Consider the following 138,818-nt stretch of genomic DNA (forward strand, 5'->3'; position numbering starts at 1 on the left):
TTCTTTGGCATTCTGCCTCTTCGATCATCTCACCAGAGACTCACAGGTGCATCTCATGCCTCCAGTGTGAAATGTGTAGGTACCTCACTCTACAAGAATACAAACAACCCTCTTTTTCTCTTTAGCGACCAGCATGGCAGGAAGTGGCAATGAGATTGCCTTGACAATGAACCTCTTGCACATAACTACTGCCCCTTCAAAGAAAATCCAGTGGGGTGGGGGAACAGTTGCTGCATGGAATGAGAATCCTGCAAGGCAGCATTTTCAGAGAAACAGAACTACTCATAAGCAATTGCCCTTTCTCTAAAGGCACCTCCTGACCCTGACTGTGATTTGTGGCTCATTTGTACAGCAGCCAACTGACCCAAAGGGACAGGCCAAAGAAATCCCTAGGGGCTGAAAGAGTTTGGTGAACTCTGTGGGGTGAAGGATCACCATGAGGTGCTCCCTAGAGACTGGGGCCATGCAGAATTGCTTAGTGTGTGGACGAAGTGTGACTCAGGGTGTCCCAGGAACTGTATCTGCCATTGAGCCCATATCAGCTACTTACCCCAGACCAAGAGCCCTGATATTATCAGGCCAGCCACATGAGTGCCATGAAACAGGAAAGGACATGTGGAGTGCTGCTGCCTTATGTGCTCCTTTGTACCATGCTGGCAACAGCCATGGCAGCCCAATGACACACTGGGCCTCAGTGCAAAGGGGAGTCATTAAGTCCCCCACATGACGAGGCAGCAGTAGGTCAGAGAGGCTCCTTGCCCTCCAAATGCCCACAATGATGGAGCTATGTTGTGGAGAGAGGGAGCAGTGATGGGCAAACCCCCTGCCCCCACAAAACTGTAATAACAAGGGATAGTTCCCTTGGGACTTTCCCCTTGGCCTTTGTCCACAACAATGGGGAAGAGGGTTTTTTCTCCACATTTCAGGGCACCAGTGCACCAGTTTCATGATTTTTTTGGAACTCAGAGTCGTGAGTTCCAACTGCTCAGAGAGAGCAGCAGTAGGAGGCTAAGGGTGAAATCTGGAAATGCGACACACTTGTCTTAGCACCTATGTTCCTTCTGGGGGGGGCCACAGGGTGACCATAGGTGGAATTTAAAACAGCCACCATGGTAACCCCACACATTTAATTCTAGTATGTTTGGGGGCAGCCACAATGCTCCATAATCTACATTCCCTCTAATATTTTCCATCCATGTGCAGAATAAATTTTGTTCTGTGCACTGAGGCATGTGCATATGTGTGCCAGCAATAGAAATGCAGGCTGCGGCTGGGAGTGCTCCACTAATCAGCTGGATGGCACCTGAATCCCTTTCTTGTGCAGATACCAGAGAGGTAGCCCTGTTAGTCTATACCTTCAAAACCAAAAAGAAGTCCTAAGGTGCCGCAGGACACCCTCTTGTGCAGCTGTCCAGCGCTCAGCTTACAGCGAACACTGCCCACGTCTGCCCCAGAAAATTCCTGCTGTTTGGGGCTGGCAGACAGGAGCACAGCTGGGAGTTGGGGTTTGCTGCAGCGTGGGGAAATCATGTGCTATGCAGCCACACAGCTGGGAGATGGGTGCTCCCCCGTCCCACATGGGAGCTGCCCAGGGAATGGGCAGGAAGGCCGGGCAGGAGAGGATGCGGAACCTCTGTGGCCTCGTGTGGTTTCCGAGGGGGTCGCTTAGAGCATCGTACCGCCGAGCCGGAAGTTGCCCTTTGGTGGGTGTTCCGGTCCGGGTTCGGCTTCCCTTCAGCCGCCGCGATGGAGGAAACCGAAATGCAGCTCAAGGTGAAGAAAGGTAAATGGCGGCGCGGCGGCTTCCGCCCTGGCGTGGGGGCGGGGCCATGGTTGGGCCCTGTGGCAGCACGCGGGGTGGGGAGTGGTTATAAGGCCCCGGTGTCGCCCCCCTGGGTAGGGGTCTGGGGTTAGATTGTCCTGTGGGGGCGGTCATAGGCCCCTCTGCTTTGGGGCAGAGCATTTATGCAGCCCCAGGTTAAACTCCCCGGGTAGGGCCATTGTCGGGGTTGTGTGCAGCCTGGGTGGGTGGGGAAGGCAGCTGTAGCCTAAGGAGATCCTGGACCACCCCTAGGCTCATAGTGTCGTAGGACTCCAGGCATCAGAGGAGTAGCCGTGTTAGTCTGTATTTGCAAGGACAACAAGAAGTCACGTAGCACCTTATAGGCTAACAGATGCATCTGACAAAGCGGATCTTTGCCCACAAAAGCTTATGCTCCAAAATACCTGTTACTCTAAAATATTTGACTTTTTTTACATGGGACTGCCCGGTCTTCTTGCAATGTATTAAATCCATCTCTGGATGACTTGTTGCAGTCTGTGGTTAGCAGGCAGGGTGTTCATCTGTCAGTTAAGCAAGGTGAAACATTTGGTTGAAAAAAAAATCCCACAGGAGTCTTTGCAGATATGATGTATGTTCTTGCAGCATAATTTGAGGCAGGCATTTTGAAATTGGGATAAAATGCTCCAGTGCAAGTTTTGTTGCACTTATGTAAATCATGTCTATGCCAGGTTTTTGTACTGGTGACTAAAACCCCAGTGTTGATAAGGCCTAAAACAGTGACACGTCTGGGCTTAGGTGTGGCATTTTGTGGGCATTTGGAAATTAACAAAGGCAGCTGATAAAAAACCACAGAATTTGAAACAAAAGTTCTAGGCCAAAGGCTGAAAGCACCTATAAAAGCATGTTGTCTCAACGATCCTGGTAGATGTCCCTTACATCTCATCTTGATCTCTAATAATAAGAATAGTCAAACAAAGTCAAACCAAAGGTCCATCTAGCCCAGTATCCTGTCTGCTGACAGTGGCCAATGTCAGAAGCCCCCGTGGGAGTGAACAGAATAGGCAATCATTGAGTGATCTCTCTCCTGTCATCCATTTCCAGCCTCTGACAAACAGAGGCTAGGGACACCATTCCTGCCTATCCTGGCCAATAGCCATTGATGGACCTGACTTCCATGAATTTGTCTAGTTCTTTTTTGAACCCTGTTAAAGTCCTGGTCTTCCCAACATCCTCTGGCAAAAAATTCTACAGTCCTATCATGAACTATATGAAGATGCATTTCCTTTTGTTAGTTTTAAACCTGCTACCCATTAATTTCATTTGATGGAACCCTCCCCAATCCCCGTTCTTGTGTTACGGGAACAGGTAAATAACTTTTCCTTATCCACTTTTTCCACACCAGTCATGATTTTTCAGACTTCTACCATACCCCCCCTTAGTCTTCTTGTTTCTAAGCTGAAAAGTTCCAGTCTTTTTCATCTTTCTTCAGATGGCATCAATCATCAGAGATTGGTTTAAGTCCACAGCATGATGTTTAATATTTCTTCCAAAATTTATTAGCATTAACTATTACAAACCTTAGATATTCTGTCCAGTGCCCTTTTGAACCACGCATTCTGGTGCCCTATCATTCGGGGTCTGTTCTTCTCTGCTTAATAACAATCACATAACTGCTATTTTTTCCTTCTCTCACCTCTATGCCACAGCACGTTGTGCGGATCCCAGCACAAACGTGGCCTCACATCTGAAAGTCAGATGACTGGGGTGTTAGAGTCCTTTTTGGAACATTTACTTGACATGTGGCGACAACTTGTTTTTGCAAAGCTCAGCATTTATCTACATCTGTAGTCAAGCAGTTTGGAAAGTTGGGTAACAGCAAAAACTGCAACAAGTGAACACTTGCAAATGAAATAGCAAATAGATAAGGAAGCAAAACTATTTTCCTTTAAAGGAACTTGAAAAAATCCTACCTTGTGTTCAGTTCTGACAAATCAGCCGGGTTATACTATCATGCTTGGGATTCTTCCAGCCCAAGTGCAGGACTCTGCACTTGCCCTTATCGAACCTCATCAGATTTCTTGCAGCCCAGTCTTCCAATTTGTCTAAGTCAATCTGGACCCTGTCCTCACCCTCCAGCGTATCTACCTCTCCCCCTAGCTTAGTGTCATCCGCAAACTTGCTGAGGGTGCAATCCAACCCCTCATCCAGGTCATTGATAAATACGTTGGACAGAACAGGACCCAGAACCGAACCTTGGGGCACTCCACTAGAAACTGACCGCCATCCCAACATCGAGCCGTTGATCACTACCCTCTGGGCCTGGCCTTCTAGCCAGCTTTCTATCCATCTTACCGTCCATTTATCCAATCCACGTTCCTTTAACTTGCCGACAAGAATATTGTGGGAGACTGTATCAAAAGCTTTGCTAAAGTCAAGATAAATCACATCCATTGATTTTCCCCTGTCCGCAGAGCCAGTTACCTCATCGTAGAAACTAATCAGATTGGTCAGGCATGACTTGCCCTTCATGAATCCATGCTGACTATTCCTGATCACTCTCCCCTCCTCCAAGTGCCTCAAAATGACTTCCTTGAGGAGCCCCTCCATGATTTTTCCAGAGACTGATGTGAGACTGACTGGCCTATAGACCCCTGGATCCTCCTTCTTCCTTTTTTGAAAGATGGGCACTACATTTGCTTTTTTCCAATCATCCGGGATCTCTCCTGATCTCCACGACTTTTCAAAGATAACGGCCAAGGGCTCGTCAACAACATATGCCAACTCCCTCAGAACCCTCGGGTGAATTAGGTCCGGGCCCATCGATTTATATATATTTAGCCTTTTTAGACAGCACCTAACCTGTTCTTTCCCCACCAAAGGCTGACCACCTTCATCCCACAATGCATCTTATGCATAGGCCCAGGGCTAGCTGAGACATATATGGCAAAAACATCCACTGCTTACTTTCGCTGTGATTAAAAAATGATCTCCACTCATTATCGAATGGTTACTCCTGAAAACCACCTCTCGTCTTTGTGTTTCAGATCACTATGGTTTATTAGGGGCTGCAGGTGTACATGGGGCATTGCAGACTCACAAAGAGGAGGCACGCTCTCACTGTCCCTGCGAAAACCCTCAAACACTTTGCAATCTAGTCGACAGCATATAAAGCTTATGAGCTGGAAGGCAGGGCTAACATCTCCTCTTTGTGTATGGAGACAGGTATTTTTCGGTGCTCAATAAATGAAATGTTCAACATCACAAGAAGGAGGCTCTCAAGTATCTGTTTTGCAGTGATGTTTAATGCCAAGACCCTGACCCCATTGTGCCAGGCACTGTACAAACACACAACAAGAGAGTACCCCAGAGACAGATTTAGAGTCAGAAGAGAAAGTGTGCTGCATAGGGTGCAAATGACTTGCCCAGGGTCCCATAATAGCAGAGTTAGGAATAGATCTCAGGTCTCCTGAGCCCTAGTCCAGTGCCATACTTATTACTAGATCGCCCTGCCTCTTTACAGAAAACTGTGGGGATATCAGTGAGGCAAGGATTGCTAAAGGAGTCGTGCTATTAGGAGGAAGAGGGAGAAGTCAGTTTGCCCCAAGCAGAGGAGTGCTGAAAGAGCTGGTGCAATGCTAGGAATGGAAGGAGAGGAAGATTGAGAGAAGAAGTGGGAGGTCGCAGAGGTGGAGCGACAGAAGTAATGCACAGCTGTCATGCCTGAGAGCTTGAACGTGTTACTGCTCTTTCAAAAACAGCCTTTAGGGGTGTTAAAAGCTGGTCATGGAGACATCAGTAGGGTTGGAAGGGAATTTGTTCACCTCCTGCCTCAAAGCAGTTTCCTGGGTTTTCAAGCCACTGTGCTGTAGCCATCTTGGGTTTTTATCTGGCACTCTATGGCTCAGAGCCATGTCCCTATGGTGGGTTTGTCACATTGACTGTAGAGTGCTGTGTGTTCATGGTGCACTGTTAGGAGTCCCGTAGGGGCAGATGAGGTATGAGGAGCGTGATGTATGGCTCTGGGTGAGCAGCTGGAAAGGGAACCTCAGACCCTTTCTGTGTGGTCAGTACTGGTCTGCTCCCCTCAGCAGTTAGTTGCCAGGCTTAGGCAACCCGCACAGGACAGAGAGCTAACTTTCCCCTTCAAGATTATTTTTCAGCCCTGCTGGTCTGCTGGCTTGGCTTAGGTGCCCCAGAACCTGTTCAATGATGTCACTGATCCCAGAAAAGCTGATGCTCTTACAGAACTGCTGGTGACCTCTCTGAATGATCTGTGGCTAGCCAACATGCAAGAGCAAGCACATTGCAGCGCTCCAGGGAGTATGGTAAACCTGCTGCTGTGCTGTGAGCCAGGGAGGGAAGATTCTGAACAGAAGTCTGTGCTTAGCCTGATTTTGCTTTACTGTACCTGCTGGTAGGCTAGAAGCCTCAATGGGGTTTGGAGCTTTGCCTTCTCCCCGATTTTAAATAGTGCAGCTCTTTTGCTTGTTTCAGTTACAGACAAATTCACGGAGAGCATGTACATCCTGGCCAACGAGCCTTCTGTGGCACTGTATCGACTGCAGGAGCATGTCAGGCGCTCCCTTCCAGAGCTGGCACAGCACAAGGTGAGCAGGAGTCCAGAGCTGGCAGGAGGCGGGTACAGGCTGCTTTGCTCCTCATGGCACTAGCACCTGATGCTGTGAGACAGGAGGGCGCAGAGTAATCAAGTGGTGGGGGGGTGTGGTTTAGTGGCTGGAGGAAAGGGGCTGGGAGACAGAGGTCCTGGGTTCTGCTGTTGGAGCTGTAACTTGGGAGAGTTGCTTTGCTGCACTGTGCCTCGGTTTCCCTCTCTGTAAAATCGAGACAGTAAGAGTGGCCTCCAGGGCTGCTGTGAGACTTTCTAATCCACGTTTGTAAAGCACCTTGAAGAGCTTCACCTGAAAGGATCCTCAGAAGTGCAAAGTTAATGTGACACAGAAAGCTGCTTCAGATAGCTGCTGGTAGTAATAGACCCCAAGTGGCCAGAAATCCTTGGAAATTTGCAGTTTGGTTGATCTGAAAGCTCCCAGTTGCTGCTGAGTTTGCTTTGGGTTAAAATAGAATGAATAGCACTTGGCAGCTGGCCAAGGGCCCTCCAGAAGCTGAATTTTCACTGCCAGATAGGAGCCTAGAGCAGTGATTCTCACTGGTGTGCCATGAGAACGCCAAGTGTGCCTTGAAGTTTCATCAATTTCCCCTGGCAAGGCTGCCTGAGCCACGCCTGGGGTGGGCTTTGTCAGTTTCCCCCTCATCCCACAGCGGCTCTTTGCAGAATCAATGTGAGGGGACATGCTGACCCCGCAGGACCCCGTTTATGCCAGGAGGCAGCTGAAGTGCTGCATCCTGGCCTGAATGATCTGGTTGGGAGCCCGCCCCCACTCCCTGCTGTGGCAAGGGGAGAGGAGAGCAGGAGGGAGACTGTTGGAGCTGGGACACAATTTAAATGCCATGTCCTGGCTCTAACATGCTGCAGGGAGGGGAGCTGCTTTCAGTGGTTACTCACTGGGTTGAGCAGATTTTGAAAGTGTATCTGTGCTCCCTGTCTAAGAAGTTGTATTCTGTGGTGGATTTGAAACATTAATGCATTTGATGCTTGTTTAATCTGTAGTGTGGCAAACCTCTCTAGTAAGAATGTAGCCATAGTATATGTAAGTAAATGAGATGTTTGTGAGCAGTCAGTTCAGCTGAAAAAAGTGGGTGTTCCATGGAATTGTTTCTCTCCTTGACGTGTGCTGCATTGCTGACAAGGTTGGGAACCACTGGCCTGGAGTGCTGCGTTGGGTTGTGATTCCTTGCTCCATGAAAGATTGGGAATGGTCCGGGAGCACCATGTTTTTCTCCACATCATCTTGAATCAAGGAGAGGTGAAATAACTTCCTCATGCACCAAGGCCGTAGCAGAGCCAAGAACAGAACCCAGGAATCTGACTGCCCTAATTTGCCTCTAACCACTAGGTGACAGCACCTCTATTTCATACACATAGACAAAGGAAAATGAGCTACCTGCCTTGCTTGGGGAGAGGAGAGATGGTAAATCTCATTTCCTCGGGCTGCACTGCAAGGTGTTTTTATTTTCTACATAAAATATGGGGAGAGAAACAAGTAAAAAGAGCTCACCAGAGGCAAAGGACACTAATGAATTGCTGCCCGCAGCTGTGCTTCCACTTGCCTCTGCAGCACGGAGTGCTGACACTTTTATACTAGCCCTGGTGTCCTTCTCCCTTTCCTGCCAGTCATGATTCATTAGGAGTGATGGCTCATGAATAGATTACTGGCTCATGTCTATGCTAATGCACTGTCAGGCCTCATTTTTCACCTTTGCTTTATAGCCAGAGTTTCCAAATTAGCCTGGATTGTGGCACTTTATTATTCACTTATTTATTAACTATTGATATATGTGTCCATGTGGAAGCGTAGGCCTGTAGAGACGTGTAGGTATGTGTAGTGCAACAGTGATCTGGCCACCTCATCGAGACCTGGGGGACTGGTTTGTAATACAATTCCTGAGCTGTCACTTGCCTTGATGTAATCGGAATAGGCCCAGTTTCAGAGAGTGTCCTGAGCAGAAGAAAATTAAACAGATGGTATGAGAAGTCATGCAGAGGGGCTCAGGCACCAGCATTGAACAGTTTGTGCCAAGTGAGGGAGAGGGTATTGAAACCTTTGTGGGGGAGGCAGCAGGGTGAAGCTATGAGACATGCTGCATGCTGTTAGGCAGTGTGAGTGGGGTTGGGGAGTGGGGACCTCTAAATCTTTTGTTTACTGATTTTTCTCAGCAAGCAGAATCACCTTCACAATAATCCTCAAAGCCGCATGACCTCTCCGGAGGCTGCCTGAGTTCACAATCATGGCTACCTGCTGTCCCTACTATTTTCTGCCTGCTTGGCCAGCTTTCAGTGACCCAGCGAGCCGTGTCCCTATGTCTTCCCATGCTAGTGTCAGCTACAAGCATTCACATGCAGGGATCAAGGAGCTGATGCGCCGCTTGATCCCTCTCCTGACTTGGCAACCAGGCCTGACTCAGAAATGACTTTTGCCTGAAAAGGGAGGAAAATAATTTCCCTCGTACCTCTTTGCCCTCTGCTGACCAGTATCGAATCAGCATGATCACTGCCCCAAAGGGAGCTTCCCGGGCTTGATGGGGAGAGTGCTGTTGATGATGAGCTATGGAACACCTTCCGCATGAGAAGAGTTTAAAAGTGTCAGGCCTGTTTTGCTTAGAAAAGAAATGGCTGAGCAGGGATAGGATCGAGGTCTATGAAATCATGAGTGGTAAAAAGAAAGCAACTAGGGAAGCGTTATTTACCCCTTTACATAACATAAGAACTGGTGCTCACAAGCCGTTAAATCACACTTATATTAAGAGGCAGAGAGAGAGAGAGAGTTTTGAAGATATTGCAAAATGAATTATTTAAGTTACTAACCAGTTCATCCACTCAGCCAGATCCACCTCTTTATCCCCATCATCTTCTTCCAATAAGCATTTTTCCTTATGATGTTTCATCCTTGCAGTTGGGCCCTGCAGCATCTTCTTGCACTGCTTACACCTGTCACATTTTCCTTTTTCGCCCAGGATTCGAATTTCTTTAAATATTCCCCGTTAGGGTTTCTCTTATGCCCAGAAGCCCTGGCAGATTTCCTGTGGCAAAAGTGTGGGGAAATATTGGAATCTGTGTGCGCTGACTAATGTTTTCCCTTTGTTTTTCTCATTCACTCCACTGTTCCTTTCTGTGCTGCCACCATCCTTTCCTATGTGTTGTGTCTCTGTCTTAAGACAGTGTTTTAACTGGCTCCTCTGCCATGCTTAGCCAAGGTCCACCAACGTATAAGCACCGAACAAAAACAGTCCAACCGAGCCTGTGTCTGTCTTTGCACATGTTACTTTTTAGTCTGCCAAGCAACAGAAACTGAAAGCCCAGGATTTTCAAGAAGCAAGAGCTGGTTGTTAAGCTGGACAGACTAGAGTCATTAATTCTTTTTTATGAGACTAAGTGTATGTGTAGCATGTTTGTGATGATATTTAATTCTGTTATTTTTAAATGAAAAATTTAGTATTGATATTAAGAAAATCAAAAATCTGATTTAAATAAATCAGATTCTTTCATTTTTATTTTTACCCATTCTGGTTTCTGTCCCACCCTCTCTCCCAAGCCTTCTAAGTCTTCTCCAGTATTCATTCAGTATTGAGAGTCAGTGTTAATAGCTCCAAAATCCCAAAGCATGGGTCTCTAGTGAGTGTGTTGTGTCTCCGTGCTTTGGTTACTCTCACTTCTCTGCATTGTTTGCTACTTGATCTCACTTGGTTAACAGTTTCCCACTACCCACATCTGATTCTGATCATGCTTGCATGAGGATACTACCACTGACTTCAGCGTGGTAGAGTGGGGCCTGTTGTCTTGGTTTCATGTTTCTTCCGGTATTTGAAATAGTTCCTGAGGTTCTGTCTGTTCACAAACGGTGGAGTGAGGGTGAGAAAGATGGAGAGAGAACTATTCATTCCAGCTGAGCCTGTGTTGGCTGCAGAATTACTGACCATGAGCATTCTCTGCCTGCATCTGCAGCAGTGCTTGTCCTCTCTCTCTGAGAGCTAAGACGGGACAGTTTATGATAAACACATCATTATGTTCACCAACACACAGTCTTCGCTGGGATTCCGTCCCTTGCAGTTCTGTGCAAATCCCGCTCTTACTGAGCTCACTAAAGGATGCTGTGTCCTGAGCATTCTCTTGTATTACTCAGAACTATATATCTTGAGCTTGTTCTTGTTTTATTATTCAGTTTTGTGTGGTGCTGTTTCAAATAGGAAAGGGCTTGGCCAGCTTTAAATTCGGTCAGCGTGGATTCTTTCTGAGGCTCTGCTAGGGCCTGTTGATTTTGTGACCGGATGGAAGAATTTGCACTTGCTGAGTGTGACAGGCAGGCTGTGCGCCATGGGAGAGCTGTCAGGTTTTGCTAACTGCAGATCACTGTGGCTTATTGACTTGGTTTTAAGTCTTCCAATTTGTTTTTTCAAATCCTTTGTTGAGAGGGTCCCTTTGAAGTAAATTTAGGGCCAAAATTTAGCATATATGGAAAGAAAAAGGGTGTGGGGAGAGTGTGTATGAATATTACTGTTTGTACAGTAGCACCTGGAGTTCCTGACTGAGGTTGGGGCAATCAGCTTCCTTCACAATTCGGGAATCTGGGAGATACTGCTCCAAGGAATATTTTTACAGCCTGCTTGCAAATACACTCTTCAACCCTCCAGTCTGCTTAGAAATCTCAGTGCACTGGGAGCCAGAACATGAGCAATAACTAATAGTAATAATGCACGTTCCTGTCATGTCTTTCATCTCAGTAAACGCTGCACAAACTATGCATAGGATCTCTTCATGCAAATCTGATCTGTGGCAACTCTGGGGTGGGACATGACGGCACACGGCAATGCTGTGGAACGGCTGAGAACAGGAAGTGAAAAAAACTGAAGCCCAATGAAAAGGCAAATGAATTTAGGGAGAGGGGGAAAATGGAAACTGCCCAGGCTTAAATTCAGCCAGGCCTTGTAGGCTTAACAGGTAACATTTACAGAAATGCCTAAGCCATTTAGACACCTCTGAAAATGTTCGCCAAAAACCGCAAGCCTTTGCAAAAAGTGCCACAAGATCAGTAATGATCATTGGTGGTCACTGTGGTTCTCACCCCAAACTGGCAGCACTGCATTGCCTAGCATCACTCTGGTACGCTGGCTCACTCCTGACTTGAAAACAACAGTACCCAGATATAAATCTCCAACACTGCTTCTACAGCACAGAAGTGCTCCGTGGCGTTTTTCTGTTCAGTACTGACTGGCTCCACACTCCATTGCTTTGCTCTGCTCTAGCGATTGCCCAGAACCAACAGAGTAAACCATCACAGAGCTCAACAGCTGGGCTGAAATAGTGGCTGAGACAGAAGGAAGGGGGTTGAATGAAGGAGATTACAAAGTTGCATTACTCCGGAGAGTGGCTTTGCTTTGGCCCTAACATTCCCTAGCACTAATAGATTTCCAGCATCTCTGTATCTGATGCCAGGCCACAATGTCTGTTCCCAGCATTTTCGCTGCTTTGTGGAGCTTTCATGTTCTTAATGCAGAAAAAGTGCCTTTCTGCTGTGTGCCTGCAGTTTTAATCTTTTCACTGGGTCCTCTCGCAGAATTCCCAGGCTATCTCCTTGCCTGCTGTTTAATAGCTAAAGCCAGCTAATGGTACACAACACCACTAATGATGAATTGCAGTTGTTCCACTGTATATTGATGAGTAGTTCTACATCCCTGAAAGATCAGGGGAAATCCAAAAAGGCAGCTTTGAGCAGCGCAGGAGCAGAGCTTAGCAATATAGCTCAGACACAGGGGTGCAGCCTCGGTCCTGCATCTCGCTGTACCTTATCAGTGAGGCATTAAGTCTGCCTGGAGAGCTCGAGATGGATGAAGGTATTAAGATTATTTTTAATCAAATCAGTGGAAGTCACAGAGGTGACCTTCTCCCTGCGCCAACGTTTCCTCCCCAACCTCTTCCCAACAGTAAACCTTCGGGGAATCTCAAGGGCTGTATCTCCAGAGCACCATGTGATCTGCACTAGATGAGGCCTAATAAGTCCCATTTAACCAACCTCAGAACCTGTGGGGCGTTTTCTCTGACAGATGATTTTCTAGCATTTTGTCCAGTTGGATTCTAAAGGATTCGCCTTCCACTACTTTATATGGGAGCAAATTCCTCAGTCTACTCTGTGGGAGACCCACAGACAGCCAAGGGAGAGCTGGGGGCTGCAGCTGTAGCAGAAGGGTAAAAGTAAGGGTTTGGCCTAGAGACAATGTCACTAATGCCACTCAAAGACTGTGTTCTGTAACACACTACGTGGTGTTCAGTTGAAAAGGAAGCAGGACTTTTTCAGTCTGCAGCTCAGTCAGTTCTTTGTACAGGAGATGGTTATTCACAACCACAGGCCACTGCCGCAGCAAAATCTTATGAGTCACCTCCAGAGGTATGGTCAACATACAAATCACATTTTACCACGTGTCTATGAGCTTGTCGCTGAAAATAATGGTCTGCTAAATAAGGTCTGATTTCCTTTCTATCGTTGAAGTTGCATTTATTTTCTTTATGTTGGTTTGGAAAGTTAAATCAGTCTAATCAGTTTCACTTTTGTCTCTAGTGTATTTCACCAACTGGTTCTTGTGTGTAGCTTTTTACCACTACAGAGGAATGCTGAAATTACTGCCAGCCTGCTGCTCTAACCATTGAACTGACATGTCTCCCTGCTAAACCCCCGGTGTTCTTTAATCAAGTGTTACATGTGCTTTGGTGGGAGGAATGGGCCTCATTTGTTACTAGTGTATGTGTGACGGGGATGGTATGTCGGTCTAGTATGTAGGGACGCGTTTGCTTTTCCTGACAAGAAGTTTCATTCTGCCTTCTCTGTGCTCTGCCTTTTAGGCTGACATGCAGAGCTGGGAGGAGCAAAGTCAAGGAGCCATCTATACTGTGGAGTACGCCTGCAGGTACAGGAGGGTGCTGTGAGAGCTTTGATGTTTGCACCTGTCTGAGATGGCATCCCTCCCTTTTTCAAACACTATGGTAAATCAAAGCGGCTGGTTAGGAGGCTCAGTTCATTCTCCCACTGATGTTCCCGCCTCCTCTCTCCCCGCATGCAGGTGATTTCATGGTGCACATTCGCTCACGTTGAAAGCACGATACAGCTCGCTGTGTTGTGCCCAAGGTTTGCCCTGCTCCTGACTGCTAGTGATGAGAAGCCAAGAACATTACTTTCAGGATCATTTGGTCAGATGGCTGATTAAGCCCCTGGGTGGGGAGGGAGAGTATTGTAAGAAACTACATGCAGTTCATATTTTCAAATGTGAGATTAAAGCCAGGCACCTGCACAGGTGGTTCCTTCCCTGAAGGGGCCCTGCCTTCTGGAAGTGCTGAGCACCCGCAACTCTTACTGGTGCTAATGGGAGCTGTGGGTGTTCCGCACCTTTCCCAATCCAGACACTTGCAGTTAGGAGCCTAATTATGGATTCAGGAGCCCACTCTAGGCACCTGGGCTTGGACATTTAGGCCTTTGATTTAAAATCCAGGCAACCACCACCCCCTCCCATTTCTGGGTGTTCCTTGGCTGGTCTCATGCACAAGATTTTGTAAGAGCTTTCTGCCCCTGACTCCATTAGCATGAGGTCTGGTTCATTCTGCCCATGTGCCCTAGGGACAGTCACACTAGTGCAAAGTCAGTGTCAGGCAGCAGAAATCTGAATGGAGCCATCTTGCACTTGTGTCAGTGCAGGGCTGTGATGAACTGAGCCCACAACTGGCATGAAGTGGACCCATCTCAGCAGAGAGCCCAAAGTCTGAATGGGCAGTGGAGTGTGAGGGCACAGTCAGGACTGAGGCATGTTGAGAGCAGGCACAGCTGTGTGATGCTCCCTTTCTTCCCTTGCTGTTCAGGCCAATACAGACCTGCCAGTCTCTCCCAAGAAATCCACCCCTTAGCTAGTTTCTGAAGGTGCAAAAGGTCGTATGTAGCTGTAGCTTCTTCTTAGCTATCCCCCGGCTGGGGATGCATGTGTATTCTCAACTAGAGTATTGTATCCAGTTCTGGGTGCCACGTTTCAGGAAAGATGTGGACAAATTGGAGAAGATCGAGAGAGCAGCAATGCAAATGATTAAAGGTCTAGAAAACATAACCTGCAAGGGAAGCTTGAAAGAACTGGGTTTATTTAATCTAGAATAGAGAAGACTCAGAGGGGATATAACAGCTATAACCCTAAAAGGTTTTTACAAAGGACGAGGTGGGAAAAATTGTTCTCCTTAACCTCTGGTGACAGGACAAGAAGCAATGGGCTTAAACCGCAGCCAGAGAGGTTTAGGTTGGACATTAGGAAAAACTTCCTAACTATCTGGGTGGTTAAGCACTGGAATAAATTGCCTGGGGGAGGTTGTGGAATCTTCATCATTGGGTGATATTTAAGAGCAGGTAGGACAAACCCCTGTCAGCGATGGTCTAGATGGTGCTTGGTCCTGCATGAGTTCAGGGGACTGGACTCTCAAGGTTCCTTCCAGTTCCAGTATTCTATGCTTCTAAACCAGCGATTGAAGGTATTAACTGCCTCCCCTGCTCCACCTTCTCTGTTTCAGTGCCATAAAGAACATGATGGACAGCAGCGTGTATTTTGAGAGCATCGACCGGCTCCTCAAGCATACCATCGCCGTGAAGGATCAAATGAATTCCACTCAGGGCCGCAGGTAGCTTGGGAGTCTGACACCCTGAATTCTGATAACTGCCCTACCTAGTTATAGGAATGACTCGTCTGACTGCTGGAGGCTTCACTGCATGTCAGACTGCAAACAACAGATGAGCCAAGCAGTTACACCTGTAACCTGACTCTGTGCTGTTATTTAACAGAATAAGCTCTGTGCTTTGCAGTGAAACTGGTTCATTTTACTTTGGGAAGAAAACCCTCTTGTTTACAACATGTTTCCTGCAAAATAACTTATTTGTTTGTTTTAAAAAAGGGGGAGATAATTTGCCTAATATGTAGCATTTGTGCAGAGTTTAAATACCTTTGTTGCCTGGCTAGGGCCATAGTAATAAATGAGTATTGTCATGATGAGGAAACAAGCATACGAGAAAGCAGGGACCCTGCCTGGATTGAATAGCGTGCACTAGGTTGTTCGCAGGGCGCTGTCTGTGGATGGGATTTTTACTGGCCCTGGGATACTGGTCAGTGCAGCTGGAGGATGCATTTTGCTCTCTTTGCAGCGTAAAGAAAGCTACTACAGATTCTGCCGATGGTCTGAGTCTAGGATATTCAGTCCATTGCCCCAAGAGCCTCAATGGCACAAATGTCTGGGACTTTACTGGAATGAAACAACACCAGTGCTGTTCCTTATTTCTAACAGCGTTGAATTGCTTGTGGCTGGCACATGGCTAAAGCAGGCAGAATGCCTGGTTCTGTGCCATGTGACTTTCTCTACTGGACATTTGTTGCTACGGGTGCTTTAATTTTGCCATGTTGCCAACTTCCCCGGAGCCAAGCTGGATTTACGCATAGTGGAACAAATTCCAACAGCTCTTGGAAGTGAGGGCACAGACGCTGTGGGCCTCGACATGCCAGGAGGGGTGGTGTGGGAGCCATGTAGCCTTCATTGCCCTCCCCACTGACTATATTACGGGCATGTCCAAGGGCCACACTTGCCCCTACACTGCTCCAGGCTTTGAGGCTACAGGTGGGGAAACCCTTGTGCTTCACTCGCCCATGGATACCGCTGTCCTTATCTGCTGGTGGATGTGACTGTTTTCTTACAGCGCTGCTGCTCTGCAAACCACAAATCCACCAGCCAGTGCCTGATTTCAGACCAGACTGGCCTTCCTCTGCCTTTTTCATCCTGTCCAGGTCAGTGATCTCTTTGGCCAGATGGTAGGGCAAGAAATCTTCTACCCTTAAACTTTCTGGCCAGTCTGTGTGAGAGTGCTTGGAAAACCATACCCCTTCAACCTGAAAGATGCTGCAGCCAAGGACAATGATATTAACTAGATAGAGCCCTTCCTGTGTCCGGGGAAGTGGGAGTTACTTTTGGAATGCACATGCTCCTTTTAGCACCAGAGGGAAGCATCGTTATTTTGCTTCTGCCCTTATATGATTCAAGACTGCTCCAAAGTGTTTTTTCTAACTTGCTCTTTATTTTAGCAATGCTAGCGTTTTGGTGTCTTGTCTTCTGTGCTTTTGCTGGAGGGCCATCCGGAGACCTGAAATGGGCACTTTTCAGCCGTTGATCGAAGGAAGGAAAGACATCTGATCTTTTCACAAGGAGAGCTTTTTGTGGGTCTGTTTGGAGTCTGCTATTATAGATTGGAGAGTATAACCCCTAAACAAATGAAGAAAATCCTAAGCAACCAAGAAGCACTACATCATTCCACCAGCTCTCTAGTCTTCCATATGGTCTTCCAGGAAAATGAGGACATCAAGAACTGGGTCTTTTAATCTGAAAAAGCCAATCACTCCCCCAATGCACACACCCCTGCCTCCTCAAAGAACTTCTTCACATACCATAAAGAAGTGGTATGGAGAAAAGGCCTGCACATAGCAATTGGAAAAAAATTAAGTTTTGTTTTTAAATTGGAGACAACTCCTCCATTTTTCTTGTCACTGGAAATGTATTTACCAAGCCAGTGGTTTTCCCAGGGCTCGGAAGGAAGGTGCTTTAGAGAATTTGAAACCCAAGAGAGGTTCTGAGCATTTCCCATGTGTGGTAAATAACTCAAAACAATCACACCCCCACTTTAAAAAGATAAACTCTGTATTTTCGTCATTGGCTTGTGTTCAGGAATACAGATATATGTTAATAATGTGAAGCACAAGGGTTGGTAATCCAGAACTGTGGTCTCTCTCTCTCCACTTGCTTTTTGCAGTGCCATACCCATTGCTGAATGGTCAGCTCTGTCCTAAAGCTAGCACACGCATAACATGGCCACGAGTCAAATTAAGTCAACTGCACTGCTGTTTTGTGCAGCCTGGAACGAAGCTTGCAGATGGCAGGAAACATGGTTTTAGAAAAACCCATTATTTTACTTATTGCCTGTTAATTGTGCTCAGACTCCTGGTATCCTGGAAAGAGATAGATAGACTAGTGAAAGCAACACAGTGGTGAATGAGATTCCGTTTAAAGGATGGGGTGTGTCTCGCGGTAACCAGCACCATCAGTTGTTTGTTTCCTATTGTACATTTCACGCTCTCTTTTGTACTAACAGTGCAATTGCACCAAACAGGGCTTGTGTTTCACCTGCTTCTGCCGTGTGTGTGCAACCGCCACTGCTCTGGCATCCCACCCTGCATTGTCACTGGGACTATCCTTTTCAGGGGGGAAACAAGCAGCAGGGTCAGGTGAGCAGGATCCTGTTTCCTTGCAAATATCCATCACAGGAGATAAAAGAGCCAGGAAAGGGGACTACAAAGGCTAGTGGCTTGAGCAGGCAGCAGTTGCTTTCATTTAAGCACAGCTGTTGATGTTGGAGCACAGGATTTCCTCTAATTTTTTCCAGCCATGTGCAGAATAAATTTTGTTGTATGCACTGAGGCATGTGTGGATGTGGACAGCCAATAGAAGAAACACACACTGCTGCCTATGGGCGCTCTGCTAATCAGCTGGGTGGCATTTAAATCTCTCCAGGCCAGCTACTCAACTGCACAGCTTGCAGGGAGCAAAGGCTTTGCTGCAGGAGGTGACCTTGTTGATTGAATTGTGGCTGGCCTCAAAGTTGGGAGCCAAAAAGGAACATTGGGCAATGCTAGATCAGTGAGCAGCAGGCCTCTCTCAGCCCCACCTTTCAGCCTCGTCTTCCTCGGGGTACCCCTCCAGCTGTGACCCCTCCCAGTGGTGGCCGGTTGCCCCTCACCGAGTGGGATAGCAATCTCTGCTCCACCAGCATGTAGGGCAGCTGTGCTTTGTAGTGTGTCTTCAATGTGAACTGTCTGAAGTCCTGTATTATTAGCTAAGGAACAACAAGAGCAGGCCCCTGGGCACAGAGGGGAGCTGGGCTTGGGGAGAAGGCAGCACACAGGATGGGCCACTTTCCTGCGACTGGTACTGGCTGTTAGTGTTTTACCCTCTCTTCCCCACACTGTGAGCAACTAATGCCAGTCTGTCCCCCTCAGCTCAGCCCAGCAGGAAACGGGTGATGAGACTCTGAAATGCGGCTATAATCAGACAAATGCCAACCCCGTTCCCTTTCCTGTGCTTTGGTGCCTCTTCGTCCCTCCCAGCTGTCCTGGGCCCTGTCCTGTCTCCTGCATCACTAGAGTTGCCTGCTGCATTGCCATGGCAGGGTCTTTTCTTACAGGAGGGGGAGGCGAGAAGCAGAATGGAGCAGGCTGGAGTTTGTTCAGAGCCACCTTTCCAGTTCCAAGTGCCCGATCATTAGGCTTCTGAAGGGCAGCCCTGGCGCAGCTCAGAAAGGACTCCAACATAAGCCACCAGGCTTTAGGAGTATGATATAATTTTAGAACCCTGCACCCTCTTCTAACCTCTCCACCTCAGCACAGGCCAGACAGGAGGGTACACCCTGGCTCTTTTATTTGGGTGAGACAGCTTTCCCCTTGCCCAGTGTCTGAGTGAGTACCTGGACAGGTGTCTCAGCTGTACAGGGGGAGTGGGGCGGGAGATGCAGATCTTAACTGGGTGCTGGCAGCGTTGCTGTGTGCTGGGATGAACCATCGCCCTCTCCAGCCTTCACACCAAAGTTGAATCCTTCCCTGAGGCTCCTGGCTTCCGCGACAAAATATTCCTCATCTCCTGGGTGACGCTGTTCCAGGGCTTGCCCTGCACCTGCAGCAGGCCTGGCTCTGCTGACAGTGTCCTGTGTGTCCGGGGCAGGCTGTAGCAATCCGTCTCGGCCAGGGGCCTATGGCTTCCTGGCAGGGTGAAGCTGCCACTGGCCGGCGAGGTAAGGTGGGACTTCTGCTCTACGTACGGTGGGTAGGAGAACTCTCGGTGGATCTCTGGCCGTGGACGGGCTGTAGCCACATTCTTGCTGTTGTTGAGGTCGCTGGCAGGGGTGTTGCTGTGCCGGGCGGAGTCGTTCTCATAGAGGGTGCGGCAGAGCTCAGACTGGCTGCGTCGTGAGGCTTTCGAGGCTCGGATGAGGGCATGCGTCACGGTGATCAGCAGGACGATGATCCCCGAGGACAGGATACAGGCACTGGTTATGCCTGTCTCAATCTCAAACAGCAGCAGCATGTAGATGGAGAGAGCTGGAATGGAGAGGAGCGCAAGGCTCAGATAAGACCAGAAGGGACTGTGACAGGCCAGGGAAATGAACCTAGTGAGCCCTGCTGGGCTAAGCCCATCACGTGTGGCTGAGCTGGGGCCTAGCTTTAGGGAGAGATGTCTGGTTTGGATTACACGTCTGGTCTCGGTTTGAGGGAAAGCTGTTTCCTTAGCTGCACGAGCCAGATTCTGGCCTCAGTCACCGTTGTGTGAATCTGGCCTGCACTGGAATCGATGGCAGCCCCTGGCCACCTCCCCACAGGGCCCGTTTCCAGGTGGTGGGGAGGGCAAGGGGTTTCCAAGCCCTCAAAGGTATTTAGGCTCCTCACTCCCTGGTGGATCTGGAACTCAGTGAGTTAGGAGCACAAGTCCCATTCATTGAGTCAGGCTCAGTGCCAAGCATGTTACTGAGGCTTCTACTGTAACTAACCCCCATGTGCATTCCCGCCTAGTCTGTGTCTGCTTTTCCTCTCTGCTGCTCTTCTGCTCGCAAGTGTCTGACTGTCCCACTCCTGAACAGCTCCATTGACAGACTTGTGGCCTAAAACCCAGCAGAGATCATGACTGGGGCAGGAGGGGACTTACGCCTCACCCAAGCACTCTTACACCTTCTCTTGAAGCAGCTGGTACTGGCTGCAGTTGGAGGTGGGAACCGAGGTTAGACAGCCTTGGGTCTGATCCAGCCTGGCTGTTCCTCTGAGGCAGCAGGAGGGTTATCAGCAGTACTGGCACATGGGAAAGGTAGTCCTGGCTATGCTGCACTGAGCCTCCCAGAGGCCTGTCAGTAATAACACCGGCTAGTGAGCTCTCTGCCATTTTCTTGCAGCACTGCATGGCACAGATCCCGAGAGAGGACACTGCCCACCTGCCTTGCCTCTGAGGAGCCCCTGACTCCTTTTAAATCTTCTGAAGCCAAAGCCACGAGTTATTGCCCCCCGTGGAATGGAAAGGCCCAGTGAAGAACAGTGATCTCCTTGTGCAGGAGTTGTAGCCCCACCTCATTGCCTAGTCACCCCCTGTGTAAAGCCAGGCGCTGGAGTTTGGGGCTTGCCTGTGACAATCGGTTTTCCCTGCCATGCCTGCTGGGGGCTCCAAGGAAAGTGAAGGTGGCTTCTCAGCAGCAGTCTGCAGGAGAAAGCCAGCCCGGGCAGAGGCATCACAGCATTGTGGGCAAGGGGCAGCAGGGTTGTTCCTTGTGCCTTTGAATCCCTCTGTCCCAGGGTTTGGTGCAGCAGCCTTCCCCCATAAAACAAATGGCAGAAGCCTCAAAAACCAAATCACAGTAAAGTCTTTTAAAACTACTTGCTATTGTCCCCTTTCTCTGCCCAAATCCCTAAGCACCACTGCTGCCTTCTCAGTGGTGTTATCTTTTCACAGAGGGAGAAACTGAGGCAGAGCAGCAGAGTGGCTTGGCCAAGTCTGCACAGCAGGTCTGGCTGTAGCCTGTTAATGTAGAATCTGATCCTCTTAGAACCCACCAAGAGCCAGGACAGGCCTCTTATCCCTGGTCTACAGCTGGGAACTGAGGCCCAGAGAGATGAAAACCCATGTCCTCAAAGGTAGTTAGGTGCCCAATCCCCTTTGAATTCATTGATCTGGCCTAAGTGAGTAGCCCAAGGTCACACAGGGAGCCTGTGGCAGGGAATGGAAGCCAGCTGTTCTAATCCCAACACAGCATCCTTCCTCAGATGCAGCCCCGGATGGTGTTCTACTTCTGGCTGGCTCTCCAGAAGCTGTGCTGCAGCCGGGCTGCAAACAGGAATCGGGACCCATCACTGCAGGAATAACCCTGGACTCAGGAGCCTGGTGACGCTGGCTTAGAAACAAGCGATCATTGCAGCCTGACCTATTAGTAGCTCAGCAACCAGCCAAGCACTGGGGGAGGCAGGTGCGCGAGCGTCCAATAAGCAGCGTGAATGCTGTGCAGGGGCTGAGCCCTTCCTCCCCGGGAATGGGATCCCAGCACTCGCGGAGAAACGAAAGGGCTTGCCTGCCAAATAAACAGAAATGCCACAGCAGAACAAGCCAATGGCCATGTGCCGAATCATCCGGCTGTCCAACAGGAACCAGTCAGCTCTGCAAAACAGACGAGAGAAACATCTCAGAGATAAAACAGAGCAATCGACAGCAGTGCCCACTGCTTGGATCCCAGCGCGCTATAATCTAGTTGGAGACATGGCCTGGCCACGGCCTTTCCTGCACCCAGCGGGAGATTGATGTCATCACCTTGTGATCTGAAGGCCTTGTTGTGTTCTGTGTCTGTATTAAGCAGTGCAGGCCTGATCTGCCAAGGCACCAGCATTCAACTAGAGCTAAGAGACTGAGCCTTTGGATCGAGTTTGCTGGCCCAAGCTCAGGGTTTCTTCATGCTGTAAAGCTCCTCCTGTCCAAAATCTGGACTCAGTGAAAAGTGAATTTCCTGTGAGTCCTGGAGCCTATCAGTGATGCCGTGATGTGATGCAAGCCCTTAACTTGCCCTGCTGTGGAACCGAATTCACCCCTCAGCACAGGGCATAGAGCTGGCTACTTCACTGGCTGCAAGCAGAATGCCGATATCAGTGTTAGTGTCGAGCCCTGCATATCTGCGGAGAGTGGAGTGATACCTGCGCAGGCCTCTCCCCACGTGCCCCAGCCAGACTGAGGAGCAGGGCAGGTTGCAAGGGCAGGGCCCTGCACTGCCAGCAGAGGATGCAAGAAGCTGCAGCCCTTCTCCCCCCACACCTCCAAAGCACTGATCTACAGAGCCCCAGCCCCAGGTCCCTCTTCTCCTACTGCCTCTTCCCTGGTCTGTGCTCCCTCCTGCCTCCAGATTTGTTGTGTGGACAGATGTATAATCCAGAGAGTGGACTGGATGAGGAGTTGAGCCTGCTGGGTGCAGATCCACATTTTTGTATCCTCACAGGGCTCTGCACACCCAGAGCGGGAGCAGGGTGACTGAGCCCTGCTCTGCCCTGCAGCTCTGAGAGGAGTGGGTAGCCTGGGCTGCTGTTCTACTAGAGTGGGGCAAAGTTGCCTTAATTTCAGAATCTTTCCTTCCTGTTCCCCCAACCTTCTTGTTGGCTGAGACATGAAAAGCAAATCCAGACAACCTGCTGGCAGGGAATGAGCTTGCATGCCATTAGCACTGCTTTCGGTTCAGCCAGCCACCAGAGGGGGCCCAAATGCACTGTCATTGACACTGGGAGCATGGACAGAGCCATCTGTAGACAGCCCCTTTCCAAACCCTGAGGCTGCAGCCACATTAAGGAAGCAAACAAAGCCAGAGCCAGTGTTGCTCACACTACTTCTGCAAGGAGGGAGATAAACCTGAAGAGGCTGTGAGCGGAAAAGGGGCAAAAGCAGGCAGGAGAGAGAAATATTTCAACGGTTCTCAAAGAGCACAGCCAGAAACGAAGAGCAAAGAAAAATGGTGCGTTAGTTCCTAAGTCTGTGGGTCTCAAAAGGGCTTGACAGGTGAAGTGCTGAGCAGAGAACTCAGCAAAGCCAGGTTGTATTTGCATATTCTCGGTGCTGAATTGCTTTGCTTAATGTAGCCTCTAGTCATGTTAATGTAGACGCACATTTTGGAAGGGTCTGACCTTTTTGAACTGAGCATACAATGTCAACAGGCCAGCAGCTCTTATCTAGGCATGTGTTCCATGCTCCTCTTCACACAATGCACTGTCAACCTGCAGAGCTCCTCGCCCAGAGGACATTGTGAAGTCCAAGATAATAACGGGGCTCAAAAAAGAGCTAAATAAACTTGTGGAGGACAGGTCCATCAATGGCTGATAGACAGGGTGGACAGGGAGGGTGTTCCTAGGAATGTTTCCTCTCATCTTTTCCATCTACATGCAGATTCTTTCCATCCATGTGTGGAATAAATTGTTATGTGCACTGAGATGTGCAAATGTGCACCACCAATAGACACAAAACACTTAGCTGGGGGATCTCTGCTAACCAGTTGGGAAGCATCTGAATTTCTCCTGAGCAGCCACACAAGCACTCAGCTTTCAGGGAACACTGATACCTAGCCTCTGTCAGTAGCTGAGACTGGGTGGTAGGGAATGGGTCTAGGGTTCCCTGTAAGCTGAGCACTTGGGCTGCCAACCAGGAGAGAGTCAGGTGCTGCCCAGCTGGTCAGCAGAGCTCCCACAGACCACAGCCTGTGGTCCTGTCAGTGGTGCACATCTGCACATGCCTTGGTGCACATAAAATTTATTCCACCTATGGATGGAAAATATTAGAGGGAAAACTTAGGGGGATCTTCTGGAATCCCCCCAGTCTGAGAAGGCAGAGCTGTAACCGCCCTGCTTGCGTCTGGAGTAATTGCATAAGGAGCAAGGGAGAGGGAAGGGTCTTTATTTTGGGGCTCTCTAGCCACCAGCTGATGCAAACACTGATAAGCCCACCTGACAGGCAGCAGGAACTCTGGCCAGCATGACCTAAATTGCAGTAGGGGCTTTTCTGCTGAATCTGGCTACCTGGGGTTTGAAACAGGCAATGGGGAAAGCCTCTGAACACTGTCCCTAGAACAGCCCCTGTAGGGAATGGCCCCTTCCCTGGCTGGGAGGTCCCTTGGTGGAAGAGATGGAGCCCTCTGCGGGGTCTCTCCGATGCCGAGCTCCTGGAATGTCGGAGTCTGCCTTGGGCTGGGAGTTTGCAGTCAGGAGCTGTTAATAGAACTTGGCTGGGCTCCTGCTCCTCATTCATTGTCCGGGAAGAGAAGCCACTTTGTTTTATTAATTACGTGATTTGGGGGAGGAGCAGGGGGAGGAGCAGCCTTTGTTTTGAGCAGGCCAGGGCTACCGAGTGCAGTGCTGAAAACTGGAGCAGTAATTCAGCATGACAAGCCCAATGTGGGAAAGCCTTGTGCTACGTGAGCAGATCCCCTAATGAAACCAGAGCCTGTCTGCTCTCTGGGGATAGGGCTGTCCCCTGGAGATGGGCAAGATGGAAACACAAACTCCAAGGTGGGGAAACAATAGCGAATCCCATGTCCTGGGGAATCTCTGGGGGAAGAAGGGCTGTCAGCATTAACCCTTCAGGCGCTGGCATTTTTAGTCCATAACAGCATTTTCCATTCTAGGATCTTGAAGCAATTTCATCCCACCTCCCTGAGTGGTCCTATAACCCCCACATTACAGATGGGGAGACTGAGGCACAGAGAAGCGACATGACTTGCTCAGGATCACCCAGTGAGAGGGACAGAGAGACCAGGACCCAGGGGGTCATGATTCCAAGTCCCCTGCTCTAACCACACTGCATCCAATCAGCTGTCCAGTCCACTCCAGGAACATGCATGTCCTCAGCAGTGGAAGGGGAAAACAATAACGGCTTCTCAGTTTTGCTTAACAAGTGTGGGGAAGTGATAGAGGAGCACAAATCTGGGACAAACTCTTAAGTCAAATTGGTAGGGGTGCTTTCTGGGACCCTGGCCAGGATCAGCAAGTTGCATGGCCCAAGCAGTGGGATTGGATTGGAACATGGACCTAAATCCCACACCACGGGGCTGACATCACCACTTCTGGTTTATTGGCTCCAGCTGTCCCACAGGTGGGAGGCCTTTGCTGAATGACAGAATCATAGCCTCCCCTCTCTGTCCCCCTCCCCCAAACTCACCTCCAGCTATTTGTTTGATCTTCTGGGCTCAGAATAAATTACTGACAATTAAAAGAACCAGAGACATTCTCAGCTTTTATACGGCGTAATCCAGCGCGTCTCTTCTGGTGTCAGAAACAGGTTGAGTCCAGCTAGTCTGGTCACAGAAGCATCCTCTGAATTTTCTTAGTCTTTTTCGTGTCAGAGCTCTTTAGATCACATCAGTTAATTAAGCCTCTTACCCCCTTTTGAGTAGTTACAATCCCTGTGCTATAAACAGGGAAACTGAGGCACAAAGCAGCAAAACAGCTTTCTGCAGGGTCACAGAGCGATTCAGTGGCAGGGTGGAAAATAGGAGTCGGGATTCCCAGCTGGCTGAGCTGGGAAGGGTCTCTGCAACTTGGGTCTGTTTCATTGCCTCTCAAAGTGAGACCGCTGGCTGCAGCCGAGTAGAATTATTCTGACATTTGGGAATACGGGATCAAGTGAATGCCCAGCATCATTGTCTTTAAACAATGGAGGCCTTGACTTTAAATGCATAACCCTGTGCAAGAAGCAGCTGCAGTTAGCTAGGGCTCCCCTTCCTCCCAGCCCTTCTCCAGCAATTGCACTCAGTCTGGAATCTGCAGGGACCTGAGGCAGACCGCTTTGGCTGGCAAGAAGGGTTTAGCAAGGAACACAAACAGGCTACCTCTCCCACAAGCACGGTTCAACAGCACAGTGGCCAACAGGCAGCATGGTTCTGTGTCACCAGCCAAATGGTGGTCAAAACAAGAACATAAGAACGGCCATACTGGGTCAGACCAGAGGTCCATCTAGCCCAGTATCCTGTCCGCTGACAGTAGCCAATGCCAGGTGCCCCAAAGGAGGTGAACTGAAGACAATGATCAAGGGATTTGTGTCCTGCCATCCATCTCCCGCCTTCGACAAAAGGCTAGGCACCATACCTTACCCCTTGCTAATAGCCATCTATGGACCTAACCTCCAAATATTTATCGAGCTCTTTTTTAAACTCTGTTAGAGTCCTGGCCTTCACAGAGTCCTCTGGTAAGGAGTTCCACAGGTTGAGTGTGCACTGTGTGAAGAAAAGCTTTCTTTTATTAGTTTTGAACCTGTTACCCATTAATTTCATTTGGTGTCCTCTAGTTCTTATATTATGGGAACAAGCAAATAACTTTTCTGTATTCACTTTCTCCACACCATTCATGATTTTATATACCTCTATCATATCGCCCCTCAGTCTCCTCTTTTCTAGACTGAATAGTCCCAGTCCCTCTAGCCTCTCCTCATATGGGACCCGTTCCAAACCCTTAATCATTTTAGTTGCCCTTTTCTGAACCTTTTCTAAGGCCAATATATCTTTTCTGAGGTGAGGAGACCACATCTGCATGCAGTACTCAAGATGTGGGCATACCATAGTTTTATATAGGGAAAGTAAGATATTCTTTGTCTTATTTCCTATCCCTTTTTTAATTATTCCAAACATCCTATTTGCTTTACTGACTGCTGCTGCACACTGCGTGGATGTTTTCAGAGAACTATCCACTACAATTCCAAGATCCCTTTCCTGATCTGTTGTAGCTAAATTTGCCCCCATCATATCATATTATATGTATAATTGGGCTTATTTTTCCCAATGTGCATTACCTTACACTTACCCACATTAAATTTCATTTGCCATTTTGCTGCCCAATCACTCAGTTTGCTGAGATCTTTTTGCAGTTCTTCACAGTCTGCTTTGGTTTTGACTATCTTGAACAGTTTGGTGTCATCTGCAAACTTTGCCACCTGACTGCTTACCCCTTTCTCTAGATCTTTGATGAATAAGTTGAACAAGATTGGTCCCAGGACTGACCCTTGGGGAATGCCACTAGTTACCCCCTTCCATTACGAAAATTCACCATTTATTCCTACCCTTTGTTTCCTGTTCTGTGTCACCAGCCAAATGGTGGTGAGTACCAGCTCTGCTCACACCCAAAGGAGCTTGCACATCTCTGCTCAGGAACAGCCATGTTACTTCCTGTCTCCTTCCTCCACCACTTAGATACAGACTCATCCTGTCAGCAGGCCCTGGCTTCCAGTTACCCAGCCCGTGCCTCTTCTGCAGCTATCTGTTTCTCACTTTGGTTTTAAAGGGAGCTGCTCAGGCTAGCCTGTCCGATAAAGACGTGCTCCTTTGGAGCATCTGGGGGCCTTCAAACCTGGATTAACCGGTCCTCAGCACATGCACCAGAGGAAGGTCATAGTATGCTTTAGCTCTCTGAGATGGCGCTCAGAAAGGGGATGTGAGTTGCCCAGCATCAGTCAGTCAGTGGCAGAGCTGGGAGTCCCAATCTCCTCTACCTGCTGCTGAAATTCAATCCCTATAAGCAAGGATCAAATTACTTCAGGACCATTTCTGAGTAATTAATAGATTTTAAAGCCCAAAGGGGCTGCTAGAATCATCCAGCCTGGCCTTCTGACAGCACAGGCCAGAGAAGCTCACTCTTCATACTCGCTTTTTGCATCAGGCCCATAACTTCTGGTTGAGTTAGAACATCTCTTTTAGAAAGCCAGCCAGGCTTGAGTTACAGAGCCTACATGCTGTAGACTCCACCCCATCGGAGGGGAAGGTGACCTGTTTCAATGGTTTGGTAAAGATAGAACAAGTAGTAAAAAGGGCTTATTCTTCAGCAAGGGAGACTTGGGTTAGATATTAGGACAAACTTTCTAATTGGGAGGGTAGTTAAGTTCTGCAGTAGGCTTCTAAGGGAAGCAGTGGAATCCCTGTCATTGGAGAAGTTTTAGAACAAGGTTGGACAAACACCTATCAGGAATAGTCTAAGGTTACGGGGCTGGACATGATGATCTCTCAAGGCTCTTTCCAGTCTAACATTTGTGTATTTCTACGATTACCCTTCCTGTACAAATTGGACACTTTCATTATCTAGCTTCAACTTCAAGCAGTCATTGGCTCTTGTTTTGCCTTTGCTAGAGTCAAGACCCTCCTGCTATCAGAGCTCTCCCCATTATAGATTCTGATCAAGTCACCTCAACCTCTTCTTTGTTAAACTAAGTAAACTGGACTTCTTTTGTCTGACTCTGAGGCACAATTTCCAGACCTCGTACTGTTCTTGTAGTTCTTTTCTGAATCCTTTCCAGCTTTCTCCCTACGGAGCGGAAACCGGAGCTGGTTTTGTCAATGCCATACCTGGGGTAATAACATCTAACTACATCCACTCCGCTTTCCCATGCTTATTGTACGTTCTAGGAGTGCACTTGCATTCCTAGCCACCACGTTGCTGTGTGAGCTCATGCTCAGTTGGTTATTCGTCACAACCCCTAAATCCATTAATGAATCACTGTTTTTCAAAGTACAGCCCCCAGTCCTGTGTGACCTTGCATTTAGCTATCTCATTAGCGGCTTGACCTCTTCCAGTTTTAATGGGGGATTTCAAAGGTGAATGTCAGAGCTTGAAAATACATACAGCTTTTAAGATCTGAACTCAGTACAAGGTGCTGGGCAGTGTTCCCTGTAAGCTGAGCACTTGGGCAACCAATCCGGAGAGATTCAGGTGCCACCCAGGTGACTAGCAGAGCGCCCACAGCCGGCAGTGTGTGTTTCTACTGGTGGGGTACATAATAAAATGAGAGGGGACATTTGTGCTGGGTCAGTTTACAGTTGGTCAGGAATTTTGTCATCAATAATTTTTCCAATTTAAAAATGTGGTTTCTGCAAAATCAAAGTATTCAGTAGTAAAACGGTGACTTTGCAGCAGTGGTTCCATGTTCTGTTGGGGAAAAAAATAAATTAAATATTCTTGGATTATTGAACTGACCCAAAGCCTTTAGTTTTTAAATCGGTTTGCCATTAAACTATTCCCTGATTGTGCCAATTGCCTTAGGGGAGTTGTAATTTGGGCCCCACTGTTTGCTACCAGCTGGACTCCTTGCTTGGACTATGTATTTCACAATGCAGTGAAGTTTTCCCTCCAACTCAGCAGTTGGAGTGATGGGGCTGCAGGTGTGTAATGGAAGATGTAATTGAACAAGAAAACCTGGTAGAATGGAGGTATCTGGCTCCTGAATGACAATACCCATGAGGCAGTGCTCTACCAGAAGGAGCTGAAGTCTTACATTGCACAGACTGGAGAGAAGCATTTCAGATTGGTGCAGCAATTCCCTAACAACATTCTGAGCCAAGGAATTGCCTTTTGATCGGCAATACCAAAACAAGCCATTTTGTCCTTTCCCAACTGACCTGTCTGAAATTCTCCCTTCCCTGAAATATGTGGTGATTTAACATTTTGTCCTCATTTAAGATAAAAACAAAATGTTGAACTATTAGAATTTCCCACAGGCTGGAAATTCTGACCGTCACTCAGTTCTAGTCCAGGTGATCCCTTGTGAGAGTCTCTGAAAGTCCATGCAGGGAGTCCTGCCGAGGGGCCTACATGTGCAGACATTCATCGACATTGATACATTTTCAAACCATGTTTTGCAAATTGCTTTCTCCTTTCACTTCCTAGTCAGGGTGAGGAGCATACGTAGGGGCAAACAAGCCCTGCATCAACTATGTAGGGGACTCACTGACCACAGGTCCTGGCAGGTGAAGGAAAGAGGCAGTGTGTTCAGAAATGTTTTGCAGATGTAAAGGTGCTGCCAATCACAAAGGTTAATGATTGGGATCTTGCACCAGAAAATGTCGCAGGTCACCTTTTAAAACACCCAGATGCTAATTAAGAGTTTCCAGCAAGCCAGTTCCTAAAACCAGGTGTGGCGGGGGCAGATAGGTTTGTAAGCACTGCAAAATAGGACAGAGTTTTGGGCCAGATCTCCGGCTGGCGTAAACAAATACAGTATCTGGCCAGATGGCCGCCATTTCTGAGTTTTCACTTCTTACTATAGAACCTGCTAAGCAAGTATGTGGGATGGTAATGAATTGCAGCGTTAGCTGGAGGTGTGAGAGACAGGGAGGGAGAAGGGGGATATCAACCCTAAGATATCGTCTGAGTCAGTGTGTTTATGGTGCGGTGCCTGGAGGCTCTTCACTGCAAACGAGCCTGCAACAGCAGCTAGAAAGGGAGCCAAAGTGAGTCACTTGAACAGGAGCCATGATGCCAGGGCCTGGGACTATCAGCTGCCCCTGGGAATTAGGGCTCCTGAGTTCTTTGCCACTGAATCACTTTGTGACCTTAGGGCATGCCATTGAGGCTCTGCGCCTCAGTTTCTCCTGCAGATGCCTCAGTGTCCTGATGTGCTAAAAGTGCTTTGAGATCCTCAGGTGGAAAGGTTAAAATAGCCAGTGCTCAACTAATGGCTTGCCCCCTCCCCAGCTACTGCCTAAAGGCTGGATTACCTACTTGGAGCTAGACGCTCAGCTTGGCAGCCCTCCACCAAAGTCAATGAGGTGGCACTGATTTGCACACCTGAGAACACAGCCCCAGGTATTTATGCGCCGAGCACTGGGGGAGTTAAGTAGGGGGTTCAGGTAACCAGATGTTAAGGCAGCTGTAGTCAAGTCACTGAGCTCAAACGTGCAGGGTATTAAATGGCACAATTGTCAATGCACAGCCAGACGCTCAGATTAATTTTGGCATAGCCAGGCCCTAATTATGATGCTCATCGCAGACCTAATCTGTCCCCCATCTCTGTGCCCTCCTGTAGGGCTGGGCTGTTATCCCCAGTACCAAATGGGGGAACTGAGGCAAAGACTCAATAATTTGCTAAGGGTGTCCGTGGCTGAGCAGGGAGCTGAACCCAGATTCAGGGCCACTGTTAAAGAGCCAGGGAATGGGAACCACCCTGGTGAGTGCTGGCAAGTCGGGGACAGAAGAGCGCCAGGCCGGGTGTGTCAGTGACGGGTCTGGATGTGGGCTCAGCTGAAAGGGCTGATGATGGGATTTGTGCTGTGTAGGGGCTGGGAGGAGTTTGCAGAGGACCCTGGTGCAAGGGGGAAAGCTCTCGTGTACCCCTTGCCAAAGGCGTCCTTTAACATCTCTCAGAGTTCCCCTCCGCCTCCTCATCAGGTGCGTACCCCAACAGGCGAGCTCCGCCGAGTCTCCACCCGCCAAATGCCCCGTGGGCAGGGTGCCAGCACGGCGAGAGCGAGGGGCAGACCCCTGACCCCCAAGCCTCAGGCGTTCAGCTCCTCCAGGGGGCTCTATGCACAGCGTGCCCCATGGCAGGGCCCAGAGCCCTGGTCCTCTACCCCGATGCTCCCACCCCAGCCCCTTTCCCTTCCAGCGCCAGGGAGACACTAACCAGCCCAAGACAAGAGCATCCCGCCCCCAGCCCAGCCCAGCCCAGCCCCCTTACCTGTCCGGCTCCGGGTCTCCCCGGCACACCTCGGTGCTGAAGTAGCTGTGCAGGAGGCAGAGCAGGAGGCAGCTGAGGTTGAGCACCAGGCACAGGGCGGCCAGGACGGCCGAGACGGGCTGCAGCACCCCGGCCACCCCCTCCGAGAAGGCGCCGGCCCGGCCCCGGCCCCGGCCCGCCTGCAGCTGGAAGATGAGGATGGAGGCGAGCAGGGCCATCACGGCCGCCAGGGTGCCGAAGAGCAGCAGCACGGCCAGGGAGCGCTGGGTGTAGGCGGAGGGCATCGCGGGGCCGGGCCGGGGGCTGCGGCGCAGGGGGCGGGAGGGAAGAGAGGCCCCCAGAAGTTGCGCTCAACTTTCCCTCCCGCGCGCCCTGCCCGAGCCGAGCCGAGCCGGTCCCTGGCGGAGCCGAACCCCGGCCGCGGCTCTCGCCCCCTCCCGCGGCTCGTCTGTGGCGCGCACACCTCGGCCCACGTGACGCGTCTCCTAATCGCTGCAGCCAAAGTTTGCGGGCGCCGAAGCCGAGCTCCCCGCGCCAGGGGGCGCTTTCCCGGCCGGGCCGGGCCGGGGCGGGGCCGCTGCTCCCGTCGGGGGAGCCCCGGGACTCGTGGGGAGTCTGCATCGGCTCAGTTGTCTGCAACCCCCCCGCGCAGGGAGCGGGCTGGCGCGGCTGCCCCGCTGGAAGGAGACGCTGGCGTTTCATTCGAGACAGGCCGTTTGTCGAAAGATCCCCCAGCCCTGCGCTTGCCCTCTCTGGCCTTTAGCCCGGGGTGAGCAAACTTTAAATGGGGCCCCACTTTCCAGCCCTGCAATTAGCAGCCCGTCCACCCCCCCCCCCCCCCCGTCTAATGCAATGGAATCAGAGAACACTAGGACTGGAAGGGACCTGGAGGGGCTATGGAGTCCAGCCCCCTGCCCACCCGGCAGGGCCAAGCACTGTCCAGACCCTCCCTGATCGGTGTCTGTCTGACCTGCTCTTAGAAATCTCCAGCGATGGAGATTCCACAACCTCCCCAGGCAGTTTATTCCAGTGTTTAACCACCCCGACAGTTAGGAAGTTTTTCCTAATGTCCAACCTAAACCTCCCTTGCTGCAGGGTAAGCCCCTTGCTCCTTGTCCTATCCTCGGAGGCCAAGGAAAACAATTTTTTTCCCTCCTTCTTGTAACGCTCTTTGAGGTACTTGTAAACTGCTATCATGTCCCCTCTACGTCTTCCCTTTTCTAAACTGAAAAAGCCGGGGTCTTTCTGTCATCCCTCACAGCTCATGTTCTCTAGACCTGTCATTTAATCAGTAATCCAAAGTGATGGAAATTTCCCTTATGTTTATATGAAAAAAACCCACGTTCAGTGTGTGTACAAAACCAAGTGTGTAGAGCATAAAATCTTTATGAATCGGCGTAGGACTGTGAATATACATTACATAAACACAGTACCAGATTGTAACGTTTGTAATGAGGTGGAGGAGCCTGAGACCCAGCCGCCAATCAGGCTGCAATCCCCTTATGAAATTTCACCCCGTGCCAAAGGCAGCAGAAGAGAGCCCTTCATGTTTAAAAATCCAGGGCCAGATTCGGGGCTGAGGTAAATCACCATAACTCCAGAGAAAGGTACCTTGGTTTACACCAATTCTGCAGCTTACTCCAACCTCCTATGGTCCTGATCCAAAACTCATGAAAGTCAAGGGAAAGATTCCCATTGCCTTGGATCAGGATTTTAAACAGTTTAAGCATCAATTTAGCCAATGCATTAGACTTCTCAAGTCTGGCTCTTGGTGGCTCTGTGGGAGCTTCTGGGACATGAGTTCTTGGAAACCTGGTGTGGTAGGAGCAGCATCTTCAACAGAGCCCTCCAGTGTGTCCCTGGCTAGTGAAGGAGAATTTGGACCTGGTTTGCCAGGAGTAACTCCGCTGAAGTCAGTGGAGTTCCATTGCTGTAAGATCAGAAGCAAGCCCAATAAGGTGTTCAGCATAATTTATCCAGAAAGCAGCATCCAGAGCCTGTGGCTTGAAGGAAGTGGGGGTCAGCATTACCTGTACAGAACAGCCTTTGTTTGATATATAATGTAAAGGGTCAGAGCCTCAGAAGGGATAGATCAGGGAAGGTCTGTTGTCTTCACTAGAGCAATGCGGATTTGTATCAGCTGAGGGCCTGACCCACATGCCTTGCTGCATTGAGGGGGGAGGAGAGATGACATTTGGAGGTCCAAGTTGCCACCTGGACCACCTGTGCAGCACAAAGTGGAGTTTCCAGTCTTCTGTGTGGATCTGTCTTTGTGTAGCCTTTTAGCTCCTCTCCAAAGTTTCATCTCGTCCACATTTTCCCCTGCTGTTCCCATGGTGACTCGCCTAACCCCGACTTCCAGCGTGGTAAGAAAATGCACTCAGTTATGCAGTCAATCAAGGGTTGGATCAATCCTGTTAACATAACTCACAGGCTAGGGCTCAGCATTTCTACATAGATAAAAGCCTAGGAGTAAATAGCCCCCAGCCACACACCTCAGCAAGGCCCTGGGGTGATATTTAGTTCTGGAGAGAAGGATGGGGAAGGAAGAATGGGAATCTGTCCCGATTCCTTGAAGAGAATAGCACAATAGCATAACCACCTTGCTTTGGTAGAGATGCAGTCTGACACCTGGGCTTCAGAATGTTTCGGGACACATTCTGCAGTCCACATAATCAGGCCAAGTTCCAAAGCTCCTGAACACGGTTCCTGTGGTTAAGAACTAGAATGCAGCCAGCTCTGGGGAGGAGCCTGGTAGCTGCCTAACAACTCTCAGTGGCGCATCAGTGTCATTTAGAACAGGAACGCACTAATTCAACATCTACATCAAACTCCAGAGGGAATTTACAGCAACAGAACAGGCTATCCAAATGGGAACTGGGTTTAGAATGTCTTATGTTTGGGTGAGTGTTTCTGTGTGTGGTACTTGTGGCAAAGGATGCCCTCAGTTCCTGCAAATAATAGCAGTTGTTTCTGGAAGCACTGAGCATTCAGCCACTATTTCCAAGTCTGCGTCCCTGCAGGATGTCTGTGTTGTCTATTGCAGCATTAAAAAGTTACTGTTCATCATGTACAGCAGGGAGCAGCTGGAAGGGACTGAGCTATCACGGTAGCAGGGACTTAACTTTGCCAGAATCAGTGGCTCTATAAATGCCCCTTTCCATTTCTCACTGTATTTTTATCTGGGCCTTTCCTCTGTTTGCATATGTTTCTGCCTCGCCCTCCTGCCCCCATAGCAGCAGCATCAAGCATGGGGGAGGGTGGAGGAGAGAGTCAGTAAAGGCTGGGGTCATTGGGTATTTGGACCTAGGAGTTCCACTGCTCTGCTGACCCTTTCAGCCCACTGGCACTGCAAAAAAACAGCCTAGAAATGTGACAAGGAGAGGCTGTGGGGAGAGTCCCCAGGCTTTTGGCCTGGCCAGCCTCATGGGCCTGCTCAGAGCCTGGAAACACAGAGCCAGGAGCAGCAGCAGCAATCGCAAGTCTCTGAACTGCCCACATGCTACCTTTCAGTTTCAAGGGCAGCTTCAGGGCACTGGGTATTTGATCTGAACAGATTTGCCTACCCTGTTCCTCCTGCCCTCTGTCTCTGCTGCACATGAGACTTTCACTTCAAGGGGGGGCATTTTCAGCAGGGCCCCACAGCAAGTGGGTAAATATGCTTGTCAGTTCCCCTCTGCCTTCCTGCTCCGTGCAGATGAGGTTGGCTGTGGATTGATCTCTGCCCTATCACAAGGGAGGAACTTACAGACTGCTCTGTGTTGTGTCTGTTTTTCTCATGCTTTTCTTCCCTTCCCACCTCATACAAGGTGTTAATTGCAAACGAACATCAAAAACACAAGGTGAACTGTGCTCCGGTACCTCGTGCCTGTTACAAATTAACTGGAAGCTGTTGGTGCAGCTGTAGAAACAGTGGTGGGTTCAGCCATTAGCTGCCCGAGAAGGAGTGCACCCATAAAGAGCAGGGTCACCTCTCTGGCACCCTGTGGACTGCAGCCCCTCAGGGGGTCTCACGCTCCCAGCAAGGCAGGTGACGTGTGTGATGGGGTTCAGGGGTCCCCCTGCACTGCACCCCGCCCGCTGGCAGGAGAGACTCTCACTCAGCAGGTACAACAGCAGGTTTATTAGGCAACAGATGTCCAGTTTCTCACAGAAGCAACAGCATAGCAGCCAGAGACAGTCCTTCCAACCTGTCCTGGGGGGAAGACCCCGAGGGGTGTCCCTCTGGGGTGTAGCTTCCCCCTCCTCAGGCTGGCTGCCTTCCAGCTCTTCCTTTTCCTCGCCTCTAACTGCCACCCCCCGATTCAAAAACCCAGCTCAGCTCCTCCCTGCTCTTTGTTCAGGCAGAGGTGTTATCTGCCAGTTGTAGCCCCAGGGTCATCCTTAGCCACTGGGAGCTGCTGCTTGCCTCGGACATCCAGCCTGACTCACACATGCACCCCCCCCACTCCATCACAACGTGGCTGAAAGTTGTGCCTCACCACCTCGAGGCTGATAGGCACACAAGTCTTTGGGAGGACATAAAAACCATGGGTGTGGACTGTCTGCGTCCCCCCTTTAATAGAAATGCCAGTAACCAGTGTTCCCTTTAATTTTTTCCATGCATGGGCAGAATAATGTGCACCAAGGCATGTGCGGCTGTGCACCGGCAGTAAAACACGTGCTGCTGGCTGCGGGTGCTCTGCTCATCAGCTGGGCAGCACCTAGTGCTCAGCTTCCAGGGAACACAACCAGTAGCCCTTTGGATGCTGCAGCAATGGACACACAGGCATTCTGGTAAGTGTGCGCTGCCTTAGACATGTATATAGCCCAGATCACCGTGGCATCCCAGCTCTGTCGTTTAGCTGCTGGTCTGGAACTTTTTGCCCCTGGGAAATCACTGAGGTGCTGATTGTGATTCCTTTCCCATGAGATGTGCCTGTGACCAGTTGTTGTGACACAGCATGTGACGGAGCCAGGCTGCTGCTGTGTGGGGCCTGTTGTATTGGATGTATATAATGAAGACTGGCTCCTGGTACATTTGTGACTTCTAAATTTCTCCATGGTCTCCTCCTAGAAGACTTTTTATGCTGTGCCCACAGCAGTTCACACCTAGTTAAGCACTGGAATAAATTGCCTCGGGAGGCTGTGGAATCTCCATCATTGGAGGTTTTTAAGAACAGGTCAGACAAACAGCTGTCCAGGATGGTCCAGCTCATACTTAATCCTGCCATGTCTGCAGGGGACTGGCCTAGATTACCTCTCGATGTCCCTTCCAGTTCTACAGTTCTATGATTCTCCTGGAGTCTAGGGCATTTAATGTGGACTGCCCTGCAGTACTACACACACTGCTTTACTGTTAACATCACACCTGTTTGTGGCTACTTTACACTCTGAGGGTGGCATGAGAGAGATTTTCCAATGCACCCAGGAGATTTAGGAGCATATTGGCTCTACGTGAAATGGGTGAGTAGGTTCTCTTGAAATCAGACGTTTGCCAGGCGTCTTGCTGAGCTGCTGCACTAGTCTATTAAAAATGTCAGGAGCGAGCAAGGGAAGAGAGCCCTCCAGATACATCACTGAGCAGTGAAACTAAAAACCGACAGGTCGGAACATTGACATTCACCAAGCGAGAGGCCCACTAGAGCCTGCAGGGGTTTGCCATCTCTTGTAAATATCTCTGAGAAGCAGCAATGCCTTTCTCCTTGGGATAGACTTTCTGCCTGATGCTTCCAGGAAATTAGGTTCTTCAGTGTGAAAGCATCTCTCCTCTGAGCATGGCTGGCCCTTCGCAGGAAGTGGGGTGTTGTTATCGCCCTTAATTCCCCAGGAGCTTTGACTGGTCCCAGAAACAAATCAGTGGCCCTGGTTCTGTGGGACTGTGTCTCTGGGGTGCAGTGTTCCATCTTCCTGTTGTGTGTTCCTTAGACCTTCCAATGACTCAGACTGAGCAGATCACACATGCTCTGGGATATGAGCTATCAAGATGTCCAATAAGCAGGAGGGATGGGGTAATGTGTAGGATGCTCGGCTGCACCTTTGGAGTCTTGTCCTCACACCCTGCTCTGCCACAGACTTCTTGCATGATCTTGGGCAAGTCTCGTTATGTCCCACGTCCTGTCTGCACACGAGGGATATCATGGAGCCATTGGGAGGATCAATACTATAAAGATTGCAAGGTGCTCAGATACCCCAGTGATGGGGCGCCAGAGAGGTACCAAGCTGTAGAAAGGGAATGCCCAGAGTGCTGGTTACATGGAGACCTCTGCCCTGACCAAAGATGCCCTGTGACCCAATGTTCTTTCATTCAAAAAGGATCCTCTGTAAATCCTCAATGAGATAATAATGAGCACAGATACTCCCCTCTCAACTTCTTCAGCACAAACCACTTATACCAGCTTTGCTGGGGGATGGGCCGTGTTGTAAAACAGGAAAACTGCAGATGTTCAGGTGAGAGGGTCACACTGTTCGTTTCTGGCAAGAGAGCTGTTAATGGTCTCCCCCTGCCCCTGCCAGCCCTGCACTTCTGTGACCGAACAAAGCCTTGCTTTGCACTGTACCAGCAGCACGTGGGTCTGAGCCTCAGGCCACATGGGAGATTTGGACCCATGTCCTCCTAGTTGAGAGGTAACAATACTACTAATGTATCATGGTGGAACTGGTCTCACCTGGGTGGGTCGTGTGGTACCAGCCTGTGTCTTTCCACCTCTACCCAGTGAAAATGAAGAAGGTGGACGATTTTGGAAGCCAGTCTGCTGGCTTTGACAGGGAGTCTGTTTCAGTTCCTGTTAACTTCCAGACCACCCAACGTTTCTGCCACAGGGGATTTCAGCTCCCCATCCTGTGGTACTGTAATGTGCCCCAGTGTCGTGGACCAATGAGCCTGTGCCATTTACTTCCCATCTCCTTCACTGCCATGTGCTTCCTGCACCCGAGAGCTGTCTGGGCCATTCAGGGGCAAGATGGGAGGAGAAGAGAACTGGAAGATTTGGGGATTTTTATTTGGAACACAGAGATTCTGGTTGACCTGAGCCGTGCTGAGATTTTCTCCATCACTGTCTGTTCCAGCGAAGAGCCCATTGTCCAGCAGCCTATGGTGGGTTTAGCAAAGTGCCCAGTGGCGGTCAGTTGGGGTCGCGTCTTTCTGTGCCGCCTCTCTTGCGCAGCTCAGACATGGATCACAGAACCCTCTGCCAAAGAAAGGGGACAACCCAGCTGGGCTCCAGCCCATTTCATGCCCCTGCAAGGGAAAGCCTGTGGGGGAGGGTCATCCAAGTGCTCCTTGGGTTGGCCAAGGCTGAGACCACCACATGGAAGATGGACAGAAGCGAACGCTCTAGGGGGTCGGACTAGCTAGTGCATGGCAGGGCTACTCCATACCCTGTCCTGATGGGTGCCTGGAGTAAACTGGTGGGAATCCAATGGAGTCTGTAGAGCTGCAGGGAAGAGTTCATCTCACTAACTGTAGGCACCACACTCTGCCACTCTCTTTAACCTCTCTGCAGGGTCAGCCCCTTCTCTGCTGCCCTCTACAGTGCCTAAAAAACGTGCTTCCCTGGTCTGAGTCTGGGCATCTCCAGAAGTGGGTTAGTGCCAAGCATTTGCTTAGCTCATGTCTCAGGGGATAATGCCCAGCAATGAGGGGCCCCGACAGGCTTCTTAGCTGCCTTCATCACACTGATTTCTCTTTGTGATCTGCTGGTGCTCACTGAAGAGCAAAGATCTAGAGACAGGAAAGGCCTCAAGAGGGAGCCAAAAGCTTTCCAGTGTGAACCCTGAGCACTGAATGCAAGAGGAGCTGAGACTGGACTTGCAGCCCAAGGAGCAGCCAGAGCTTTCAGAAAAAGCAGCATTCCCCAGGCCAGTAGATGCAGGAGCAGCTCTCCCCATTCCCCATTCGCATCCTCAGGGTCAGGCACAAACGCTAGCTGGGACCCAGCCTTCGTTCTCAGGGACACACCGTGCCCAGTGCCCCGTGGTGGTGGGCTGAGGAGCGATCGGTCTGCCTGTTGTGGGCCATGGGGATTGAACTTCTGAGAGTCTCTGGCCTGCAGGCAGGGCAAGGGGCATCTCCCTCCAGGTCAGAGGTCTATTCTGAGGTCTAAGCAGCTTAGGAGACCCCAGAATAAGAGGCGTTGTTCCACACAGAGACACTGTCACATCCTCTGCCCTCCCTCCCTCCTCCAGATCAATTAAGATTATGAGGGAGGCTAATTAGCACCCGCTAATTGCACACTGCAGCTCTCTATAAATCACTAGGTTTACAAGAAGCCACAAGCCTAGGGAAGATGCTGCTCTTGTATACATGGAGCTGCATGGCAGGTGAGCCTTTCCGTCCTCTTCTCCTCTATGGCCCTGCTGCTCCTGTCGCTCCGTCCTGGGGCAGCTCAGAGATCCTGCTGACTCCTCCCAGCGCCTGTATTCTGGGTACAGCTGTTAGCGGCCAGGACCAAAGCGAAGCAGGAGACCAGACTGTTGCTGATTGTTGTGGACAGACCAGCATGGCAGGAGAGAGGGAGACCTAGTGCCCTCCGCATTGCTGGTGCCGGAGGGCAGCAGGAGAGAAAGCCCCACAACCTGGCAGGGCCCTGTCAGAGCGCTGAGTGGCAGCACGGTGATGCTTGTGCATCGGAGGTCAGCAGTTCGCTTGACTGTTGTGCCAGGCAGCATTGCCCCAGCCGCTGCCTCTGGTCCCCCTTCTGCAGTCACTCCCCAGCTGCCACTTCCGTGCAGCCCTGGGGGCTCATTCAGCCTCTGGTTTCTCTGCCGCGGCTTCCAGGGTAGCAGGTGACTTGTGCCGCGCGGGGAGGGGGTCTGTTCTGTGACCATCTGCACAGCTGGGAACTGGACTGAGCTCTGTCCACTGACATCACACAGGCTACCAAAGGCCTTTCAGCTGATTGGCTTTGGGCCACTGCCAGCACACCAGCTGGATTTGGACTGGTGACTTAGAAGTGTCATGTCCCCCGAAATCCTGGGCCAGCCAATCTCACCAGCACTGGCTTTTGTACAGAAGTGACAGACCCTGTTTTGGCCTTTGGAAAGATGGGTTTGGGCCGTCCCATAAGAATATTGCCCTGTTGTTTAGCCATTCAAGTTTATTCGCAGCCTCTGGCAAATGGATGACACTCAAAGTAATTGTGATAACCTGCCTGTGTCCTTTAGGGTTTTACTTTCAGGACAGAGCCTTGGGTTACTGGGGACGGGGTGTTCATTATGCACAGCCTTTCCCTGGAGGCAGGAGCCTTGTCAGCCCAGCGTGACCCTGCGCTGCCTGCATGGGGCTGGGGAGAGAGCTTATTTCCTGACAAACCTTTTATAATCTAACATCCCACCTGGTACCTAAGCAGCTCCTCTCATGTAACTCGAGCCTAGAAGTTGCATCAGTTCCATTTAGCTGCTGTAAACAGTGGTGTTCTCCAGGGTCCCAGTGCTCCCCCAAGGCTTCTGAATCCAGCTGCCAGGACAGCTCCTTATGGCTGGCTGGAGCAGAGCTGGAGCTCTGCTGAGTGCCCTGTGCAGGGGGATTGGGAAGTACTCTCTGCACAAACCTTTCAGCACACAGTAGCACTCAGTGCAGGCCCATGCTTCCTTCCCAGCAAAGCCAGCGGCTTAGGTTTCTCCCAGGTCAGACAAACCCAATTGTTGCTTCTGCCCCCTGGGATCGCACCGCCCCCAGACTGCAGGTCTGAGAACACCCAAAGACTCAAAGTGAAACCCCGCCAAAAGCCCCGGTTCCTTTCCCCAAGCCAGCTCCTCCCTGCACTGCACCCGCCTCAGCCGAGATTTCAGGGTTGTAACCACGTCTGAACCAAGAGCGATCAAGTCACCTACAGTCACCCATAGAGGCGCAACAGCTGGTAGTGCCACTGGGTAGGTGCTGCACAGACACATCGGGCAACACAGTCCCTGTCCCAAAGAGCTCACAGTCTACATAGACACAGGAGACAAAGAGCAAGAGGGGAAACTGAGGCAGGGAGAAGGGCGGTGATATACCCCAGGTCACCCAGCAGGTCAGTGGCAGAGATGGGAGCAGATTCCAGGTCTCCTGCCTCCCTGTCCAGGAGCAAGGATCTGTTTTGTTTGTTCTCAGCCATCACCTGGGTGTCTCCCCAGCTCTCGTTAAGTCTTGGCTGCAGCCAAACCAAGAGCTGGGCCCAGCTTTGCTTTCATGCAGATGGGGGATTATTCCATTCACCAGCAATATAGTGCCCTGGGAAGTCCATGCTTCCTTTGTCTCTCACATCCACTGGGACGTTCCCCCTCACCCAGCCCCGCTGCCTTTGGGGCCTGTGGGCACCAGGGGTCTTTGCACTGGTCTCACTGCACTGATCTAAGCCCCCACGTTAGATGTGCTTGATTGCTTTCAGACTGAAATAAGCTGCCTGGGTGCAAGTCCGGGATGACCCAGGGGAGGCCCCTCGGATTTGCTTCTTGGTGCAGGTGTTTTGTTCCACGTGTGCTTGTCATTCTTGCACCAGTGGCCATCCAGCTAGTGGCCTTGATGCCAAAGAGATGGAGGCCTCTTGGGCCCCACACCACACCTGGAAGGCTGAAATGAACCAGGGCTCATGGTTATGATTGCACCTGCCAAAGGGGAAACGATCCCAGGGACTGAGCTGGGCTCAGTGGGCGATGGCCAGGATCTGAGCTGTGAAGACATTCACCATGCATCTAATAATGGTGCCTTGGGGGGCTCACACGTGGGCCATCGTCTATTACCAGAGAGCTGGGGGGAGAAGTACCACTGGGGAAGCAGGGCAAAGAAACCAGTCAGCTCTGTGGAGCACAGTAAATGGTTCACACTGTTCTCTCATGCCCAGCATCCCCATGTGTCAGAGACACAGGCAGGGCCAATTTTGCTGCTGGTAAAGGGTCTTGCTGTGACTCTTCTCTGTGGCTGACTCACAGGTCCTGAGTCAAGGCTGAGGACTGGGCGAATTTTGCCATTTCTTTGCATTTGAGGTGGAGGGAGGATTTGCTCCCCAGAACTGACAGCCTTCTGGCTTCACTCCGGCTTCTAAAGGCATCGCCTCAGGCAGAAGGTGGGAGGATGCCACTCGTGGGGGGAGTGATCATGGTGACATTTCCTGCAGAATTTATCTGCTTTTAAGCTGATGAAATGCAACCTCAAAAAGGTGGTGTCTGGGAAAAGCCATCCTGGGTAGTACTAACTATGCCAGGAGGGTCAGGATTCACCTGCCATGCAGCATTCACACTTAAAACCTTGTCCCACGGTGTCCCCACAAATTTACCCCAGGGCAAAATCACCTGTGGGACTCAGAGAGAAGTTCCAGAATCATGGGGATTCACTTTTGTCTGAGGTCCCATCGTAAGAGATGCTCACGGATCGTTCTTGATCAGTTCCAGATAAGGTATTTACGGGATTCCAACTGGACTCTCTGCATTGGCACCCAGCCACTCACCAGACTGACGTTCCTTCGTGAAACTTCGTGGCATCCCATGATGAAAAGCAACCGGGTAAGAGCTAAAAATGATTGGGGTGCACCCTGTACTCAGGTTCTGTTTATAACAGGGTAATCAAGGATTAGCAGCTGTTTCCATAAGTAGTTGATGAATTACAAAAGGTCACCAGGTTTCTTTGAACCAAAGCTTATAACCTTCTACAGCACCTTCTACTGATGTCTGTGTTGCTTCTAGTCTTTAGACGTGTCACCTCTTAGGATTCATTGTCATTAAGAAGGCTCAGCCAGGCTGTTAGTAAAGCTGTGTGAAGTGTGAGTGTCAGGCGTGACCGGTATGGCAGTACAAATAATAATTAATAGTCGTGAAGAGGTTGTGCCAGGAGCTATAAAACTGGCCAGTGCAGGCTCATTGCTTACATGGGGCCTGATAGTCCCATAGCCCTGCACCGTTTGCAGTCATTTACCCCAGTACAATCTGTAAAATGCAGCTACTCTGATTTGACAACACATTGCACTGGTGTCAGTGTCCACACAAGCTGGAGAGCAAAAATAAATCTGGCCCATTTGCTGCAGTGCTTTACCTAAGTGAGTTTTAAATGTCTCTGGCCCCAGAGAGAGAGGCACTGATAAATATCCTGTAATGTTCCAGCCCCAGCAGCCTGGGATGTGTTTAGAGGGAAGGAGATTGCAGGAGTTTCAGCCTCAGCTGTTCCCCTGTGGCTTTGCCCTGGATTATTTAGATCTCACCATTGTGAGGCTTTGATTGCAGTTTAGAACAATAAGCCACTAAAAATGGTTTGTTGCAATAATTAGCTCAGGCTTTGCCTTTGCTCTGGGCATGCCAACTGGATCTGCCCTGGCTGGAGAGCAGCAGCTTTCTGTTCGGTCGCTTGTCTCATTTCTAGCTCCCTTGCAAAACTACTCCTACAAAAGCCTTGCCCATGTTGCATTACTTCCTGGGCCACAGAGGGGAGCAGGGGGCGATGTCAGGCCAGGGCAGGGAGACCAGATGTCCAGATTTTATAGGGTCAGTCCTGATAGTTGTACTTTGTCTATACAGGTGCCTATTAACTCCCCACCCCATCCTGATCTTTACATGTGCTGTCTGTCACCCTAGGCCACAGCGTGTCTGGGACTGGGCCTGAAGCTGAAGCAGAAAACTATGGGTGGGAAATGGCTTTTTGTGAAGGTCATAAGGAAAAGTCAGTGTTTGTGTCTGTGTGTCTTGTGAGTTACATGCATTACGGTGGTGCCTAGGATTCCCAGTTGTGAGCCAGGACTCCAGCGTGCTAGGCCCTGTGCAGACGTAGACTAGAGAGTCTGCGTCCCAAAGAGCATCCAGTTTCGGTAGGCCTGTGTGCTTATGTCTGCCGGGGTTTGGGTTCAAAGAATCATGAAGGCACTTTGCATTCTGACCAGCAGCTCTGTCTGGCACAGCACAGCAATGACACAGCACAGATGGTGTCAGGGCAAACGGCCCTCCTCCTTCACCACCTCCCACCCCCACTTGTGCCTTCACCTGTAGGAAGGAAAGGGGAAGTCAGGCCCTAGGGCAGCTCAGGCCTGCATGTGGGCTCGGTTTGCTGCCCAGGACCCAGTTATACTAGGGTTCCTGTTGTGAGCTTGGTCCCTGTCCTGGGTTGAGACCACACCGGCTCGCTGCAGAGCATCTGTCAGAGCTTGACTGAGTGGCCGAGACGTGAAAGGTTCCACATCCCCTTCCCAAATTGGAGGCTCTGTCATGACACTGACAACAATCACAGTGTTTGGGGGAAGGGGGGGACCTTATCGCCCCTTTGCTGGAGGCTGGTCTGCCGGGAAGTCTGTCTTCTCAGCCATATAACAAAGAGTGCCGGGGCAGAAGGAGGATACCGGCGGCCAGGCCGCTTGGAGCGGGCCCCACTGGGAGGGGGAAGTAAGTCAGCATGGAGCCAGCGGGAGTGGGGCTTGAAGGAGTTGAAATCACAGGTGCTGATAAGATTCTGTGGTTGTTTCCAGCTTTTCCTGGGATTTGGCTCAGTGGGGTGGGGGTGGGGGTGGGGGTAGTGGTAGTTTAAATGGTAACAAAGAACAATAAAGCCTTGGCATTTGTATCCCCCTCCTGGGGATATTTACAAACGTGGGTTACTGTCCAGGGAAGCAGCATGTAGAGCACTGTACAGAGGAGGAAACAAAGGCCTAGATCCTGACGTCTACTTAATTCCAGAGCTGAGATGGAAGTGTCAGGTGTCCTGGGTTCTAACCCCTCTGCTCAACCCAACCAGACCAGCGTCCCCCCAGTGCCGGGAGCTGTCCAGTGAAGCTAATCAAGTGAAGAGCAAAGGCCAGATTCCACACAGATTCCTTGTGAGGACAAAGACATTCACAGGGGTCAGTCAGCCGAGGGTTTCGCCCCCCTGCTTAAAGCGATGGGCTCCAGGAAACTTCAGAGCCCTGTCCAGCCGCCGGACCGCAGCTCCGTGGCATTTAGGGCAGGTATAGAGGGGCTGCCAGGGGCGAAGTTCACGGAGATAATCACAGCACTTGGATTGTCCCTGGAAACTCCAGGCGTGAGAACAGCTCGCCCAGATGTTCAGTGTTCTCTGTTATGGGGCCCGATATGCATAGACTGGTGGCTCATTTTAATAGTCCCTTCCTGGAAACATACACCCTTCAGAAGCCAGGACACTTCGTCGTTAACTAGTTCCACTGATCATCCTTCAAGCTTCCTCTTACCCTCCCTCACATGATGTCACCCTGGTACGTCTGCCCCCGCTCAGGTTTCCTCCTGCCCCCGATCAGTATTGTTATTCATCATGCTCATTACGGTAGTGGCTAAGAATGGAGCCCCATTGCGCCAGGTGGTGAACGAACATGGCAAAGCAGCTGGTCCCTGCCCCACAGAGCTGTAATCTAGAAGGACAGGGCAGGAGGAGAAGCAGAGAGAAAGGGATTCCCCCAAGGTTACACAGCAGGACTGTGGGGGAGATGGGACTAGACCTCCATTCTCCTGGCGCCCAGGCCAGGCTGGGGGAAGGAATATTAGACACAAGCAGAGAGGACAATGAGATGGCAGTAAGTGTCATAGCTCCACAGCGGTGGGGGAGCACTGAGTGGGGGGTGGCCTTATGAGGGGTAAGTGGAAGGGAAGCTGGGGGAGGAGTAAAGCTCCAGTGAGCAGGCTGTGTGGGTGGCGAAGGGTGGCCACAAACAGCCACTGAGTGTCAGGGCAAGTCCAGTCTCAGCTGCAGGAATTCTCTGCATGAGCCCAGCTCCTTGCTTTGGAGGCACCCCAGGTCCAGAATCACTCACATCCCGAAGAGCAACATGGCAGAAGTGTAGCACTTCAGAGACTAGCACAAAGATCTGTTCTGTGACGAGCTGTTGTGGGACAGACCCATTTCATCAGAGGAAGTGGGTCTGTCCCACAAAAGCTCGTCACCGAATAAGTAATTTTGTTCATCTTTAAAGTGCTCCATTTCTGCTGTTGTGTTGTGTTGTGTTGTGTTGTGTTGTGTTGGAGCACAGGCTAACGCGGCTACCTCCCTGGTACTATTCCCTCCCCAGCCCCTGGATCAGGTCCCTTTGTGCAGAACCTCTCCCCCACCCAGCCGCTCTGGCTCCGGCTGCCCTGCCCACGACCAGCCCCCGCCGCTAGGGTCATTCATTCACTGATCGCTGCGGCCTTGTCGCAGCCCCGCCCCGCCCAGCCCCGTCGAGGGGGCGGAGCCATGATACTTTTCCAGCCACCAGCCAATTGAAACTGGGCCCGGCAACTCTATGCAAATAGCCTCCCGGAGCCGCTCCAATCAGCGGGACGCGGGGGCGCGGCTATGCAAAGGACGGGCTGAGCTGTCCGGGAGCCAGCGGCGAGCAGGGCAGCTGGAGCCGCCGTGACTTTTCAGGAGACTTTGCAGTTCGGCCACCCCCAGGCAGTGACAGCGCCAGGCCGGGCCGGGCCGGGCCGAGCCGCGCCCCCTGGGCGCTTCGCCGCCTCGTTACCCAACCGCGGCCGCCGGGTCGTTTCGGGCGCAGCCGCTGGCCAGGTGTGTGGGTGAGTGCAGGCGCGGGGCGGGCACGCAGGGCTCCGAGCAGGGGCGACGTGCCCCGGAGCCGAGCGCTAGGTCGGTGGGGCAGCGGAGCTCCCTGGCCCAGCACGTCCAGTCCCGCGGGTGTCAGGTCTGGAGTACCGGCCGCTGCGGGGTCAGCCGCCCCCGGCGAGCCTTGAGCCGCTGATGACTGCGGCGACGCCCAGCCAGGAGGGTGGCCGGGCCGCGCTTCCCCTGGCCACGCAGATGGGTGTACGCGCGCGTGGTACAGAGCCGCTTCCCGTGCCCAAGGGGCGCGTGAGGGGATTGTTCCCCTTGAGGGTCAGCGTGATGGGGGGGTGCTGAGTTCCCTTGGGGTCAGCTGCAGCCCTGGGCTGGCACGGAAGGCGGGGGAGTGTGGCCGCCAGGGCTGTCCCTGGATCTCTCGGGGGTCAGTGTTGGCACAGGGCAGCCTGTCTGCTCCAGCATCCCCCCTGCCCAGAGCGGTGGGGTGAGCCTGTTAAAGTGCAGCGCCTCCCCCTCCCCCGCCTGCGCCTGGCCTGCGGGAGAAGGTTGGTCCCATTCAGGGCACATCTCCCTGCTGTCCTCACTACAGCTGTCACTGGGCTGTGGCTTCTCCTCTCTTCCCTTCCTGGGGGCAGTCCTAGAATGAGCCACCTTGGCCAAATTTTCCCCAAGCAGGGCCTATGGTCGGCCCCCAGGGCACAGCCAGGCTGTCAGAGTTGCTGAACAGGAGCTGCTGGCACCTCTGGAAATGGGCTGTATAGGAAGGCACCTCTCCTTGATCACAGCTCGAGTTTGGCTGCTCGGCTGTGGAAGTCCAGGACTGAGAGTCTCCAGTCAGGCGCCTGAAGCCAGTGCTGTGAAGCGCTGTGGAGACTGGGCTGAGCTGGAAGTGGCCTGATAGGCCGGGGCTCCTGAGACACTGGTTTGGCTCCTGGTTCTGACACTGACCTGCGTATGACTTTTGTCAAATCACTTGCCCTTTCCAGTATCGGAGGGTTGGCCGTGTTAGTCTGGATCTGTAACAGCAACGAAGGGTCCTGTGGCGCCTTATAGACTAACAGAAAAGTTTTGAGCATGAGCTTTCGTGAGCACAGACTCCATCAGATTTCCCTTTCCATTCTTCTTCCTGCCCTCTGCTCAGGGTGCCTACGTAGCCCGCATGCTCTTGGGACACGGCTGTTTCTTACGCAGGACGAAATCCTAATCATTGGCTGTAATTGACCTGGGATTTCACCCGTGTACACTGTGCCTCATGCAAAGGGGCTCTGGTGTCAATCAGGAGCACTAGGTGCAACCGTTCTAGACAGCTGGAGGGATTTCTGAGGCTATCAGACTTGCTGGGAAGTGCTGGGAGTCAAGGGGACAGACAGAGTCATGCCAAGGCCTTGTTGTAGATGTGTGTTTGGGCACTACTTAAAGTTTTGCTCAAGTGGCCTGTTGTTTTATGGATCATGTTCTAAAAAAAGTCTGTGGTTAGCGTTGTGCTTAACAGTTATTTTTACTTCTGTGTCTGCTCAGAGAGGGATGCCTGAGTTTAACCCAGAAGTGCAGATTATTGTAAAAGCCTCGTGTCCTCCCACCAGTGCCATTTGCCAGGGATCACCAAGCACTTGACACACCGTAACTAACCACACCGCGTCGTGAGCTCTCTCATGCCTGGTGTACAACCTGGTCAATTGAGGCACAAAAGGTGGGCGCTGTTTGCTGTAAATTACATACGGTAAAGGCAGCAGCTGAACTGGCTCCAGAGTCCTGCTCCAACCACTAAACAAAACTGCCTCCTGCTGTACACTCAGCATCACTGCTAGCCTGGAATTCCCAAAAAATAACCTTCATGTCCCATGACTCCATCAGCTGTATCTAAACACACTGCATGTAGCATGGCATAGCGGTAAGGGCTGAGTTTCACCTGCTTCCCCCAGGTGTGTGACTGGCCCCAGATGATTCATAAGAAAACATTGATAACAATGTTTATATTGATTGATCAATTCCTTTTTTTAAATTTAATTTCAAATGTCATCTGCTGCACTGGGCACTTCCAGCAGGAATTAAAACACCCACTAGAAAAGTAAAAGCCGTTGTCCACACCTGACCTCTGTAACAAAGCTGCCTGCCTTCACCAGTCACCCTCCCACGCAGTCCCATCTCGAACTCCAAGGCTTTGCAGGCGGCCTGACCTGGTAGGCATAAGGGAGGGAAGTGTGCTTAAGGCTGGATACCTAAAGCCTTTATCACACAGAGCTATCCTCAGAGCCTGTGCCAAGGCCCATTGACTTCAGGAAGATGCAGGATTGAGGTTTCATTCTGGTTTTGTAATCCATGCTCCTACTGGGTGGTACTTCGTGGTATTCAGACCCCTTACACACAGAAAGAATAAGTCTCCCCTACAGCCTTAGCTGAGAGCCAACCGGCTTTTAGTTCAAACTGTAAAGCTCATGATTTAAGCTCCAGACGGGCCAGGTCTGAATGCGCCAGTGGGTGATTACACTTCAGTTTGTCATTATGGGTGGTGCTGCCTCAAAAATAGTGCACTTCTCCAAGTATCCGCTTGCAGTTGCTGGCAGGACCAGCTTTGTAATCTAGTTTGCCTGAGCAAATATTTACCCAGCATCTGCATTAGGTGGGCCCAGAATCTGGTCCATGTTCTTTTGTTTATCACAAGCACTTGAAATTTCCACCTGAAGCCCCTGCCTGTTCTGGTACAAGTGCATCTGATTGCCTTAAACTTCCTCTCTGGGGACAGGTCCAGGCGAATCTTCTGCCGTATTCTTCTGCCCACCTGTAACTGATTTCCGGCAAGACCCTGTCCCCGAGAACTTTACTCTTATAGTGAAGGAAAGTTTCCTAGGGCTGCTAACTTTAGAGAGGGGTTTTTGTGGGTAATAAATTAATTTTGCAACTTGCTGGTATGATTTATGCAGCATCCAGAAGACAAGAACCTCCTGCTTCCAAGCTTAAACCTATCCCTAGCTATTAGACCCCAGGATGGGACCTTGTAGATCCCATTATCCCTTATCTACTAATGTGGGATCCTTATACCAACCCTTAAAACATCTGATTCTGGCAGAGCTGGCTCAGTGCGGCAATCTCTGTGTTCCTACCACCAAACCAGGCACAAATCACATGCAGTCCAGCTCGATTCCGTGTATTGGAGAGACTTATATTTTCCTCTTGGGTCTACAGGATCAGTGGGGCTGGTTTGGAGCTGGGGAGGGTGGATGGCTCTGGGGCGGCCCTGGGAAATTCTGGCTGCCCCAGAGCAAAGGGAGGCAGTCAAGGCATTCAGGCACCAAATTACACGAAAATAGCGTGTAAGAAAAGAATCTTTCCTCCTGCTCCCTTGAAAACTCCTGTTTCCTTTCCTCCTCTGCCAGGAAGCTGGCCAGCTCAGCGCCTGTGGCAGCTCACCCTGTGACACATCACACCTGGCTATTTCAGTGCTGGGGGCTCACCCTGCATGACACCCTGGAGTTAGCAGGGAGCAGCAACCATTTGGCTGGAACAAGGAGGCGTCTGTACAGTCCCACAGGCCTGTTTCTGGCCACAAGTCCTGCCCCGCAGGGAGCACTCAGCTCCCCTCAGACCTAGGTGCTGTGTCTTGAGTAGGCTGGTGAGGTGAAGGAGAGAAACATGCAGCCTTCAAAAGGGGCCTGCGTGTAAAAGCATAAGGTGAAATCCTGGCCCTGTAAAACTGCCGCTGGTGTCAAAGGGGCTCAGGATTTCCCCCATGGAGCTGAGCAGAGGAGCTTGATTCCAGTTGAGTTTGCATTGATCAGGAAAGCAGAGGTGGGTTCACTCCAGCAACTGCCAAAGGAGGCTGGAAGCCTGATCAGCCATTGCTGGTGGAGAGAGTGGGGTGTGGGGGCAGAAGGAGAGAAAGAGGCTGGACACCGAAGTGATGGGCACATGTGAAACAGGCAGGCAGGGGGTGCTAGGAGCCAGGAGGTTAGCAGAGCTGGCTGGGAGGTGGGCTGCATGGTTGAAGCCACTGCAGAGAGAAGGAAGTGAAGGAGGGATCAGGACTGTATGGGAAGAGGCAGGGGAGCTGGGAAGGGGAAGCAGAAGAGCTCCAAAGTTTGGGGCTGGATAAACTTCATCACCAAACTTCTAAGATTCATCCTACATGCACCTCTCACTTGCACCCTGGCTCTCCTCCCTGCAGCACAGATCCTGGTGCTGGGACAGACAGAGTGATGGGGTGACACGGCCTTGTGCTGTCTCCCAGGGGTGCTGAGGGGTAGGGGATTGTTGCTGGGAAGCTTGATGGGGAAATGTCCTTGGCCCCTGCAGACTGGGGGCAGGAAGGGCAGGGTTTGCACGGGGAAAAGGGCTGGAGAATCATTGGCAGTGGGGGGCTGGACTGGAATTAAATCCAGCTAGAGAAGAAACAGTGCAGAAGGTAAATCAGAGCTTTTCCTTGTGAGCCTTGTCAAGGGGGTGGGAGGGAGCCGGGATTGTCAGCGCTCTTGTGAACAAAGATTGTTAACGACTTCCAAGCAGCTCTATGATACCAAAGCAGCACGCACAGCCCAGCAGTCGTAGCCCTATAATAAATCAGTGTGCAGAGCCCAGCGTCTGGAACCCACCAATAACCAACTGGTGTGCAACAAACCAGTGCTTGGCCCTGCATCTGTGTACGTAGTGTAGGTAGTCCATCATGTCCAACGATGATGGCTTGAGCTTGCACAAGTTCCTCGGCTGTGGACTCGATGTGGCTGAGGAGACCAAGCTTTGAACGGCCTGGGCGTTCGCAGTGGGGGTGAGGGAATTGTCCTGGCTCTGTTGGTGCAGCTGCTGCTGCTGTTGCTTTATTCCTCTCATGAGCGTCAATGAGGTGTACGCGTCGCTGCTCTTCAAAGCTGTCATACGTGTGTCGTACGAGAGCACACCAGCCTGTTCCGTCTTTTGCATGCTGGTCTAGCTGATCTGGTTTTAAACCAGCATGAGCAACCTTAGCCTTCACACAGTCTTGATATCTCTTGCAAAGCCTACCTTGATTCCTTTTGCCCTGGGAGAATTCACCATAGAGGAGATGCTTCAGGATTCTTGAGAATCCCTGCATCTATAACCCTACAATAACAAAGCAGCATGCACCACCCAGCACCTATGTAACCCTGCAATAACAAACAGGCATGTATGGTGCAGTACCTCTAGCCCTACGATAACAAACCACATGTGCAGCCTAGCACTCGTAACCCTACAATAACAAACAGGCACACTCCAGCCAGCACTTGTAACCCTACCATAAGAAACCAGTGTGACGACGCCGGAGCCTATAACAACACATTGATATGCCCAGCCAGGCCAGCCCTCTGCAACAGCCAACCCGTAGAGTTTCCGATTTTACAAACAAAACAAAACTCCCATCCGAAACACAGCAAGTCTCAGGCCAGAAGGCAGCAGATGGTGTCTGTGTTTCTTATTTCAACTGCAGTACAGTCTGGGAGCCCCAGTCACAGCCCAGGACTCTGCTGCGCTAGGTGCGGTACAGATTTAGAACAAAAAGACAGTCCGGGTCCCAAAGCTGTAATACTCTAAGATTACATGTACACTGTGAACTAGGGCTGTGATTCCCCTGCTTACCTATGTATGCTTGTGCTAGAGCTTGTCAAGATATTGTGAATATAGTTAACACTTTATCTGTGCTTGCAAGGCAGCTGTGTGGAGGCCTGTGCTGAGTACTCGCCTGCACGAAACCAGCAGGTCTGTACTTGGCATGGCTCAGCCATGACTCTGCTGCCATGGCTACTCTGCTACTTTTGCTCACGGTAATTCAAGTACGTGTTCACAACGGAGTGAATCGCACGCCAAGCTCATTGTGCAAAGGTAGCAAAAGAGTGCACGTGTGTGTATTTGTGTGTGTGTGTTTCATCCTTCTTTAAAATGACCAGCTATTTCCCGTTGGGTACAGTAGAGCCCTCTCCTTCCAGCTCAGTTATTTTTGTAACAGAAAATACTCCGCCCGCTGCAGAAGTTTCTCTGTAAGTGGATTTGCAACGAGGCAACTGTGATGCATGGGAACAATGTGTGACTTTCATTCTGCATCACTACCAGCCTTGCAGGAGTGCTTTTTTGTGCAGGCACCGCTGTGTGGCCAGCGCAATGCTTGACTGCCCTCCTGCATCCGTCCCGCCAGCGAGCGGCCCGTGCTTAAGAGGAAGTGGCGGTGGGGAGCGATGGGATTCCATTTTGCTGGCCGTTGAGCCATAAGATGGCTCAGGGCTTTCAGAGAGAGGAACTGTGTGTGGGGGGGTGGTTTTTCAGAAGGCTTTTGGGGCCAGATTTTTAAAAGATGCTGCCAAAAAAAAAAAAAAAAGGAATTGTGAATGCAAATTGTGTGTGCCCTGTTAGGCAGCCTGGCTCACAAACTGGGCTGTGTGCAGAAGTAGGTATCTCAGGGGTGCATGCAACACCCTGATCTCCTCTGATATTTTACTCGTTTAGCACTAGGTGTGTCCACTTTGTTTCCTCAGGCTGGGGGATAGCCAGGTGCCAGTAAGCGCAAAGGATGGAGGCCTCGGTTTCATTGAAAAAGGACTGATGTGTATGGGAGGCCTATCCCTCAAAGATCCTACAGACCATAAAGGGCGATCGCATTGCCCACTGCTGAAATGCAGCCACTGCTGGGATGTGATTCAGCTTCTCTGTAACATTCCACAGCAGAGCTCTGACAATCTCAGGGAGGCAGTGAAGAGTGAGCCCTGTACCCAGACTAAACCAGAGTGGGTAGGATTCGTACGGAGACAGGATGTAATGTAACGGGTGGGAATTTGGGCAGGACACTATGATTCGTGCAGTGACTCTTGTGAAGATTTCTGGTGCTGCTTTGAACCCATGTGTGTGAGAGCGAGAAGGAAAGAGTCCTTGCTAGGAACCAGAATATGTGCATTTAACAATGGCCAGACTCCCAGTCTAAGCCCCAGCCTAACAATAAATCTCTCAGATTCAAATATTTTATCCTTTGCAGAAGTCACTTTAATTTTTTCTTGTAATTCGGCTGAAATCTCCAGCACGCTGGTTTCCCTTCCCTCTCCATCAGTGTCCAATTCTGTGCTGCATTTCCGATGCTGGTTGATACTGGTTTCTACTTTAAACAAGCTATAAAAAGCAGGCAGCCCTGTCAGGCTTGAGCAGAAATGCTGGTAAACTTTGACTTTTCCTGAGTTGGACTTGGGATGCTGTTTGCATTGAGAGGCCTCAGAAACAGAGAGCAACAATCCCTTTGGGACTGTTCAGAGAAAGGAGCTTGGCTGGATTGCAGCAGCTCTGGGATGTGAAGGGAGAGTTCAGCGGAGTCATTGTACAGGAGCTAGAGGCAGGGGACCCGTTAAAAGGGGCTGGAAGCAGAATTCGTTGTGAAACTCATATGAGGAGAATGAAGCCCCAGGAGCAAAGTGGAGAAGCAGCTCAAGTGCAGAATGTTCCCAGGGTGTACGGGGGTTCAGAGCTGGTTGTGGGTTTGGCTCTGGCTCAGCTCAACGAGTCAGCCCCCAGATGCAGATCCCTTTGGCGTGCTCACCAGGGATTGACTGGCTTCCCTTGGGAGGTGTTGCCTTGTGCCCCAGCTGGTGAAGGAGACTAGAGCTAGTTGGGAAATCATTTGTCCCCCCCGCAACCCCGGCAAGATATTGGGATGAAAATGCCTTTTTTCACCCTGCATTTTTGTTAACGTTTTTCTTTGCCCTCTCTCACCAGTAAGTTTAAACCAGTTTCAGAGGGGTACCTATGTTAACCTGTAGCATCACCAAAAAACCCCAAGCCCCCAAGCAGTCCTGTATTGCCGTACAGACTAACAATTCTATTGATTAGATCATGAGCTTTCAATGGTCTCACCCACGAAACTCGTGACCTAATAAATAGATTGTTAGTCTGTACGGCACTACAGGGTTGTCTTCGTGTGTAGTTTAAAACCAGAAGGTCTCCAGGTTACAGGGTTGGTGGATTACATTTTTACTGAAAATTTCGATTTTTTCAAAACTGCCATTTTCCAGTGAAACAGTATTTTGATGGACAAACGTCAGCCCTGCCCTGAGAGACTCACTGATCTGACTTGCCAACATGTTGCTCTCGGCTGATGGCATAGAAATGCTCATTCTTGGTACTTCAGCATCAGGCGTGCTAGGGAGGGCCCAGAGTTTGTGTCACTTGTACCTTTCTCCTGCACAGCCCTCAGTGTCAGAGCTGTAATTCTAGGATTATAAAGACAGGGAGAAGCAAAGGGGCAAACATGTTAATCCATAAAAAACAATAAGAAGTCCTGTGGCACAGTGTTCCCTCTAACGTTTATATGTACAGAATAAACTGTGTTCTGTGCACCAAGGTATGTGCAGATGTGCACCACCAGAAGAAAGAGACGCTGCTGGCTGTGGCGCTCTGCTTAGCAGCTGGGCAGCATTTGAGTCTCTCTGGTGCAGCCACTTAGTTTACTGCTGTGGCACCTTAAAGACTGAACAGATTATTTGGGCATAAGCTTTCCTGGGCACTAAGGGAGGAGCATGCAATTTCATCTTCCATCCATAATGGAGAGAAATTAGAGCATAAGAATGGTCATAATGGGTCAGACCAAAGGTCCGTCTGTCCCAGCAGCCTGTCCCCCAACAGTGGCCAATGCCCAGTGTCCCAGAGGGAATGAGCAGAACAGGGAATCCTCGAGCAATCCCTCCCTTGTCAGCCATTCCCAGCTTCTGACAAACAGACGCCAGAGACACCCTCCCTGCCCATCCTGAGCAATAGCCATTGAGGGACTTGTCCTCCATGTATTTATCTAGTTCTTCTTGAACACTGTTCAAGTCCTGGCCTTCAGCACATCCCCTGGCAAGGATTTCCACAGGTTGCCTGTGCATTGTGAGAAGAAATACTTCCTCTGGTTGGTTTTAACCTGCTACTTATTAATTCCATTGGGTGACCCCCTCCCCAGTTCTTGTGTTATGGGAACAAGTAAAGAACTTTTCCTAATTCACTTTCTCCAGACCTGTCACGATTTTATAGACCTCTGACCTGTCCCCCTTAGTCTCCTCTTTTCTGAGCTGAAAAGTCCCAGTCTTTTTAATCTCTCCCTATAAGGCAGCTGGCCCAACCCCTCATCATTTTTGTTGCCCTCTGTTAGTCTTTAAGACTAACACTTCTACAGCCACTGTTCCCTGTAAGCTGAGCGTCACTTGGGTGGCCACACAGGAGAGAGTCGTGGGGAGGAGAGAGAACTCCCCAGTTGAATCCCACTGGGTGTTCTCCCTGGCTTTGCTGGAGAAATGCAGGTGCAGTGGGGTATCTGCTGGGCAAGTGGTTTGCAAGCCAGAACTGCTGATTGTGACAGTTGGTCACCAGGTGACACTTGTGCAAAAAATAAAGCCCCTGTTGGATAAACACTGGAATCATGTCCATCATGACCTGGCCCCTTCCTCAGGTGGGAAGCACGTCGATGGAAAACCAGATAGCTGAGAGTTTGCTGCCGAGCGTGGTGCTGTGTTATTTTCATAGGAGCTGCGGGACTCCACAGACCTTGAATTACCCTCCTGGCTATTTTCACTGCCGTTAGTTGGTTACCGCAGGGGATGGAGAGGGACTTGGTGCCTCACTTCCATTCCTAGAGACGGGCCTCCCTTCCTTTCTATTCTTGTGGTTTGCTCAGTTCTTCTCTGGTGGTTTCCTGCAGAGGAGCAGGCGGCTGGTTTTCTTTGTTGTTTTGTTTGTTTTCATGGCCAAAGTGGCTTTTGTTGCAGTATCCTGCTTTTCCTGGGTGAGTCTGCCAAACTCGGGAAGGTGGACAGCAACCACCCACCCAGGGTTTGGGATTGAAGATGAATAAAACCCTCCTCAGCCAGGGCCCCTAGCTCCTGTGGGGATGTACAGTCCAGTTCCTCATGGCCTTCGTCTTGCACAATCATTCACACCAGTGCCAAGGTGGCAGGAAGGGGGTGCCCAGCTCCCACAAGAGCTGTGCAAAAGCCAGCAAAGAGCTATTTCAAGAGCTGGCAGGACCCCAGATTGCGACAGGACAGGACAGGACAGGACCTCTAAGACATTTAAGTGACTTTCACCCCTGCACCAGTGCAAAGTGCTCCCAGTCTGGTGGTTCAATCAGGGACGAATTGGAAGCCCTCAAACCTAGTCCCCGATTTGCATTTTTAAAGGTGACAGGATTTTAGTTGCCTCTGGTTTTGGACATCCCAGATGGACAATTTAAAGTGACCCAGGTGTTCAGTGCTGAGCAGCTGCCCCTCAATACTCAGGTGGCTTGAGCTCCTAACCACCAGGATGCCCCAAAATTGACATCATTTGTAAATAATCTGGCCACAGTTTTTGTGCCCAAACTCTGTAGCTGCGTGTGGAGGTAGCCCGGCCCTGGTCTCCTTGGTCCACTCTCCCCAGGACCCTTTCTAGGCTGGGGAGGCTGAGATTGGATTAGACCTCTGGATCTGAGTGAAAGCTGTTGAACTTGGCAGCTTGGGTTCGCTCAAGCTCAACACTTGGAGGGTGGCAATGCCTCAGGGACCAGAGCTGGCACTATGGTGCCCACAAAGCCTGTGGGTCAAACCTGCAGAACTTTGCCTGGTCTGGTCCCCAAAACGTGAGCAGGGCTTACACCCACAGAGCCCCCGGCCTTGCTCCTTCCTACTCTGGACTTCACTGCGACACATGGAAAAACATTGCTCTCCTTAGGGGGTCAGGCGCATCTCAGAGCGCTAATTAGGCCTTGGGATAGGAAGTTTACACGCTCTGCTGTGATGCAAATGACCCAGAAATGTGCACTAGGTCTTTAGACTTCATATGAATCCCCATGGCAGCTGCAAGGCCACTGAGTGACAGGCTGTGGGTTTTGGAACTCCTGCGACATGTTTCTCCTGCCCCATAGATCAGGGCTCAGCAACATTTATCACCTCGTGGCGCGCTTCAGCACTCCTAATTTCACAGCACATCCAATCCCCTCCCCCTCCCCCAGAGCCAGGCACCCCGAGCTCTCCACCCTTCCCCAGTCCCCTCCCCCACCCCCAGAACCAGGCACCCCCAGCTCCCCACTCCACCCCTCCCCCTCAGCAAGGCACCCCCAGCTCCCCACTCTAACTTGATGCTGGTGACTGCACCGCTGCTGCCGCCACACGTTTCTCCCCGCAAGCCGTGAGGTACGCGCACAGAGCGGTGGACCGTGCTCCTGGCGCGTGACTCTGAAGCACCCGGACCACTGCTTTGCGGCACACCCCTTGCAGAGCACGGCTGTGGAGCAAAGTGCGGCGCAAACAGCGGAAGGCCTGAGAGCTGCAGCACAGTTGGGGTGTCAAAACAATTCGGTGAGCTCTGGGCTGCGGACCTGCCAGGCTGGGAGGAAGCTCCGGGGGCAGCTAGAGCAGAGTCTGTTCTGCGCTGGGCAGGCGGTTTGAACCGAGGGCTGTCCTCGGGAGGTTAGAGATGGGCTCCAGCGGCACGTGGGGGCAGGTGGGCCGGGGTGACGCTCCGGCCTGGCTCCCTGTGACCCGTGGCTATCGAAACGACACGCAGTCCTGCGGCTCCCGACAGACGGACACGTGCTCCGGAGCACGAGCTTCGTGGGCAAAGACCTGCTTCGCCCGAGGGCTGGAGATGGAGCCGTGGGCCGGGCTGGTCGCACCCCAGGGGTTTGCAGCACGTGCTGTGAGGCAGTGGGGTGGCGCGAATGGGCCCTGGAGCCCTCTCTTTGCAGTTTGGCGAGTCAGCGTTGGGCCGCCGGGTTCCGCTCAGCCAATCAGAGGGGGTTCTCATGATGTAATACTTCTCTCTTCAGTTCCGTTGGCTGTGTGCGGTGTCATTCAGGGAGGGCTGGGCAGGAGGAGGCCCTCTGGAGCCAATCTGGAAAGGGGCTGTAGCTCAGAGCAAGCACCTGCTTATTGCTGTGCTTGAGTGGAGCTGCTGGGACCTGTGTCCCCTCAGCTTCTCATCGCAAGGGGCTCACACTCCCTGCTCCTCCGAACGCAGCGCGCACGAGTCCTCCTGGGGGTAAAGTGACACTGACACCCCAGGGTGGCACAAGAACCCCCTGCCCACTGGGGGGCCCCCACCCACACGCCTGCCTCCCGGCGCTCTGCTGCACCTCGAGCAGAGCCATGCGTCATCCGCCCAGCCCAGCTCGGCCCACTCGGGGTATTTTTACCCCCAGCACCTTCCCAGGTCACTGTCACACCTGGGCCGGGCCTGGCGCAAGGGGCGGGAGGAGGCTGTGGGGAGCGGGCATGTGTGAGGCAGAGCGCTGCTGTTCCCACAGCCTGTTATTCTTGGTTCGGGACCGCAGGCCTGATGGGGGCGGGTCCTGGTGTGTCGGAGCAGCAGTCCTGCAGCCAGCGCCCTGGGGAACTGTGTGCGGCCGTGAAAAGGGGCAGCTGCACAGCCCAGACGCAGCCGTTTGAAATGGGCTTTCGAAGGCCGCTCAGGCCAGAGCCCAGGGGCCGGCTCCGCACAGGGAAGGGGGAAGTGGATAGAGCAGCTAAAAGGAGAAGCTCTGGTGTGTTTCAGAAGCGATTCAGCTCACGTCCGGGCTCCCTTTTGGCCAAAGCTACGAAGGAATCCTCAGCCTCTGAGCTTGACCAGAGCCACAGTTGGGCAAAACCAAGCCAGCAGCAGACCCTGCAGATGTTTGTCTGGGACGTGGAAAGGCTTGTCTCCTCCGGCACAGGGGCTGGAGGTAGCTGCACCTGTGCAATCCCTAGTGTCGACACGATTTTCCCAAGTGCAAGGGGCACTGCTTTGGTGGGACTCGTGTCTGCATTAGGGGTTTGCATTAGAGTTTTGTATCAGCGGCGTAAGACCCGAGAGCTGCTCTTCAGTCAGTGTAAATCAGCGTATGCCACTTGGTGTCTGCTGCCCCTGAGGGCAGGCCAGGCCAGGCCTGCGTCTGCTGCACTGGACTGGGCCTGGAGCTCCGGGGCATGGTGCCTCCTGGCACTGCTCAAGAAAGATTGCCCTGAGCTCTGGTAGCTCTGATGCCAGCTCCAGCACCCACCCCCGGTGCATTCGGGCAAGGCACTTCCCCCTCTGTGAGCCTCAGTGAACCCAAGTGCAGCTGGGGGAGGGAATTTGCCTAGTGCACAGGGGCCCCGGATGGGTTCGGTGACCTTTGCAAAGTGCTGCTAGCAGGAGGGCCAAAGCCAGCCTTGGTGTAACCCCATCAGACTCCAGGGAGTCCCAGACGGGAGAAGCAGGATTAGGCCTCAGGAGTGCTGTTGGCCACAGAACCTGAGTGACAGCACAGAGCAGCCATACAGGCTTTCCCGTCTCCACGCACCTCCAAGCCAGAGCCACCTGCTCCCAGTGCAGCCTGCAAAGCCGCTCCCTGTGCCCAGGCTGTGACCAGCCCTGAGTGCAGCTGCTGTGATGGGGAGGGACTGAGACATCCTAGCTTGTTCCTGGCAGGACCCTCCCAGCCAGCATTCCCTGTCATGTTTCTCCATCCATGTGTAGAATAAATTTTCTTCTGTGCACTGGGGCATATGTGGATGTGCACCACCAGCAGAAACACACACTGTCGGCTGTGGGGGCTCTGCTAATCAGCTGGACAGCACCTGACTCTTTCCAGGGTGGCTGCCCCAGCGCTCAGCTAGCAGAGAACCCTGCTCCCAGCAGCAGGGAACGATGCTGGCTCCGTAAGGCCCAGAGTGCAATGGATGTTAAAAGTGACTTAGGAGCCTAGGCACATGGTTGGAAGTCTGTGCGATTAGGACCTGCCTGCACTGCAGCAGGAGTGGGGATGGCAGCTCAGCTAGGTAAGGCCAGGCCAGCTTTAAGCTAGCGAGCACAGCTATGCACTGGAGGGAGAAGCACAGGGCACGTCCCCAGCCTGCTCACACCTGTGCTCTGGGGGCTTCACAGCTGGCGTTAGCCCTGCTCGCTCAGGTGACTAACGCCACGATCCCGTCAGGCACAGCATGGGGAGACCAACTGGCTTCTGACTGTGGGGGAGTCAGCCGCCTCCTTCACGTAGGCCTGGCAGTGCAGCATCTCCGCCCCTTTAGCCAGCTGGGCCTAACTCTGCAGAGCCAGCTGGATCTGAACCAGTGACCTTTCGTCCCTGCTTCTTATGGTGCATTTTCTTGGGGACTCTACCCCCGCCCTCATTCCAATGCAGCCCATCTCTTGCACGCACTCTCTCTGACTCACCACTGCCCACCCTGGGCCTGTGCCAAAGGCCACAGCTCAGGAGTCGCAGCTCCGCTGCCAGGGTGCACTGGGGCACCCACTTCTATGCCTCAGAGCAGGCAGTTCCCCCTCACATGGGGGCTTCTCAAGCCACTCTTGAACAGGCCACCAGGCAGCCCCCTCCCTCAAAACCCACATCAGGAAGCTGATTGCCCGGCAGCAGGGGAGCAGAGAGCAGATAGGAGCAGCCGCCTTCCCTCTGGGCCTGCCCCCCACCCGTCCCCTCTCGCCATGTTGCTGCCGCGGGGTTTTATGGAGCTGGGGACTTTACTGGCACACCTGCTCTTCCTTCTCCAGCTGCACAGGGAAGTTGCTGCAGCCACCAGGGCCCAGGGCAGAATATTGCTCTCTCCCGATCCCAGCCACCCCATCCCTTCTCTGACCCCGGCTCCCCGGCGGTTCATGCTCCGGGAACTTGACCCCCTGCCATTGGAGCCAGGAGGGCGCCTGATTGCGCTGGTGTGAACGCAGTGCGGAGGTTCTGAGCATTCCCTCGGCGCCCATTCAATCCTTGGCCTCTCTGCTGAGCCCGCCCAGCTCGTGCCAAGGGCAGCCTTGGGGATACAGGTGCTCTGAGGTCACAGGGTGCTCCCGAGCTCACCCCTTGTCGTGTGGGAGCTGGCCAGTGATCCACCCGCCTTCAGAGCAACAGCCAGCCAGTGCCCGTTGGTCCTCAGTAGGAGCTGGGCTGGAGCTGGCATTGGAGGTGGGAACACTGGGCTGAACACACCTGCTGGTGCTCTGAGCCACGGGACGCCCAGAAGGAGCGAGACTGGAGTCCTGGGCATGTCTACAGCTCTGTGTCACATGGTGGATGCGGCAGCCTGACAGCCGCAGGGCTACGAGGGGAGATGGACTGAGCTGGGGCGCAGCTGCTCCCGCTCATCCCCCACGCCCAGCTGCCGGAGCGGGGACCGGCAGCCTGTGCCTCTGCCCCTTGGGGCGCAGGCTGGGATAATTGCCTGCAGCCTTAGTGCTGCTTATCTGCCTATCAGCAGTTAAAATCTGGAGTCAAAACATCTCCCTCCTTAGTACCTGACAGAGAGACAGCGATGGAGGCCCATTGGGAAAGTGACCCAGAAACGTCCCTGCAGTGTCCGAGCCGAGGCCTGTGCGGATGTGCGTCACCAGGAGAAACACAGGCTGCCGGAGTGGGCGCTGTGCTAATCAGCTGGGCAGCCCCTGAATCTGTCCTGGCAGCCGCCCAAGCTTTCAGCCCTGTGGGATGGGGATCAGAGCAGGCCTGGCAGGGGGACTGGGAGGTGCCCTGACTGGCTGATAGATGCGTGAGAGCTCTGAAAATAGCCATGGAGACAGCTCCTGGCTGTTGCATCCAGTGCCAGCCTTTGGTCTGGGAAGCCCAGCCCCTTCCGTGCTCCATCTCCGCTGCTATTTTCAGAGCGCTAGCGTGTGCCCTGCTTGCCCACGTGCCCTGTGGGCAAACCCTGGAGCACAAGTTTGGAGACCAGGGAGCTCAAGGTCACACATCACATTTCTGTGCGAGGCAGGAACTGGAACTCGCTCTCTGGACTCCCATCCAGTGCTCTCCCCGTCAGGTCCCCACTCCCCGGCCTCTGGAGCGACCCCCCCTGCTGCACCCCTCCCCTCTGGGAGTTGGGGTGACTTTGCTTCTGGCGGGAAATGGCGCTTTTCCCAGGCTGCCATGCATTCTGCTGGTTCACCCGCAGGACATGGCTGATCTCACAAACCTCGGCCCCATCTGGCCTCTCGGTGTGGGTCAGAGACGCCCCTCGGCCCCACCCACACTGCCCCTCGCTGCCCTAGCACCAGCCAAGGTGCAGCCGAGCGGTTCCCTCTGCCCTGTAATGAGCTGCTCAGGGAGGCGGCTGATGAAACCAGCCTGCTTGTTGCATGAGCCCTCTACATCTGCGTTATGCAGCCAATACCCAGTAGGTGAGGGGAGCTGGGGAGGGGCGGAGGATGCAGTGGCTAAGGTTGAGTGGCAGGACTGGGATTTGGATCCACCCCTCTGCTCTTCCTCCATGTGGTCCTTTCGCTGCCCTGGCCTGGAGCTCTGCTGCACATTGCCTGTTGCCAATCCCCAGGACCGAACCCAGCACGGCTCAGCAGGGCCTGCTGTGCCCGAGATCCTGGGGTGCTTGGTGTGGCTCCAGGGCTGCACCGCTCCTGCTCTCCCACCACATCCCAGCCCAGTATGGTGGCTGCTGCAACTTCCCCTTCCCTCACTTTAGACTCTGCATCTCCTCCCCCTCCCTTCCATTCTCAGCCTTGAACTAGTGACCACAGCTCTCTGGTGTCGCCAGCCGGCTCTATGGTTGCTTCTGGCGGGGGGGACCTGGGGATGTGACCTGTCACTCGGAGTAGTTTGCCTCCCTCCCTGCATTGGGGTTCTGCTGCTCGGGGGCAGAGTGTTGAGCCCTGAGTGGGCACAGGAAAACCTCTGGGATTTCCCAGCCTTCGTGACCTTGTACCCAGCTCCACTTGCCTTCATGATGGGGGGGGGTTGGGCCTTCCTAAAGCCCTGGTGAGCCAGGCAATATCTGGGTGATTGGAAAGCAATAGGAGACCTCTGTCCAGGCCCTTTATTGCAAAGCTTACAGCCTAGAGGCTTTGCCTCCTCTCGTGTCCTTGTCCTGCAGGATCTTGGGCCCCAGTGCTTTCTCCTGGGGAGTCTATAACTCTGTAGGTGACCCCTGCACTCCCCCAGCATGAGAACAAATATGCACAAACCTGCCGGTTCAGGAAGGACACGAGTCCCTTATCTATTGCAGGATTGATTGCGCTGGTATAGCTGCACCACTGCCGTAATCCTACTGCAAGCGCGCTGCGGTCATTGTGTAAGCGAGGGCTCTGGGAGTCATGCTGGTGCAAGCCCCTCTAAACAAGTATAACACATGTGGGTAATGACCTGAGGTTTGGCCTGTGCCAGGGATTGAACCGGTGACCTCCAAAGCTCGACGGTGGGGTTGGGGAAGCTTAGCCATGGGAGGCTGGGAGAGACTTGCCCCTCAGTGATGTGGCTCGGAAGAGACATGTAGCATTGGCATGAGCCACATCTCCAGTGAGCTTGTGTACAGCAACTGCAAATGTCCCTAGCCCAGCCCAGGCCTGACTCTGCCCTGCCTTGCAGCCTGAGTGTAAAACGTCACCGTTCCTGACCTTCCACCGGTGCTCTGCAGCAGGGCGAGCCACTGCACCCAGGCCGGGTGACTGAGAGTCAGGCCCTTTGGCCCTTGGCAAGCAGGAGGAGGACATTGGGAAAACCTCCTGATGTTTTCCCCAGGGAATATCTGTCTCTTTCCGGTACGTCCCTTCCCACCGGAGCTGGAGGCCCTGGCGCTGGGGGAGTCTCATCACCCTGGGCATACCTTCGTGTCATGCGTGGGCTGCGGACGGAGAGGGGCAGCAGGGTCGTGGGAACTCCGGCATCATTTCCTTCCATAAATTAAAATTAGGTTTGATCAGCTAAATATAGCAGCCAAGCAAGCTGGTGAATGGCCGGGGCTCATGAGAAGGAAGCAGGCTGAGAAATGGCATTTGAATGCAGGCAGGGCTGAGCCAGCCCCAGTGTCTGAACCCCCTTCAGAGCGCTGGGAAAAGGCATTCAGGGAGTGGGGCATGGCTGGAGTTTTGGCAGAGTGCTGGGGGGCTGGGAGCAGAGCTGGGGCCTTTCTCCTGGGATTTCTGGCCCAAGAGGAACATGAGAGATTCCCAACCTGCGGAGCTCTCCAGGCTGACAGACGGAATTGGTTCGGCAAGTTTCTGTGCACGGCCCTCAAGCCCAGATGGACCAAGTCAGAATCCAAAATAGGAAGGAAGGTTTGGAGATACCTGGAAAACTGGAGACAAGAATCACTGCCTCCAGGTACCTTCCCGCCAGCTGTGCCTTTGCCCTTTCCCTTTCCTCGCATCCCCCCGCTCCACCCCACCAGCTTAGCAGCAGGTCCACACACACAGCTCCTCCTCCATCCCCAGCAGAGCCTGCCTGCTCCTGGTTGGCTTCCCCTTGGTGCCATAGCAGGTCCCAGCTCTGGGGGAGTGGCTGGGTTTGTTCCCTGGACCATTGTATAATATCCCGCGACTCCTGCAACTTCTCTCCCCTCGTGCCCGGGGCTCGGGGTCATGGCCTGATGGGAGGTCCGATACTGAGTGAAGGAAGCAAAGGCTGACCTGGGGCAGCAGAAAAGCTTGTGACTCCGTGGCCGTGCTGAACCCCCCCACCCACATTGGCACTAATTCAACTGCACTGGGATTCAGAGAAACATCAGGCTGGAGGGACCCTTGGAAGTCAACTGCGACAGGGCCAGGAGCCCCAGGGCATCCCTGACAGCCGCTGTTCTGCCTGTTCCGAAAACCCTCCAGTGACAGGGATTCCACCACCCCCATCCCCCGGCCCTAGGACAGTCATGGTGGCCTCTGAAGGGCCCCAGAAGTGCAGGGTGGGGTGTGCCCATCCCCCCTCATCCTGCACATGGGATGGCTTTGCTTGGGAGCCTCAGAACGTGTCCCTAGGTCTCCCCTGCTGCAGATTAGCCCATTGGATGTGGAGAAGAGCTGATCCCTCTCCTCTCTATTTCAGCCCTTGACAGATATGACGACTGGTCCCCTTTTCTTGAGACTAAAATCCCTGGGAATATTTGCTCTCCTAGCAGGCAGGTTTCTAACCCAGTTGTAAGGCTTGTCCCTCCCCTCTCGTCTCCCTCCACTTGGCCTCCATCTTTCCCACAGCGCAGTGCCCAGAACTGGATGCAGGACTCCAGCAGTGCTGAGCTGAGCCGAGCTGAGCGGGAAAGTGACCACCCGCGGGATACGTCCTCACGCCTGTTGCTACCCCTCCCCCACATATCAGCCACTCTCATAGCTGCATTGCATTATTGACTCCTGTTCAGTCTGTGTTTTGCTGTAACCCCCAGCTCCCTTCTACCACTATGACAACCAATGTTCCCACTCAGCTTTCCAACCCACGTGCAGGCTTTTCCCACCTATGTGTGGAATAAATGTTCATGTGCACTGCGACCTGTAAAAATGTGCACTGCAATTGAAACAAAACCCAGCTGTGGGCACTCTGCTGATCAGCTGGGCAGCATTGGGCTCTCTCCTGGGCAGGCGCCCAAGTGCTCAGCTTCTAGGGAACACGGACGACAGCCCAGCCATTCTGTCGCTGTGCGTTTGGGTTTTTCCCTTCCTAAGCAAAGTGACTTGCGTCTGGCTGGTTTCAGCCATCTCACTCATTTGTTAAGATCAGTGTGAATCCTGGTCTTCCAGACACTTGCACACCTCTGTGTGGTGCCAGCTGCAGATTTTGTAAGCATAATCCCACTTCGTTATGCAAGTCATTAATGCAATTCCAGGTTGAACCTCTCTAGTCTGGCACTCTCTGGTCCAGCAACATCTGTGGTCCAGCATGATTTTAGTTTGCTGGGTGTCCACTTACCATGGGTGGGGCGAAGTTTCCTGAAGTTCCATAATGTTTGTTTCCAGCCACCAGGCCTGGCGCTCGGTGTTCTGCGCTGTTATTTAGCTCAAATTCACCCCAATTGCTTTCTAAGAGGCCAGCGAGCAGTGGAGTGTTGGTAATGCTGCAAAACAATCTGGACCTCCTTTGATTCAGCTAATTCTCTGGTTCAGCACCGGTAAGGTCGTGAGGCTGCTAGACTAGAGAGCTTCAACCTGTATTGAACAGAACCAGAGCCTGGTCTGACCCCTGAGCATCCCAACACCCTCCCTATTAGACAGTGAACGGTGGATAACTAGCCTGGGAATACGTCCTTCATCCGCTTCTGCTCGTACCTTCAGTGATCTCCTCTAAACCGGTGGCTTCAGCCAGGGGCACACGTACCCTGGGGGGCACAGAGGCCTTCCAGTGGGGGCAACGGCTCTCCTAGACATGTGCCTGGCCTCACAACTGCGTAACAAGTGCTAGAGAGGGCAGCATGCACTCAAATCTCAGACCCTGGCTCGGTTATGTGGCTCATGTGCCACACCCCGAAATGGACCTCCCAGATTTAGTCTCTCGGGTTTATTTTCTCATTACGTGTCAGCCGTGTCGCAGCAGGCCCCCGAGCGGTGGAGCCCTGGGGGAACTCCCCCTCCGTACTCCTAGCCTGGGGCCTGAGGCAGCCCCACTCATGCTGCAGGCACCTCCCCTCTCCCAGCAGGGCCCAGGATTACTCAGGGCCAAGGGCCGGGCCTGGTGGAGGCAGCTAGGCTCACCTCCCCTCCCCGCCACACACACATGTGCTGCGCTGCTGCCCCACGCTGTCCTCCCAGCCCGCTGCGCCTCGCTGCCCATGGCACAGCAGGGCAGGGCAGTGGTGTATGCAGGGAGGGGACGTGACCCCAGCTGCCTCCACCACACCTGGCCCTCAGCCTCAGGTAACTCCCCCTGTTCCTCCCATCCGCAGGACAGTTAGGTTGGCTGCCGTGGGGCCCCCAAAAGCGCAGGGCCTGGGGATCCTGCCCCAGTTCTTCCTGTGGCCGGGACAGCTGTTTGTCCCCAAGCGCACAGCAACACTTCTCTGTTTGGAACGAGCCGATTTATGCCGGGTACCTTGGGGGGCATGAGAGAAAGGGGGAGTCTGGGGAGGTTGGGGACCGTGGGTCTGGGCCTCCTTTCCTGGGAGTGTCGTGGCCTGCACTATTACCCTTCCCTCCGGGTCATGACCAGCTGCTACCACCAACGCTCCAGCCAGTTGCTGCATGCGGTTGCCGGGGGGTGTTTGCAACACCTCTTCCAGCTCAGCACAAGCCGTCTGCCATGTGGCCTGTGGAGCCAGAGCTGAGACCAGTGTGGTCCTGTGTGCAGTGGCACTTCGGCTCCTTTTGGCACAGCCTCCTGGGGTTCCTCACTGCAACAGTTTGATTTCTTAGCGTGGGCCCAGAGTGTCGCTGCAACTGGCTCACGCCAGAGTCCTGAGCAGGGACCTACTTCATGGAATTGACAAGAGTTCAGGGCCTGGGAGCCCTGCAGGAGTTAGTCATATCCTGGGCCGGGGATGGGAATCTCTGAAAGGAGGAAAGGAGATTTGGGGTCTTTCTCTCTTTTGCCCCTCCTGCTCCCACCCATCTCTCAGAAACACACGCTGAAAGAAGTGGGTGGTTTTCATTTTACAACTTCTCAGGCAGCCACTTCCTGACCCAGACATATCTGAGGTCAAATTTAGTCTGAATGTGAAAAAGTTGCTTAAAACAGTGTAAAGCCCCCCCGCCTAAAAACATCCCCTTCATCCTCTGGAGAACCCCCTGCCCTGCCCAAGTCTGGTCTGGGCTCCTGGATAACCAAGATCTGGGAATTGGTACTAAACATCTGCCGCTCTTGAGAAACACACTGCTTTTCTGGAGTTGTGAAGTGTGCAGATTCCCTCTTCTGTCTTTCTGGGGGACTCTGGGTTATTAGTCAGGCATTTTCAGCCTCATAGGAGATTTAGGTGCCCAGGCCCCTCTGAAGATTATCAACAGGCATTACATGGAACTCAGTGGACCCCCTTAGAGACACTCCCCCGTGGAGCAGAAGGATTGACGCGGCAAGTTGAACATTGCCAGTGTGTGGCAATGTCCCACTTGATGCCTGCAAGGTGCTACAGGACTCCTCGCTGGTTTTGCAGACAAACACAACTACCCTCTGATACTTATCATCTCAGCCTGGAACCTGGCTCCCTGGGAGAGCCACATTAGCCCCAAATCACTCTCCCACCCAGGCCAGGTTTGGAGTCAGACCCAAGGCCCACCTCCCAGCCCAGTGACGGTTGGCTCAGAACCTGGGACCCTCCGGCCCTCAGCTCTGCTTGCAGAGGCTGTCAAAAGCTCAAGGGGCTGTTAGCAATGCAGATGCTTCACTGGCCATTCTTCTCTATTGCAGCATTCGGTGAAAAATGGGCCGGAAAAAAATACAGATCAGTCGAATTTTGGACCAGCGCAACCGGCAGGTAAGCGCCAGCCCCGGAGCTCCCCGCAAGCTGCTCTGGGCAAACACCAGAGAGCCAGGATCAAGGCCTGGCAAAGTGGATCAGATTCAGCACAAGGAACGGGGAAGAATGGTTGGCCCCAGACATGCAGCATGCATGGAGCGAGCTTGTACTGTCTCTCCCAGTAGCCGCCCACGAAAGGCTCAGTCTGTCACTCTGCAACCTGGCACCCGGAGTGCACTAGCCAGGACTCTGCACTGTCATTTGGCAACGAGACCCAGCAGCACCAGACCGGGCCATGTCCACGCACTGCAGGGAGCAGGGTTGGAGTCCGGAACTGGGAAGGGGGAGATGGTCTACACAGTGTAGGCTGCCAGCGGTGCTCTGAGCCAGCCAGTGCAACTGTGGGCCCGCCATGACCTCGCAGCAGGAATTCCCTCCCAGAGGGCTGCAGCTCCCTCAGCTCTCCTGCCCAGGTGGTGGACAGTTACGGGGGGTTGGCGGAGGATGTGACCCAAATTGTCTTGGCCCTTCCTGCGATGCACAGCCTTGAACACTGGGAGGAGTCACCCTGGCTCACAGGCCCTGTCATCCATCAAAGCAGCAGGTAGCGCAGCAGATGCTTGCTGGGCAGTTCAAGGCAGGGGGCCCTGAGCCACAGGTGCTATTCCAGAGCCGGGTTGGAGCCCGCCTGCTGAGAGCCCAGTCGCGTGCCTAGTGGGAGGTGATAATTATAATGGTGCTGAGGAGCCAGCTCCAGCAGCTGCCTAGCAGGAAGGGCTCTGATTTGGCCCTTTCGTGGGCCAGGGCTGCTCTGGTTTCTGCCCAGCTGTGTTCTCCTGCAGCGGGAGGGCGAATGCAGACAGGAACCCAGAGCTTCAGCTGCGGCTGGGCCTGGCTTGGTGGGCCACTTCTCAGGGTCCTTCAGCCCACGGGCGGGTGCGACAGGCTCCTCACGTTGCTGCTGTGACGGGCTGTGCAAGGCTTCGGGCGGTGGAGCACCACTCACAGGGGACCAGCTGATCAGTGAAACGAGTTTTTGTGGGAAAATGCTGACTCCGCGCGACCGGTTTCCTGCGCCCGGCATCTCCAGCACAGTGACGCCTGCACCGTGCAGACACTGCAGCCCTGCCAGGGGACTGGGGTGCTGGAGAGCCACTCGCAGGAAGGCTGCTGGAGCCGGCTGCCCACACTGCCTTGCCCAAGGCTCAGGGAAGGGGGCGTTAAATAGTGAACAGGAAGGCAGGACGGGGGTCAGGAGGAGGTTACAGGATCCTGGGGGGAGGCTGGGGAGAGCACCAAGCAGTCCAGATCCAGGTGGATGGGGCAGGCTGCCAGGGCTGGGCACCAAACATCCATGCAGCCTGGGACTCTGGTCCACTGGGGCTGCTGCACCGGGCACAGTGAGTGTCACTTCTTTAAAACAGGCTGTGGAGTAGCTGCCCGTTTCGGAGCAGCCATCACAGGGGGCCGCAGGGCAGCCAGGCCTGGGTCACGCAGGGGCCATGCGGCTGTGGCTGCACGAGGAGGAGGGGTGTGTTCTGCCTTCGTGACAGCTGACGCGTGGTCACTAAGCCCCGGGTGACCCCAGTGAGGCCCAGCCTGCAGGTTCCGTGCTGGCTGCACCGTGGGGTAAAGCCATCCTTCCCCCTGGGGCTCCCCTCCGCCTGCTAGCACATGTGACCGGTCTCGGCCACGCGGGGCTCTTACCGCCGGATTGCTGAGAGGTGGTAAAAATACACCCTTCATCTCGCACGAGGGTGCCATATACAGACGCATGTGTGGTCAAGGGGTGGTGCAAGTCACGGAGAGGCACAGGCGACGCACCGAGCGCCCAATTTAGTTCTCAGTGCTCTGAGGTTGGGGCTAATTATACTCCCAGCTGATGGAGAGGCGTGTTCGCAGGCAGGCTCGCACAGGGCCAGCTTCGCACTGCACTCTCCACATTTGTCAACGGTCGGTGGCCGCTGGCAGCCAGACTGCAGGCTGCCTATGTGGCAGCCAAGACCTCTGAAAGGGCTGGCCAGGGCTGCAGGTGCTGACCACCGGAGATCTGGCCCTGAGCGCCCTGTGCTGCTGCTGTGTCCCTGCAGCACGGCGTTGGTCGAGCCCCGCTAGGGTTAGAGGTGGGAGGCTGCTGCAAATCTGGAGGCAAACCCAGCAGGCCTTGTGCTCACTGTGAGCCTGTGTCCCCCGCCTGCAGGTGACCTTCACCAAGCGCAAGTTCGGGCTGATGAAGAAGGCCTACGAGCTGAGTGTGCTGTGCGACTGTGAGATCGCCCTCATCATCTTCAACAGCACCAACCGCCTCTTCCAGTACGCCAGCACCGACATGGACAAGGTGCTGCTCAAGTACACGGAGTACAGCGAGCCGCACGAGAGCCGCACCAACTCCGACATCCTGGAGGTAGCGCGGGCTGGGGCCGCCCAGCAGAGCTGGTGCACGTTTCCCAGTGGGCAGTCACTGAGCCACCTCTGTGGGACATGAGTTTTGTGGGGTCTCAGCCTGGATTCTCAAGTGTGGGTGGCCACGGGCAGTAACTGCCCCACCCCTTGTTGGCAGCTGGGCAGAGAGTGAGAGGGTGTGGGGGAGCCAATTCCTTGGAAGCGGGCGGGGGGGAGCACACAGCACATACCCCTCTGGCTCTGAAGCACAACCTGAGTGTGCAGAGAACAGAGCAGGGGGAGCAGAGGGTGGCCGATTCTCGGCCAGGGTCTGGTGGGCAGGAAGCAGTGAATGGAGTGAGGCAGGAGGGGGAGGGGGAGGGGTGGGGTGGGTGGGGAGATGGTGGGTCCCCCCCACGTCTCTGCCTGCCCTGGGAGTCACACCCGGGATTGCTTCCCTCCAGACGCTGAAGCGGAAGGGGCTGGGGCTGGAGAGCCAGGAGTTGGAGCTGGACGAGGGGCCAGACCACATGGAAAAGATCCGGAAGCTGAACGAGGGGGTGGACCTGACGGTAGCACGGCCCAGGTTCTATGTGAGTAGCTGGAGGCAGGTTCCCCCGCACCCAGCTAGGGGCCCGCCCCACACAGGGGTGAAGCCCACAGTGAGGCCTGGGCATGACTACAATCCCCCACTGCCTTGCCCACAGGGGCCCCCCAACCCCACGGTGACTCCATGTCTCTGCTGTCCTCTGCAGTCCTCAGCCTCTCTGCCCAGCCATGAAACAGCCTACGCAGGCACACCGCCCTCCGGGAGTGACGGCGGGCTCAGCAGCGCCAACGGGTCCCCGCAGCACCCCAGCCGCCCGCCCGCCTTCAAGTCAGCCATCCCCAAGCACAGCCAGCCTTCGGGGCGCTCCCCGGGGCCACTGCCACCAGGTGTGTCCTCCTGGGGGCCAGGCATGGGTAGGGGAGGGGAGGGGGCTCAGCCATGGGACATGGGGGGGCCTCGGCCACAAAGCCCGGGGGCCAGGGGGCTCAGCCACAGACACTGACATGGGGGCTCGGCCATGGAACTCAGGGTATGTGGGGGCTCAGCTGTGGAATGGGGGGACTTGGCGCAGAACCCAGGGTGGGCTCAGCCATGGAACCCAGGGGTTGGGGAGCAGGGGGAGAGTTACCAATGGACCTGGGAGTGGCAGCACTTGTTCAACAGCGCCCCCTTCAGGGTGACGAAGGCACGACGGCCAAGGAGCGTTACCAGTCTGCCCTTTCTGCCATGGCTGCGGGGACCGGCTGAGCACCCAGGGCCTGGATCTCTCCTGCTGAGAGTAGCTAGTCAAACCCTGAGGCATGGTGGGCTAGTGGTTAGAGGAGCCAGGTGCCCTGTCGCCAGGACCCTTGTGTTCTAGTCCCGGTTCTGCTACTGGTGACTGTGGGCAAATCAGGGTTTCCCGGCCCTGGTCTTGGCCGGTTGGGACCCTGCAGAGAGGTGGCTGCGGAAGGTTCCTTGATACTTCGAGAATCTGGTTTCCTTGTTTTGGAGCTAAAGCCAAATATTTTGGAACTCATTGTGAATGGCCGTGGAGCCTTGGCTGGCTGCTCGGGAGTCTCTGACCCTGGGAGGCCAGACGGCTGGGGAGCTGTGGGCATGAGAATCAGGCTTCCAGGCCTGCCAGTGTCGGCTCTCCTGTCTGCCTGCCTGCCGGGATCACTTCCAAGCCCCGGGCCGGTGAGCTGGCAGGAGCCCAGCATGTCTCCACTGGAGCGCAGCTGGCCCTGATCCCGCGCTGTTCAACGTTTTGATTCTGCCCAGCTGGCAGGTACCGAGGGAGAAGTGTTGTGTGGGGACTTTTCCAGCTGGCTCAGTCCTGACCTTTACCAAGTGCTGGGGGGTCCGGTGGTGGGCGGTGCTAGGAAAGTGCCATGGTTTTTGGGTAGCTTTCCCCAGGCCTGGCCTGTGGGGATGAGCTAACACAGTCAGAGTGCAACGTAGCTGTGAAAACTGGCCTGTCTGCTCCACACAGCTGCTTCCTGGGTTTTGCCAAGTCATGAGTGCTGATTTTATGCACAATCATGGTCGTGCACATGCATGCTGTCGGGCATATATACCCATGGCTGCTCACACACGTGCACCTGCACACTCCTGCACGCACAAGCACCCATATGTGCACACTCATGCCAATCACACACCTGCACAGTCTCACTCACAAGCACACAGCTGAGCACTCAGACATGCACACACATCACGCACCTGCACACGCACAGGCATGCACAAGCACCCATCTGCACACCCACATGTGCACACTCATACCGATCACGCACCTGCACACACACACATGCATGCAGAAGCACACAGCTACACAATCACACCCATGCTCCCTCACACACATGCACCTGCACACTCACAGGCATGCACAAGCACACACCCATCCATGCACGCACGTGCATTTCTGCTCCTGATGGGCATAGCCCAGCTGCCCTGCATTGTGGGTGGGGGTTGGACTCTGTCCTGTGATCAGGAACTTCACTTCCCGTGGGCCCCGCTAGGCAGCTGGAAGGGTAAGTGGGGCAGCAGCGGGGGGACGGAATCTCAGCTGCTGTCAGTGCAGCCAGGCTCACCAGCAACTGTCAGCTGGAAAAAGTGACTGAGGCTGACCAGTGGAAACTCCCCAGGCGTGGGGAGGGGGTGACGAAGGCGTTAGTGGGTAACGTGTGGCTTTCTGCCGAGCCCAATTCCGTGGGCGGGTTTTGTGTGATCTGTGCAGGGCCCACACGGGCCCTGCCTCATGGGGGAGGCCGGATGTAATGTGTGCTGGGGAGATTTCCAATTGCCCAGTCGGCAGCAGGGGAGCTGATCGGGCCAGACTGCATTGTGCTTTCCCTGCACTGCCCTGCCAGCCCTCTGCCCTGCCCTGGAGGGGCCCAGCCGCACCTCTGCTGTGCAATGGGGGGAGTGGGGAGGGGTTCTGTTGCTCTCTCTTCCCGGGAGCAGCTCCCTCCATCTGCGTTGGGCCAGCAGGGATTTGGGGTGCTGGCGCCCCACATCCCTCCAGTGCCAGCTGAACCCGGGAAAGAGCAGATACCACCAGCTCCGCACAGCAGCACCCTGAGGCTGGAAGAGGTCAAGGGGCTTGTGGGAGACGCACGGGATTGGCAGCATTCACCACTAGGGGCGCGTCGCTCCCCAGCAGAGGTGGAGGGGGGTCTCAGGCCTGGATGTGGGGATGAGGCAGAAAGGGGACAGCCTGTGTGGAGGGGGAGCTGCCACCCTGGGGAAGCCGAAAACCTGAGAATTCCTGCCATGGGTGGGTGATGGCAGCTCTGTTCGATTGCCACCCTCTGCGCACGGCAGCCAGACCCAGAGCCCAGCCCAGGGCCATGTTAACAAACCGTTTCCGTTCCTTGCTGCCGACGTCACAGCCCCCACACCTGACCCTGGCATCCCGGCCACAGCCCAGGTGCAGCGCTGCTCGGCGCAGCCCTGGCCCAGCTTGGCAGGAAGTGGCTTTGCAGGCGCAGCAGCGGAGGAGGCTTCCGCCCAGCGCTCCCTCCCCCAACATCCCGTCACACACAGGTCTTAGATGAGTGGCCCTGCTTTCGGGTGCTGCTCCGGGAACCTGGGCTTTCCGACCAGGCTCGCTCGCCTGCCAGAGGACCTGGCCACCACTTTTGTCACCTGGACCGGGACTCCCAGAATCCTTTGCTGCCTATGGGTTGTGTTCCCCTTGGTGTAGAGGCCTGGCAAAGGGCCTGGGCACCACTGGAGTCCTCATGCCAGCCCCAGGATCACAGACTCCAAAATGATTAAACACAAGATTGGCTTAAGAATCGTGAGACTTTTCAAACCAGACTCCACAGGGGGAGAGGTGAGTTTGCTCTAAGTCTCTGGTCAGCTGCACTTGGGGCACAATTCCCCCCCCCAGCTTCTCCTCACAGACAGCAGGGCTGAACACTTCAGATTTTGTGAAGGGAAGCTGAAAGCCTCTCATAATCCCCTGACTCCAGGAGCTGGGGCTTTAAGGGAGCTGCCACATCTTGCAAAACTCCCAAGTTGGCAGCTCTGCTGCTTCCCCAGGTCATCCTCCCACCCAAGCAGCCTCTCTTCTCTGATGGAGGTGGGATCTGATGGAGGCTGGTGGGGGCATAGAAAGGTGTCTAAGAATTAAGCACAACCAAGCTGCAAAGGAAATGGCTCTGGCCATGCTCCAGGTGCAAGGTCGTCACCTCCCGTGCGTGGCTGACAGAGGCGAATTTGCCAGAGAGTTTATTGTTTGCATGAAGTGCCCATGGTGCCAGGCGCTGTACACACGCAGAGAGGGAGCTGGCAGCTTTGCTGTGCCTCTGCTGAGACATGTCTGAATCCCCAGATGCGCTCATCTCTGCCTGCTTCTCCCTGCTCAGGTCTGGGCTACCCGCTCTTCTCCCACGTCAGCCTGAACCGAGCCCTGGCTACCAAGACCCCGCCCCCACTCTACCTGGGGGCAGAAGGCCGCAGAGCGGATGGCCATAGCAGCTTGTCCAGCACCAGGAGCAATCTGAGCTCTGTGGTAAGTGCGACAGGTGAGGGCCTTGGGCAGGCCGCTCTGAAATCCAGATGCGTGCGAGAGGCTGCGTTTAATAAAGAAAAGCCCTGGAGAGCTGCCCGCTCTGCTCCGGGCTCCCCAGGGGCCTGGGCTGGCACTGCAGGAGGTGTCTGGGGGCTGGGTTAGGAGGCCCGGCTCTGACCCCGGGCACGGTTCACGGGGAGGTGGTGGAGGGGGAAGGGGTCAGAGGAGGGCCCTGTTCTGAGATCTCAGGAGGTCCCAGCCAGGCTGCGGCTCTGCGAGGAGGGTAAATCAGGACTCGCTCACCAGCGTGGGCAGAGTGCACCAGCCCTAGGCGGGTGAGCAAGGGAGGAACCTGCCCCGTGGGGTGCACAGGAGTCTGAGCTATGGGGCGTGGAGTGGCGGCTGGGTCCTCCCTTTGCAGGGCTGTCAGGTGGTGTAAGGATCCCCAGGTTCTTGGTTTGCGCAGGGGAGTGTGGGAGGGAGAAGTCACAAAGTGCCCGGGGAAAAAGCCAGATCTGTCTGTCAGCCGTTTCTCTGGGGCACCTGGCGCTCTGGGGTGCAGAGGGTCAGCGATGAAACCAAGGCACTGGCAGAGCCCAGAGTCTGGGGGCATAGCACACACTCCCTTGTTTGCACTCCTGTCACACAGACGTGCCACATGCCTGGCCAGTTGCAGGCACACGCATGTCAGTTGCACACTCGCAGTCTCCTGCACACACAGCCAGATACACATGACCAGTCATATTCTTACACTCACAGCTGCAGTTGTGCACGCATTCCCACATCACCACACCAGGCAGGCTCTTGCACACTCACAGCTGCAGTTGTGCATGAATTCCCACACTGTCACACCAGGCAGGCTGTTGCACAGCCTTGCACACCCACAGGGCAGAGATGGGAGGGGGCAGAGAAAACCTCTGGGCTGTTCAGAAGGGGAGGAGGCGGGGAGGGATGCGGGGGACAGACCCGGGTGGGGGCAGCTATCAAAGCCTGAACAGAGGGTGCTCATTTGTTCCTGCAGCGATCGCTGTACCCCGGCATGCAGACGGTGAGCCCGGTGCTGCCCGCCAGCAATGGCAGCATGCCGGCCCCCAGCCTAGGGCCCTTTCCCTTCCTCTCCTCAAGCCAAGCAGGTAAGGCCCGGAGGGTAGCTCCTTGCCCAACACCCCTGCCCAGACGGCCCCCACTCCTGGCCCAAGGCTACAGTTCCAATCTGGGCCCCGTGTGACCCCATGGGGAATCCCAGAGCCAAGAGGGGTTGTGTTCCTGAGTCGCTACCTGGCCCCCGCCTGCAGTAGCTGCTGGACAGCCCAGGGGAGGGGAGCCCTGTGCCCTGGCTCAGCCCTGCTGTAAATGACACAGGTCCCTCTGCAGTGCCCCTTAGCCCTTCACCCGCTTCATGTCCCCTCTGCTGTCTCCTCGGCAGAATATGGGCCTGGAGAGGCCCCCTCGCATCCTGGCTTCCTCCAGCCCAACGCTGTTGCCTCCTGGCAGCACCACCGAGACCTGGCCGCCTCCACGCCTCTGCCACTAGGGTAAGGACCATGCCCAGCTCCCAGCCTCCCCCCGGGCTGAGCAGGCCTCCAGCCTGGGCTCCCTTCCCCAGGCCAGCAGGGCTGGGCCAGGGGTAGAGGCTCATGTCAGGGGGGCTGCAGTCTATCGTCGTTTCCCCATTTCTCTCCCTCCCAGCACCAGGGCCCAGGTCCCCAGCCAGCAAAGCCCTAGCCCCAACCCCAGAAGTGGACTGGGCAGGTGCCTTCTCCTCCTAGGGTCTGGTGCCACCTGGTGGCAGGAGCTTGGCACCAGCTGGCAAAGAGTGACTCCCACCTGCTCCCTACTAGGAGTTTGTTACTCTCCAGCCGAACCAGGGAGCCGGTGGCATGGCAGGGGGCGGGGGGTGACTCAGCAGAGCTCCGCAGCTGGCCACCACTCCCAGCTCCTCCACTGGACAGCCCCAGGGACAAATTGGGCTATGTCTGCCCCGGCGGCTCTGTGGCATGGGCCCAACACATGGCTGCAATTGCAGATGGGCCAGGGTGGCCCTGTGTGGGGACTGCTTTGTTTCTGGCACCCCAGATTCTGGGCAGACCCTGCTCCTGGGAACGCCAGCCCCCACCGCCTGCTGCCTTCTCCCCACTGGTCCAGGAGGTTTGCCAAGCCAATTTCAAACTGGCTGTGCGCAGGGCACAGTGCCCCCTGTCCCTGGAGCCAGGTTCCCATGTCTCCCAGGCATGTGGGTGTGGGGAGCCCATGGGGTTATACTTACAGGTTGCCAGGTCTAATCTAGCTCCAGCCGGGAGCAGGGAAGTCATTGGTGTCCATGGCTGCTGGGAGAGATGTTTGCTGGGGCTCAGCATCTCCCCAGCACCAATGCTGCCCAGAGAACTGGCCCAAACTGGTCACCCCTGTTGCCAAGGGCTGCCAGGGCAGCAACTTCCTGCCAGGGGCCCAGATCTGCTGGTGGAAGACAGTGTGGGAACCTTGGCCCCCAGGGAATAGTGGGCACCACCGGCCAGGGAGGGGCTTTCCCACTACCCTGGCTGGCATATTACCCCTGCTGGGGACTCTGGGAGGGGGCATTGGACCCCGACACAGCCGGTTAGAAGAGGCGCCGACCCCCTCCCCCACCCAGTGCAAAGCCCCAGTGGGAGCATGTCAATCACCTCCATTCCTGAGCTGGGGGAGACTCCCCCTTCCCCTCCCCAGCAAACAGGGTTGGGGCTGGGTAGTTCCACTCTCAGAGGCCCTGCCTGGCATAGGGCTTGGGAAATGCAGCCTGGAATAAGGGACTATTTTTTCAAAGGTTGGCAAACTTTCCCCACAACTCCCCATCTCAGCCAGGCTGTGGGGAGCCAAACCCTGGTCTGTGGAGCAGGGCAGCTCTGGCTGCCAGGGGATGGTGGCAGGAGGCTGAGAGCAGCCTCACCCCAGCTGCTTGGGGCCGAGAGATCCCCTGGCAGCTTCCCCCTTCGGAGTTCCCTGCCTGGCTCACACCACCTCTTTCCTCCCCAGGGCGGCTGGCAGAATGCTCCCCACCCAAGAGACAGCCCCAGTCCCCAGCAGCTCACCCCAGCAGCAGGCCGTCAGCATCAAGTCTGAGAGGGTCTCACCAGGGGTCAGCTGCAGCTCGGCCACATCCCAGCACCCACTGAGCGGCCTGTCCTCCCTCGTCGATGGCCCCGGGGACCCACACCAGCGGGAGGAATATGCCAAGGCCTACCACTACCCGCTGGTCCTGCCCCGGCCGCTGGCAGAGGAGCATCGGGGGAGCATTCCCATGCGGCGCCTGCAAGTGACGGACGTTTGGCAGAGATAGTGGGGCTGGCTGGCGTGGCTAGGGAGTGCCCGCACAGCCGGGTGTACCTATAGGCAGTAGCAGGCCCAGGCTGCCACACGCCTCCTCTTCCACTCCAGAGCACTCAGACCTGTCTCCTGGCATCTCCTGCACAGTCCCCACAACCGCAAGGCAGGAGGGGGCACTGCAGAGGATGGCTGAGTGCTGGGGGCAGGGAGTCCAGAAAGCCCCTAGGCTGCAAGTGTCTGGGGGGAGCCTCCTGAGGTCCCTGGCCCCAGAGCCCCCTGGGCTGTGAATGCCTGAGGGGGACCTAACATGGTCCCCAGAACCCATGGGCTGTGAGTGCCTGGGGGGACCTAACATGGTCCCTGGAACCCATGGGCTGTGAGTGCCTGGGGGGGACCTAACATGGTCCCTGGAACCCATGGGCTATGAGTGCCTGGGGGGAGCTCCCCTCAGTCTGTGGCCCCAGCACCCCCTGGGTTGCAAATGTCTGGGGAGAGCTGCCCTTGCTGCCCAACCCCAAGTGCTGCGAGAGCCTCGGGGAATTACCCCTTGGTGCCCAGCCCCAGAACCCCCAGGGCTTGGAGTGCCCATGGGAAGGCCCCGTCCTCGGTGTCAAATACACCCCCATCCTCTTCCCCCAAGTCTCTGATGTCCTATTAGTGTGTGTTTGGATGAGAGATCTGTTCCCCTGGGCTGACAGGCCCCCTGTGAGCAGGGGTCCCCTCCTGCCCCCATCACCCCAGGCCAGAGACAGGTCGTCAGGAGCTCCATGTTCAGGCTGAGCCCCAGGTCTGCTCCTGCCTTGTTACCCACACCCACGGCAGTGCCTCCCAGCCCGGGCTGCTGCACTAGGGGACAGCTATGCGGAGGCGAGCGTGGCCAGGGCCTGGGCCTGTGAACCTGCGCAGAGCAGCCAGGTGATGGTTACTCTGCATTAGCACTGCTGCTGCCGGAGGTCCCCCAGGGGGAGGTGGTGGCAGATTCAGCCCAGAGCCAGGCCCAGGAGTGGGATTCACAGTGTTCAGGTGCTGCTTGGGATTATTTGCTATTTATTACGGTCTATCCAGCCGCGGGTACAGCCAATAAAGGTCTGGGTGTGTCCGCCCACCCCTGGGTGCTTTCCCTGCCCTGCCGTCAGTGCCCCTGAGGGGCTGGGGTAATGCTGGCAGGTCAGAGCATGGGGGGAGGGGCGGGCTTCCTGTCTGCTCCCTCCCACCTCCCCAAAGTTGGGCTAGCAGCCCCTGAATGGGGGAGACCAGCAGAGTGCCGACAGCTCTGGCAGGTGTTTCTGCCCATCCAACACAACCCCAGATGTGTAACCTGGTGGCTGTGCCTCTCCCGAGCCCCACGGCTCACAACTGCTTCCTGCCATGACACAGCGGGGAATGACCACCTCCCGCTGAGGTCATGGGGTGGGGGCAGGATGGGAACCAGAGCCCCTTGGCCTGGGCTCAGCCTGGTATCCCTGTTGGCTTCTCTTTTAGTGCCCAGTGGCTGGGCTACAAAGGGCTGGGGCATGCTCTGGGTCACAGCGTGCAGGGGGCAGGGGCCTGCCCACAGGAGCAGCAGTTCTGTCCTGCCCAGGAGCCATGCGAGCCCAGTGCAAGCCAAGGGGTGGGCGTTCATGGCCCTGGGGCACTGAAACCTGCACCAGGCCGTACCCCAGGCACACGGACCCCAGAGGCTGCCCCAGGGGCTCCCCAGCACAGGAGCCGCCGTCTCGGTGTGCCGGGGCACTTGTCTAGTCCCTGTCACCCCCCGTGGCTATGACAGAGCATGCGAGCGCCAGGCCCCGGGCCCGGTGCTTTTTGCACTAACGCTACTGGTGGCATCAGGCTGTGGGGGTTCAAATGGGCCCTCGCAGCAGAGACCCTCGTGGCAGCATCTCACTCGCGCCCGGCCCAGACCCAGGCAGAGGCCAAGGCCGTTTTCCAGCCAGGCCCCGGAGCTGAAGGGGCGCTGCAGTGGACGGGACCTCGACAGCTCACTGGGGTGCTCTGGGCTGGCTGCAGTTCTTCGCTTTGCTCGCTAGGTGACGCTGTGTGCCGAGCGGCGCTGCCCCGACACCCTTGTTCCTCAGCGGTCCCCCGGGCCGCCGCTCAGGGCCCAGAGCAGGTCTAAGCGGCGTGGAGGCCGCGGGCGCTGGAGCGCCTCGCGTGGGGTCTCTGCAGGCTGCTGCAAGCAAAGGCTGGAGCAGAGCGCCCGGGCCGGGCTCTCCAGGGGCACCGAGCGCTGAAACCTCCGCAGCCGGGGGCGGATTAAGGCGGTGGGAGCGGGGAGCCTGGTGCAGACGCTTCTTGCGCTCCAGCTGTCGGGGCACTTCAGACCTGACCATCGGTGCCCCCCCGGCCCGTTATCTGACCCGAACTCCAGCCCCTCACCACGCAGCCCAGGAGCCTTCGGGAAACAGGCCGGTGAGCTTCTGCCGCCCACACGCGGCAAGTTCTCGGTGCAAACGGGGCGCTTCTCCCTCGGCCGAACGCGGTCCGGCCTGTCCCTGGGCGCTGCAGGCGGCGTTTGGGTGCTACGTCGCCCGCTGCTGGTCCAAGAGCTGGGAGCGGAACGGACGTCTCCTGGCTCCCAGCCCAGGGCCTGCGCGACTGCCCGAGCTGGGACCCGCTCGTTGGCCGCCGCTAAGCGTCCCGCCCTGCCAGCGGGGACACGTGTCTCCGTCCAGGCGCTGGGCCGCCTCCTCCACTCGTGCCAGCTCAGTGACAACCCGCCCAGCTCCCGCCAGGCCGTCGGGCCAGTTCCTCCGGAACGTGGATTCAGCCCGGGCCCCTCCTTCTTGCCGTCTGCCGGGGGCTCGCGAACAGCTGGTTGGGGCGGGTGCCCTGCGACTGAAACACGCGAGAGGGTCAGTCGTGGGAAGAACGGGTGGGGTCGGGTCCAGGCCCGCAGGTTGGCATAGGCCTTAGACTGGGTGTAGTACAGGCTGGGAGCTCGGCTGACATCCGGGCTGGGTAAAACTTCCGGGCAATCCAAAGGCAGCAAGCCAGGGTCAGACCCTCGGCTGGCGTCACTCAGCATTCGCCCCGGCCCGGCCCTCGCAAACCCAACACGTGGTTTCCATCTACAGCCGGTCGGCTCCTTAGACCAGGCAGCCTGAGCCGCGGGCCGGAGACCACAAGCCAGCGACTCCTGCGCCCAGTAACAGCTCTGTGGCAGCACCTGGCAGGGCCGCCCTTAAGGCAGTCTGGCCAGAGCCTGTCGGCCTAGACCTGGGCCTGGCCAGTGCCGGATAAATGGCTCCACCACCATGCGAGTGGCTCCGTCTCGTGTTTGCGGTTCCGCTGGGCGCTCCGGCTGGCGTCGTGGCTTTGAGCGGAACTAGATACCAGCTTGCGGGGGGGCGGGAAATCTCCTTTTGTCCCGGACTTCTCAGCTTACGCCAGCAAAGGCGCCCGGGACACGTTCTGCCGGGTTCCCGCCGGCGCCTCTGGAAAGGGAGCGGCTGCAACCCCCGCGCACGTCTCTGCGCTGCACGGACTGTCCCCTCCCCCACGTAGGTTGTTGCGGGGGGTCTTCACTGCGGAGCGGACCTGCCTTCGGGCAGGGGCTCTGCACGCCCGGGGGGGACCCAGCTGCCTGTGAGCAGCCCCATGGCAAGGTGCAGGCAGGTGCCCCCGGCCCTGCAATAGGCCAGACAGAACCACTGGGACCCCCCGACTGTGTGCCAGGAATCCGGGGTGCGTGTCCCGTGGGCCTCCGGGTGATGGCCCGGGCCTGTGAGTCCCCCGGCGGCTGCCACCAACCGGGCAGGATGGGAAGCCCCAGCCAAGGCACCTCCCACAGGAGCTCCGATTGGAGGGCTGACGGCCTTTGCTGATTGGTCCAGCTGTGCTATTTAGGCGAGGAGGCGGCACCGGCCGTTTGATTGAGCAGCACAGTGGCTGTGTGGATGGCTGCGTGCAACCGGCCCCGGCCCACCTCGGTCCTGATCCGCGCTCAATCCCACCGGGCCGCCCGCACCTCACCTTCCACCTGCCGTGATCACCCCTGGCTCTGAGCTCAGCCTCCGGGTCTGGCATTTTGTATGACCTGAGCTCCGAGCCGCCGCTTTCTGTCCTGATCCTGCCTCTGGTAACCGGTGCGTGGCGCTGGTGCCAACCCTTGGCCTTCGCTTCCCAACCTGGACACAAAGCCTGACTCCTGCGCTGCCCGCTAGGCCAGGCCACCTATGTTCCCCACGCCATAGTACCTAGGGTGGCAGGAAGTCTGCAGGGGAAGCCCCTGCCCCAAAGATGTATTGGGGGGGGTAGAATGCAGCTACCCCAGGAACCAGAGCGCCCCAGACTCCAGTACTGTTGGAAGAAAAAGACAAGGGCCTGGAGCACTGGGCAGGGGAGGTGGTGGGAGGCTGTGGAGCTGATGGAGCGCTCAGGCGCCGAGGCGGGAGGGGGAAGCTGGGCAGAATCTCGCACCGGGCACTGAGAGGGAGAGAGTCACATGAGTGGGGCAGGATCATTTCGGAGAGGCTGGGGTGGGCGGGGACACGAGGAAACGGGGCCCCGGAGCAGTAGCCCTGGCAGGCCGCCCTTTGGAGAGAATGCACAGGCCTGAAGTGCAGCTGCTAACCAAGCCATCGTCTCCATGGCAACGCAGAAGGATGCCTGGACACAGGTGGTGCTGAGGGCGCTGGGCCTGGGGAGAGGGACATGGGGCCCTGCATGGAAGTTGGGCTCTTGCGCAGGTTCCCTCTAAGCTGAGCGCTGGGGCCACCCAGCTGCTTAGCAGAGCGCCCCCAGCCCGCATCCTGTGTTCCTGTTGGTGGTGCGCATCCGCACAGGCCGGTGCGGAGAACAGTATTTATTCCGCCCGTGGGTGGAAAAGGTTAGAGGGACCCCTCGTCTGGGTTCATCACAATCCTAACCCCTTCCCCGACTCTGCACCCCCTTGGAGGAGACGCCCCACCTGAGCTGGTGCGAGCAGTGTGGCCCTGCCTGCCAGGGGCTTGCCAGGACAAGATGGGGAGGGACTGAGGGGTGTTGTGGTCCTGGGGGCCAGATAAGGACCTGAGAGTTTGGACGCCAGCGGCTTCCTTGTCACCGTGCATCAGACACGTCCTGGCACCACTGTAATGCACAGAGCACGGGGGTCTCTGAGTGGGGCCACATGGGCCTGCACGGCGGGGGCGGGGGTCACCATGGCTTGAGATGAGACGGATTTGACATTCCTGTACCTCGGGGGAAGGCATCAGTCTGCTGGGAGGAGAGGGGCTGGGGGGCGAGGGGGTGTCAGCCCTTTGCTAATGTAGTTGTAATCAGGGACTTTTGGAGTGGGGAAGCAGGAGCAGGTGCAGCAGGAGCCCCAGAAAAACACGAGGGCTGCACCAGGGAGTGCACCAGGGCTGCAGGGGGGGAGGCGTCCGGCTGCCCAGCCAGCGGTGGAGTTACGAGCGTCACCCCGCAGCTTAGCGACCCTGGAAAGCGGCGGGGGGAGGGGTGAATTGTGGGACGCGGGCTGAATAGCAATGGCGGCTGGTGGATGCTTTGCTTTACTGCACGCTTCGTTTGAATATATGCTAATCAGGCTTTTCTCCTGGTTCTGTCTGTCAGATTTAAATTCCCTATGGCAACCGACGGGCCTGGAACGGCGGCCGGGAGAAGTCGGGAGGAGGTTAAGACGGAGGTGGCGCGCGGAGGGGAGGGGGCGCATCCTTCCAGCCCTTGCGGGGGGCAGGAATGGCGGCGTTCCGCCCCGAACCCCGGCGCACGAGGCCCCGCAGCGCCCATTCGAGCAGCAGGACTCTTCCTGTGCGTGGATTAACCCTCCGTGGGGGCCGCAGGCGCTGGGTCTGCAAGGGGCTGCTCAACACACACCCGCCCCCAGTGCCGGGACCCCCAGACCTGCTCAACACAACCCCCCCCGGCGCCGGGAACCCCAGACCTGCTCAACACAACCCCCCCGTGCCGGGACCCCCAGACCTGCTCAACACAACTCCCCCCCCCCAGGACCCCCAGACCTGCTCAACACAACTCCCCCCCGCCAGGACCCCCAGACCTGCTCAACACGACCCCCCCCGTGCCGGGACCCCCAATCCTGCTGAACACATCCCCCCCGCCAGGACCCCCAGACCTGCTTAACACAACACCCCCCCCGCCAGGACCCCCAGACCTGCTCAACACAACCCCCCCCCTTTGGGACACCCAGACCTGCTCAACACAAACCCCCCCGCGCCGGGACCCCCAGACCTGCTCAACACAATCCCCCTCCGTGCCGGGACCCCCAGACCTGCTCAACACAACTCCCCCCCGCCAGGACCCCCAGACCTGCTCAACACATCCCCCCCGTGCCGGGACCCCCAAACCTGCTGAACACATCCCCCCCGCCTGGACCCCCAGACCTGCTCAACACAACCCCCCCCCGTGCCGGGACCCCCAGACCTGCTCAACACAACCCCCCCCCCCGCTGGGACACCCAGACCTGCTCAACACAAACCCCCCCGCGCCGGGACCCCCAGACCTGCTCAACACAATCCCCCTCCGTGCCGGGACCCCCAGACCTGCTCATCACAACCCCCGCCCGCCGGGACCCCGCAGTGACGGCAGGAGACCGTGGGAGGCCTCTGGCTCCTGCTGGCCCCCGCCACGTTACAGCCCCCCCCACCCCGGCGGGGAAGCCAAAGGCAGTGGCTTTCTCAGGGGCAGGGGCCCGATCCTGCTCCCGCTGGAGGGCTACGCAAAGCTGCCCCTCGAGGGACTGAACACTTTGTACGGGCGGGGGCGGGGGCTGCGAGCCCTTGAGCCAAATTTCAAACCACGTCGAGCCCGGGGACGCAACGTGCCCCCCCCATTGTCTCTGATGGGCTCCGCCTCTGGGCCCCATCCTGCCCCTGTGGGAGTGGCTGGGAAATCCGCAGGCCTGAGCCTCTGGCGGTCCGTGGCTTTACGGGGGCCCGGCCCAGCGGCCGCGTTGCCTGAGGAAGAGGCCCCCAGCCGGCATCGGCCCCCGCCCCCTGGGCCTGGGGGGCGCAGCCCGGGGGGGCACACGGCCTCTCGCTTCCCTCTGCCGGCGGCGCGCAGTGGCGCGTCTGCGGGGTCCGCAGAAATCCTCTCGCCGACGCGTGTCCCAGCACGCGGGGCAGGGCCCGCTCCAGGCAGCGCCGAGGGGCTTTTATCCGAGGAAAGCCCCTGGAAAGGCACGAGCCGCACTTGTCCCGCGCGGGGGGGACGTTTCTTCCACCGCCCCCCAAAAAAACCCCAGGCCTGGCTGCAGGGGTGGGGTGGGAGGTGCAGACAAGCGAGGCGGGTGCTGAGTGATCAGACGCGGGACTTTAAAATGAATTTCCCCCCCCCCCGCAGTAAAAGCCCCAACCCATCGGCTCAGGGCGGAGGAAGCCCCGGCTGTGCCAGGCCGGAGCGGGGCTTTCTGCAGCAGAAGCAAAACACAGATCAACTCCGGAGCAATAGCCTGAATGGAACTTTCCGAAGTTGGAACGGGGCCAACCACGCACACGACCCCCCGCGTGAAAAGTAACCCCACGCAGGTGGACAGTCCCGCCGCCTTCCCCTCTGGGCACGTCTGGGGGCTGCCCGGTAGAGCCGATGGGATAGATGGGGGTGGCCGTGGCGGACACGGTGGGGTTGTGGATTTTCTTGGCTGGATTCAGCAGCGTCTCCTGCCGGGCGCGGGGAGTCAGAGCTGCCTGGCCCCGCGCTTGGGTGTGTCTGTCTGGGGAGCAGCCGGGAGGTGAGTGATTCCTGCAGACCCCCTCAGTCCCTGGCGCGAGGACGGTCCTGCCGGGCGGGGCTGGGCCGGGGCTGCTGGAAGGCGCTGTGGGGATTCAAAGGCGCAATCTGCCGCTCCCTGCCTAGGGCTGACTAATTCGCGCCGCGGGCTGATCAGGTTGCCTGCCCTTGGCGAGCCCGGCCCTGCTCCTTGTGAAAGGCATTTCCCAGGTCGGTGTTTTAAAGGAAGAATTAAGGAGTCCGCCCTCCCCCACCCTCTGCAAAAGGTTCACTCGGAACAGCCCCGAACAGACCCATTTCCCCGAGCTGCAGTCCATAGACTGAAGGACGCAAGTAACGGGTCGCTTCAAGAAACCCCCTCCCGAAAGGATTATTCCGCTTTGGCCATTGACTAGGGACTTTGCCTGGCCTCGGCTCAGATCCCAGAGTCCCCGAGGTGGCGTGTTGGTGAGCACTGGGAGGCAGGCGTTTCATTGCTTGAAAAGGAGTTGGCTCAGGGACCCCAGCGAGAAACCAGGTCAGGTGGGGATTAATGGAGCCTTGCGGGAGCTGAAATTTGCACACGGATCGACGGGGTGGGGTTCCCCTTCCTCCAGTAAACAAATGCGGTGGGGGGAGGGTGTAACTGGTGGGTCAGGCACTGGGCGCTGCAAGCCGCTCGGCGGTGAGCGCCCGGCTGCGACTTTGCGTCCCAGGGCCAGAGATCCGAGCCCTGGGAGGGAAGCGGGGGGCGGCCCAGGGCGCGTCTGCCCTCGGGGGCTCGGCAGAAGTTCGGCGGCCACGTGCTCCGGGACCCGAGCGCTGAAGCGACCCGCGCCGCAGGGCTCTCGGCTGGGAAAGGGGTTATTGGGACTCCGGTGTGGGACGGAGCCACACGCGCAGCTTCGGCAGGAACCGGGCACCGCCCGTCCTAGCGACCTTCCTGGGGAGGGTCCTGCCCGCCCAGCGCTGCGGCGCTTCTGTGATGGAGCAGGGGGTGCGTGTGAGGCTCAGGCCGGTTGTGTGGGACAGGCAGAGCAGCTCCCAGCGCTAAGGGTGACCCCTGGGCTGGCAGGTGACCCCTCTGGCCTGAACGCAGAGCAGCGAGGAGCCCGGCGGGGCTTGACTCGGAGGCGGCGGTTAGAAGGGGGGAGAGAGCTGGAGGGCAGCCAGGCTGGCTAAGGGGAACCTGCACCTTAGCTGGGGCCCCCTCGGGCTCCTCTCCCCAGGCTGGGCTGGAAGGACGGGCCCTGCCGGCTGTACCGACACCTCTGTGCTGAGCTGGGCCTCTGTCGCCTGATAAACTTCCCCTTCTACCTGCTGCGTGAGAGTCGCTCCTGCCTGGGGCGCGGCGGCTGCGGGCGGCTGGCCCCAGGGCTGGGCGGGGGTGTATCACACATTTCCCCCCTGCCTGCCGGGAGGAGGCGCCGGTCTCCCCGCCGGGCACTCCGGGGAGCGCGGTACAGGCCCGTCAATGAGGCAGGCGGGCAGGCGGCGCTGGGGCTGTCGGTCCAGGCCCGGCCAGCTGGGCGTGCTCGGCTCGGCGACGCGGTGAGCGTCAGACTCGGCCACCAAGAAACCAAACCGGTCTGGCCGCCTCGGACATTCTTGATCTCTTCAGAGCTGCCGGCGTCAGGCGCCCGGGTTCCCCCGCAGCAGCCGGGCGCAGGGCTGTCCCGAGCGGCTCACGGGAAAGGTCAGGTCTCTTCGGAGCGCCTTCTCTGACCCCGCGCGGAGCCCCGAGGGATAAATCTACCAAGCGGGAGCCGGGTGTCTGAGCAGGGGGCGGTGGACAGACAATGGCGGGGATAGACAATGGAGGGGATAGACAATGGCGGGGATAGACAATGGACAATGTAATACGATGATCCCAGGTCGCATCCGCCCTCAGGGGCGGTTCGGTGGCTTTTGGCACCTCCTGGATGTAGGGGGTGTCTCCAAAGGCCGCTGGAGCCCCGGTGCGCTTCTGACCAAACACTCCCGGTAGTTTCCTTGCGCTAGTTCGGCCGTGGGAGCCGGGCGGGTGCAGGGTGAAGGTTTCTGGCCCGGCCAAAGGGTGCACGGTCCTACCTCGTGAGACAGGGGGCCCAAGAGCTGGGCTGCCAGGCAGAGGGAGGGGACAGGTTCTCATCCCTTCCCCAGCCGCCGAGTTCCAGGCCCAGCTGCGGAAAGCTGCTCCTTGCAGAAGCTGCGGGACCTGGCTCGCCTCAGCACAGCCCAAGCGGGAGGGGTGTACAGAGAGGTTCCTGAGGGGCTTCCTATGAGGCAGTGGGTTCCCCCAGGGAAAGGGGAGTCGCGGGGTGCGAGAACAGAGGGGTGAGCAGGTGACGGGGACACAGCGCAGAACAGACTTGTCAGCAGGGGAACCAGCGGCTGTCAGCACCATCCATTCTGGGGAGTGGGGTCCCCGAGCCGGGCCCTGGCCCCCTTCCTCCCTCTGCAGCCAGCCCAGACTGCCCCACCCCACAGCCCAGTTCCTATTCCAACCAGCCAGGCCCCTCCTCCCGCCTTTGTCCTGTTTCCCGGGGACGGAAGGGGTCACCTGGTTGCCAGGGTCACACAGAGCAGGGAGGCCCATTGCCTAGGTGTGAGACTCCGTCACTCTGAACAGCTGATGCTGGGCCTAGGTAAACTGAGGCACACACCTCCCACTCCCCACTCCCCACACGCTGAAAAGTGGGGTCCGGGAGGACCGGTTCGCTCCCTCCCGATGCCTGCGCGGTCTGTGTTTCCTGGAGTCAGCACGGCTCCGGGAGGTTTTTCCGGCCTGACTCTCGCTCCCGCCAGGCGAAGACTCGCGCTGTCTTCGTCCGCTGCAGGCAAAGCGCCGCGCCCCTCGCCTCCAGCTCAGCTCCGCACAGCTGGGCGCCCCATCTGCCGGGGCCGCAAGGCGGGATGTCACCCGGGCAGAGGATCCGGCCGGGAAGCGGCAGACGGGCTCGCTCTCTTTTCAGCAGGTGCCTGGCGCTGCGCTCTGCTGCTTCTCCTCGGGTCCCAGCCGCACTTCTCTGGGCCGGGGAGCGGGCGCATTTTGCGCCGGTCGCATCGTTTTTAAAATTGCGACTTTTAAAAATAGCGCTCAGCTTTGGCCCCCGGCTGCAAAGTGGGAAAGTGCAAGCGGGGCGCTGCTCGCAGCAGACGCCCTGAACGCTGCGTCTAAGGCCTGTCCGCGCCAGCAGGAGAGTGAGTCGATCTCAGTCAAGCCGTTCGCTCTGTAAAGCAGCTTCTCCCCCGGCCTGGGCGCGGGCTGATTGCTAAGCGCCTGCGGAGAGAGCTCTCGCCTCCCTCAAAGCCTGGCTCGGTGTCCTGCGGGTGCTGGACCCTCCAGACCAGCCCGGTGGTGAGCGATCCGAAGGCCGCTGCGGCTCTTTCCTTTGCGAACGTTTAACCGCGTCCCCCGGTAAACCCGCCCGTCCCTGAGCCCCTCTCCGGCTCAGCCTCGCACCGCACCGCACCGCGCCGCTGTGAGACTCCTCGGCCCATCCTGCCGCTGGGGTGGATGTTGTGCGCGCTTGGCGGGCCCCTCCCCGCGCGGCTGCGGCTCTCCCCGGCCTGCGGTGCAGAGTGGGTGGCGTTTGAACTGTGCGTTGTAATTAACCCGGACAGCCTCGCCCGGGGCAGCCGTGAGCCACGTCGCTGCTGGGGCTCCGCTGGGGGGGGACCAGCCCCGCCCGCCTTTTCCTGGGCGAAGCAAACAGCGCGGCGGAGCGAGGAACCTCCTCGGGCTTTGCGGGACCCCGCGCCCCCCAGCGCGAAGCCCGCAGGTCTGCGGGGCTGATTGCCGAGGACCAGGAGCCCCGGGTGTGTCAGTCCCTCTGGGCCGCCTGCAGCCAGCGTGGCCTGGGGACACTCCGGCCGGGCGCGTTGGGGCTGCGCGCTCCGCCCGCCGCGGAAAAGTGCAGGGCCAGGCGCCCTGAGAGAAACCGTTTCCTTGCGCCGGGACACGCGCCTGTTCCCTCCCGGCTGCGGGACCCCGGGGGCAGCAGCAAACCCCCTCAGAGGCTGGGCACTCGCGGGCGGCCTCCGCAGCGTCTCTCACGGCGGGACTGGCTTTCCTCCGGAGTCCGGTCCAGCGGCCTTCCCGGGACGGTAAGCGCTGGGCCGGCCAAGAGCAAGTTCTGCGGGAGGCCTCACCCGTGTCACCTGCGCTGCGCTGTCCTAGCTGCGGCGCGGGAGCGGCTCCGCTACAGGCGCCGGCATCCCCAGGCGTGGTGGGCGCGCACAGGGGAGTGTGCCGCATCACGTGTGCGTGAGACAGTTCAGAGTGGTTTGAACAAGCGCGCGGGTGTGTGTGCGCGCGGGTGTGGGTGTGCGTGCGTGCGGGGGGGTGTGTCTGTGTGTGTGTGCGCGCGGGGTGTGTGTGAGTGCGCGCGCGCAGGTGTATGGGTGTGGGTGTGCGGGTGTGTGGATGGGTGCGGGTGTGGGTGTGCGTGCGTGAGGGGGTGTGTGTCTGTGTGTGTGCGGGGGTGTGGGTATGTGGGTGGTTGTAACAAGCGCGTGTGTTGCATCGCTTTAGCCATTTCCTTTCCTTCCACCGCTTCCTTCCCGGCTCCGCTCCGCCCCGTCCCTTCTTCTCCCCTCTAACTGCCCGGGCTAGTGGGGACGTTCCTTTGGCAGCCGCCGGCTCCCAGTTCGCTGGTACCTGAAAGAAAACAGCCCCCGGTGCAGCCCGGCCAGCGCGCCGCGGGGGCCGCTGCTCTCCACAGAGCTGTGGGCTCAGGTGCGCGTCCCAGCTCTGGGCCGCAGCAATGGAGAGGAAGAGACCCTCGTGTGCCGCCCCGGGAGAGGGCTGGGCTAGTTCCGCCCGCCCCGGCCCAGGCGCCCCCCGTGCGCTGGTCGCTCCTGGAGTGACCCGGCGTGGAAGCGGCGTGGTCCCCCTTCCCCACGGACACGCGGGGGCCCGGGATTTTGCAGCCGAGGCAATGCCCGTGCAGCGATGGGGCCCGCCCCGCTGGACACCGTCTGGAGCCTGCCGCGGGCCTCCAGGGAGAAATCAACCCGCGGGGAACCGCCCTGCACTCGCCTCCCGAGTCCCCTGCCCCGCGCCCGGGGGGAGCCGCTCGCCAGGCACCCGCGCAGCCGGCTGTCCCAAAGCCCGGGTGCCCGGGCGGGTGCCTCAACCGAGGCGCGGGCGCGCACAGGCTGCGGGGCTCCGGTCACCGCTTCCAGCCGCCGGCGGCTCCCTGGGGCCTGCAACCTGGCGCGTTCCCGTTAGACCCCAATGGCTTCTCCTTTCCCGGCCCGGGCGGGGCTCCTGTGGCTCCCGATCTTACCGCGGGGGGCGGGGGGAGGCGGAGCGCGGAGCGGTCCCGGCGCTGCCCGGGTGTTACTGCTCCCGCGCCGCTGGGGCCCAGCAGGGTCGGCCCGACTCGGAGGCCGAAGGTTTGCTGAGGTCGGAGCCGTTCACCGCACAGGGGGAGAAGGCTCCCGGGTGGGGGGCGGGTTCCCACGCTGCGGCCCCGGCTCCAGCGGACGTTTGGGGGCGGGAGGCTCGGGAGGCGGCCGGCCAGCTGGGGCTCGTATCCCCCGAACCCAGCTTCTACAGGGCAGCCGGGGAAGCAACCAGCGCCGCTTGTTTCGGTCTGGCGGGGGCTGAGGCATGGGGGGGGGGAGCGCGTTATAACCGGGAGCCCCCCACGGCTCTGCCTTTGCAAGGGCACCACGTGGAGTCAGGCCCTCCAGCCCGCAGGCCGGGCCGGGTGCGGGGAAGCGCTGCCCGATCCTCTTCCGGCTCGGGGAGTTTGGGCGCAGGAAGGAGCCCCGGGAAAAAAACAGACGCTTCATTCCCCGAAGCGCGGGGGGCCCCAGAGCTGCCAGCCAGGGGCTGGGAGGCGAGACCAGGACGCAGCCCGTCAGTCCTGGCCCCTCACCCAGCGCAGCGCCAGATCTCCCGAGACGGGGCCGCCAGGGGCTCTTGTCGGCGGGGTGAGAGGCCTTGGACGCGACCGCGAGGGGGCTCACACCCAGAGGCGGGCGGAAGGGAAGGCTGCGCACCCCGCTCCCCAGGCGGAGGGCTGCCCTGGGCATCTCTCAGCTGCGCGGCCCCGGAGCGGAGACTGGCCCACCCCGCTGGGCTGCGGGACTCGGGTTAGGGCCCTGCTTCGGCCGAGCCACCGATTTATTCTCGGCCGGGTTTTTCCCTCTGCGCGCCGCGACCTGCAGCCTGCTCGCCCCCACCCCCAGAGTCCATTAAAATATGAACGCGGCGGACCTATGAATGCTTCCCGGCGTCGCGACGTCATGCTTTACGTAGTAAAATATGGAGAAATGGGGGGACCGTCTCCCCTCCCCCCGTCTCCCCTCTCCGTCTCCAAAATGGATGTTGGGGTCACGTTCCTCTAAGGGTGCAGCTGAGCGGAGCGGGCACGTCCCCCACGTCCACCTAGGCAGCTGCAAAGGTCCAATGCCAGAGGTATGGGGGGGGGGCAGACGTATCTATTTAACCCCACGCAAAGACAACGTGACCAGCCGGGCTCCGGTGCCTCCCTGCGCCCCGGCCGGCGGAGACGGCTGAGGCTGCACCGCTTTCGCCCCGGGTGGATTGTTTTTTGGTGTCCTCGCTTCCTCGGCAGCCAGGGCTCTGCTGTTCCTCTTTCCCGCCGGGTCCCCCAGGAATGGTGGGCTCCCCGCGTCCCTTCCTGCCGAGCGGCTGCCCTAGCCTTGGCGGGAGCTGGTGCGTGGGGCGGTCCAACCCCTGCAGAGCGTAGATGTGGGGCGCGGAGGAGGTAGCCCCCCCCGGGAGCTTTTCTTTCTAGGGTCCCCCCCACTTCCTCTCCTGCTCCGCCATTCCCACGGCACCGTGAGAGCGGCTGGAGGCCCGCCCTCGGTGACAACCCGAAAGTTCCCAGGACTTCTAGAGGGGGAGGCCCGCTCCAGGGGCGCCCCTAACCACCTCGCCCCGCACCCAGCGCCCGGAGCTTGGAGTCCACGGGGAAGCCAGTCGGAAGAACAGCCCGGCCCGGCCCGGCCCCGGAGCCGCTCCCAAGTTGCTGCTCACTGCGAGGAACTCCCCGGCTGCTCTGCAGCCACCGGAGGGTTTTGCGGATTCCTCGCGGGCTCCCTGTGTGACCCCCCTGGAGCTGAGCGCCGGGGCAGGGGCCGGACACCCAAGCCGAGCAACAGAGTCCTCCCCGGCTCTGGCCTCGCTCGAAACAATGGATCCCGACTCATCCCGGACAATACCCGCTGCTTGGAGTGCTGGACACGTCCACCGCCGCTCGGGCTGCTTGGGGGCCGGACAGCCAGAGCCGCGCTCGGCCAGCGCCGGAGCCGGGAGACAGCGCGTGTGGGGGGAGGGGGTGTTCCCAGGGCTGCAAAGTTTGGGGAAATGGCTCCCCGCGCGCAGCCGCCAGCCCCCACCGACAGGGCGTCGGGCTCCCGCCAGCCCCGGCTGCCACCGACCCCCCAGAGGAGCTGCCGGGTGGTACGAAGTTATTTTTCCGTCCAGGAAACGGCAATCTGGGGGCCCCCCCGCGCTCCGGTTCGGATCTTCTCCCGACAAGTAAGTCGCTTTTTCTTTGCCTCTTCCGCTTCTCGGGGTTAACTCTCCCCGCAGCGGGGGCGCCTAACTCGCCGCGTCCACACCGGGGGCGGCGGGAGGGGGTCGTCTTAAACGCGCTGCCTTCGCCTCCTCCGCGGCTGGCGACTGTGCCCCCTCCCCCGGAGCCAGCCTCACGCCTGGTGATCCCCCGGCCCCGCCCGGGTAAGACAAACAGTCGCGCAATTGTTCGGGAGCCTGGGAAAATGGGGCCGGCCGTGTGAATGGCCCCGCCGCGCCGCGCCGCGCCGGCTCTCTTGTTCGCAGGACTGGTGTGCGCTCCGCCGCATTGTGATGCTAATGGTTCTCCCGCGCGCTGTTGAACTTGAGGTTGGCGCTTTTCTTTGGGGCCGCGCGGCGCCGGGCCCGGCTTGTGGGAAAGTTTTCTCCGCGGCTGCGGCGTGGAATGAATTAAGCGGGGCCGTTCTGCGGGCCGCGGACACAAAGGGGCCGGGGGCGCTCGGGGGCCGGTGCACAAAGCCGCCCCGGTCTCACCACCCAGGCGAGTTCCCAGGCACTCCGGCCGCGCTGGGGACGGTCACAGCAGGGGGTGAACCCAGCTCCCTCCTCGGTGGCGGAGAGGGGCGCGGGGGCCCGGAGCCCGGAGGTCAGTGCGGCGGAGCGGGGGCGGGCCGGACTGGAGCGCCGCTGTCCTGTGAGCGCCTCGCGCCTCCTTCCAGCTTCTGGGCCAGGTGCGGCTGGACGCTGCGCCCCGCGGGCTGGTGCTCTGCCAGGCAAGTTTGTCCCGAGCCCCGCGGCCGCGATCTGCCCCCCCCACCCTCAGTCCCGGGTGATCTGTGCGCACAAGGGGCGCGGAGCGTGCAAAGCGGCCCTAGTCTCAGCGCTTCTCACCGCCCGGAAAACGAACTGTCCTGCGCCCCCACTCCGGCTTGTGCCGGGTTCAGCATTGGACGCCTGGCGGCTGCCCGCAGCATGCGACGCGCTGAATGTGGGGGGTGCCATAGGCGGGGGTTGTCATGCGCCGGATGGGAGTGGATGAGGCTTGGGGAACATGCGAGCTCCGGGGGAATGCGGTCCGCAAACCAGGCCAGCGTGGGAAGATCAAATATCCTCCTGGGCGCGGGGCCAACTCCCGTTCTCAGCGAGCTTCCGTGTGCGGCGGGATCTGTGTTTCCAGCCGGGCAGGCGGGCTCGGAGTGAAGCCCGCTTCAGGCTGTTGCGAACCGCTGCCTCTGGACGGTGATGTGCACCCCGCTAGGGGCGGGGGGTAGTTAATGACCGCCAGCCATCACAATACCGCCTAATGCGGAGTGCACCGCGCCCAGCAGTCGCTCTCGGCCGGAGTCTCGCTGCAATGGCCCGTCCGAAAGCGGGAGCAGATACCACGTGCGATAATCCCCCACCGGCCGTGCCGGCCCCTCGCAGGCCCGAGCGGATCCCTGCGTTATTTTACCGCCGGGTCCTAGCCCCTGGCTGCGACGCTGGGGCAATTCCGGAGCTTTCGGCTCTTGTCTGCCCGCCTGCTCCGCGGGAACGGGGCAGCTGGGAGACGGCAGCCGCTGGAGAGTCGCCAAGCCAGAGCCTCGGCAGCCCGGGGAAACTGAGCAGACTCGCGGCTGCCTGTGCGGACTCCGGTTCGGTGGCTTCGCCCCTCTTCCTCCGGCGAGGATCGCTGGAGCGGTTCACGGTGGTCGGACCAAGCGCTTGGGAAGTGGCTCGGCTGTTTCGGTCGCCAGGCGCAGGTGGCTTCCCACCGCCCTGGGAGCTGCCCCGACGCGGAGGCGGCGGCTGGGCGCAGTTTTCCTTCGCTGAAAGCGGCAGCTGAACGCGCGTCCGAGTTTCCCTCTTTCTGTGAAAGTTCGTCCAAGGTGGAGCGCTCGGCTCGCGGGAAGTGAGCAGCCGCCCCCGCCCCCCCCAGGTGCGGCAGCCCGCAGACCGAGGGCGCTTCCTGCGAGTGCAGGCGGGCTCCGAAGACGATTGTGTCGCCTCCCAAATGAGGGCAGCAGCCTGCGCGTGGCTCCCGTCGGGCAGGACTCACACGTGCGCGAAAGGCTGAGCGGCAGGCGTGGGGCCCGGCCCCGCGGCCTCTCATTCCTGGGGCGCTTGGGAAGAGCACCGGGCGGCGGGCTGGAAATCCAGCCGGCGGCCCGCCAGCGCTTGGTTCCACAGCAGCCGGCTGCGGCTGGGCCGTGTCCCCACAGCGGGGGTCAGACCCCTTCCCTGCTGCCCCCTTTGCTTTTCCCTCCAAGGCGCCGCGTCTCCTCCTGTCCGGCGGCTGCCTTCGGTCGCTTGGCTGCACGACCCGGCGGCGGTGCGCGCTTACGGCAGAGCCCAACATGGCTGCTGGAGCCGAGGTGTTTTGGACGGCCGGCGGGAGCCGCACGCAGCAGCTAGAGAGGCGCGGCGCCTTGGCAAGGCAGGAGGGGGAGCAGCAATTGGCCCTAAGGAGCTGCGGCTGCCGGGGAAAAGAAGCAGGTGACGGGCAGGGAGGAGAAGCCGCCCCTGGCCCGAGGGTGGCCTTGTGCCGATTTTCCTCTGCTGCCCTGTTATTCAGTCGAACTCTGCCTCAAAGCAGCTTCCGACCGCCGCGCGTGGGGGAGAGACGTGACCGGCGGCCGGCTCCGCCGGGGGGAGCGGGGCAGGGTCGGCTGTTCCGTTGTCCCTCCCTCCAAGAGCCGCTCTCCCGACGCACCGCAGGGCGGAGTGAGGCCGGCGGGGAAGCGGGTGGGATTCCGGGAAAGGACTAAGGAACGGCGTGGGGCTCCCTCCCCCCCAGGGCTTCTTCGAGATGATTTCCCGGTCTGCAGTCACGCGTGGCCGCGCTGGCGTTACGTGCTGCCCGGCGGTCTGCCCACGCCCGGCGCCGGGGCACCCGCGGCAAAGCCCCAGCGGTGCTAGATATAAGGCAGGGGATCTTTTTTTAATGGAGACCCCCCCACGCACTTCCTCATTGGTGAGAAGCGTTTGGCGCGTCCCGCGTGGGTGCTGATCCGCAGCAGAACGTGCCTTGTTTAAGCGGGTCTCAGGGATCCCGGTGGATTCCGAATGTGCGCCCGGCCCTGCGGCCTGGTTGAGGCCCGGATCTGAGCGAGAACCTGCAATACAGGCGGCGGGGGTGGGGGTCTCTGCGCGCGAGAAATCTTTAGCCGCAGCCCGGCTGGATCCCCCGCTCCGTGTTAAAGACACCGAGCTCCGGGCCGGCGGGTGCGTGTCCCGCGGGAGGGAACACAAGGATCGCGCTGTCTGGTTTAGTCCCCGCTGGGAATTCTCTCTCGGAGGGCTCGGGCGGCGGAGACAGCTTTTGGCCCTGCCTATTGCATCCCGGGCTGGCGGCGCCAGCCCTTTGCTTCTCTGCCGGGCTGCAGAGATCCGCGCCCGGCGAGGTGACGCTGGGGCGGCGGGTGCTCCAAAAGGAGCAGATTTAGCTATGGGAACGGGGCCTGTTTCCACCCGCTCCGGAATCACCCGGCTTTGGAGCTGGGCGGCAGAGGCTGGGGGCTGCGCTCTCCAGCGGAGCCGAGCCGCTTTCGGGCGTGCCCAGCCCGTCCGGAAAAGGAGAGAGGGACGTTAGACCAACCGTTCTTCTTCCCCCGAAAGGCATTGGCGCCTCTGCCCGGCGGCCGGGCTCTGGCGGGGAGACCAGGGCTCGGCTGGAGCCGTCGGACCCGTTTGGGAACAGGGACATTCAGAGTTCCTCTCCCCGGGGCGGCTGCCCCGCCCTCAGCCTGCCGCGATTTCTGGGCCCGAGCCGCGCGCGGGGACGGAGATTTAGAAACGGGCTTGGCACGAATCACACGCAAAGGAAACACTTCCCTGGGCGGAGGCTGCCGAGACCCGCTGTGCACCCAGCACGCGGGTGGCACTGAACGGCTAGGGGTGTGTCTTGCACACTTCGCAGCGTGTTCTACAGCGAGCCCCTGCCACCGCTGTTACGCACGTGCGTGTGCTTAGCTGCGAACCCTGGGCTCGGTGCTCTAGGTAGGCACTCGTGTAAGAAGTCTTGTGCACCGTTCTTGGTGTGTTTATCCCCTTTTACAACAGCAGTGTCGTGTCGGCTGCGGGGAGTGGAATTTGCACGCGCAAACGGGGTTCCGGAGGTGTGGGGAGTGCTGACCCCCATCGCTGGGAAGGCAATTCACATCCGTATTGCCTCGTGGAGCGGAGACATGCGGAGACACCCATGCCAGGGGCCGGAACCCTACTGAAGAGATGAACATTCTTAGTGGGATTTTCCTCACCTCGCTTTGCGTGTGAACGACTCGCCTCGGAGTTTCTCGGGCCTCCGGGAAGAAGCTGGGTCTCGTTCCGCGCCCAGAGGCGATGTAAGCACGTTTGCGAGAATTCTTCGCGGCTCGGATTCTAAATATTAGGCTAAATATTCCACTCCGACTCACCGCCCGGCCCGGGCCAGCCCGGCTGTCCGAGCAGGATGAAAACGTTTGTCCCCAACCAGATCTGGGCCCTGTCGCGATGCTATTTCGATTGAAACAGAACTAGCTGGAAGGGAGACGCGGGGGAGAATGTACAATATTCCTGTGCGCTGGTTCGGGCTCATCGTGTGTGATACCACACCGCGCTAACCAGACACGGGGCGCAAGGCATAGGCGGCTTTCAAATTACAGACCGTCAACCCTCGCTCGGAGCAGGAGACAGGCAGGTGGTGTGAAAGGGGATCAGTAAGCAGTTTACATGCAAGTGCATGAAGGTGGATGCAAGACGCAGCAGCCTCCTGCGCGGAGGGAGTAGCAGTCACAGGCAATTAAAAATATAACCCCAACCAAAGAAAAGGATGAAACGGGGAGAGCTGATACAACTCCATCCCTCTCTCACACAGACAGATAATGTTTCGCATTTTCCAAAATTATCACTCTGGAGCATTTTGTGTAATGTCAGGGGAAGGGAAGACGCCCAGTGCTTGTGTATCCCCACCCACGTATCTCCGAGACGTCTCATTACTCCGCAATATTTAAATTTTACGAAGGCCTGGGGTGGGGAGCAGGGAGAAATAATAAGATAACTAAATAAACAGTTACCTGAGCAGCAGCGGGCTCTCCCTCTGCAAGACTGGTTGCCTTGCAAAAATAAAGATGAAGCTAATAATGAATCAATCAATCAATCGATCAGTGCTGGGGGTGCAGTGAGAAAGAAATAAACCCCCCCCCCCACACACACACTTTAAAATAAAACCAGAACCCGGGCTTGCCACATCGTCTTTGCAAACGAGCAGGCATCGCCTCGCACCGCACGTGCCGGGTTTCTTTTCTTCCACTTCACCAGCAAGAGCTTGAGAGCCGCCACCTCCGCCTGCTGTCCGGGCCATCGGGGCTTTTGCCGGGCGGCAGATTTTGTTCTAATACTTGGCCCCAAAGGCCTTGGCGCGCGTTTGTCAGGCACGCAGGGACAGGTGGCGGTGGAGGCATTTCAGCACCGTGGACAGCACCCGGCCGGTCCCATTCCCCACGCGGGGGTGATTGGCAGAGAGCGGGTGTGACTCCGAATGTAACCTCCCGCCGACGGGCGAGTCTCTCCAAAATTACCCCCCTCCCCCGGACTATTCGGTCAGTCCTTGGTTCTCTGTGCTTTTAAACACAACCCAAGTGTGGGGGGTGCTGACACCTGGGGGGGGGGGTAATTCCGCCGCCCGTTAGGGACTGCGCCAACCATGTGACTTCCGCACCGGTGACAGGGGCCGAGGAGCCTCAGCTTCACTTCTGCACCGCCGAGTCTTTGTGCTAAGACCTGCCCCCACCCCCGCCCGGGAGTCACTCCCCCCACGTCGCCACTGGCCCTTGTGAGACCAGACGGGGCGGACGACAGAAGAGTCCTTGGTCCTGAAGAATTACACGGGGCCGTGGAAGTCAAGGGCGGCAGGGTCCGGGCCCTGCTAGGTGGGGATGCATTCTGGCCAGGAGCTTGGCGGCTCCCCGAGCCTGGGTCGGGCTATGAAGGGCGGAGCGAAGCAGCCGGCCCCTTCTCGGGCTGGGGGTCTGGGGTGTCGTGCGGCCGGCGAGTCCCCTTTGCAGAACTATAGAAAAGAGGCGGCTGAGCTGTGGGGGAGGGGACTCGGCGCTTGCACTGAGCTGCTCTCAGCTTCCCCCGCGTTCACACTGCAATCGGAGACACCAGAACCGGCTTCATCAGCGCTCCAGAAACACCCGCCCGCCCCTGCTGGAGAACCGGCCAACAGCAATGCGGCGCTGCCAGCGGCTCGGGCTCGGGAAAGTCTTCGGGCCCGTTGCGCCTCACCGGAGCCGCCGGGCAGGGCTATAAATAGCCGCTCTCCCACTCTCCAGCCGCAGCGGCTTATCTGCATGGGGTGCATGTTAATGACCCTGGCGGGGGCAGGCTTCCAGCGGCGTAGCTGATTGTAGCCAGGCAGGCGGTGGGCCGGGGAGCGGCGCTGGTTGGCTGGGCCCTAACCGAGGCTGGGCTCATGTCAGCGGCGCAAAACCGCGCCCTGGGTTTCTCCGGGAGCAGGTGGGAAGCTGCTGTCAGCTGACGCCGGCCGGCCAATGGCCGAGGCGGGGGTTGGCAGCAAGCACCAGGCAGCCGGGCCCGGGGCGGCTGGAGGAAGCCGGGAGTTAGCTCGGTTCTTGCCGCAGTGGGGGCTGCGGGGCTCGGCTGGGCTGGTGGATAGTGGCGGGGCGGGGGACAAGGGCAGGAGCTGCTGGGCTGGATCCCTGCTCCCCTGTGCACCCCGGTTCTGACCCCCCCATTCTCGGGGCTCGCTGAGGGGGCCCAGCTGGCTCTTGCGCTCACCGGTTTCACGCCCCGGGACGGAGACGCCGAAGCGACTTAACCCTCCCCCCCACCCAAAGGCCCGGGCTGCGGAGCTGCCCCGGGCCCTCCCCAGCCGGCCGGGGGCCCCGCCGCAGCCTCTTATTTCCCTTCCTTAAGAGCCCGCTCACCAGCCCGCAGGACGCTCACCCTACGGTAGAGAGCCGGGCGAGGCCTCTTGAGGCAGCCACTGCCCCCCGCCTGCCCGCTCAGCGCTGAGATAGACTCGCTCACTTTCTCCCGTGCCCACGGTGGCGATCCGGCCCAGGGAGCTCGAAACAGCCCCGGGCCTGCGGAGCCCCCGCCCCGCGGGTGCTGCTCTTAGCGCTGCTGCTTGGCTGGGCAGGACCGCGTGCCCTCTCCCCTGGCCTCCTCCCCCAGACTGGCCTGTCTCTGTTACCTGCCCTTGGGCCAGCGCCCGGGGTTTGTGTCCAAGTTCTTTACTTGCTCCTACCCGGGCTCCCTCTAGCTTCTCCATCCCAGGGTGGAATAAATGTTCTTACATGCACCGAGGCGTGGGCGGACGTGCACCATCATAAAACAGGCTGCCGGCTGCGGGTGCTCTTGTCAGCTGGGAAGAACCTGGGTTCTTGTCACCCGGTTGCTCAGCTCACGGGCACGCCGGCTGCTGCCTATAATCAATTCGTTCCCGGAGTATCCCCTTTACTCCGACCTACGGAGCAATAGCACAGGGGTTAGAGAAGACCCGCCCTGGCGTTATTCCTGTAGCGCTGGTGCCGGAGACAAACGAAGGAGAAGGAAGAGCCACTTGGGGATCCTTTTATCCTCGCGTCAGGCCTTGGAAACCTGCTAGGATCCCACCCCCCCGGCGGTGGCCCCTCTGCTGCTGGGTCGGTTTCACCCGCCGGCTGCCGAAGTGTCAGGACTAGAGAGGCACTCAGAGCAGGTATAGGAGGAGTTTCACTTCCTTTTAGCGAGTAAGTGTCTTGAGCCACCAGGCTTCACCGGAGCCTCTGTACAAGGGTCCTGCGCTCTGCGGGATACCCCGTTTCCCACTGAGCTCCAGGGGGCCGTTCCGTGCGCACCCATCGGCTGGGCCTGCTGCACGGCTCGGGCATTGGTTCACGTGTAAGTTCAGCTCCCGTCGAAGCGCGTGGCTGGATCGGGGCCAGAGCCCCTGGGAAGGATGAATGCCGAGGATCTGCGCCCAGGTGGGCTGCGGCATCTTCTAGGAGGGGGCTTTGCAAGGCCACGCTCCCTCCCGGTGCGGCTCGGTGCGGGGGGGACCCTGGCTTCAGTACCTGTGACGCGGGGCTGGGGGGGGGCAAGGCGGAGAATCCCTGCTCGGGGGGCGCTCTCACAGCAAGAGGGGCCTTTTTATTTGAAGAAACAGGGTCACAATTGACTCTCCAAGCCCACGTGGTTCAAACGCCCGGAGATGGGCTGGGGGGCGTGTCTTGTTGTTCCTCCGCGTGACAGCTCCGTTTGCCTCTGATGAGACTTAGTCCTGGAATTCCCATTCCTCGCATGGCCCTTTCCTTTGCGTCGGGCATGCAGCGCCTAACACCTGCCGGGACCAGGACAGTGTGTTGCCCCCGCGGGCGGGTCTCAGCCCCGTTCCAGCCGTCCCTTCGCAAAGCTGAGGCCCTGTCCAGGAGGGGGTTTAGCTTCTGCAGGGTCCTAGACCCCGGGGGCTTCATTTTAAACCGGAAGTTTCGAGTCTCCGGAACACAGGGTCCTGGAGAAGGGCCTCTTGGACTTGTTTGTGTTAATTCATATCAGAGTCGCTTTCCTGCGTCCGCGCAGGGTCCGAAAGATTTTGACAAGGTCTTTATGGCCACTGGCTGGTTTTGCAAAGCGGGGAGAGGGTTGTGCATTACAGTTACTCGTATTGCTTAGTCAGGAGCTTCGCTGGGTAAAAGCCACTTGGTGAAATGAAAATGGACCATGTCTTGGTCTCACCCACAAAGGCTCATGGCCTAATACGTTGGTTGGTCTCTAAGGTGCCTGTTTGTTATTGTGACGCCCGGACAAACGCTCTGTGACTACATGGGGGGGTGGGTAGTCGCATGTGCAGAACCCCGCTCAGAGCTGTCCTTCTGGTGCCCAGGGAGAGTGAGGGGGCTGCGCGCACTTCTGAAAATGGCTCCGATTTTTGCGCATGGTGCTGAGGCCGCTCCATCAGCCCCAGGAATAAAAGTAACGGGCCAAGCGGGGAAGCTGCTCTTGACTAATGCTGGGGGCACCAGCGGCGCTGGGACACCGAGGGGTTGGGTGGGTGTTCCCAGGCTCCCGGCGGGAAGCAGCGGTGGAAACCCCCCGGCGCTGCGCGGCCCTGGCAGCCGGGCTGGGCTCCCAGGTTTTCTCAGACATCGGTTATCTATTCGGCCTGGCGAGGGGCTCTAGGGCACGCTAAGGCGCTGGCCAGCCCCAGGGGTCCTCTCCGGACCCCGGGGCTGGCTGAGCCTGGGCCGTGCGCTGCAGAGGCCGGGCCCGGGGGTGCAGGAGGGAGCAGAGCCGGTGGAAGGGAGGGTTAAGGCCGGCGCTGGCCCTGTTCCCGCTGCGGGGAATGTTGTGCTGGGGGCAGGTGTCCGGTCCTCGGTTGGTTTTGCCCCCTCCCGTCCAGTTGCTCGCCGGGACCGGTTACCACGCGGGGCTGAGCCGTGTAGCTCCAAGGCGAAATGGGGCGAGGGCCCGGGCTTTTCCAGGGAGGGCAGCGCCAGATCCGAGCCAGCGCTGCAGGTGGGGCCGGCGGCGGGTTCTGTGGGGCGGGATTTCCTCCCGGCGCCTGCCAGCCCTCCTGCTCAGCTCCTGCCCCGAGCGGCTGGCGAGCCTGGGGCCGCTCGAGGCCGGGCCAGGAGCCGGAGCGGGCCAAGCTCTGCCGACGTCTCGCTCCAAGTGCGCTTCAGTCCCGGGCGGCCCTGGCCCCTCCGCCGCGGGGAGCAGGGCGGGAGACAGCTTCGCTGTGCCTGCTCCGTACCCAGCCGCGCCGCAGGCGGGCGGGAGCCAAGGGCCCAGACTGCCCCTGCTCCTGCTGTCCGGGGACGGCCCAGGCCAGGTTCTGCGGAAGAAACTCAGGAGCCGCTTTCCGAAGGCTGTGGCCCAGAGATCCCGGGCCGGGCCGGGCCGGCACCCCCGGCAGGGGGCCGCGCATTGCTGTGGTGCCAGGTGACCCCGCCTCCGGCGTCTGTCCAGGGCTCCCGGCGGTCCGGGAGAAGTTGGCTAACGCACCTCCTCCCTCTCGGCTGCTGCCCGGAATATCCCCTTTACTCTGCCCCGCAGGACTTCCGAGGGCCCTGCCTCCGTTCCGCCGGCCCTGCGTGGCTCCCGGCGCTGGCCCGAGGGTTTCTTTCCCTGGCAGGATAATTGCCATCGCATGGGCCCGAGGTCAGACACACCAGAGGGCCCGTCACCCCGCACGCCGGCTCTCGGCCTCCTCCTTTGAAAATAAGGGGCCTCCGATGGGCAGCAGCGCCCGCAGCCAAGGCCAGAGATGTCTCTCCAACTACACGCGACCCCGAGAAGAAGACTCCCCCGCTGGCTCAGAGAGCTCCGCTCCGCGCGTGGATCAGAGGCGGACGCGCCGCGTTTCCACGAGGCCATTTCCCGGCGGCAGTTAGAGTCAATCTCCAACCCTCCATCTTCGGCCTCTCGCCCCGGCGCCTCGCAGGCCGGCCGGGGACCTCGCACCGCAGACCGCGGGCCGCGAACCTGCCCGGCCGGGCGCTGCGATGGCCCAAACTCCGGCGTGCGGCGAATCTCTGGCCGCGGGAGGCGCAGAGCCAGCGGAGCGGGGCCCGCAACTTTCTGGGGGTTCTTGCCGAGACCCCTGCTCCGCGCGGCACAGAGCGGGGCCGGCGGCTGCGGAGGTAAGAGGATCCAGGGACGGGCGCTGGGGAAGGACCCTGGGAGCTCCGCGCGGATGTGCGTAAGGACTGGGCCTTCTCCCGGAGCCGCGAGGGGCTGCCCGTGACTTCGCCGTAAAGCCAGGCGCGGGGGCGGGGGGGGGCGTACAGACAATAGCGACAGAGTAAATCCGCCTCCCGGGCAGCGCTCCGGCTGGCGGCGAGCGGGTTCCGCGGGGCCGGGCCACGCAGCCTGGAAGTAGTTTTAGTTGGGGGGGTGAGAAATTTGCACCAGAGGGGTGAAAATCGACCGAGAGGCAGCCGGGGGGGGCTGAACCCGGACAAAGGTCCGAGCCGCGCGGCCGCGTTTGCTTCCGGGGCGGGGGGCCGCACCCAGGGGGCCCGATCCCGGAGCGACGGCCGTGGTCCCGTCCAGACTCCCCCCAGGACCCCCCTTGCTGCCCCCAGTGTAGGTTCGCACACCTGGTCCCCACAGGGGCGGCGAGAGCCCAGACCTGAGGCTGCCGCCTGCTCTGCTTGAGACGTGTCCCCTGGGCGCCCGCCTGGAAACCCGCCCCAGGCCTCGGGCTAGAAACTGCTGAGCTGTTGGCGGGGCGGGGCCGGGCCAGGGGCGTTCCCCGAAGAGAAAGGTCTCGTCTTGCGGCGACACAGGAGACGGTAACAAGCCCCGACGCCCAGTCCCCCCAGTACAGACTCCGCCCCAGCGCAGGTTGATTTCTGTCCCCCCCCGCCGCGCACTCCCTAATGCAGCGGCAGGGGGTTACTGCCCCCATCTTCCTTCGCCATTAGGGCCAGTTGAGACGGGCAGCGCCGTGCACCGGGGCCTGTGGGATCCAATCCGGGGAAGAGAATCTCCTGGTGCGGCGGCGGGCGGGGGCTTGAGCCATTTCCCTGAGTGGAAGTCGCGGGATCTCAGACAAGTCTCCTGCGTGTGTCAGTCGCGGCTGTTGCCGGGGGTTTAACTGAAGGCTCCGGCCGGGAAATCTGAGGCGGAGGAGCCCCCCGGGACTTGGCCTGAAGGGTCAGTTTCCAGCGCTGGAAACAGGCCTAAAGCAAAGGGGGGAAGTGGCGCCAGGTCGGGGGTGCGCAGCCAGCCGGGCGCTGAGGCCGGGGGCGGGCCCGGGGGCACTTCTGAGCCTGCGGGGGAGCTGGCGGGGGCGGGGGCCCGGGGGAGGCCGGGGGCCAGGCCGGGCAGAGCCCCTCCGGACGCCACTTGTGCAGCCACGGAGCAAGAAGCGCGGCGAATGGGAGCCTGACCTCTGCCCTGGCGGGCGGGCTCCCGCGCAGGAGCGGCCTTTCCGCAGGCTGGCCCGGCCCGGCCCGGCCCGGCGTCTGCCTTTGTCCCCCGCCCGGAGCCTCTCGTCTCCCGCCCCGCCCCGCCCCGCCCTTCGGCTGCTCCCAGCAGAGCTCGGATCAAGTTTAGGGGGAGAGAGCGAAGGGCGGCGGAGCGCGCTGGGGCCTTCGGCCGTCGCTGCGCGCCCACCTCCCGCACCCTCGGAGGCTGGTCGGCGCCGGGTCCAGGGCGGGCGGAGAGCCCGGGAGCAGCGCAAGGCCGGGAGGTACTGGCGGGGCTGGCCCGGGGCACAGGAGCGGAGTCCCTCTCCCTTCCCGCTGCCCGGCTGCAGCGCGGCCCGGGCGCTGCCTCGTAACAGGCAGAGAGGGAAGAAGCTGCTCCCCACGGCCGGGCCCTGCAGCGGCTCGCGAGGGGACGGGGGTGGCTGGGCCGCAGCCGCTTGGCCCTCCAGCCGTAGGAACGTCCGGGGCCCAGCCTGGGGCGGGGAGGCGGCCGCAGGAGCAGCTCTAAGCGGGCCCGGGGGCAGGGGGGAATTTCGGGGCGGTCCCTTCAGGGGTGCACGTGTTTTCTCAGCGTTGGCCTCCTGGTGACTCCGCCTTTCCCGGCTCAGCGGCGTGCGGGACCTGCGAAGCCGGAGCCGGGCGCGGAGCGGGGCTGCCAGGTGGCCTCGCGGGAGGAGGCGGCAGGCCGGTCAGCCGGGGTGCGGGAGGGCGTGTTCAGCTCTCCTGCCTGGGCGCCTCCTCTCCGCCTCCCCCGCTCAGGCTGCCGAGCTGGGGACGTGGAAGGGGACCCCGTGCGGCGGAGAGGGCTTGGGCGCGGCGCGGGGCGGGGCGGGGTGCGTGGCCCCGACAGCCGAGCAGCGCCCGTGCCGCCGCGCCGCGCCGCGCTGCGCTGCGCTGCGAGCGGCCTGGCCGGACCGGGTCGGGTTTTATCTTTGGTTATCTAGCTGTATGAGTGTATGTGATATCATAAAGCTAGAGAACCGAATGTAAGAACCGACCCCCTTCCTCCGGGACTGCGCTGCCTGGCCCGGGCCGGGCCTCGTCGGGTGACAGCTCGGCGCCTTTGCCCCTTCTCCTGAGGCCCCGGCGATTTGCTGGGCCCGGTGCAGCCTCCAGCAGCTTCTTGTCCCCCCACCCGGCCGGCTTTGCTCGAAGGCCGGGGCGGTCATGCGGGCGGCCCGGGGGCGGGGAAGGGGCCGTTGCTTGCGGGTACCCGAGCGGCCGGTACGTTGCTGTTCGGAGCCCGTGGCCCCTATTGTCTGTTCCGGCCCGCTTCGCTATTGTTGACTGTTTCCCCCCGTCCCTGCCGCGCCCCGGGCCGCTGTTCCGCTCGTTCGGTTACCGCAGCGCCTGGGGTTGTTCCGGCTGCGGGAGGAACGCACGAACCGCCCGTGGAAACGCGCGTTGCCGGCTCCGGCAGATCAGCCCCGGACTCTCTGCGGGGCAGCCGCCCCAGGGCTCCGCTGGCAGGGACACGGCTCGGTGGACGCCGGTGCAGACACCTCGGGGAGCTGCGCAGACGCCGGGGCGAGCAGTGGCTGGGTTGGGGTTGGGGTTGGGGTTGGGCAGCCTGCGGCCGGCCAGCCTGAAAGCCACAGGCGCAGCCCCGGGCCGCGCTTGAGTTGGGCCAGGGCGAGTGGTCTGAACGGAGGGGGCAGCACTGGCCGCTTGGGACCCGGCGGCCCAGTTCCGGCGTTCCGTGTTCTGCGCTTGGCCGCCGTGTCTCCAGGGCTCCCGTGCGCCCGGCGCGGTGCAAAGGCGGCCGCGGCCCATGACGCCAGAGCGGGCAGAGGGCTCAGGAGCGCTGTGGCGGGGGCCCTCCTGCGCGCACCTGCTGGGTCCTTGTAACCGCCACGCGCGGACCGGCGCCCGGGGAGCTCTGTGCGTCTCTCCTTTTTCCTTCTCTGTGGCGCGCTCCAGGCACCGCCACGGGGAGTCACACGCTCACCAGCCCCTTCGGGCCGGGGCCGGGGCCCTGCTCCCAGGGAGCCCTGCGGGGAGGCACAACCGGCCGGCCCATGGGGCTGCGTACCCCGGGCACACGGCCCCAGGTGTCACAGGCCAGGGGCGGCTCGGCCGGGGCATGTGCTCGCTGGCCGCTCTGTGCGCAGTGTGTGGTCGGGCTCAGCCACCTCCCCAGGGGTGTCCCCCGCCGTGTGCGCACCCAGCACACCCCCGGCGCAGGGATGGAACCGGGGCTGCGCCCCTTCACCCCTGCGCAGGCCGCTCATCCTCGGCACGTCTCTGTGACGCTGCGCCCCAGCCGGCAGCGGGCGTCGGTGGGCGGCGCACGTCTCAGCGCACAGGGGAAGGTTTATTCCCCACCCCGCAGAGCCGCCTGGGCCGCATGGGCACTGTTGGCCTGGGGATCTCTATGCGGGGCTGTGCTGGGGTCCGGGGGTGGCTCTGTTAATCCACAGCCCCCGCCGCGCTCCGGTTACCGCGGCCAGCCCCGCGCAGGGCCCGCGCTCCTGAGCGCTGGGCGCCCGGCTGACCAGTAACGCCGGCAGCGTGGGGGCCCCATGGCGGTGCGCAGGTCTCAGGGCGCTCGGTAACATTCGTCCCGCCCACAGACGGGGAAGGCTGGGGGACCCCCTCGCTAAGGCTCCGCAGGGCGGTTCGGCCCGTCCGGGCCCGTGCCAGAGGGGCTGTTGCTGCAGGGAGGCCCCGTCCCAAAGAGCGGCTGGACCCACGGCCCCGCCGGCGCTGCAGCTGCAGAGTGGCGGGTGGGCTGGGGGACGGGGGCGGGGGCGCAGGACGCCGGGGGGTTCTTCACGTCCGCGCGGAGCCTCCCGCCGCCCTTGGTCCGGCCGAGGCAGGCGGGCAGGTGGGTCAGGAGCGGCCTTGCGCCCCCCGCGGCAGCCCCGCGCATGCTGCTCTCCAGCCCAGGAAACCGCAGGCCGCTGCCTGGGCGCGGGCGCTCACTCGGCTGGAGGCGGGGTGGCTGCGGGCGCGCCCGGCCATCTCCTCACCGCCACCGCCACCTGTTGTGTGGGTGAGTTCGGCCTCGCGCCCCGGGTCCTGTCTGGGCTCTCGTGCCGCCTCCCAGGCCTGGGCCGAGTGGGCTGCGGGGGCTTTTCTGGCCGCCTGCCCCGGCCGGGTGCCCCGACCCCCTGGGACTGGCACCGCTGGCGCGTTCCGGGCTGTCTCCCAGGGTCCGCAAGCGGGGGCGCAGCCGCTGGGTCCGGGCCCGCGGGGAAAGGGTCTTTGCGGGCGGCGTTGGCTCGGTGGCACCCCTCTGACTGTTGCACCTGGGGGAAAGCGGGCCCCGAGGGGGTTCTCGGGGCGCGGGCCGGGCGCCCCCCTGCCCGCCTCTTGCCTCTCCCTGCCTCAGCTTCCCCAGCCATGCCGCGGAGGGGACGCAAGGCTGGCGGGCTCCCTGAACCGCATCGGCCGAGGTGGCGGCTGGTTTTCGTGCCGAGCTGCCAGGGTCTGGAGCCTGAGGCTTGGCCCCCGGGAGAGGCCTTAGCGGCGGCGTTAGGCTGGCGGGCGCTGGATACACGGCCTCCGAATCGGCCCAGCCAACGGATCCCACCTTTCCGTGCTGCTTGGTGCCCGGGGCTGGGGCTGGGCTGAGCCCTCGGGCAGAGGCGGGTTTGCTTCTGGGACGATCGCACAGAGCCACCGCAGCCCGTCTTGGTTCATAGGGGGTGTGAATTTCCTGGTGCTGCACGGTTAGGGGAACCCCAAGAGCCTCCCTCTCCTGCCGCAGCCCCATTGGCTTCCGCGCTGGCAGCTGGGACTCAGGCTGGGATGAGGAAGAGCAGAATCGGGCCCAGAAATGCGACAGGAAGCCTAGAATCATAGACCCCTAGGCCTGGAAGGGACCTCGAGAGGTCATTGAGTGCAGCCCCTGCCCTCCCGGCAGGACCAGCCACCAACTAGACCGTCCCTGACAGGTGTCTGTCTGACCGGCTCTTAAGTATCTCCAGCGCTGGAGATTCCGCAACCTCCCCAGGCAGCATTCCAGTGTTTGACCACCCCACAGGCAGGAAGTTTCTCCTAACGTCCACCCTAGGCCTCCCTCGGTGCCGTTTAAGCACATTGCTCCTTGCCCTGTCCCAGCGGTGAAGGAGAACATTTATTCTCCCTCCTCCTTAACACTCTTGGGAGGTGGTCAGGTCCCCTCAGCCTCCTCTTCTCCGAGCCAGCCTAGCCCAGTTCCTTTCATCTTCCCTGGCAGCGCATCTTCTCCCCACCTCCCATCGTTCTGGTTGCTCCTCTCTGGACCTTCTCCGATGTCTCCAAGTCTGTTGAAGTGCAGGGCCCAGCGCTGGACGCAAAGCTCCAGTCGAGGCCTAATCAGCCCTGAGCAGAGCGGAAGAACGACTTCTCCCGCCGGCTCACCACACTCCTGCTCGTGCGCCCCAGAGTGGTTCTGCAGCAGGGTCACATCAATGACTCCTATTTAGCTTGTGCTCCACTCTGGCCCCCAGGCCCCTTTCTGCAGTGCTCCTTCCTGGGGATCCCCTTCCCATTCTGCGTGTGTGAGGGTGTTGTTCCTCCCCACCTGGAGCCCTCTGCAGTCGGATTTCACTCTGACTCCCTCAGGCCATTTTCCCAGTTTGTCCAGCTCCGTTGCAGTTCTGACCCTAGTGGCCCAGGCTTGGCATTTTGCCTGGTTGACATAAAGCAGCTCCCTCCCCTCCCCCGGCAAAGCTCTGTGGGTGTAGGGAGAGGGGCCAGGGCTTGGGTTCATTGGGGATCTCTGCGGGGCTTGGAGGTGCTCTGAGGGGACAGTGGGGGAGGGGTGCGCGGGATCTCAGTGACTGTGGATTCCAGGGGGCTCTTCCCATGGAAGCTCGTGGAAGACCCAGTGGTTCTCACGTTTCAGGGCAAGTCGGAATGGAGGGTTCTTGGATCAAGTGCTGGCTGCTTTTCTAGAGCCTAATTCCAGAGGCAGCCCTTGCTCGTGGTTCTCAGCTGAGCCATCCTGCTGGGCTCAGGGCTGTTACTGAAGGGAGGGTGCACAGTGGGACAGCTGGGGCATGGCTGCGAGGGACCCAGATCAGGACAGTCACTGCAGCCCGTGTGCTGGTGCTGTCCGTGACCAGTGGGGTGGGGCCATGAGTCCATCTGCCCCCCAGCTCTGAATGCCTGGGTCATGAAACACCCTCAGCATAGGATGAGCAGATGAGATGCAGGCAGGGACCGGTGTTCCCTCTAATTTTTTTCATTCAAGTGTGGAATAAATTTTGTTATGTGCATCAAAGCTGCACCAATGAGCACCACCAATAGAAACATGCTGCTGGCTGGAGACACTCTGCTAATCAGCTGGGCAGCATTTGCATCTCTCCTGAGTGGCCACCCAAGTACTCAGCTTACAGGAAACACTGGTGGGGAGCCCAACCTGGCCCTTGCCTGGAGACAGCAGGAGATGGCCATGTGATGAACCCAGGCAGCACAAACAGCCTGGAGAAGAGGTGACGAGTGGGGAGGTATCTTGGTGGCTGGCAGGGACAATGATCTGCAAGGCTGACAGTGAAACACAGGGAGCTGGAGCCATTTAAAACAATTATTTACTGTTTAATATCTTCATGTTTCTATGGAAACTCCCTGGCTGTGCTGGGTGGGAAAGTCCAAACCAGCTGGGGAAAGGGCAACATCCGAGTGCTGCAAAGGTGGGGGTGGGGGGTGTGAGACAGCCTGGAAACCTGGAGCCTGGCAAAATTCTTCTCCCTGCCCCTTTGGCTTGAGTACGTTTGGTGGTGGGGTGTAAGTCGGCAGGTTTGTAGTCGGGGGCTTGGTGCCTGTTCCTGCTGGCAAAGGATGGGTTAATAGACTTGCGTCTGGTAACCTGCCCTTACACATTGTTCACCCACCTCCCACACACACACTCGTGGCACGATCCAATGGCCCCTCAAATCTTTGGCCAGTCTCCCATCATCTTGAAGGATTTCTGGGTCAGGCCGATGAGGGACCAAGAATCAGTGTCCAAAGGACATTACGGCTGCAAAGCCCAGGGCTCAAGTTATTCAGTGCGCCGCTGTGTCCTCCTCTGTCTGTGGGTGCACGTGCATTACAAGGCAACTGCCAAGATCACATAGGATTTTCCCTGCCTCATTCCCTACAGGGCCTAGACTGTGTGCTGGGAATGGCTCCAGGCTGGGCAGGGAGGGAAGTTGCCTGTAGGATGCCAGCCTCATTTGGGTGTAGATAGATGTTTGGATGGTGTGCGGTGAATGAGCAGGAGAGGTCTCCTGATCAGCTGTGATGGGGTTCAGGGGTCCCCCTGCACTGCACCCCGTCCGCTGGCGGGAGTGACTCTCACTCAGCAGGTACAACAGGAGGTTTATTAGGCGACAGAGGCCCAGTTTCTCACAGAAGCGTCAGTGCAGCAGCCAGAGACCCGTCCTGGGGAGAGGAGCCCGAGGGGTGCCCCCTGGGGTGTAGCTTTTGGCTGGCTGCCTTCCAGCTCCCTCTCCTCCTAGCGTCTAACTGCCACCCCCAATTCAAAACCAGCTCGGCTCCTCCCTCCTCTGTGTTCAGGGCAGAGGTGTTACCTGCCAGCCTGGGTTATAGCCCCAGGGTCATCCTTAGCCGCTGGGAGCTGCTCTGCCTGTCTCACACATCCAGCCTGAGTCTCACACATGCACCGCCCACCCTCCATCACATGGGCCCCTCCAGCCTGACTCTACGGGGCTGGCACGTGTTCAGTCTGGTCACAGGCGGCAGCTGGGAGGGGAGCGAGGCTGCTCTGTCTGGTTGGAATCTTTGGAAGACTCGGGGCTCAAACTCAGCAAAATCTCTGCAGAGCAGGTGTGGCCTGAGGTCCTTTCAGAGGGTTTAAAACTCAGCTGAGTGAAGACAGATGCTCACAAGGGACACAAAAATGCCTGACACCAGGACAAACCTCCTCCTGAATTCCAAAGCCCGGCTCCGAAGCACTGGAGCGCCTCAGTGAACCAGTTGCCAGAATTTCTGTCATCTTTCTCAAATTTCAGCCTCAGAAACAACTGAACCGATTTTGGTGGTTGGCTGATTTTGAAACTGGTAAACCTCATTCTGCGTGGAGCAGCGCCGGTTTGGAACCAGAGGCTGTGTAGATAGGGAATAGCATCTATTGCGCAAGTAGTCACAGTGTGTCCAATGGCTGTCAGTTGAAGTAGACTCTCTGTGCGAGCTGGCCTGTGTCTCACAATTGCTAAGTGCTATTTCAAAACACATCTTTGGGTGCAGCAGCCTTAGTTTGAAGTGAACTATTCCGGAATAGCTTATGTTGCAGTAAGGCCGCTGTGTGGACATACCCTGCAGCGACGGCTGCACTGTAGCTGTAACTCAGAAGAACTTATGCAATTTGCATAAACGGCACTGAGGTTTGAAATAAGCGGCTATTTCAAAGATCCTGTTACCCCTCGTAGGACGAGGGGGTACTGGAACTGGAATACCACAGTGGAAACAGCCCTGCTGTTTTGGGTGCTGTGTTCAGACATGGAGTTGCTGTTTCAGGATACATTTGTTATAGTGTAGCCGTACCCTTCAAGACTAACAGATTAATTAGGTCAGCAGCTTTCGTGGGTAAAACCCCTGTCCTCAGGTGGATTTTGGAGTGGGAGTACAGAATCCAGGGCTCATACAGCAGGGAGCAGACTAGTGACAGGGAACCTCCTTTCTGTAATTCCCTTCCCGCAGTCCCCACACTCCTGCTATATGAGCCCTGGGTTGTTTCTCCACCCCAGATCTGTCTGAGGAAGAGGGTTTTACCCACAAAAGACTCTAAGGTGCCACAGGCTGGCAGTAGTTTGCCAAGTTACCGACTGATACGGCTGCCCCCCTGAGATTTAAATACAGCCGGGTTTGTAAAATATACGGAGGAAACCAAAAACCCAGTTGGTCCCTCTCCAGAATTTGCTGTGCCTGCTGGTTTAGCTGTGTACTTTCCCTCCAGGGCATGTGTGATGGGGTTCTGGGGTCCCCCAAGCTCTGCACCCTGTCCGCAGGCAGGAGAGTCTCTCACTCAGCAGGAAAACAGCAGGTTTATTAGCCGACAGGACACAGCATCGTACAGAGGAGTCAGTACAGCAGGCAGAGACAGCCAGTCCAATCCATGTTGGGGAGAGGAGGCCCCGAGGGGCCCCCAGAGCTGGGGCCTTGCCCCCTCCTTTGTCTCTCTCTCCCAGCCCAGACTAACTGCTTCCCAACTCCCAGTTCCAATTCAAACCCCTCAGGCTCCACCTCCTCCTTTGTCTGCAGTACAAAGGTGTTACCTGGTCATCAAGGTTACCCTCAGCAGGAGCCCCACACCCTCTGTGAGCCACTCACATACACACAGGTATCCCCCACTCCATCACATCATGTGGAATAGAAACCGTCGGATTGCAGTGCAGGTTGTGGGGTTGGAATCCATCCCTTGCTACACAGCGCATGGGGCAGCAGGGAGCTGGGCCTTATGGGATAGGGAGGAGGTGATGTGTCTGGGGAGGGGGCACTTGGCTGCGTGTGTGACTGTGAGTGAAGGGGTGGGTTCTTTCTCTGCCTTGCTCCATTACCAGGCCTGGCCACATCCCCAGCCCTGGGGGCTGGAGCACATGACCTATGAGGAGAGGCTGAGGGATTTGGGCTTATTTAGTTTGCAGAAGAGAAGACTGAGGGGTGATCTGATAGCAGCCTCCAACTTCCTGCAGTGGGGCTCTGAAGAGGACGGAGAAAGCCTGTTCTCTGTGGTGACAGACGGCAGAACAAGGAGCAATGGTCTGAAGTTACAGAGCGGGAGATGTAGGTTGGATATTAGGAAAAGCTCTTTCCCCAGCAGGTGGTGAAGCCCTGGGATGTGTTATGGAGGGAGGTGGTGGAATCTCCATCCCTAGAGGTGTTTAAGTCCCAGCTTGGCACAGCCCTGGCTGGGATGGTTTAGTTGCGACTGGTCCTGCTTTGGGCAGGGGGATGAACTCTGTGACCTGCTGAGGTTTTGTCCGGCCCTCGGGTTCTAGGATTCCTTGAGTTGCTAGATTTGCCTGTGGGGGCCCTGGAGCCGGAGGGAGTTGTGAGTTGTGCCTCCATCCTGTTCGGAGACCCTGATGTCTGTGGGCAGAAGGGGAAGCACGCATGTGCTCATGCAGAAGGAGCCTCCCAGGGGCCCAGGCCTTCTCGATCTAATCACTGGTGACCGCCACTTGCTAGTGTCTATGGCCCTGCATTTGCCAACAGGCCTGGGGGTGGGTGGAGGCAGTGGTACCCCTTTGTCAGACAGAACAAGTCCTAGGGCCTGTCCTCTCCCCTGCTCAGGCACTGCAGAGATCCTGCCTTCTCAGAGACAGCCCAGGGGGCTGGATGTTTTTGTTGGGGGGGGTGCTGAGGGTGGAACCCACGTATTTGGGCTGTATGGGGGTGCAGCAGCCCCCCAGCACCTCTAGGTCCAGCACCTAGGAGCATCTTTTCCTAACAGCCTCTACTGGGGGGAGCTGCCTTCGTTTGCTTACAGCTAAATGGCCATCTGCGGCTCACCAGCCCCCAGCCCTGTCTGCCCCACCCCAGTGAGCCAGCCCAGGAGAGCCTTCTCCTCTGCAGCTCCTGTTGTCTGGACAGTGCTTCCCAAGCACCCAGCTTACAGGGAGTGCTGGAGCCAGGCCTAACTGATCCTGAGGTGCAGCTGGGCAGAGCAGGCTGGTTACTATAAGGACCGGAGGGCTGTAATAACGGGTGAGTTTGAAACCCCTCTCTGGGAAGGGAGTGGAGGGGGTGCTGAGTGTGAGCAGGCCCTGCAGTGCAACCTGAATGGAGGTCAGGATCTGGGCCCTCGGGGGATGCAGGCACTGGGATGTATTCTGTGAGGGGACGCAGTAAGGGGAGTTCAAGAGGCCTAAACAGGGCGAGCCCGAGAGCTGCTGGGGAAACAGCAGCAAGGAGTCTGGAGGAGGAGACAAAGCCCCTGGAAATCCCAGAGGAAGGATGTGAGCTCCCAGGATCTGGAGCCAGAGGCACCTTTGTGCAGACGTGGGACTCTTTGCGGTTGACTTTGGTCCCCTGGAAGGGGAAGGTAAATGGGGGACCTGGCCACGTAACAGGAAAAGTGACCACTGCAGCCACACAGCGACTGTTAGCCAGGGGTGTCTGGGTACTCCTACAGTGAGGGCAACCCTCCCACATAGCCCAGGGCCAGCCTGCACTGAAACAGCCTTCCAAAGCATCAGCCAGGCCTGAAAATCTCCTGGGTCCTGTCCATCAGGGCCCTGCCCGGGTGGTGTCATTCACACTATGCAAAGGGGGTGTGAAATGGCACTGAAGGTAATGATAACACTGACGAGGCAGCCCTGGGAGACTCACCCCTCTTGGTAGCCTTTGATACATCCCCCTCCAGGCCCAGACAGCACAGAGGCACCTGCCAATGAAAATAACCCTTTTTAATGGACACCTGGAGTTTGCAAGTTGGTTCTAAGGTCTGAACCACGACTCAGTCTGAAACTCACTTCTCCTGTAGCACAGCTGGCAATGGCAGAGGCAGGTGGTTCGTCATATGGCCAGGCAAAGCATTCAAACGCTAGACTACATCTACACTATGGCAATCTGCCAACAAACCTGCAGCAGGCTGATCACAGCCACACAGGACGGTGGATCGCTCTGGTGCTCTGCTCTGGCGACAGAGAATGGCCAGACTGCTTGGCCGCTCTCTCGACAGAACAGCCAACTGGAACCACAACAGACGGGACTAGTCAGTGTCCCGGAAGCCCTGTTTGTTGACAGAAGGCCCCCTGCCCCAGGAGCATCCGGCCCAGCTTTCTGTCGACAGAGGTGTTCTGCCTCATGGGGAGCGGGCTAAGACTGTTGACAGAAGTGCTGCATTCTGTCGATTTACTGAGGACAGAACGCCTTGGGAATCTGGATGCCCCCCAGGTTTTGTTGACAAAACCCTCTAGTGTAGACATAGCCAATGGTTTTCGCTTAGAGCAGAGCTTGGAACTATGGAGAATCAGGTCTGTTGGGTGCATCACAATCAAAGCTAAGATCTGTCCTATCAAAACAAAAAAGCAGCCCAGTAGCACTGCAGAGACGAACACAATAATCTATCAGGTGATGAGCTTTCGCGGGACAGACCCACTTCTTCAGCCCCCAGCCACACCGGAACAGAGACCTGCTCTGTATCAGCTCTAGTGGGTCACCCCGCTTCTCCTGGCGATGGGGCAAAAATCACCTTTAAACAGGCTGTTTCTTGTTTTCCAGCCATGTCCGCTGAGCGCCGTTAGAAGCACAATCTCCCTTGAAAGGCAGTGGGGCGAAGTTAGGGGGAAACAAGTGTAGTGAGACCCCCGAGCACTGAAGACTTGTGATGGGGCCCTCACCACACGGGGGGGTGTGCAGGCGCCTGCCCTGAGTGAGGAACCTCTGTCAGAAAGAGAGGTCCTTGGAGAAGGGGCTACGCCAGCTGCTCTGTCCCCAGTACAGATTTTATCTTGGTCTGTTCCACAAGGAGCGTCCAGGGTTGGTGGTTAATCTTAAGCCTCGCTGCATGTGAATACACAGGAGTTGTTTTATGGCTGTCACAGCCCAGTGTGATAAACAGTTAAAAGTTTGCCAGGGGAGCGGGGGGGGAGGTTAGAGGCAGCTTAAATATATCCTGTATCTCTGACCTCTGGAGCTGTGCAGGCTGAAACACAGATACCCAGTGCCCTGTCCTGCAAAGGATCACTGGGGAGGGAAGAACTATTTGATGTGGGGGCTTTAATTCAGAGACCGCTGAGAAGGCACCGGCCTGAGACTGGCGCGAGAGCTCTGCCACCAACCTTCTGTGCCGCCACGGGCATGTTCCTTCCCTTCCTTCTCTGCCTTTCCCGGTTACTTTGTTGGCTCTGCGGGGCCGAGGCATCCCAAGGGGCAAACTACTTGGCGACAGTCCGTGGCTGTTTCAAGGGTGCAAAGATGTGTAACACCAAGACAGGGGGCAGCCCAGACCCGGGTGCTGTAGCGCTCTCCCTCCCTAGGCCTCCCGCTGAGAGTGTGGCCCACTCAAGCGCTGCTCCCTCGCCTCCTGCGCAGCGTTCCCTGGAAGCCGAGCTCGGGCGGCCGCTCTGGGGGGATTCCGGTGCTGCCCAGCTGACGGGCGGAGAGTTCACACCTAGGTTTGGTTTCCACCGGTGGTGCACATTCGCACCTGCCCTTGTGCACACCGAAAAAATATTCCACACCTGGGTGGAACAGATTAGGGGGCACGTTACTCCTGTGGGGCTTTGCCAGGCTACTCCAGCTGCGCACCTGGCTTTGCCTGGAGCAGTCCTCGCCCCGCGCGCAGAGATGGGACCACCTCCAGCCCTTGGGGCCGTTCTCCGGTCTCACTGACCCCGGAGTAACGCCCCTGAGACGCTGTAGGTAACCCCCAGCGCCCCGTGCCTTGCAACGGGCTGGCGCAGCCCCCGCGCTGTCTGTCCTGTCTCCAGACTGAGCGGGGGAACATCCCCGCGCCGCCGGCTTCTCTGGGAGACAAGTGGCATTTCAGCGCAGCCCGGCCCGGAACAATGAGGGGCTTGGAAGGGGCTGTGAAAGGGGAGCTGCTGAATAACTGAACAGAAGGAGGCGGGTGAGCCCGGGCAGCCCCTCCATTAGTTCAGTGCAGCCGCTAGACCAGCTGTGAAAGGAGCCCAGGCCTTTTTCCCACGCCCGGGGAGCGGAGCAAGCCGAGGAGCCCTCCCAGCGGGGTCAGCCGCCGGCGCTAATATATACACAGGCGCTGGCCTCATTCGCGCCGCGCGGCACAGGGCTGCTGAATGCACAGCCGGTCCTTTCTCCTGCCCTGCCGGCCCGCCCCTCTTGTGGCCCATGTGCATAAAACCAGGCAGCCGACAGGGAGGCTGCCCCCTCCCCCAGCACCTGAGCAGCGAGGGCAGGAGGAAGCCGAGAGCGGGTCTGTGTCCCTCCAGCTGGCCCCTGTGGCTGGCCAGCCTGCACCCTCCCGGGCTGGCAGGCGAAGGGACAAGGTTTGTTTTGCAGGGAGGGCGGAGGAGGTGTTTGAAACAGGGGCAGCTGGTATAAATCAAAGCAGCGCCCTAGGCTGAGATGGAGCGACACCAGTTTACTCTGGCTCAGGCCCCAGTGACTCCAGTAGAGAGCAGCCTCGGTTCTGCTCCCAGCTCTGGAACTCATCCTGCTGGGCAGCCCTCAGCAAATCCCTTCCCTCCCTGTGACCGCGTCCCTGCCTGCCCCTTTGCTTGGGTGGAAAGGGGCTGGCCCTCTGTGCAGAGCTGCTACCAGTCTTCCCTGTAAGTGGAGCACTGGGGCGGCCACCCAGGAGAGATGCAGGTACCTCCCAGCTGATTAGCAGAGCGCCCGCGGCTGTTGGCCTGTGTTTGGACTGGCAGTGCACATCCACCCATGCCTCGGTGCACAGAACAAAATTTATTCTGCACAAGCACTGTCTGTTCTGGTTTGTACAGCCCCTTGCACAAGGGAGTTCTGGTCTGTGGCTGAGTGCTACCAAAATGCCAATTTGGAGCAAACTCAGGAGTCAAAACTAACAGGGACTTGCTGGTCTGCTTAGCTCTAGTGTTTTAAACCAGGGTAGTAGTCTTGAGCGTCATGGCGGATCTTGGGGTCACTCTTAGGGGATATGAATATTCACTCACAACCTCCAAAGCGGAACAGCCCTGCTCTCGTGGGGCTGAAGTTCGGTCCCTGGAGTGTTTGGCTGGCATTTTTCTGCATGTGTGTGTGTTGAGTTAACAATGTTTACCCTGGACCTCTTGCATCACTTCCTGGGCTCCAGCCAATAATTACACTGGGGAGAATATGACGAATTTGAGGACCTTCAGAGATTAGCAGTGAAGGAGACACTCAGCCACTGGAGAAATGGGACCTGGGTTAGGATGGCACCTTGTCTCACCACCAGGGTTTCAAATTTAAAAAGCCATGAATAAAACAGTTGTGAAAAATGTATCAAGTCCTTCAGCTACAAGGACGTGTGTAGAAGTGAGGCCCAGCCTGTGCCCCACCACAGTATCTTTTCCCTGAGCGATAATGTAGCTCTCAAACTGATTAACAAAAGAGAAGGGAAAATTTACCCCTCCTGCCCAATTCTTCCCGTCACACCTCCAGCTCCTTTTCTCAATTGCTGGGAGAGGCACTGCTTGCTGGCCTGGCTTTTCCACCTCCCGCGGGTCTTGGCCCATTAAGTGCTGCGGCTTCTCTGGCCCTGGCAATCCAGCAGCTCTGGTGAGTCACCAGCATTTATTTGGGTGGAGCGGAGCAGGGGGACAGTGTCCATTATTTCCGAAGTCCATTAAATCGAGGGTTTGCTGTAACTCAGCAGCCACCTAGGGGTGCAGGTGAATGAGAAGAGTTTGCTCAAAGAATCAGAGCTGGCTCAGTGGGCTCTCTATCTCCACCAAGCAGAAGGCAGCAAATCACTGGCACACAGTCTGCCAGCAGCCTCCCTTTATGACTGTGCACCAGCACATTGGGCACATGCAGCCTGTCCTGGCGGCAGTGACCCCGTCACCTGCCTGCTTTGGGAACCTAGAGTCCTCCTGCCTTCCTCGTGCTGCTGGCTTTCCCCTCTCAGCTGCAGTGGCTGCAATAGGCACTGAGTCCAATTTGCACCACAGATTTGCATCGATGCAGCTGCAGAGATTGCGGAGAACACAAAGGGATAGTGCCGCCCCGACAGCAGAAACCCACCTCCGCGAGAGGCAGTAGGTCTGCAGGCTGGGGCGCTCTCCTGCACTTGCCCCAGAGCTGGTGGCTATTGTGCCCTGCCGAGCGAGGTGTGATAAGGGTGTAGCATAGACCTGACCTTAGCTAATTCCTGGTCCATGCCTGGGCCTCCTATTGGTGCTGCTCAGTGCTGTCCATACTCACTGATGGGTAAACGCTTCCTTGGCCTCGCTAAGCAGGGATTCCTTCTTAGGCCAGGGCCAACCTTGATGGGCTCCCCTACTGGCAGCCTCACTTCTCCCTTCTGGTTGCCCTTTGTCTCTCGGCATGGGAGTTCGTCTCCTTCCTCCAGTTACTTCTGCTTCCTGATGAGCAGAGGGGGTGGGGAAGGAGTGTGGGGGAAGGGGGTTCATGCTGCGAGGTGCAGTTATATCTTACCACCGCAATAGGGGCCCTCCACTGAGGCCAGGCTGACAGTGCTTAAAACCCCTGTACTCAGGGTGTAACTACACCCCACTGAGTGTGCAGTTCTACTGACCTAACCCCTGTCTGCACAGCATGAGACTTCTCCCACCAACACAGCTACTGCCTCTCACGAGCTGGATTAGCAGCATGGGTATGCAGAGCTCTGCAGTCCAGTCAGCAGAGTGGGCTCTGCACTCAGAATATGTCTATACTCACCGCATGGCAGCGTGCTGCGATCAACCCTGCGGAGTTTGATTTTCCTGTGCCTGTGACAATGCAGCAAAATCGATCTCTCTGGGCTCAGCTGTCGACCCCGGCGCTCCATGCTATCGCGCCTATGTCTATACTGTCACAGAAGATCAACCTGCTCAGGGTTGGCCTGCCAGGGTTTTGTTTCATGCATGCGCAAAACGGCACTTTCCAGGGTCAAAGTCGACCCCAGAACTCCTCATGAGTGGTGAGGATTAAGGACAGTAGACAGGAGAAACGTTCCCGTTGGCCTTCTTCTCCATAGGCACCCATAGTGGTCGGCCATTGATAAGTCAGTTTTAGCTATGCAATTAGAGTAGCTAAAATTGTGCATCAGCAGCCAACTGCTATGACTACTGTAGACATAGCCCACGTGGAGTCAGGAACATTGGCAGGAGCCGGAAAAGCCCCGATCTGCACTAGGGAACAAAGTTGATCCTGGTACATTGATTTTGCTATGCTAATGGCATAGCTAGACTGGCATGTCTCAGATCAACTTTGTTCCCCAGGTTAGACCAGGCCTACAGTGCCACAAGGCTGTAGTTGCAGTACTGTACTGTAACCTTGTCTGACCTTTAAAAGAAGGTCCCCGCCCGAGAGGGAGTGTATCTATATCAGAATCTACCTTCTCACCTTGTAGTAAGGTCCTAGATGTACAATAACACATTACTACAGGGTAGATTCTGATACAGATATGCTCCCTCGCAGGGGTGGCCTCTTTTTATATGGTAATCCTAGTACATGAGGACAAGCCCTCCAGGCACCTGACCGACAGGTTGCCGTGTTAGTCTGAATCTTCACAAAACCAAGCAGGCAGTCCTGTAGCACCCCAAAGACTAACCATTTTATTGCTAGGTAATAAGCCAGCAGCCTCTGGTTGGGAATGTGATTGGAGATAAAACATTCTGGAATAAGAATGGTGATGTGTTTACATCAGAGGCCAAAAAAAGGGTTTTAAGCCAGGGTGGGCAACCTGTGTGCCACAGACCACATGTAGCTCATCAGGATTCTATGCATGGCCCATGAGACATTCTGTTCACCGTTACCCACCTGCAGGGTCTCCGGATTCCACTGGTCTCTGCCCACACAGTTTTTTTCCTCCTGGTATTACGAAAGTGACACCCACCTAAAGCAAGGCGGTGAAGTGCTGGAATGTGGTACCTAGAGAGGTGGTGGAATCACCATCCCTATCACTGCAGCTACCTAGCATGTCCCCTCCCCCTCTTTGCATTCGAATTGTTTTTAACCCTCCCCCCCATTGTCTCGCCCCAAATCTAGACGCCGGCTGGCAGCCCATTGGAAATGCGTGGCAGCCCCCTTCCGAGTGCCCAGGCCTAGTGAACTAAAAGGATTTTCTCAGAGGCTAAGTTCACATGTATGAATGTTATTTATTTATCATCCCATTATGTATTATTCATTTATTTAAAAATGGATGGCAGCTGCGAGCCTGCTGGTTAATCACCAGTCTGGGGAGAGATGGACAGGCAGAGACGGTGATTTGTGCCTCTGATAACCTGGCGCAGTTACGTGCCACCAGGGGACTAGAGCTTGCTGGAGATTTAGCATTAATGCACAAAACTGAATACATAAGTAGTCCTGTCCCACCCCCAATGTCAGCCGTGGGATCCCTCCTCCCCGAACGGACAGGAACATAAGAGCAGTCAGACTGGGTCAGACCAAAGGTCCATCTAGCCCAGTGTCCTGTCTGCTGACTGTGGCCAAGGACAGGTGCCCCAGAGGGAGTGAACAGCACAGGGAACAGTTGAGCGATCCCTCCCCTGTCGTCCGTTCAGGACCTGTCCTCCAGGGATTTATCCAGTTCTTTTTTTCAACCCTGTTACAGTCCTGGTCTTTGCCATATCCCCTGGTGAGGAGTTCCACAGGTTGTGTGTGTGTGTGTGTGTGTGTGTGAAGAAATATTTCCGTTGGTTGGTTTTAAACCTGCTACCCATTAATTCCATTGGGTGACCCTCTCCCCAGTTCTTGTGTTACGGGAACAAGTAAAGAACTTTTCCCACACCAGTCATGATTTTATAGATCTCTGTCATCTCCCCCCTTAGTCTTCTCATGGCTAAGATGAAAAGTCCCAGTCTTTTTAATCTCTCCTCACAGAGCAGGGGTTCCAAACCCCTAATACCTCTGTTGTCCTTTTCTGAACCCTTTCCAAGGCCACAACATCTTTTCTGAGATGAGGTGTGCACATCTGCGCACAGTGTTCAAGGTGTGGGTGTCCTGTGGATTTACACAGAGGCAGCGTGATCATTTGTGTGTCATTCTCTATCCTTTTAAATGCTTCCAAGCATCCTGTTGGCTTTTGTGACTGCTGCTGCAATGGAGTGGATGATTTCGGAGAACTATCCCCAATGACCCCAAGATCTCGCTCTTGAGTGGTAACAAGTAATTTAGTCCCCATCATCTTATAGGTGTAGTTGAGGTTGTGTGTTGGGATTATGATTATGGGAAGTGGAGGAATGGGCTGGCTGGGCATCTGGGTCAAGGTGGGAGCCCTGCGGAGTCTGTCTCAAGTATAATGCTTAGGCCCTAGACTAGGATTCATGGATTTAAGCCCCTTGGAAAAGTGTCCCAGTGTCTGTGCCTGACTTTCTCCCTGTGCCTGGGGATAGCAGCTCTGTCCTGCCCCCCAGGAGTGTTGGGAGGATCCAGGTTGTGAGCTGATCGGATGTTCTGGTACCTGGAGCTGTAGAAATCATGAGGACAGATAAGTGAATGCTGCCTCTGGCTAGGACTCCTGCACATCCCTGCTCACTTCTACAGGGCTGGCTGCAAGGCATGCTCTGGCTAAGGGCGACTCAGTGGAAAGGAAGGGCCGAGCCGGTGGCTCAGGCATGAGGGAGACACAGGCTCAGCTACCAGACCCCTCCAGGCCTCACTCCCACATCTGTGAAACGCTACCTCTGCCTGCGGGGCAGGGACTGTCTCACAAGACATGCAGCTCCCAGCACAACTACCCGTTCTTTGGTGGGGATCTCTGGGTGCAATCACAGCACAAAAATAAACACAGAGGGCGACAAGAGGGAAAGTGGATGCTGCTTCATTACCATAAAACATTGTCTGTTTTATCCTGTAGCCCTTCACCTCGTGTGTGCAAGGCCACTCGGTGCCTCAGTTTCCCCCACTATGACATGAGGAGGCTGATGTCCACTCACCTGTGTAATGAGCACTGAGATCTGTGTGAGCGCCAGGCATTGGGACTGGTGGTAGAGTTCCAGGGACCAGGATCCCAGCTGTCCTTGGAGGGCCCCGGGAGGGGTAGCTGTGTAGCAGGGGTGATCAGATTGGATGACAGACAAACACAGGGGTGCTTGGAGCCAGGCTGGCCCCACCAGAAAAGTGGGGAACCAATAATTTAGGTGTAAGATTTCCAAAGTGGCCACGATTGGGTGCACCCTGACTTAAGCTGTGACCCCAAGATTCCCAGACCTCAAACTCAAGAGCAAATCAGCCCTGGCTTATCCCCAAGCAACTCTCGAGTTGGGTTGCTTAGAACCGTTGAACATCGGGGTTCCAGAAAATTAAGGCTCTGGACATCCCTGGCTTCTGAGAATGTAGCTTGTGACAGTTCCATGCCCCAGTTTTCCTGGTAGCAGAGCAGGAAGGCGCTACAGGCAAAGCTGTGGTTTTGCCACCATGATGGTTCACATCCCTGGCTTCATTAACCTGCCAAGGACAAGGAGTCTGCACACCCAAGGCACCAGAGGAACGCAAAAAGCTCATGGGCTATTTCTTCCCCCAGTCATCCTATTCCACCTGCTCCCACCTCCCTCAGCCACCTGCCTGGCTTTGGACTTGCTCTAATTGAGACAGACTCAGCCCTGGCCTCCCTCATCTCCCCTGGAGCTGAGCTGCTGCTTCTTCCCCGAGGGAGCACGTTGTCTGCTCCAGCCTGGTGGATGTAACCCTCTGGTCCGGACAATACGTCCCCACCCTGCTCCCAGGGAAAGGGCATTCGCTGGCCAATGAGATAATTACTCTGCACGCCAGCCTAATCATCTGCCTGTCCAGCCAGCGGAGATGCTGGCTGCTCCTTGGGAACATGCCTCCTCCCTTCTGAGCTCAGCCCAACACTGCTCCAAACCACCCTGCCGCTCCCTTTTTATTTGAGCTGCTACATGGGATTGGCACCTCCCCGCCTGCCACCATTACACTCAGGCGGAGGGAGTGTAATGCACAGCCAGATCCAGACCATAGATTCTGCCCTTACTTGTACCAGTCGTATCCAAGCAGAAGGCCTTGGGTTTGCACTGGTGCAAGTGACAGTAGAACCATAGTGCTCTGCACACCCACTTTGCACTAGTGTCAACGAGGTGCAAGGGGCTGGGAAGCTGCATGGGAGGGCTGGGATAGCAGACAGAGGGCTGCAGGCTAGAACTGAGGAGCTGAGGCTGCAGCATTCAGAGTCACAGACTAGAGACTGTGGGTAGGGCCTAAGAGGTCTCAGCACAGCTGTGTGCAGAGAGACCAGCCCTGGCACTGCAGGGGGCTGCAAGTTACAGGGTGCAGAGCTGCACAAGGTGAGAGGGGTCATTTTTCCTTGTCCTGTGCCACCACCTAGGCCTGGCTGTACACCTCAGTCTCCTTCCTGCAACTTTCCTTCACCTCCGAACTCAACGCCCTTCCCACCATCCACACTGCAATCAACCACAAGGGCTCATCTGTCTGTCCCTTCCCAAAGGAGGACCTCCTCCCAGCTACTGCTGTGATGGATCAGGGAGTCTGGGTCTAAGCCACGCAGAGGAAGAGCAACCACCTTTCTCCACGGCTTTGCTTAGTCAAAAGTCCCAGGGCAAAGCTCGGTGTTGAGCAATCTGAGCACTGCTGGGGCAGCGCGGGCTACTACAGCAGTGTAAGGCCTGGCTGTGCAGACCTAGATCCACACCAAGAATGTTACATGGCTACGTTCTGGTTTTTCAGCAAAGTCCCACCCAAAGTGTCACTGCATTGCCAGGGAGCTCAGAGTGCAAACCTCCCCACAGAGCACTTCCCGGGGGTTCTGGTGCTTCTGCTTGTCAGTCATCTCACAAGCGAGCCCAGGTCAGAGCCCTCATGGAGCATCTGCCTTTGTCTCAGCTGGAAGCTCGCAGGGCAAAAAAGGGTGTTCTTGACTTGGGTTAGAAGAGCAGTGGAGATGTGGCAACCTGGCGGTTATCCTGGGTTATCTTGGGTCTGGAGGGGAACTCGGGGTTGAATACAAAGCTACTTACCCATGTGAAAGAGCACCCACATCTTCACTGGTACGTGAACCTGAGCTCAGGCTGCACCCTGGTAGCTGGGGAGACACGATGCCCCTGGCAGCAGATGGGCCCTGCTATGGAAATCAATGGAGCGGGTGGAAGGAGCTGCCCACACTTATTTTCACCTTCACCAGAGGGCTGTGGCTGGGGTGGAGCTCTGCTGGGCACTGCCAGGTTCCCTGTTTATGGCCAAAGTCATTTTCACCACAGCCCTAACTGTTTCCTGCTGTTCAGGGAGCAGATTGTCAAAGGCTCAGACACATGCTGAAAACATAGGAGCCAAAAGATCCCCGAGGCCTCTGCTCTGGGACAAAGAGTGGAACCCAGCAACTAGGACCTCTGGACGCTGGTGCAACTAACCAATAATAAAAAAGCCAACAAACTTACCCAGGCTTTGGGGCCATCCAGGTCTGGATTCCAACGTGCCATGAAGTTTGGAGTCCTGGGATTTAGGGAACATGACATAGGCCAATAAACAACAGACTGTTTCCCTGTCGCTTGCAGCAGGTAGGGCCAGTTGTCAACATGCCTTGTAAGCTGAGCACTTAGGTGGGCACCAGGAGAGATTCAAATGCCACCAAAAGATTAGCCCACAGCCAGCAGCCTGTGTTTCTATGGGTGGTGCACATCCACACATGTCCCAGTGCATGCAACAAAATGTATTCTACACATGGAAGGGGAAAAATAGAAGGAACAGTGCCAGTCACTTGTTATTTTCTGTTCCCTTTCCTGCTCTTCCTTTGCTACATTATAAAAAAGCTGCAAAACTAACAGTCTTTCGGTGGGGAACGTCTCCGAAAGGGACACTGAGTTGGAAGAGCTTGTAGCAGATTTCTTCTTCCAGGGATTGGCAGAGAGACGAGGGATGTATCCTAGCCTCTGATGGGGGCTTTTCTGAAGAACAAGAACAGTTTGGGAAAGTGAATCTCCCATTGGAGCTTATCTGTATCCCAAAAATATATGAAGTCTAGAGCCGGTCAGAAAAATGTCATCAACTTCTGGTGCTTGAAAATGGCTTTTAGGCTAAACTGAAATTCTGGGGAGAAAATTCCCTGTTTCTTCCACCCCAAACAAGCACAGATTTTCATAAACAATTGAGCACCTTTCTGGGGTTCGGGGGGGGTCAGCCTGTTTTGGTTTGGCGACTGGGATTACAGAAATTACCAAATGTTCAGTTTGTACCCAATCCGCCCACCAAAAAGGAAGAAATGGCCCATTTTCATTGTGCGCTGCAGTTTTTCACAGACAGGAAAGCACATTCTGATCTTTTCCTATATCGTGCTCAGAAACAGCTTCAGGACGTGGTGCTCGCTTACGTAGGTGAGAGGTGGTCTTAGGACTCTGCGTGTGGATACACATGTGCCCTCCCAGAAAGAGGCAGGACCTAGGAGACCTTTGCAGGAGTGGCAGGAGGAGAAGTTTTGCCTGTGTGTGACATCCTCTCCTTGGAATAGCTACACACGCAGCCCTGGTACAGCAGCAGCTGCTGCTCCTGGTGCAGGGCAATGCGCCATCACCAAATCACAGGAGGAAAGGGCACTGCATTTGCATGCAGCTAGGAGGAAAAAATATCCCTCTGCTACTGAAGTGCACGTGATGTGACCGGCTGGGTTCAGCTGCCAATGGCTCATCTGAAGCTGGAGTTTAGCTGTGCACTGACAGGAGCCTTGTGTGTGTAACATGCGAGAGCCAGTTTGCACATGGCATGAACACACACCCCTCCACGAGCATTGGCACTGCCCCCCTCTGACCAGGAGGCACCTCTGCTCTTCCCCAGCGACAGCAGCTGGTCAAGCACGGCCGCAGGCAGATTCCCCAGCTCCCCACCCCGGCTCAGGTAATGGAGCAAGGGGATAAGGGGCTGAAGGTTTGGGCCACCAGGACCCCAAAGCAGAGCAGGGCCTGGGGGGTAGTACAGGGGATTGGGGGTGCCCTTGGCCAGAGCTGGGCATATGCAGCATAGGCCCCTGCTTAATTTGGGGCACAGTGATGCCCTCTGCAGCTGCATCTTTGGCGTGTGCCTGAGAACAGCCATGATCCCAGCCCCTATCCCATTGCACCTGATGAGCTGGGAGCTAAGGTGACTCCCCACCCTGGCCCCACTGCTCAAACTAGAAATCCAGCTCCAGAGGTCTGCCCTCAGCTGTGCTAATGTACATTGCCTGAGCATGGTGCTCCCCACACCGCAAGAAGCCAGGGGAGCCAGAGCTCTAATATTTTTCATCCATGTGCAGAATAAATGTTGTTATGTACACCAAGGCATGTACGGATGTGCACCATGCATAGAAACACAGGCTGCCGGCTGTGGGCGCTCTGCTAATCAGCTGGGCAGCATTTGATTCTCTTCTGGGTAGCTACCCCAGCGCTCAGCTCACAGGGAGCACAGGCTGGGGCTCCTGCCAGCCTGCAACCTCCTTGTGCCAGGCATGGTCCAGGCACATTATAAAGGGCAGCTCCCAGAATTTCCCAGTGTGATGCTGAGTCCTGGGAGAGCAGCGTGTGCGTGGGAGGTGAGTAGCCAGAGGAACGCATCCCCCTCCTCACCTACCTGTCCTCTTCAGGGGCAGCTATGGTCAACACAGAGTCAACTGATGCTGGAATCCCCTGGCTAACTTTTAAAAAGAGACGTTCCTCCCCAGTGGCCCCTGGGGGCAGCTTGTCAGTAGCAAGCCCCAGCCCTGGCAGAGAGAGGAAGGGAGCAGTGAGCCAGCCTAGGCTTCGTCTCAGGGGCTGATGCTCTCAGCAAAGTGCTGGGGTGGGGGAATAAAAGGAACCCAGCTATGGAGGTAAAGGAATGCTGGTTCTCCATTCCACCTCCTGTTAGTGGCACTTTCTGGGGCCCTCAGGGAGAGGTTTGTTTAACCCAAGGGTGGTTCCAATAAGACTGGTGCTGCAGTGAGGGTTCATTCCCCTGTCAGCCCCTGAGAGCAGATCAGATGCTCAAGACCAGGCAGCAGCGGACTGTGGAAGAGAGAAAGCAGGCAGGAGTGACCAGTCCTCTCAGGACGTACTCACCATGGCCGTACACCAGGGTTCCTTATAAGCTGGGCACTAGGGTGGCCGCCCAGGAGAGCTTCAGGTGCTGCCTAACTGATTAGCGGAGCTCCCACAGCCGGCCGCGTGTTTCTATGGGTGGTGCACATCCACACACTCCTCAGTGCACAGAACAAAATTTATTCTGTGCATGAATGGAAAAAACTTAGAGCGAACCCTGCCTTGCATCAGTCACTCCACTGCAGAGCATGGGTGAAGGGCAGCGAACTCAGACCACCACCAACTTCATCCTGGCGCAGCCAACGAGGTGAGGATCAGGCCCGCACTCTTCCGTCCTCGGCACGTCAGTTTTTTATTCAGGACAGCCTCTTCTGGCCTTCCCATTTGCCCAGGGTGGGGGAGGTGGGTGGGGATGCAGACAGAGGGGAAAGGGAGTCCAGACGGGCCTGCCCGTATGGCTCCTTGTCTTTTCGAAGGGGAGGGCAGCATTCTAAAGGGGAGCTTGAATATTTATAGCTGGCTGTGGGGCCAGAGAAGGCCAATGCTGCGAGGGGCAGTGTGGGCTGCTGGCCCCGGCCCTGGCCCCTCCCTCCCTCTTTCTTGGCTGATCTCCTCTGACAGACAAACCCAGTTTTTCTCCCAAACAAAGTCCTTGTCCGGCCAAGCACACAATGCAGAGCCATTATCCGCCAGGGGAGGGGAAGGAGGGGGGTGGGCTGGCTGCCTGCTGACAATGCACACAAGTGGCGAGCGGAGAAACCCCTATTGTGTCTGACCAGGAAGGGCTGAAGCCCTTGTCTAGGCCCCCAGTGAATGGGACCATTGTGTCTGAGGCCTCAATCTTCTCAGCACCCATCTTCCCCCCCCCCCACCACCCGCTGCAGCCTGAGGTCAGCCGACCAAGGATGGCACCAACCCATGGAGGCAGGAATTGTCTTCGCTGGGCTCAGATGGTGTCTTTGCAGCTTGGATTTTCTCCAGGGAGCAAAAGGCTCTCCTGTTAGAGGGACCGCGGAGAGGGGGCATGGCAGTTCCATGGCATGTTTTTCCAACCCCCTCCCTGTCCATCTTGCAGGCCTTCTTGGTAGCTGTGGTAGATGCTGTTGGCCAGGAGAAGCTGGAGGGGATGGGTGAGGGACTAAATCAAGAGGGATGTGATAGCAGGAGTGCTGCAGGCAAGACAGGAGAAGTAATTGTTCCGCGCTACTTTGCGCTGATAAGGCTGCAGCTGGAGCACTGGGTTCAGCTCTGGGTGCTACGGGTCAGGAAGGGTGTGGACAAAGTGGAGAGAGTCCAGAGAAGATCAATGAAAAAGAAAGAATGGCCGAGATCAACGTTCCTTAAACGTGCTGGGACCACAGAACACCAAACACTGATATTTTTGATGTGGAAAGCCCTGGAAATTTTCTTAAGAAAAACCCCAAAACAGCAATGTGTACAGCAAAACCGACATGAAGTCATTTAATCAGGGCTCATAGCAATGAAGAAATAACATTGTACCTGGTTTTACTAACAGAAGACATATACCCTCCGTGCATGATATCAAAAGAGGGCCAGATGCTCGCAGTATACCTGCAAGATGTTCACAGCATGCCAGCGTTCCCCAGAAGGAGAGCTTAAGAAATGCGGCTCTAGCAAACCTGCTGAAGGGGGAGAGGTTGAAAAAACTGGGTTTGTTTAGTCTGGAAAAGAACCGATTATGGGGAGACGTGATACCAGCTTTCAAGAGCGTAACAGATCGTCCAAAGGAGAAGGGAAAGAACTTCTTCTCTTTAACCTGTGAAACTAGGACAAGGAGCAATGCGCTTCAACTGCAGTGGTGGCAGTTTAGGGTGGACATTAGGGAAAACTGTCTCACTATCAGGGTGGTTCAGCACGGGAATAAATTGCCTGGGGGGGTTATGGAATCTCCATCGTGCGAGATATCTAAGAGCAGATTTGACAAACCTCTGTCAGGGATGATCTACTAATCTCTGATAACTTAAAGACCATGTTTGACCGCAATCTGATTTCTCCTCCTCATCCCCTTCCTGGCTAGGGCTTGATTTGCATCTGATGAGATTTCAAATCTCTGTTGCCCTGGTGGTGGAGATATGAACACACAAGCTCATTGTGCAGAACGATTGTTTGCAGAGGTTTCCAGCTGTGTTGGACAATGCAGGAGCTGATGTGTGTGTCTCTTAGCTGGGAGCAGAGTTGAGTCCTGCAATCAGCCACAGACAGAAGATGGTACCAACCTGCATGTGTTCTGCTCACTTACACCGTGTCTCCACTGCGGAGCTATTTTGAGATACGACCCCAAAATAGTAACTCCACATCTAGGAAATGCACCAGGTATTTTGAAATATTTTTCAAAGTATCAAGCATACTATTTCAGCAGCGCTCTGCCCTTCATTGTGCGAGGGGTAAGGGATGCCTGGAAATAGCATTGTATTTCAAAATCGAGTGGAAGTAGGATACGCCATAGCATAAATTGCATATCTTATTTCGAGCTGGAGCACAGTGTAGACATAGCCTTACAGTGGGTCAAACTCAGGCCTGCTGTGTAACTCCATCGGGGTCACTGTCACCGCCCCCACTTATACCAGCTCTAAATTTGTCCTTGATCTCTTCCAAAATCCAGACCTGCTGGTGAAAAGTTAAGGCTCTGGACCGACAGCGCTTGCAGGATGTTAGCCCTGCAAGGGTTAATGCTAGGGTCACCTCACCCCATTTCTTGTGAATGCCACGGGGAGTAAGCTAGCCTCAGTTCTGGGCTCAGGAAGGTTAATCCGGGCAAGTGAAATTGTCAGTACAGGTAAATAAAATGGGCTCATTTAACTGGAAGCCAGAAAAGTCATAACTTCTAGGGAGGAGCCTCCATGTGAGACACACAGCTACATCTCTGATACTTGTCACCATGCAAGGCACTGCATTTAGCCGTACTGAGTGGAAATCCACACCCCTCTGAACACCTCCCCCCACCCATGCATCTGACGAAGCAGGTCTTTGCCCACGAAAGCTCATGCTCCAAAATATCTGCTAGTCTATAAGGTGCCACAGGACTTCTTGCTGTTCTCAAAGCTACAGACTAACACGGCTCCTCTCTGATACGTGTGAGAAACAGTGATTTGCATTTCCCCAGCCTCTGACTTCACTGCCGCAGAGTGACACTTGTGGTGAATTCCTCAGAAAACTCTTCTCAAAACCCAGCCTCCGGCTGCCTCTTGAAAGGAGCAGGCCAGCCAGGAAACCTCTTCCAAAGTCTCTGCTGATAAGTGCAGCAGAGGTGGGACAAGTCCCCATCCAGAACTGAATCCCTGAAGTTGAACTCTTTCTTTTCAGGCCTTGTTCCTAGGCAGGAGCCGTGTCTACACGTGCACGCTACTTCGAAGTAGTGGCACTAACTTCGAAATAGCGCCCGTCATGGCTACATGTGTTGGGCGCTATTTCGATGTTAACATCGACGTTAGGCGGCGAGACGTCGAAGCCGCTAACCCCATGAGGGGATGGGAATAGCGCCCTACTTCGAAGTTGAACGTCGAAGTAGGGACCGTGTAGTCGTTGCGCGTCCCACAACATCGAAATAGCGGGGTCCGCCATGGCGGCCATCAGCTGAGGGGTTGAGAGACGGTCTCTCTCCAGCCCCTGCGGGGCTCTATGGTCACCGTGTGCAGCAGCCCTTAGCCCAGGGCTTCTGGCTGCTGCTGCGGCAGCTGGGGATCCATGCTGCATGCACAGGGTCTGCAACCAGTTGTCGGCTCTGTGGATCTTGTGCTGTTTAGTGCAGCTGTGTCTGGGAGGGGCCCTTTAAGGGAGCGGCTTGCTGTTGAGTCCGCCCTGTGACCCTGTCTGCAGCTGTGCCTGGCACCCTTATTTCGATGTGTGCTACTTTGGTGTGTAGACGTTCCCTCGCAGCGCCTATTTTGATGTGGTGCTGCACAACGTCAATGTTGAACATCGACGTTGCCAGCCCTGGAGGACGTGTAGACGTTATTCATCGAAATAGCCTATTTCGATGTCGCCACATCGAAATAGGCTACTTCGATGTAGGCTTCACGTGTAGACGTAGCCAGGGTGCGGTATACTGTAGCACACCCATACTCCCTCTATAAAGACCTGAAACTGCGTGCTGTAGAGAACACAGTTGGTGCTCTGAGTTGGAAGTTACCAGCCAAGTACCTTGGGGTTTAGCAATTCAATAGGGTCGTTAATCCAGGTATGATCTGTCGAACTGAGAAAAAGAACCTCAAGTCTTAGTATCTGACTCCCAGGCCTCTTTGCTGTTGCAAGAAAGGACCTACGCTTGGCAAATAATTCCCCTAGTGCCTTGATTTCTCCCATATCCTACCTCGCTTGGCTGCTCGCTGTATAATTTTTAGGTGCCCGTGCATGCTGCGTGCATTCTTTGTCTTCAGCCAAGGACTAACTCAAGAGAATGAGGAAAGCCCTATGTGGCTCCTTGCAAAGTCTGGGTAACTCTTTTAATTTTTCTGTAATTAGCCATCTGGGTTGGAGTTTGGCTTGTGAGACCTTGTGAGCTCAGGGAAAAATCTGCCAGGCGTCTTCATCTCATGGGCAAAATGAGTGTCCAGGATCACGATGAGAGCGCTCTAGCTTAGCTGCCTCATCTGGGACACCTTGAAAGGAAGCATCTTGATGTTGCAAAGTGTGCTATCATTTCCGTAGTGGGAATACAGACCAGTTGAGGATGAGGCTTTGGGTCAGAAGTTCCCCCTAATATTTTCCATCCATGGCCAGAGTACATTCTCTTCTGTGCACTGAGGTATGCCCGGATGTGCACCGCCAGCAGACACGCCCGCTGCCAGCTGTGGGCGCTCTGCTAATCGGCTGGGTGTCATTTGAATCTCTCTTGGGCGGCCACTCAAGTGCTGAGCTTGCAGGGCGTGCGGGTTGGGAGGCACGTCCTGGGACATAGCTGGTTTTCAGCTTCTGTGGGCTCAGGTTGAACGTGTCTTTCTTTCCTTGTTTTTCTTTAGCCTTTGGCCAAAAAGGAAAACCAAAATGACCATCCCCCCTGGTCGGTGCCATCCAACAGCAGTCCCAGCCAGGGAAGAGCACTGGAAGGAAGCAGGTGTATTTCAGATGGGAAATAACATTGGAACAAGCAGGCTTTGAATGCACCATAGCCAAGAGGGCTCTGTTCTCCACGCTGGAGTGTGACTTACAGCAAGGCACACCAGAGCTGCCGAGATGCACATGTGCCAGCAACACATGAGCCAGATGCAAACTTTCCACTTCCATCAATGGGGACTGGAGAAAACAAACGGCACTCTGGCCCAGGGGCAGCGTGCTGGCGGCAAGGACTGGACAGACGCAGGACGTGCCTCCCCGCACCCAGAAGGCCTGGGCTGTTCTCGTTTATGAGGAATTGTGTGCTTAGGAAGAGACGACCATCGTCGCCATCTACCAGCGACGCTCTGAATGGCTCTTGCTCGCTGTCTGACCTGGCTGTACACCTCCAAGGCAAGGACGGAAGTCTGGGGGATCCAGGGAGCTCCCTTAGTGCCCCAGTGGATGCTAGTGGCCCTGCTGTCTCTCGCGGAAGGTAAACCTTAGTTTTTCGTGCATTGCTATTAGCCTGTCCTGTGCGCCTCTCACATCAGCTGCAAGAGGAATCCCTTCTGCTGATCCCTAAGCCCCCAGGAGGTGCCCAGACATATACAACCAGTGGATGCAACACAAGCTCCGTATGACTCCTGGGGACATAGGGAAGGGGCGTTTCTGCAGTGGGGAAGAGGTCAGACAAGCCAGAGCCCTGAGCTACAGCCTGCATCAGCATCAGCATCAGCATCAGCATCTCCTGCGTGTGAGCAGCCCTGGTGGGGAGGGACTGACGGTAGCAGAAGACCCGGGAGAGGGCTGGACATGCAAAGCAATGGATGTGAATTAGAGGAAGCTAGACGGGCCAACAGCTGCTGTGGGCACTGGGGCAAAGTGGGAGGGGGCCTGGCTCTTGCCCCAGCAGGGGTGGGGCCAAGGGCAGAACGAAAAGCGTCAGCCCTCAGCAGGCCTGGAGGAAAGTCTTGAACAGAGCTCCAGAGTGACAGGAGAGGGGAAATCATGCTGCCCTGGAGAAGCAAACATTTGCATCTCTCTGGGGACTCTGGCCAGTTGTGCTGGGGGGGCACATGGAGCTGGGGTCATAGAATCCTAGAGGACCAGAACTGGAAGGGACCTCGAGAGGTCATCGAGTCCAGTCCCCTGGATCTTGACTGTCCGGCCCCTCTCTGCCACAGAGGCAGGAGTGTAGGCCTTGGAGTTGGAACTGGGCTGAGGAGCAGGAATTTGTGAGTCCCATCCATGAGCAATAATGGAATTAAATAGGACCTGGGCCTTGTACGGACCTTCTGTTGTGTGGCGGATATCACTGGGAAGAGCTCTCTGTTGCTATTATTCGCGTTATCAGGGTACCTATCTGGAGCAGGATCCCATTGTGCTAGGCGCTGTACGAACATGTGAGCAAAAGGCTGTTTCTGCCCCAAAATTTACGCTCTAAACATAAACCAAGCAAGAGGAAGAGACAGACAGGGATGTGCCAGGAAACAATGAGACAGAGCTGGGCTGGGTGACAGGCAATTATATTAATCTGCGGCCTGACCGTTGCAAAGTGTTTTTCAGCATCATGAAAAAGGAGGAGGAGGAGGGCAAGTAGGGTGTCCTGTAGCATGGGGGGGTCCCCAGGCCCTGCACCCCATCTGCAGTCAGACATGGTTCTCACTCAGCAAGGAGAACAGACGGGTTATTAGGCAGCAGAAACACAGCGTAGAACTGACTTGTCAGCACACGAACCAGAAGCCATCAGTACGATCCATCTTGCAAAGAGAGGGGGCTCAGATGGAGACCCCAAGCTGAGACTCTGCCCTTTTTATTTCCTCTCAAGTCAGACAAGCCTCTCCCCCTTCCAAATGCCCAATTCCAATTCAAACCAGCCAGGCTCCACCTCCCTTCTTTGCCCTGTTCCCCAGAGAAGATGGGTGTTACCTGGCTGCCTAGGTTACAAAGAGCAGGGAGGCAGGGAGGGCCTGGTTCACATGTGAGAAGTCATCACTCCAATACTCCCCTCACCGCTCAGCACAGATGCTGTGTCTAGGGTCACCAAGGGACAAACTCCTCACTCCCCCTCTTTGTCACATAGGGCTGGTTGGAAATAAGAATTCCAGGGCATGAAAAATGTCCATGTTCCAAGAGCTCTTCCTGTTGTGCATTGGAGTAAAAACTAGCATTTACAAAGCCACAGACTCACCCACACTAGACTGCCAATAGATTTAGGACCAGAGCAGTCAGCTCCCCTGAGACCCAGGTTCACATCCCTACTCTGACTGACAGACTCCCCCATCCCAGCCACCAAGCTATACAATCAGCCTCTTCTGTTTCATTTTATACAAATAGTTAAAGATTTATTGGGCCAGAGGGCGAGAAATTCCAACCAGGACCCTACAAACCATCCCAGCAAAATTTTCATCTAACCTGATTGCTGCAAAAAGTATTGATTGGGTTTGCTAAATTGGTATTTCTTGATTAAAAAAAAAAAACATTTTGTCCAAAAATGTCAGGAGACCAGCTCTGGTAATGAGTGGGCTGTGTTTACAAGGAGCCCATCCAAAGTCAGGGAGCAGCGTGTGAGGAACACAAAGACGCCCATCTGAGCTGTATAGTATCTGCAAAACGGGGCTGGAAATCTCCAGGAATTAAAGAGGGAGCAGAAAGACAATAATGATTTAAAACAATGAAGCCAGTTTTCTCCAGGGTTTAAGGTCAGGTTTGGGTTTCAGGCTGAGATCTAAGTTTGCTTCTCGTTCCTTATGAATTGATTCAGGCATCGTTTGAACCCTTGGTGTCTTTTAATCTAAGGCTGGAACTTTCCAAGGAGTCCAGGGGAATTAGGTATCTGAGGCTGCTGAATGTCAAAGGAAGTTGGATAGCTCTGTGGCTCAGGAGCCTTCACATCCCTGGGCTGATCATGGGTTTTGGCTGGATATTTTTAATTTCCTGGCAGTTTGCTTCACACTGGCGACGGGGGAATGGAACATGCTCTTTGAAGTCCCAGCTCCCTGGGAGTTAGTCAAGGGAAAAACCACACACCCTGGGGTCTTAACGGTGACGACTTTTCGCATGACAGCAGAGCTGTCCAAAGCATTAGAAAAGAAGTTTCACCTTTTCTCCTGTCTCTCTTCCTGCAGAGCCCCCATGTGCAGGGTTTGTTGGCGCTGTTCTGTCACCCTTTATCAACCCATTGTAACAAGGGCATTTTTTTACTTCTTCCACTGTGGAAATGCAAGTGAGCTCTGAGTGGAGAGAAGAGTTATACAGGTTAACAGTCCATGTATACGCAGTCTTCTGTCCCACACAGCGTGGGCAATGTGGTGTGATGAAGTCAGGTGTGTAAAGGTTTTATTCCCCTGGTTAGGTTGTACGTGTTTCCTACTGTCCTGTAATAACCTGAGGCGAGTGCCTCAGTTTCCCTAAGCAAAGCATCAGTGTATAGTGGTGAGGGGAGTTCAGTGTAATGACTTCTAACACATAGGCCAGGCCCTCCCTGCTCTTTGTAACCTAGGCAACCAGGTAACCCCTTTCTTTCCCAGGAAACAGGACAAAGGAGAGTGGAGGGGCCTGGCTGATTGGAATTGGAAATGGGCAGTGGAGTGGGGCAGGCTGGTCTCGCTATGGAGTGGGAAGGAGGCCAGGGCCTGGCTCGGGAACCCCCTCTGGGCCCCTCACCCCAGGATGGATGGTGCTGATGGCTGCTGGTGCCTGTGCTGACAAGTCTGTTCTGTGCTGTGTCCCTGTCGCCTGATAACCCATCTGTTCCCCCTGCTGAGTGAGAGGCGCATCTGATTGCAGGTGGAAGGAAGCACCTGGGGACCTCCCCCGCCCTCTGTGACATGTTGCAAGTTTCCCCTGTTCTCTACCCCACACCAACCTACCTCCTCCTTACATGGAGACCACCTCTGCCCCTCCATGACCACTTGGCTGAGACAGCTGCTCAGCGAATGGAGATTTGTGTGAGGTGGATATTTGTCCATTCTGACCTGGGG

At 56.7% G+C, this 138,818-nt stretch overlaps 3 protein-coding genes across 11 annotated transcripts; 2 read left to right on the top strand and 1 right to left on the bottom strand.

Annotated features, from left to right (window-relative positions):
• Positions 1-1,704: 1,704 nt before the first annotated feature.
• On the top strand, positions 1,705-42,832 carry BORCS8 (BLOC-1 related complex subunit 8). 7 transcript variants are annotated; one of them, XM_074977914.1, is made up of 6 exons: positions 1,705-1,783; positions 6,278-6,390; positions 13,254-13,318; positions 14,952-15,059; positions 16,123-16,210; positions 21,269-28,929. In XM_074977914.1, exons 1-5 carry the CDS (start codon positions 1,747-1,749, stop codon positions 16,163-16,165), a joined length of 366 nt encoding a protein of 121 aa, XP_074834015.1. In that variant the 5' UTR covers positions 1,705-1,746; the 3' UTR covers positions 16,166-16,210; positions 21,269-28,929. The 7 variants fall into 7 exon arrangements, with proteins under 7 accessions (XP_074834015.1, XP_074834017.1, XP_074834014.1 ...); XM_074977916.1 differs by having other exon boundaries at positions 24,649-28,929; XM_074977913.1 differs by lacking the exon at positions 21,269-28,929 and adding an exon at positions 20,407-20,541.
• On the bottom strand, positions 19,031-31,907 carry TMEM221 (transmembrane protein 221). Its single transcript, XM_074977911.1, has 3 exons — positions 31,458-31,907; positions 21,571-21,656; positions 19,031-19,564 (listed from the first exon to the last, which is right to left on the bottom strand). Exons 1-3 carry the CDS (start codon positions 31,739-31,741, stop codon positions 19,044-19,046), a joined length of 891 nt encoding a protein of 296 aa, XP_074834012.1. The 5' UTR covers positions 31,742-31,907; the 3' UTR covers positions 19,031-19,043.
• A 47-nt stretch (positions 42,833-42,879) lies between the features above and the next one.
• Positions 42,880-81,069, top strand: MEF2B (myocyte enhancer factor 2B). Of its 3 annotated transcripts, none has more exons than XM_074977908.1 (9): positions 42,880-42,917; positions 68,897-68,963; positions 71,146-71,349; positions 71,792-71,920; positions 72,083-72,263; positions 75,729-75,874; positions 76,896-77,007; positions 77,301-77,409; positions 78,887-81,069. In XM_074977908.1, exons 2-9 carry the CDS (start codon positions 68,910-68,912, stop codon positions 79,188-79,190), a joined length of 1,239 nt encoding a protein of 412 aa, XP_074834009.1. In that variant the 5' UTR covers positions 42,880-42,917; positions 68,897-68,909; the 3' UTR covers positions 79,191-81,069. The 3 variants fall into 3 exon arrangements, with proteins under 3 accessions (XP_074834009.1, XP_074834011.1, XP_074834010.1); XM_074977910.1 differs by lacking the exon at positions 42,880-42,917 and adding an exon at positions 46,813-46,887; XM_074977909.1 differs by lacking the exon at positions 42,880-42,917 and adding an exon at positions 58,051-58,181.
• Positions 81,070-138,818: the final 57,749 nt, after the last annotated feature.

This window comes from Carettochelys insculpta, chromosome 27, assembly GCF_033958435.1.
Source record: "Carettochelys insculpta isolate YL-2023 chromosome 27, ASM3395843v1, whole genome shotgun sequence".
In the NCBI taxonomy this organism is placed as follows: Eukaryota; Metazoa; Chordata; order Testudines; family Carettochelyidae; genus Carettochelys; species Carettochelys insculpta.

Coding starts and splice junctions, on each gene's coding strand:
- TMEM221 (XM_074977911.1), bottom strand. CDS start 31,741: ATGCCCTCCGCCTACACCCAGCGCTCCCTGGCCGTGCTGCTGCTCTTC. Junction 21,657..31,457: donor GGAGACCCGGAGCCGGACAG/GTAAGGGGGCTG, acceptor TCTGTTTTGCAG/AGCTGACTGGTTCCTGTTGG. Junction 19,565..21,570: donor CATTTCTGTTTATTTGGCAG/GCAAGCCCTTTC, acceptor TCTCCATTCCAG/CTCTCTCCATCTACATGCTG.
- BORCS8 (XM_074977912.1), top strand. CDS start 1,747: ATGGAGGAAACCGAAATGCAGCTCAAGGTGAAGAAAG. Junction 13,319..14,951: donor ACTGTGGAGTACGCCTGCAG/GTACAGGAGGGT, acceptor TCTCTGTTTCAG/TGCCATAAAGAACATGATGG. Junction 15,060..20,406: donor AATTCCACTCAGGGCCGCAG/GTAGCTTGGGAG, acceptor ATTTTCTTGCAG/CACTGCATGGCACAGATCCC.
- MEF2B (XM_074977908.1), top strand. CDS start 68,910: ATGGGCCGGAAAAAAATACAGATCAGTCGAATTTTGGACCAGCGCAAC. Junction 68,964..71,145: donor TGGACCAGCGCAACCGGCAG/GTAAGCGCCAGC, acceptor CCCCGCCTGCAG/GTGACCTTCACCAAGCGCAA. Junction 71,921..72,082: donor TAGCACGGCCCAGGTTCTAT/GTGAGTAGCTGG, acceptor TGTCCTCTGCAG/TCCTCAGCCTCTCTGCCCAG.